This window comes from Eublepharis macularius, chromosome 2, assembly GCF_028583425.1.
Source record: "Eublepharis macularius isolate TG4126 chromosome 2, MPM_Emac_v1.0, whole genome shotgun sequence".
Classification (NCBI taxonomy): Eukaryota; Metazoa; Chordata; class Lepidosauria; order Squamata; family Eublepharidae; genus Eublepharis; species Eublepharis macularius.
In genome coordinates this window covers 206607043-206751221 of record NC_072791.1, presented here as the reverse complement: position 1 = coordinate 206751221, position 144179 = coordinate 206607043, and the positions used below count along the sequence as shown (strand labels likewise).

General features: G+C 43.6%; 2 protein-coding genes across 3 annotated transcripts; one reads left to right on the top strand and one right to left on the bottom strand.

Moving 5' to 3' along the window:
- The first annotated feature begins 30271 nt into the window (after positions 1-30271).
- Positions 30272-72554, top strand: FRZB (frizzled related protein). Of its 2 annotated transcripts, XM_054971853.1 has the most exons (6): positions 30272-31008; positions 45843-45890; positions 58628-58693; positions 61590-61794; positions 62762-62825; positions 71258-72554. In XM_054971853.1, the coding sequence occupies exons 1-6, from the start codon at positions 30555-30557 to the stop codon at positions 71366-71368; spliced, it is 948 nt and encodes a 315-aa protein (XP_054827828.1). In that variant the 5' UTR covers positions 30272-30554; the 3' UTR covers positions 71369-72554. The 2 variants fall into 2 exon arrangements, with proteins under 2 accessions (XP_054827828.1, XP_054827829.1); XM_054971854.1 differs by lacking the exon at positions 45843-45890.
- Positions 72555-94664: 22110 nt separating this feature from the next.
- Positions 94665-131296, bottom strand: DNAJC10 (DnaJ heat shock protein family (Hsp40) member C10). Its single transcript, XM_054971232.1, has 23 exons — positions 131271-131296; positions 127683-127990; positions 126358-126523; positions 124594-124644; positions 122132-122214; positions 121198-121329; positions 120377-120470; positions 120081-120158; positions 118536-118579; positions 117439-117576; positions 114339-114428; positions 113214-113327; positions 111924-112038; positions 110424-110551; positions 108168-108284; positions 107254-107355; positions 104521-104676; positions 102323-102456; positions 101287-101340; positions 100289-100436; positions 97725-97844; positions 96774-96887; positions 94665-95911 (listed from the first exon to the last, which is right to left on the bottom strand). Exons 2-23 carry the CDS (start codon positions 127893-127895, stop codon positions 95900-95902), a joined length of 2403 nt encoding a protein of 800 aa, XP_054827207.1. The 5' UTR covers positions 127896-127990; positions 131271-131296; the 3' UTR covers positions 94665-95899.
- Between the last annotated feature and the right edge of the window lie 12883 nt (positions 131297-144179).

Sequence of the window (144179 nt, the reverse complement as noted above, 5' to 3'; positions counted from 1 at the left end):
TGTGATTTGGGGTGATCCAAAGATTTTTTTGGGTTTCAGAGAGCTTATATTACCACCACTTCCTTATTCAAAGCCATGTCTAATACAGGGTGTTTGGAGGGAGGCCACATTCGAGAACTTAGGTCCAGAACCAGAGACTGGATCAGCACCAGCACATGTCCTCTTGTAGGGGACAGTCTCTGGAGTTCAGGGGTGTGTGATTTGGGGTGATCCAAAGATTGTTTTGGGTTTCAGAAGGCTTATATTTTCACCACCTCCGTATTCAAAGCCATGTCTAATACTGGGTGCTTGGAGAGAGGCCTCATTCGAGGACTTAGGTCCAGAACCAGAGACTGGATCAGCACCAGCACATGTCCTCTTGTAGGGGACAGTCTCTGCAGTTCAGGGGTGTGTGATTTGGGGTGATCCAAAGATTGTTTTGGGTTTCAGAGGGCTTATATTTTCACCACTTCCTTATTCAAAGCCATGTCTAATACAGGGTGCTTGGAGAGAGGCCACATTCATGGCCTTAGGTCCAGAACCAGAGACTGGATCAGCACCAGCACATGTCCTCTTGTAGGGGACAGTCTCTGGAATTCAGGGGTGTGTGATTTGGGGTGATCCAAAGTTTTTTTTGTGTTTCAGAGGGCTTATATTTTCACCACTTCCTTATTCAAAGCCATGTCTAATACAGGGTGTTTGGAGGGAGGCCACATTCGAGGACTTAGGTCCAGAACCAGAGACTGGATCAGCACCAGCACATGTCCTCTTGTAGGGGACATTCTCTGGAGTTCGGGAGTGTGTGATTTGGGGTGATCCAAAGATTGTTTTGGGTTTCAGAGGGCTCATATTTTCACCACTTCCTTATTCAAAGCCATGTCTAATACAGGGTGCTTGGAGGGAGGCCACATTCGAGGACTTAGGTCCAGAACCAGAGACTGGATCAGCACCAGCATATGTCCTCTTGTAGGGGACAGTCTCTGGAGTTCAGGGGTGTGTGATTTGGGGTGATCCAAAGATTGTTTTGGGTTTCAGAGGGCTTATATTTTCACCACTTCCTTATTCAAAGCCATGTCTAATACAGGGTGCTTGGAGACTTGCCACATAGTAGGACTTAGGTCCAGAACCAGAGACTGGATCAGCACCAGCACATGTCCTCTTGTAGGGGAGAGTCTCTGGAGTTCAGATCTGTGTGATTTGGGGTGATCAAAAGTTTTTTTCTGCTGCAGCTGCCACCCCTTTCTTCTTATTGAATTGTTCTGGGGACATCCTATTTTGAAGCTGTTTACTCAAGATCTGGGTTTTGTAGGACGACCCAGTATAGGTCCCCTTAGAGTGCTGAGTCTTATTAATATGGAGGTGTATAATATGTGCCCCTGCAAACTTCATTTTGGAGTTGTAGCTTTTCAGTTTCCCACAATATTTTTCTTTGGCTTTGCCGCTTTGCGAATAACGAATAAGGAATAAGGAACTGCGAATAAGGAACTGGGAACTGGGAACCAACTTCAGCTTCGTGAGGCAGAGCGACTGTTAAGATCTAGGCCATAGCGACATGCAGATTTCCAGGGTGTGAGCTTTTGAGAGTCAGAGCTCCCTTCGTCCCTGATCATGGGGAAGGGGCCTATGCATGGACACTTCCTTTGCACATAGGTGCCACTCTCATGAGCTGATGAGCACATGGAGAGGGCCAATGTGCTTGTTGTGTATTGGGCTGAGTTAGGCCAAACAAGGCCTCTACAGTAATTACTGTATTGAATGTTATGCACTGTTAGCTTCAGGTTATGTCAAAGTTCCTAATGCACTTCATTCTCATTGGTTACATTGCCTGCACTTAATCCTCATTGGATACATTCACATGCACATTCATTCGGTACTTTCTGAAGGCAGCGGCCAATTGGTCCTCTCAAATAAAGATCAATCAGTAGCCTGCCTGCACACTACATTGTATATAGTTTATGCAAATGAGGGCATTCAAAATACACATTCTTATTGGTTGCTGGCTATTATTGGGGCGGGGTTTCTGTGTATATAATGAGGGCTTCTGTTCAGTCTGTTAGTGTGTTTCTAGTGAGTAGTGTCTGCTGTTGTCTGTCTGTTCTGGCTTGCAATAAAGAGCCTTGTTTTGGCTGAGATCACTCTGGGCTGCAATCACTCTGAGCTCCAGGCTCAGTACACAATAGTGCTGCTGCCCATTCTCCCTCCCCGTGTGTTCAGTTAGTGTGTGGAGGGGTCATATGTGCAGGGCTACAGTTCACAGGTATTCTATTAGCAGAGGTGCATCATAAGAAGAATGTTCATGGGAGAAAGAAACAAACTTACACCAGAGCCTTGTTTAAGCTTTAGAAAAGAAACGAGAGTTCTTTATTGTAGGGACTACATACAAGATAGGAAGGATGATAGAGAGATCTCTATCTAGCTATCTAAGGATGCCAATGGATGGTGGGACGGGCTGTTCTGCCTCCAAGGTGTCAAGATGGAGAAGAGAATGGAGAGTGTGACAAAGAGGAAGATGAGGTGCCACGAAGAGGAAGTCCCTGAGAATAGCATTCTACACATAAAGGATAGTGCCAGGGTAGTAAAGAGTAAAGGGTAAACAGATCCCTGACTCCTCTATCTTTGGTTTGTCCCCTCTGAAACCTGAGAGCAGAACCACAAGTGACAAAAGGCACAGATTGGACACTTGTCTGCTTCCCTCAAGTTTTGATGGGAAATGTAGGCATCCTGGTCTCGCAGCTTCGCTCTCTGACTGCTGTCCAATGGACTTTTCAACTGTCACTTGTCCAACATTCCGCCAAGCTGCCTACATTTCCCATCAAAACTTGAGGGAAGTAGACAAGTGTCCAATCTGTGCCTTTTGTCACTTGTCGTTCTGCTCTGAGTGAGGGACAGCATTTAGTCTTCCTCTTCTTACACTAATTTCTCGAGTCACTCTTAGAAATATTTGTATAAAGGTGCTTATATGGAAATGTATACAGGGAACATCTATTCTGTACAATCAACCCATCTTCCATCAACACATGATGTATTGCTTCCCTAGGAGACTGGAACTGAAAAGTAAAAGCTTGTTTTGAAATATTTTGGACCACCTGTAAAGGTAGTTCTGGTTTAGCCTGTGAGCCTTCCCAGAGTGCAGATCCAACATTCATCTTGCAAAATTGTAAACTTCTGCACACACACACACCCCTGAGGGAGAAGTGTCATTTCAATATAGGAGGCATTGTTGATGTGCGTTTCTGTTGCAAAGACATTGAACCTCCGGTCTCTGAGTGCTGGCCAACTTTTTGCCAAGCCCAAAATCAAGACGTTTTCTTTACACAACTCAGATAACCTCAGAAGCCACATATCGTGTCATGAGGAGCTGGCTCTGTAGTCTCCTCCCACAAGGCCAGGACTCCTCCCACATGGCCAGTTGTTACAGGCAGTAGCAGTGCTGTGGCAGCTCCCGTGGCAACCCGAGGCAAAAGGGCCTAGAAAAGGATTCCTGTGCCATCTCCATCTTGAAACAAGCCATTGTGAACCAGGGAATAGAAACACCCAACTCCCAAAGAATGAATCATTCTGTCATTAAAGGAAAAAAAAGGCTAGCCTTGTAAGCCATATAAACATGTTAGTTTTTACTATTTATATCTTAAATATTTTGCACGGTGTGTGGGTTAGTTGTTGCTGTGCCACTTTTAATTTTGCTATGTGGCCATTTCTGATATAAGGCTGTAAAAGCCTGCTTGTGTCAGGCAGGCTTGTAAAAATAACTAATAGCAGGATTCCATCCCCCCCCCCAGCTGAGCCCTATTTACTAGAACTTTGTAAAAGGCTTCAGTTTTAAAATTTTATCCTTGTCCAATATAACCAAATTATTAATCTTCAGCAGAGATGCTTCCAGTAACTTTTTTTCTTCTTCTTTTGCCTCAGCTTCAGAGCATGGTTTTTCTCACACACAGTTGTTACTTGTTCATTGTGGGGCTCGATTCCATTAAAAAACCTATTTTATAGACCGGAAAATGGTGAACTGATATTACAAAATAGAATCCCATCATGCAGTCCACTGTGTGGAAACTTGTATCACTTTTAATTGACCCAACCACTGTATAATTTTAAGAATCTGTACCACAGTAATATATGCCCACATATTTTATTCCCCCTCATCAGATAGTATGATGTCCCCAGAGCTGCATTTACTTCCAACAAGTCCCATGTACAATAGCTGCAGCTACTCTAACATTTCATCTCAACTGGAAGATTCTCCTGTGCAAGAGAAGGACTTGTTTAAAGTTTTTTTTTAGAAAATATAATACAGAACAACCTGAAAGGAATTTACATCCTCGCCAGAACAGCTGAGGGCGATTACTAGCTAGCATGTGGTGTCTTGAAGCCTCCCTGGACATACGTTTATTTTTTTCAGAGTCCTTCTGGCTTTCTATGTGCAAATGGGTGTTTTAGGGGGTCTGTAAAGAAAAGTGGTTGTCAGGTTAATTATGCTGTGGCTAACCACTTTACTCATTAATCAACAGCACAGTTGCTAAGCAGAGTTATACCCGTCAAAGCCCACTGAAATCACTTCTGTGGGATATTCAACATGAATCTGGTGAGTACCTGTGCTCTGCACAAAGACTTGGCGTATTTCCTGTCCGATTATTAAGGGACAGCTGTCCTCTTCCTCGTCCCTTTCCTGTCCTGTTTGATGTTTTAAAGCACTCTCAAAAACTGTACATTTCTTCTGCTTTCATATTTCACATCATGTTGTGGCTACATTCAGGGAAGATAATGAAAAGATTTACAGAAAGAATCGAGATTACCCCTATTTTAAAAATGCCTTGCATTAGATGGTCGGAGCTGAACTGAATCTCCCACATCCTACACTGAAATTCGAAACCACTATACAACACTGACTTTTGTGGGAGTGGGCCGCTGTTGTTGAATAGTATCAAGCAGCCAGGCCTGGGTCAATCATGCAAGTCTTGTGGTATCAAATTGCCTGGTGGTTGCTTCTAGGCCTGGTCCCACTGAGTCCTCTCCTCCCTCAAAGGCCAAAACAGCCCTGGAAAGGGCCTCTCCCTCTGCCTTTTACTGATAGAAACCAAGCCTGGAATACTGGCTAAACTGTTATCGTTGCCTAGTAACAGCCACTGAGGACATCTGGTTAAAGCTATACATGTTCCTTTTATCATTTTGGGTTTTTTTTAATTCCCAATGTATTTTTTAAAAAAAGATTTAAAATTTTTCTGCACTCCTGGGTATTTGTTAATGTGACCTCAGTGTATGTTGAAGCATCCCCAGTTACGATATCACAGCAAATGAATTATTGAAGATTTTTTGGTTTTCGGAAGTCTTCAGCTTCCATTTGGTGCATGTGGGAGAGAAGGGAGTGCATGAGCATGAGAATAAACCAGGCTTGACTTCATTGCAAATAAATTTGTTCATGGTTCTAAATAGATCCCAGGACAGCACTCATTTGTTTATTTCATTTTTCTTCTACCATTTGCTGTCTGGGTACAGAACTTCAGTTTTTGCTAGTTCATATGTTAGTTTATTAAATTTTTAGCCCACCCTCTCCACAAGCAGGCTCAGGGCAGTTTACAACAATGATAAAGCACATAAAAAGTTATAGATATATGGTTATCTCTCCTCAAAATATAGGTCAGGTTTAGTTATTTTGAACTGAATGTATTTACTAGGGCTGTGCAAAAGGGAACAAATGAGCTGGAAATACCCCCTGAATTCACTCTTTCATTTCATTAAAATGGATTCTGGAACAGTGAACCAAATCTGGGAAACCAGAACAGCTCCATCCCACTGAAAAGTTTGTGTGTTTTGTTTTGGTTCTTTCCATATGGTGGCAGCAGCAGGCATGCAGGCACTGGGCCAGCACGGTAGCATCTTGTTTTCCTTAACAGCATTCACCAATTGGATCCCAACAGGAGAGAGCCCTTACATTATGTTATGCCATTTAATTAACTCCATTGGCAAGAACGTGAAATTTGTGCAACGTGCATGAGCGCAGTTCTTCTAGGCAATGGTATTTTCTTCCTGCCAATCAGGTCCCCAAAAGGGGAGATCTCTCCTTGCCTATCAGCTTTGGAAATGTTTAACTCTGTTGGTGGGAAGGGGGAATGCACATCTTGGGGTTTTTTGGGGCGTGTGTAGGGGGGCACACCCCAGGACCTGGTCTATTTCCCCCCACTCCCATCAGGGCACTTGGACGATTGGTTGCTGTAAGGAAAAGTGTCATGGGGCAGGATACAAGTCGTCTCTTCAATCAACCAAACTTGATAAAAGCCCTGGAAGACTTCTATCATAGGCTACAATCCTAAATACACCTCCCTGGGAGTAAGCAATATTGAATAACGTGGGACTGTTTAGGAGGGGAATCTGTATCTTGGTGCTGTTAACTGCAAAAACAGTTGTCCCAAAGAGCCTTGAAGGTTTCATTGCAAAGAAAGGGGCTGAAACTCATGATAATGGGGAAAAAAATCAAACAGATTAGATCTGAACCAGTCAGATCTGAACCAGTAACAATCAGGTTAGATCTGAACCAGTAACAATAACAGTAAACAGTTTGTTTGGAAACCCCAGATTTGAAAATGACAGAAAATTTCTCAGTGTACATCTGCTAACCCCCCACCCCTGCGGACCGAAAAGGCATGCAGTTTCACTCCTTCCCCCTTCCTCACTGCAGCCCACCAACTCAAATGACTATTACTCCTGCAGCCCTTGGGAATTCATTTTCCTTGGGACAGAAGGGACTAGTGGGTGGAGGGGGAAGCAGGGACAATTCCCAACCGCCTTCCATTGACTGATCCAACTTAGAAAGCACTTTGTGACCCTTTTCCCAGTGGGAACAGAGGTTTGGGCAGGGACACCCCCTCCCCGAGCTGCAGACTCCCCTACCCAAAACAAAGCAAATGGGAATGAGTGAGTGACAGTCATAAAGAGGGGAGATACTTAGCTTTCACAGCGAGGAGGAGGGGGTTGAAGAAACCCAGATGTCTAATAAGGAGGAAGGGATCTCTTTGGGATTGGAAGCTCTGCTGTGGACAAGATCAGAAGCTCCTAAGCACTTCATTGAGCTCCTGGGCTGCCAGCTGTCTGTTGAGCCTATAGGAGAATAAATGCATGGGTACAATGCCACAATTACTTGGCGGGGGGGGGGGACTAGTACTGGAGAAGGAGAGACTGGACCAGCGATCAGTAGAAGGCAAGTACGTGGCTTTTTCTAGAGTGATTGAGTCTGTTTCTGCGTTTGGGCGAGATACAAGCTTTTATGGGTCATAAAAATCTGCTAGGGATTGCTGAAGTGTAACAAAGACCAGCAAATCACTGCTTGCAGTGTGAGCTGGATGTCACTCACCCCCTCTCCACACGCAGTATTCATTGCCTATTGTACAAGCTCCACGTTCAAGCTACCATATTCCCTCTACTTCTAAAGCAGGCCTGTTAGGTCTTAATGGGGCTATTTGAGTAGTAAGTGGCGTGTGGAACACAGAAAGCCTTTATTATTGCACTACGAGGCTTTCTGTTTGGTGTGCAGTTAGGCCTTACCTAAGTATAACCACATAGTTCTTTGGGTCAGATAGTGGGAACATCTGGATTTCATGAGCTTCGCTTCCTGCTTGCCACACTCAAATGTTCTAAAGTGTGTACTCACATCTTTGCCTGACCCAAGCTCTTCCTTCGTTTTAGAAACTTGTGGTGGAGAACGTGGAAGTGCTAACACTAATTGGGATCAGTAGCAGCTCTCTTCAAAACGTTGTCTTGTAAGCAACCAACAACCTGCCGTTGTTTTTTTGGTTGTGTTTTTGAATGGAACTATGCAGGCAATTTAAAACACCAGCCTTTAAAACAAATTGTGTATCAGAGGACCAAATGATTTGTTATCTTTTATATTAAATTATCAGTTTATTAATATAGAACTTTTGTTTACACTGGCCCAAAGTGTATTTATTTGATTTATTTATACCCTGCCTTTCTCCCCAGTGGGTACCTAGAGAAGTTTATGTTGTTCTCGTCTCCTCCATTTTATCTTCACAATGATCATGGGCAGGGCTCATTTTGAGGGGGAACGCACAGGAACGCAGTTCCGGCAGTTCCCCAAAGAGGTCACATGTCAGGTGGCCCCGCTCACCTGTCTCTTGGCCATTTTGAGCCCATTTCAGCCTGGATTGGGGCTGAAAAGGCCCGGATCAGGCCTCTGACGGGTGGTGGATCAATCTCCCACTCAGCAGCGGCCCGATCCTGACAATTTTGGGCCCCTTTTTGGCCATTTTCAGCCCCTTTTTGCCATTTTGGGCCCAATTTCGGCCCTGAAAGGTCAGGATTGGGTCCAAAACAGCCAGGATAAGTGATGTCAGGGGGTGTGGCATATACAAATCAGTTATGCTAATGACACACTTCTGTTGATAGCAAGGGGCGTGGCATATGCTAATGAGTTCCTCACGCTATTTTTCTACTAAATGACCCCTGATCATGGGAAGTAGATTAAGCTGAGACTGTGAGTCTCTGTATATGAGACATCTTACACGAGAATGCAAGTGTAGGAAGATGCAATGTTAGCAGGGAAATGTAATTTAAAAAGACGAAACTTGCAAAGATCATTCCTCAGAGGGTTTGTTAATTTCATCTTCACCTCCTAGAAGGGGAGGTGAAATTGGAAGAATAACACACCCAGTTTTATTTTCTGAAGAAAAATTATCCAACATCCTGAAACCAATACACTGCCTGTACTAATAAAGTTTTGTTTTTTGTTTTTGTTCACCCCAGAGTTATATGGGATTTCTATATACCGAGCTCATCCTCAGAGCCACATAATCCCACAAAGGGGCCTTATCGCTTGGCTGCAATATTCAGGGGAAAATAAATTAATCAGATTGGAATTGAATTCCTGGTGGCAGTGTCACCTACTCGGAGGGGGAAATAACAAGAGAGTTTAAGGCACCAATTGTAACCCCATGGTAAACTGGGAGTCCTTACAAGCTCTGCTTTGTAAGTGTGCTTTTTGAACTAGCAGAAGAGTATTGGGCTAGAGAGGCCAGCAGAAGAGCTTCTTGTTTCAATAGATCACAGAATCACAGAGTTGGAAGGGGCCATACAGACCTTCAGGGGTCATTTCGTAGAAAAAGAGCTGGAGGAACTCATTAGCATAACTCATTAGCATAACTCATTAGCATATGCCATGCCTCCTGCCATCACCGGAAGTGTGTCATTGGTATAACTGCTTTGCATGTGCCACACCCCCTGACATCACCTATTCTGACTGTTTTGGACCCAATTCTGGCCATTCAGGTCCGAAATTGGGCTCAAAATGGCAAAAGGGGGCTGAAAATGGCTGAAAAGGGGCACAAAATGGTCAGGACTGGGTCGTTGCTGAGTGGAAGAGTGATCCACCACCCATCAGAGGCCCGATCCAGGCTGTTTCGGCCCCAATCCAGGCCAAAGTGGGCCCAAAATGGCTGAAAGTCAGGTGGGTGGGGCCACCTGACATGTGACCTCTTTGGGGAACTGCCGAAACTGCATTCCTGTGCATTCCTCCTTGAAATGAGCCCTGCAGACCTTCTAGTCCAACCCCCCGATCTGAAAAATTAATTTCCTCCATGGAAAGAAAGTGGGAAAAAACTGCCCTATGGATTTTTTGCACATTGCCAGTGACTGTGGAAGAAGCTGAAAGAAGTTTCAGCAGAACAAAAACTGCAGGTGTTCTACAATGGAGCAAGAACAGTTACGCCATTTAGCCGTCTTGTCCATTCTAAGCGTGAATTTGCAAGAGAAATTGATTTGAGGGGCTAGTTTATGATTTTGTAATGAAAAAGGCCAGAAAAATAAAGCTTTAAGTTAATTGGCCTAATCTTTGTGGCCGTGTTGGTCCATTTAGTTTTTTCTAAAAAGACATCCCTTTTTAGTGACCAAAAAGTTACAAAAAGTTATAAAATAGCAAACTCTCGATAGGGATGTTATTATTAAACAAGGTGGCAAAAGTGGGCATTTTTCAGAAATAGAAAATATTTAACAGGAATTTCATAACTAAAACAAACGTTTTTCATGGTTCATGTATGGTATGATGGTTTGTATGTGTGGGCATTTTACAAGTTTGCAATGCTCTCCCCCCCCCACCCACAAATAATGCTTGGCATTGTGTGTGCTCATAATTTGCACTTTGTTGGAGAAACACTGCTTTTTATAGGCATTTTCTAATTATATTTTTGCAGCCCTTTAGAAATGAAAGCGGTTTGGAATGGTTCGTACTAAAAGAATGTATTTTTGAAGTACACGGATCAGTTCTCATTCTCTGATGCTTTGAGTTTTTTCACCCTCCAGCCACTGACAGTGTTTTGAAGAGGATGACTATTATTTGTGTTATCTGATCTTTCCGGTCATTGGCAGAAGAAGCACATAGCACTGTACATACTGACCGATATAACAGCTTTTGCATTAAACCTTGAATACTTTTTGTTACTCTCAAAAGTTTTTTATTACTCTAAAACGAAAAATTTCAGAAGCATCCTTCTTATATCCTAAATGCTAATGCTAAGCACTGTTGATGCAAAAATAAGGATATCGAGAGACATACTGGCTGGCAGAATCAAACACACTGTGCTGTAAAAGGATGAACTTTGGAAACTTTTGTGGGGAATTATTCACAGCTGTTTGTGCCTACCACCTAGTTATGACTAGGCTGTGTTTTTCCACTCCTTTAGAATAGCTTTTATACTTCCAAGCCTTTCAAAGCGGGCGTGTGTAGACTAGAATAGATGGTTAGGCTGGAAGCAAATCCATCAAAGTAACAACGTACAAAGACCTCGGTGATAGCAAAAGTGAATTATTTTGTTGCTTGTTACTTTTGTCATAGGTCTTATCCTACCACATTCCTTCCCTTGTAAGTTTCACTGAAGACTTTAAGGATCACATTCCGAGAGAGACTGATAGGAGGTAAAAAAAATTGCTTCTCGGGGTAACTGATTAGAGTTCTGCTGATGGAACCTTTCTTTTCTAGGCTAGCTGCCATCAGGAGCTCTGCTGTTCTTGCATTTTCAGACATTCCCAGACTTTCCTGACTATAAATATTGAAAAGCTTCTCCTGTTTGTGCTCTCGTAACAAACGGCATAGAATTCTGTTGGTATTCACTTTTCAGCAACCTTATCTGATGTTCATGTTGCAATGAATGTATAAGAGCTCTCGTCAGCTACAGGATTGCCTTGTGGGATCAATCCTGCTTTGCTTGTAGGTTTTTCTTCTAAAAAAAAAATCAGGTACAATTGTGGATATTGTAGGCAGGGATGCTTCTGCATTCTGTCACTTGTCTAGGCACTTAGCTGCACTTTCTGATCTCATTTCTTTAAAGTGCACCAGACTTGTGGTTTGGGTTGTTATTTTTAAAGTGGAGAACTGTGCCATTTCTGTAACCAATTTCACATGGGCTAAAACTTATCCCAATTGATATGTATCCTCCGGGCTTTTTTCTGGGAGAAGAGGTGGTGGAACTCAGTGAGTTGCCCTCGGAGAAAATGGTCACATGGCTGGTGGCCCCGCCCCCTGATCTCCAGACAGAGGGGAGTTGAGATGGCCCTCTGTGCTCTGTCTGGGGATTAGGGGGTGGGGCCACCAGCCATGTGACCATTTTCAAGAGGTTCTGGAACTCTGTTCCACTGCATTCCAGCAGAAAAAAAGCCCTGTGTGTCCTTCCAACTTTCTATGTGTTATGAACATGAAGGAGGTTCTTCTCAGGCCTATATGCACTGCTTGTGTTCAGTAGTCCCTCTAAATACCTTGGTATATGTCTGTTTTCCTTGATACATTTCCTTTCATGGCATGGAACTTGATAGATAAGAATTTTGCTTTCTGCACCAGCAGTTTTTTTGCTCAGTATTCATGCAGTTACAAATGTTTTGCTAATGTTTCTGTTTCTTTTCAGAAAACATTAGTCCAGAGGAAGAATATAAAACTGCCTGCCTTCTAATGGTCTTCGTAGCCGTCTCCTTATCAACTCCGGTAGTAATGTGATGTCTCTGTATAGTTCTGCCATTGAAGGTAACCTTCAGACGAATAAATTTTTTGATGTGAAGATTTTTTTTTTAATCGTGTGGAGGATGCTGTTTAGTGTTGGTCTGAATATTTATTGTCTTTTACTTTGTGGTAATAATGTTTTGGTATTCTTTTGTGTTGTATAATAAGTCAGTTTTATATCTTCTAGTGTTTTCATTAAAAGGGGAGGTTAAAATCTGTCATGTCCAGTCATACTTTTGGCCTAACTGTTCTTACCGAAGAATGTATTCTGCACTTGCACATAATGGAGACAATAAACTTGACTGGAAGCACTGATAGAGGCAAATTGTGAGTATTAGCAAACACGTATCAAAAATCTTTCTAGTGGCCACTTTCATGAAAAGCAGTTGTAATTTGCCCACATTTCTGCCCTTGTTGACATATGACAATCCTGTTTCTTGAGTTTTGTGTAGCAGTGGTACATTCTTGTGCTTAGTATCAATTGAGAGCTCAAAGATGAAACTGATATATTGTGAGAAGCAGGGAAACTTGGATTTTTTTCTTTCTTTTTCTTTTTTCTTTTAAAAAAGGATTTTAAGCTAATGAAATTTTAATACTGTGTTTTACTGCATTAAAATGTTAAAGGTCGTCATCCTCTCTATGAAATTGCCATATCAAAGGTCTCATGTAATTTATCTGAAAGTTTATCCATTTCTAAATGTTACCCTGCTGTTGTTAGAAGGTATCTTTCACTCAGCCAAAATGCTCAAAGTGTAAGAGAAAGGTAAAGTAATAACACAAATGTGTTTTTGTTTAGGTCACTGCAACAATATCCATTGCTGGGCCAAAACTATCAACCAGATTGCTGCAGCTTTATTTACCATCCACAAGGGAAGCATTGAAGACCGTCTCAAAGAATTTTTGGCTGTATGTACAGTTTTGATTTTGGACCAATCTCCTCCAGAAATCGGTCTCTTGTTTCCACTAAGGCTGTCAGCTGTGCTGTGATTAACATTTTACAGTTTTGATTTTTGTCTTGAAGCCAAATGACATTATCGTGGCTTTCTTTTACGCAGTAGTGATTACAAAGCTCATTGCGAAGGATTTGACTAGCACGGCAGGTACACATCAGCATCAGTTTCTGCTTGACTCTTGTAGACTTGCAATAATATCTGTCTGTTCCAGGAACCTCTAGAACTCATCTAAAACTCTGTGCAATTATGGGCTGCCTTTTCCCTTTATTATTGCGTAGTGCTCTGCAACATCTCATAGCATTCCCAACATGAAAATGATACTTTGATGTATAAAGCTGGTACTTAATACTAGAAATTGCTCATATCACGGAATAAAAATAAGTTTTAAAAGAAGACACTTTATTTGCTTTGTGTGTGTATGTGTGTGTATATTCTAGCTGATATCCTCTAGTCTATTGAAAATGGGTCAGAGACAGAGGATCTTTTTACTTACTATATGGAACGGAGAATTTTTTTACTTCTAGACATGGTAAGTTCATGTCCAAGTTATTGTTCTTCATACGTGTCATCATAGATTACCAAGAAGGATTTGAGTGACATTATAACTGGTGTGCATCTCATCAGGTGAAGGAAATATCACTTGGCATCATGACGAAACAGCAACCTGAAACTCTTGTGAATTCTCCCACTTTTACTTCTCTTTGCCTCTATCCTAGTAGTCAGGTTTTCACCTTGATATGGCACAGAAGTGGCAGAATAGGGGTAGAGTAAGATGCATGTCAGTTTCAGTCCTGATTGCAGCTTTAATGTCTTTAAAGTTGTAATGTTGCACTAAAGAATTGCACATTGAAACTGCAAGGAGAAACAAAGAAAAAGGGACTGTCCCAATGGGTATTTTCTGTGTTTGAAGGCAGGCATATGCTGTGCAAAGGGCTGTGTTGTTTTTGGCTACTAGATTAAAAAAAATATTGCTACTATAGGGTAGTCTGGACAGTGTCATCATAAGCTGAAGTTGGTGAAGAATCCCACCAACTGGAGTAGAATTTTGTAGAGTGAGAGCAATAACTTTCTTCAGTCATTTGGCTCGGTGAAGAAAGAGTCACTTGGTTGGTAACTTTCTCCGGTCTCTCTGACACATAATGCAAAATCACGTTAGTGCAGCTGCCTAGGTCGTGCTATTTACTTCATGTATACATTAAGGGGATCTGTTTGCTCTGCAGAGAAAGAGGCTGGATTTGAGATGGCCACCTCAGAATGGGAGGAAACACATAAATAAACCATAAGCAGCAGAGGAAGATGAAGAATAGACAAAAGTACAGTTGGCAGATCAAATGGGAAATAGAGGGGAGGCAAAAGAATGTGTTCTGCACCTGGTGACCGTGTCTTCAATGTGCCCAAGGAACAAATGCTCAGATCTGACCATTGCCCGCTCTTTCTCTCCCTTATCACCAATGGCTGATGCTTTGTGACCTTTCCCCCCACTTCTGATGTGCACAGGCTTTCAGTTGCTCCAAACAGGGCACTATGATTGGAGCCTCATGTGAAATTCTTGTGCTCGAGTGTTTAAGAATAAATTGCATGTTGTTAGAAAGAATGAGATGCTTTGATTTTACTTATTTCCCCTTTTGAATTTCTCCCGCTTGGAAAACTAATGTAATGTAGTGGAACTAGTACAGGGGTGGCCAAACTGCGGCTCGGGAGTCACATGTGGCTCTTCTAGACATATTGTGCGGCTCCCAGTGGTCTCTGAGTATCGCCATGGCCATACATTTTATTTTATTTAGTTTATTTCCCTCCCTCTCTTCCCTCCTTTCTTTCCATGTCTTTCCCTCCCTCCCTTTCCTTCTTTCCTTATCTCTTCCCATGTCTTTCCCTCCCTTTTCCTTTTTTCCTTCTTTCTTTCTTTCCATGTCTTTCATATTTTCAGTAAAAATGTTAGGGTTGCCAGGTCTGACTCAGAAAATACCTGGGGACATTGGGGGTGAAGCCTAGCAAGGATGTGACATCACTTCTGTGATGTCACTTCCAAGCCAAAGGTCAGGTGATGGCTCTTCTCAAGCTCCACCCCTTCTGATGATGTCATACTGCACAAAAACTCCACCCCTTCCTGTGATGTCACTTTTAGGACACTCCCTCAAACCCACTTCTTCATCTGAAGTCACTTCAATGCATCATATCTTGCGACTCTCAAACATCTGACGTTTATTCTATGTGGCTCTTACATTAAGCAAGTTTGGCCACCCCTGAACTAGTAGATGAGTTTGATCAGCAAATGCCGAGTTATCGGCAGGCTTCTGCTTAGTTTTATCATCTACATTCCTGACCATGGGCCTTCTGGAGTCTTGCTTTCCTCATGTCTTGCTGCACAATTTGTACCATGCTGTGTACAAACAAAGTGTCACATCTTCTGCCTGAATATCTACTTAACTGGAAACAATTATGCACTCATCTGTTTTACCTGTAAGCTATGGAGCTGTTTTACTTTATGGCCTAGCAAAGAGTTTGGGGATTATAAACTTTCCCCCAGTATGGTTATATTTCTGACCCGCAGGTTTCTTAATATGATTGTAGTACATATAAGCTTGGCTGGTTTGTAGGTTGCACATTTTGCTGAAATTTATTCCTTTTTATTTCAGAATCTCAATTATATTTAAAAGAGAGAGAAACACCATTTTGACTATGGATTTTTTTCATATTTTATCATGCAGGAATTTTATTTACAATAAGAACTCTATTTAGTGATAATTTTAGTGTTCTTAGTTTTCATCTGAATGTAAATTATTTCATGTATTTACAGTCTGTATCTATTGTTCTTATGAGAAACAAAAAAATGGATGTGCATTTCTGTGAAAAACATTTTAACTTTCTTTTTGACATTCTCACTCCAGTTAATTACTCTTTATTTTTTTTATTTAATGAAATTATCCTGCCTTTCTGCTCTCACCAGAGGTTGACACACTAAAATATACATAATAAAAATTGTATTTTAAAACCATCAAACCCAACCAAAACAACAAGAGCAACACATCATTAAAACAATTAAAACCAGAGCTAAAAACATACAAAGACATTAAAAACAACAATTAAAACATCTAAAACAGTCCATATAGTGGGCAAGAAGGAGGAATCACTGAGGGATTGTCAAATGAAACAAAAAAGTCTTCATCTATTGGAGGAAGATGGAAAGAGAAGGGAACAGACGAATTTCCCTGGGAAGGGAGTTCCAGAGTTTTTGTGCCACAACTAAGAAAGCCCTCTCCTAGGTTGCCACCTGTCTAATTTTGGAAGGCAAGGGCACTTGAAGCAGGGACACCGAAGATAATTGCAGGTGTCAGGTAGGTTCATAAGGAAGTAGGTGGGTCTTTAAGCCTTCAAGTATGTTGGTTCCAAGTCATATAGGACTTTCAGTCAACACCAGCATCTTGAATTGTGCCCAGAAGCAGACGGGGAGCTACTGTAGATGGGCCAAGACCAGACTGATATGGTCCCTATGACCCACTCCACTCCAACACCCTGGCTGCAGCATTCTGCACCAATTGAAGGTTATGAAGACTTCTTCAGGGCACCCCACATACAGAGCATTGTAATCTAAAAGGAACCAGGGCATGCACCACAGTGGCCAGATCTTTTCTGTCCAGGAAAGGCTGCAGATGGCTAAGCAGTTTTAAAAGGCACTCTGGGTCACAGTGGGCCTGGGTCCAAGAGCCCCCCACCGGACTATAGACCTGTTCCTTCAAGGGGAGTTAGGGTTGCCAGGTCCCCCTACCCTCCGTGTAGGAAGTGGGAGGCCTGGCACTTACCTTCTCTTCACATCGCGCGCTCCCGGCCTGCACGATAACATAACTTCCGGGAAGCCTGATGATGTCACTTCCATTCCCGTGTCCGCAGGGGCACAAATCAGGCCGATTCTAGCTTGGTCTGGGTCAAATGGGTCCAATTCAGGCCCATTTGGCATGGATCGGGTCACTGCTGTGCTCTGCAGTGGCCCTATTTGGGTTTTATGTGGGCCGATTTGGCCTACGGGAGTGTGCTGTGCAGCCCAGGAGCACACCCCAGGAAGTGCGTCCCCCCGCTGGCCAGGTAAGTGGAGGCAGGGGGTGGAGGGTGGGAGCAGGGAATCCCTGCCCCCAGCAGGGGACTGGCAACCCTAAGGGGAGTGCAACCCCATCGAGAACTGTGACACCTTAAATCCTGGGTCAGACCTTCTGCTCAGTAGTAACATATCTGACTTGTCAGGAATAAGCGTCGGTTTATTAGCCTGCCTCCCATTCCAAATCTGACCCCCGAGCATTGGCTCATGGTTTCTACAAACTTCTTGGGATCAGTTGGAAGCAAAATATAGAGTTGAGTGTCATCCACTAACAACCCAGCTCAAATGTAGGGTTTGTGTGTATGTCGGCGGAGGGGGGGGGGAGGTAGTTGTGCATTTCCTGCAATGTGCAGGACTAGATGTCCCTGGAGGTCCCTTGCAACCTTATGATTCTATGAAATATCCACATGACCTCATCCAGCAGTGAGGACTGCTGTTATAGGACTACTTCTCCTTCAACAATAATCTTCTCCATACCATCTGAAACGGCAACCAGGGGTTTATTTGTATAAAGGCTGCATACTAGAATTTTTAAAAATTAATTTTCATAGTGCTCCATTGGCATTACATCGAACCCCGTTGTATAGTACATTCTTACGCATTTATGAACTCTTGATAAAATGTTAGCTCTTTAGCTGCTTTTTATACATTTTAAAATTTTGAAATTCAAGTGTACCTATCATTATATGCAATAAACACTATACTGTATCAGCTTCCTGTTGACTTTTATTGCTTTTCCATTTCCAATTATCTTAGCATAGAAGGTTCTAGCATCTAGAGACATGTGCGTTGGTGTGGTTTCACCGGTAGTCAGTTGTTTGATCATTCTGCATGCGGGATATTTTTAGGGTCTCTACTAACCGCAGTGGAAGATGATGTAAAAAACAGATGTTGCCTTTTTTCTCGTATCTTCTCAGAACAATTCCACACTTCCGTTGCACTTGTGCCCGTTACAATGCTCCGCTCAAAAGAGGAAGGTTGAGGAAGACATAAGAAGAAGGTTGGCATGGAAAGGGTTAGTGGGTAGATAACTACATCAGGCATTGCTGGGTGAAACCAACACAATGGGTCCATTTTTGTCCATCCTGCAGTTTCCCATGTGGGATGGGAGTTGGCTCTTTAGTCTGCAAGCTTGACCAGATGGCTTTGCTTTTTGATCAGCATTAGAGAGGCTGAAATTCTGGCCATTGTATGGAGTCCCTGTTCTCAGATCTGACTCATATACACGCCGGTAACATTTTTTGTGAGATCAAAGAACTGTTCTGTACTCGTCTGTTATAAAAGCTTCTTCTGTTCAAACTAAATAGGAACAAAATAGGAACTATTGAAGACTCTTTTCTTATGGTTCCAGTTTTCAAAATTGTTGCCATTGCAGCATAAATGTAGATCACTAGTGCGGTAATCTGAAGGTGTGGGAGAAAAGACAATTGGCCCTATTTTTAATAATCAATGACAGCTTTAACTTTTCTAAACTGCAATAGATGTGGTGGCTACAGAGGGTCCTTTTCTATTAAATGAATCTTGATAATGAAATGTATATTTTGACCAGTATTCTGTGGGACTCAGTCTTAACTCATGACTAGAGATGGGCACGAACTGAAAAAACCCCAAACCATGTAGTTCGTGGTTCGTCAAATTTGACGAACCATGAGCCACGAACTTTCACAAACCTGCCCCTGGTTCATGAACCGGTTCATTTGGTTCGTGAAAACGTCACATCCAGGTCAGAAAACCATCACTTCCGGGCCAGCAGAAGGTCACTTCCGGGCCAGCAGAAGTTCATGTCTGGGCCAGCAGAAGGTCTGCAGGAAGTCCATCCCATTGCCTAGGAAACTGATTGATTGGCATCAGGCTGTCTGCAGTGACGAACCAAAAAACGAACCAAATGAACCAGCCTAAAAGTTCGTGGTGGTTTGTCAGAAATGGGATCTGACAAACTATGGTTCGTGAACCACGAACCGGCCTGGTTCGTGCTTAATTTTGGTTCATATTTCGGTTTGTGCCCATCTCTACTCATGACGATGGTCACAGTCTCACAGAGCTCGGTGCGTGTAAGCTCATTGCTGGATTAAGGCCTATTTCTTCTTTAATATAAGGAAAGCAGCTGCTAAGTTTAATGCCAGCCAGTCTGTTTGGTTGCCCAATTCCATCTACTTTTTCTACCCTTTGGACATTGTAGCTGTGAAGGTAGGTTGGACAGTTGCTTCAAGGCCCATGACAGCACTCTAGCAGGCTAGTCATTTATCTCTTTGGAGGGTAGGCTTGCCAGCCTCCAGGTGATAGCTGGAGATCTTCTGGAATTACAACTGATCTCCAGGCAACAGAGATCAGTTCCCCTGGAGAAAATGGCTGCTTTGAATGGTGAACTCTATGGAATTATACCCCACTGAGGCCCCTCCCCTCCTCAACCCCACCCTCTTCAGGCTCTGCCCCCCCCCCCCAATCTCCAGGAATTTCCAAACCTGGACCAGGCAATCCTATTGGAGGGCCACATGTTCCAAGCATGTCTGGATACAGAACTTGGAGACCTATCTCTTCCTCTTGTGAATGTTCGATAGTTTCACCTTGTTCACATCACCCGTGATTATCTTTACCATTAGTTTGAACTCAACAGGAGAGAGAAGGGGTACTGATGATAGAGTGCAATCAGCAAAGAAATCATATTAAAAGTCAAGGCGTTTGACGATTTTTCCCAAGCGGAGACTGCAGAGACTAGGAAAGAACTGCCTAGTTTAGAAGATAACGTTTGGTGTCCAGTTAATGTTATATTGCTGCCATAACTCTGTCTGGTCAAGATGACCCATTGCACTTAATGCAGTGTCAGATGGAGATTTTTTTATAAATGGCAGTGGAGGGCGGAATGGCAGCCTACGGAAAGGAATTTGGAACTGCCTCTGAAGAACTGGCTCTGCCTACGGCAATAAATTGTGGAGCTCGCTCCCAACTGAAGCCTACCAGTGACCTTGCCTGGTGGCGCTGAGGAAGAAATATAGGCTGTTTTTCTTTTTTAGTAACCATGTGTGCTACAGAGTTTGCAGGTTACTGCTGTAGGCTTTGGCTTGTTGCAATTTGAGAAGTATTACTGCATTTGTACCTCAAAACAATTATGAAAAAAGTGTACCAATTTGTAAACTTGATTGCCTCTTTTGCGGTGGGAGTCTTGCATCATTTCATATTAAGGACAATGTAATATTTTGGTGCTTTCCCCAGGTTTCTTCCATGGTGACTAGAGAAAGTGGTGCTAATAACTAGGGTTGCCAACCTCCAGGTGGACCTAGAGACTTGTTGGAATTACAGCTGATTGCCAGGTAACGGTCCCCCTGGAGAAAATGGCTGTTTTGGAGGGTCAGCCCTGTGGCATTATAACCCTCTGGGATCCCTTCCCGTCCCAAACTGTGCCCTCTCTCCATTGCAGGGCAGAGTCCAATAAGAGTGTACAAAACATATTAACAATACAAATCCAGTCAGAAAGACCTGTGGAAACACTGCCCTGGATGGGATTTGTGTGTGTGTTTGTTTATGTGCTTTTATTGTATGCATATGTACATTTTAAATGCTATTTTCATGTTTTAATATTTGTTGTTCACTGCTGTGGGTGGAAAGGCAGCATATAAATGTTTTTTAAAATAAGCCAATAAAATAATAAAACTTCTTTGGAGGTTTTTAAGCAGAGGCTAGATGGCCATTTGATAGCAATGCTGATTCTGTGAACCTAGGCAGATCAGGAGAGGGAGGGCAGGAAGGGCTACATCAGTGCTTTCTTCTCGTGGCCCCTTCTTACACTCCCAGGGTCATGCCAATCGCCACCTTGGGGTCAGGTAGCAATTTTCCCCAGGCCAGTTTGGCTAGGGATCCTGATGGTGTTTTGCCATCTTCTGGGCATGGAGCAGGGGTCACTGGAAGGGGAGGTAGTTGTGAATTTCCTGCATTGTGCAGGGGGTTGGCCTAGATGACCCTAGAGGGAGTAGAAAAAATGAAACCTGGCCCTCAAGTCATAGTTGACTTATGGCAATCCCTGGTAGGATTTTCATGGCAGGAGACTAATAGAGGTGGTTTGCCATTTCCTGGCTCTTCAACCTTGGTCTTTGTTGGAGGTCTCCCATCCAATTACTAACCAAGGCCAACCCTGCTTAGCTTCCAAGATCTGATGAGACAGGCTCTCCTGGGCTCTCCAGGTCAGGGCATAGAAACTTTATCAATGAAATAAATATTCCCACTTGGTGGGAATGATCTAGTCTCACTTCAGGAGAACAGTCCAGAGAACAGTCAGATTCTCAGACCTTTGTATTCTTTGAACTCTCTACATTCAGAGCCCCTTATTGCCGAGTAGCCCACTCATCCCATTTAGAGAAAACCCAAAACCAAACTTTCCTTCTGGTATTCTATTTCTCTGACAGCAGCATAAACTGCAAAATGACAGATCTTTCTAGAGACCACACTTTGGATGGATGAATCAAGAACCAAATGGATGCAGAATAACACGGTATTCATGAATCTTTGGCTCACTTCTTGCATTTCTCTTAAGCCACACTGGGCTGGGCAGTACGTGCCTCTGAGACCACATGTGGTTCTCCGTAGTAGCTTTCTGTAGCCATGTAACGTTGGAAAGGATCCTGGAAGCCTTTAGACAAGCAGGGTCTAGATGTCAATGTTTGCAGGGGCAGCTTGGAAGGTTTAAGAGACGGCAGCCTGTTTTGAAACCTCAAGAGCTGCTACGTCGTTTCCAGAAAATATGTCGCCAAAGCAGAGATCTGGTAATCCTTTGGAGTCAGAAAAATGCATCTACCTGCCTAAGGGACACTTCCGGCTATCAAACCTCTCGGCTATTCTCAAGGGGGCTTCACAACTTCCGGACGATGATGTTCGGCTGAAGAAAGTCAACAGGCTTCAGTGCTGATGGACCCAATCTCCCAGCCTCAAACATTCATTCCGGTCTGGTAAATGCTGCAGCCTATTGACAGCAATAATCCAAATACCACTGGGACACAATACGCCTGCTAAAACGTTCGAACTCCCTGTGAAAACATAAGAAATGAACTCTTCCTGGACGTGGGTTCTGTACCTTTCTGTAGCTTTGGTGGCCTTTCTGTAAAATAATTTTACAAAGAAGAAAGGACGCCTTTAAAAACTTCTAGATGCACATTCAACTCATCCTCCCCTCCGAGTGTTTTTTTTAATGCTTAAGTTAATTGCAGGTTTAAATCTAAACCATTCAATGCTACAAAAAGCTACGTTTCTAAGCCAGGGTTGCTGACCCTGAAACTATATTGGGAAATTGTTTTCTCTACCATGCCATCCTCTTTCTCCCTCCTTCTTCCCCTTTTACTAGGATTGCCAACTCCAAGTTAGGAAATTCCTAGAGATCTGGGGGTGCAGCCTGAGTGAGGAGGGTGGAGTTTGGGGAGGGAAGGGGCCTTGAGTTCACTCTCAATGGTCGGAGGCCATTGAGTTCACCCTCCAAAGCAGCTATTTTCTTCAGGGGAGCTGATCCCTGAACTATGGAAATCAGCTGCAATTCAGGTGGATTCCCAGGCGCCACCCAAAAGTTGGCAAAACTACCTTTTACTCAGGAGCTGGACCTCACAGCACTCTTTCACTTGTTGTGTTGCCTTTAATAAGGACAGGAGGAAGGCTGGATGCTCGAGATCCAGGCGGCAAGGGAGGAGAGGTGGGCAGGCACTGAGAGCCAGGGGGCGGGCGAGGTGGTAATGGTGGAAAGTGACGTCAATTCACAGCTGACTTATGGCAACTCCTGCTGCAATTTTCAAGGCAAAAGACTTTTGCCATTGCCTTCCTCTGCATAGCAAATCTAGTCTTCTTTAGAGGTCTCCCATCCAATTACTAACCAAGGTTGAGCCTGCTTAGCTTCTGAGCTCTGCCGAGATTGGGTTTGCTTGAGCCATCCAGGTAGGTTTTTTTAAAATATCCCATTAAAAATGTCCAGTTGTTCTCTGTAATCACCCAGAGACATAAATAAATAATAAATAAATTCTAGTAGACTTCCAGCCAATTTGGGATAGATGGCACCCCTACTGTAAAATCACATCCCATTAAAAATCTTGAAATGAGAACTGTGATTGCATCAAGATTGAGAGAGTGCATAGTAAAATGGAAACAAGCAACTATGTTTGGTGCCATTACGTGTTCTCCATTGTGCCCCTCCTCCCCGCCACTGCTCCATTTGACCACCTTGGTGCTGAATTTGGCTCATAATTAGGGTTGCTAGGTCCAGGTTGGGAAATTCCTGGAGATTTGGGGGGTGGAGCCTGGAGAGGGCAGGGTTTGGGGAGGGGCCTCCGAGTGGTATAATGCCATAGAGTCCACCCTCCAAAGCAGCCATTTTCTCCAGGGGAACTGATCTCTGTTGCCTGGAGATCAGTTGTCATTCCGGGAGATCTCCAGCCACCACCTGGAGGCTGGCAACCCTACTCATATTCATTCCTTTTCTTTCAGCTGCCCTAATAGAGAACCCCAGAAGAACCACAGGGGCAGTGAAGGATTTTCCTTTAATTTTATCAAATGATTAATGGTTGCGCCTCCCCCCTTTGAAGGGTGTTTCAGCATATGATGTGGCAGGAAGACTGGAGCGGTGAAAAACTACAGTTCTGAGAGTGGGGGAAAATCCCTTTTTAAATTCCACTTTCCATGGGCAAGCCAAGATTAGAAGTGTGCAAAAACCACAGAAGGCAGTCAGAGAATGTCACCAGCAAAAATTCTGTGGTGTCAGGATTTATAGCTAAGCAAAAAATGTATTCTCAAGTACGTGTAACAATTCTAGTAGATTCTTCACTGACAACTTAAGTAGCTGAGACATTCTCTGGTTTGCTCTCCCATTCCTTGTATGTGGATATTAGTTACGTAAACAAGCATTTAGTAGGTGCAAATATCAAAACAGGTTCTTCTCCAGCCATTCGACTGGCAGATTTTTTTGGTTATTTTTATTTTTCAATGCTTTGCTGCTAATTTAAAAAAAAATGTTATTCCAAGGTTCAGTAGACAAGTCTATGTTTTTTTTTAAAAAAAATTGTATTCATAGTGTATTACTGCCAAGAAGATTACTGAAAAATGCTTAAGAATAAATCTAAGGGGCTTATAATAAAAACGTGCACTACGAAAATAATGCACTTACGTTAAAAATGAATGTGCTAGTTTAAAATGCCTATGCTGAACTGAAGGGCTGATGCAATCTTTTTTTCTGGATTTAAAGAATCAACTTTACTTTACTTTACTTTACTTTACATGCTTCCGTTCAAAATACAAGAAAGCAAAGCAAGAAAATACAAGAAAAAATATAACACAGTACAGTCTCAAATGAACTGGCAAAATATTAGGATGTGGATTCTAGATAAGGTAACTAATAACCCTACCCATTAACAAAATATTAAAACCAAATGTGTGTCTTTGGGGGAAATTACAGGGGAGAGAGAATGTGTTAGGACCCCCCCCCCCCCACACACACTGAACTCCACGATGAGATTATTGTGTTGCTCTCCTGACCCGACCCTTCTTCCACTTCCCAGTCCAGGATACTTGAAATCAAGGATAAGTATTAGGTAACCTCGGGCATGCATGGCACAGCAGTACACCAAATGATTTGGCTTGGCACCCTGGGCCGGATCTCTGCCCAACCAACTGAAGCCCTGGCAGCTCTGCAAAGGCCAACGATGTGAGAGAAAGCAACAAGCATGGCTTATGCCCAACGTTGTCTCCCTGACCTGCACAACCACCAACCCAAACCAAGGCAAATCCTTGAGATGCTAGCTGTGCCACTGAGTCTTGGCTTCTTCCATGCATGCATGTCTGGGCCAGGGCCGGTGCGCCCATTGAGGCAGGTCCGGCCCCCGCTTCGTGCGCTGGGGCACTGGGGGCAGGGGCACGCGCCACGGAGCTGGCATGCCTGGCCCACAGCTGCTTCAGCTTGCCAGCCCTCCCGCCCCACCACCACCAACACATGCCCTCGGTCGGGCACAGCAGCCGCGGGCCAGGCACAGCAAGCTCTGGGGCATCGTGCGGAACCTCCCCAGCCACCTGCTGCACCCGACTGGGAGCGTGGGCAGCCTCCGCGCACTGTCCCAGCCGCCCGCTGGCCAATGAGGCCGGCTTGCTGCATGATGACGTCACACGCAATGATGTCATCACGCAGTCCGGGGGGGGGTGCGCACGCGCACGTTGGGGAAGCCTCAGGTGTCAGAAACCCTGGCACTGCCCCCGGTCTGGGCACATATAAGTCTTGTGTTCCCCTCCCTAAGGCTGCCAACTCCAAGTTAGGAAATTCCTGGAGATTTGAGGGTGGATTCTGGAAAGGGTGTGGTTTGGGGATAGGAGGGACCTCAGCAGGGTGTAATGCCATACAGTTCACTCTCCAAAGAAGCCATTTCATCCAGAGGAACCGATACCTGTACTTTGGAGATCGATTCCAGGCGATCTCCAGGCCTCATCTGGAGTTTGGTAACCCCCCCCCCCCTTTGGTTTGCCACTGTATTCACATGGACATGTACTTTTTTGACACTTGGGCCCCAAAAGTTGCATGTTCCTGCTTTAAACTACTGAATGCTTTCTCCACTTTGCTGTTGAGAAATAATTAGATAAATCGGGTTCTGTACAATCCTAGCTATGTATGTGTTCAAAGAGGGCATAGCATGTATGTTACAAGTTAATAATAATAATAATAATTAAAAAGAGGGCATAGCATCCTGGACTGGACCCTGATCTCTGCCTTTCCTTAATTCTATAAAGTCTTAGCGTTCAAGCAGGCCCTCCCTCCCTCCCCTTTTCTTCCCCAACTAATAATGCTCATCTGTTCTTGGTAGTTCCCGGATCGTGACATTCAAGTCATTGAGTGGAACCAAATATTTCTTTAAAAGAGCTGCAAAAATATATTTGTATAATCTTAAAAGAGAAATAGCACCATTAACATTTTTGTCTTCCTTTGTAGTGATTTTTTTTAAAAAAAGTCAAACAAAGCATTGAAAACCCCCTGATTGTTACTCATGGTGAATGAAGTGCCAAAGAAAAGGTTTTTTAAAAAGGGTAAAGGTAGTGCCCTGTGCAAGCACTGAGTCATTACTGACCCATGGGGGGACGTTGAATCACGACGTTTTCTTGGCAGACTTTCTGTTATGGGGTGGTTTGCCATTGCCTTCCCCAGTCATCTACACTTTACCCCCAGGTAACTAGGTACTCATTTTATCGACCTCGGAAGGAGGGAAGGCTGAGTCAACCTTGAGCCGGTTATTTGAACCCGGCTTCCGCCAGGATCGAACTCAGGTCGTAAGCAGAGCTTGGGCTGCTGACCACTCTGCGCCACCTGGTGAATGAAGTGCCAAAGAAAAGCCTTCTCTAAAAATAAGAATTTAAAACAATATGTACAGTAATTCCAAAGCTAATACTGGAAGACATACAAGTCAGTCATGGGTTAGCAGCAACCAAAGGTTTGCTTGCATTTGGAGGCAGACGGGGCTGCAGATACGTGGAGCGGGGAGGCACTGCCCCCCCCCCCCAGTAACTGCCAGCTCACCTGACCTGTAGCCTGGGGTGGGGAATAATATAAGTATAGGCTTAAGGAATCTCCTAAAACCATATAGCAAGCACAGATCAACATTTATTTATTTTTGACTTTTATTCCGCCCTCCCCACATTTCCAGCAGGCCCAGGGCAGATTACAGACACATAGAGGTTAAAATATATAAAAACAATTATTATAAATTAACAATCCTAAAAGCATCCGAATTTACCCAGGTTAAAATACATATATGAACATCAACACAGCAGCACAAAGTTCCACTGACCAGGTTTAAATCATTGTCAGAGCATCTTTGCAGTAACAGATTTTTGAACGAGGGTATTGGTGGTGGAGAGGGCCCAATCCATCATCAATCATCCGGGGCGGGGCTCTGCCTAGCACCGCCCATATGCCTGGCAGAACAGTTCCGTGCAGGCCCGGCAAAAAGATGATAAATCCTGCTGGGACCTAATCTCATTAGACAGAGTGTTTCACCAGGCTGGGGCCAGGACCGAAAAGGCCCTGTCCCTGGTCGATGCCAGGTGAGCCTCCCTGGGGCCAGGGACCTTTAGCAGATGTTTCTCACTAGAACGGAGAGTCCTCTGGGATTCATATGGGGAGAAGCGGTCCTGCAGATACGCCGGTCCCAGTCTGCATATGGCTTTGCTTAGGAGATGTTTATCTATGTGGTCAGATCTTGAAAGCTAAGCCTAACCTGCGTGTTTCTGACACCAGTTCACACCAGACATTTATGCATCTTTGTTCTAAACCACTTTTTAACTGTAGGAAGGTTTTTCCATGTATGTAAAGCATGACTTGTAGGGATCCCAGATTCCCCGCTCCCACACTCCACCCCCCACTACCACTCACCTGGCCAGTGGGGTGGGGAGGAAGGTGGGGAAACAGGCCTCCCTGGCATGGTGTCGTCACTCCACCCTGGATGTGCTCTCGTGCTTCGCAGCAGGCTCAAATTGAAAGTGATGTCATCACGCACGCCTGGGCAGGCAAAGCACGCGAGGAGTGACAAAAAAGTGAGTGCTGAATCCCCCCTCCCACTGGGAGGGTAATGGGACCTGGCAACCGTAAGCATGAGGCATACTGAAATGTCTTCCAAGTCAAGCCAAGGAAGCCTTTATTGGCATATATAAAATATAAAAAATTAAATACAGAGACTCCAGACAAAATGAGATTAAAATACAGATAGAAGCAGGGCAACAGTGCAGCAAAACCAGTACAGAATATTACTTGTCAGGGGCGTATAGCCATGGCACTGTAGAGAAACTTAGCTACTATTTCAGTTATTTCCCCATCTGGGTTGTCAAGTGGGAAATGAACCTTAAAATCATCAGGAAACTCTGAAAGTTGGGCTAATATAGGATGTAGAAGATCCCGGCATGGCGCCAGATAAAAAGAGCACTGGAGAAGAACATGGGAAACAGTTTCAAGTACTGAAGTTTGTGAATAAACAATTTCAAGCTTTCTCCCTCCCCAAAAGGACTATTAGAACATCTCCAGGTTGAAAGAGGTGAGCATTTTATGTAGTGGATGGTTAGGAAACCTCACATGTAATGATCTATTCTGTACATAATTAAACAAGGGTACGATTTGGAGAACAATGAAGGTTGTGCATTTTATGCGCTGTCAAGTCTCTTGTGATTTACGGTGACCCAACAAATTTAACTACTTCCAATATGTGCTATCATTGGCTGCTCTCTCACACATTGGATAATGCACTTCCAGTGCACTTGGATGATGGAAAGTGCTGTCAAGTCATAGCTGATTTATGGCGACCCCTGTTTGGGACTTCAAGGGAAGAGACTAACAGTGAAATCCTAAGCAGAGTTACTCCAGCCTAAGCTCATTCAATGGGCCTAGACTGGAGTAACTCAGTTTAGGATTGCACTGTAACAGCCTCTCTACACAAGACGTTTTACAGGGGGATACTTTCTGTGTGGTCTTATAGTCAAGTGTACTCTGCCTCCCTAGCAGGGCACGTGCATCCACAATGGGAGAACAAGTGTAAGACCTTCCACTTGAGCATCCCCATATAAGAGGTGATTTGCCATTGCCTGCCTCTGCAACCCTGGTGGTGTTTGGAGATCGCCCATCCAATCACTAACTAAGGCCAACCCTGCTTAGCTTCCAGGATCTGATGCAATTGGGCTTGCCTGGGCTATCCAGGTCAGGGCCTGGGCCCTTCAGCGACAGGAAAATCCACTTGCAAATGATCATGAAAGCACATTGAAAGCGCATTATCCAGTATGTCTGAAAGCAGCCATGGACAGTCTTTCGGGTCTCCCTCTTTTTCTCCCGCTTCAACTTTTCCTAGCATTATTGTCTTTAAGGAGGGCTGCAATGCTCTACACATTTATCTAAGTGTTCAAGTCCCACTGCACTACTTGCTTCTGGGGGAAACGCCACAGGATCAGTGTGCAATACTGAGCATATTTACTAGAAAGTGGAAACGCCACTGCAACCAGTAGGGCTTATGAATTTGCTTCCGATTGTAAAAAAAAGACACTCCTTGAATTACCTTTCCCTTCAGTCTTGGGATAAGCTGGGATATTCTCCCCCAGCAGCGACCTACCTTTTAAGGGAAAAGCCCCCCCCCCCCCCGATTTTTGTACTTGCACTGAAAGTCAAATCAGTTGCCCCGTGGGGAGAAGGGGCAGGGGGGAGGGAGCCGGGAGCGGAGGGTATCCGTTTCTCTCTGCATGATCAGCTGAGAGAAGGAGCCGGGAGCAAACAATGGCATGTTTCAAGGGCGGAGAGCAAAGGAGATTTCCTGCCGGGCTGCCTCTGCCGGCGCTTTCTGCGGCTGCTCTCCGGGAGGATTAGTTTCAACTTCTCCGGCTCGGTGCGTCGCGATCTGCCCGGGCAACGGGGCTGATGTCTCCGCAGGTCACTTCATTTTCTGCCATGGCCCGAAAAGGAGATTAGCGGGTAGCCGAGGGGGTGGGGCGGGAGCGAGTCTGCTTTTCTGTGTCCCCCTGCAGATTAAATGCCTCTGGCTGCATGCGGAAAGAGCTTCCCCGGCGCAAATTTCCAAGAGTTCTTTCGAGCGGGGGGAAGGAGGGGGTCTCAGGACAATGCCCGCCTCTTTCTCGCAAAGGACTGCAGCCGAGCGGGGGGTGTAAGGGAGCTTATCGGCCACTTTTGTCCTCGGTCGCTGGGCGGCGGGGGAGCGCCGGGCGGGTTCTTTGAAAGCGGGAACAAGGCTGCGTTTGTGGAAGGAGCAGAGAGCGAAAAAAAGAGACAGAAAAGCCCGGGCAATCGCGCCCCTCGCTTTAGATTTCCGCGCCTGGAAGACTGCGCGTTTGTCCCGCTCGCCCGCCCCTTCGGAGTTGCAACGCGCTTTAGCAAGAGTCGAGCCGAGTTGCCCCAAGCGACCACGGTGGTGCTGGACTCGGACCTTGCCCAACACGGCCCGGCTACCCCACTGAAACCTGAGCTCAGACCCTCGAAGGCTCCTACCCTGGAGATCTAGTCGGTCTTTAAGTTGCTGCTGGACCCCGAATCGTTAGATTCGTAGCGGATCCAGCACTGCAAAGGGCTGGGGGCGGGGACCGAGCGCGTTTCCCCCCGACGGGCGAGAATGCAAACTGGCGCTCGCCTCGTTCTCCTCTCCCAGCTCCGCTTTCCTCCTTTGCAAATGAAAAGGGGGGCGGGAGCGGGGCTGCTCCTCGGGGAGGAGGGGCCGGGGCGGACTCCTCGGCCCGGAGGTGGGAAAGTGAAAAAGGAGCCGAGTTGCGGCGCACAGAACGCAAGCCGGGCTCGCCCGTCCGGCTCGCAGCGCTCCTCCGGCCGCCTGCGCCTCCTCCTCCGCCGCCGCCGCCAACTTTCTCCAAACTTCCCCAGCCGCGGGATCCTTTCTCCACGCGCGCGCCGCAGACCTCGCCTTCGCCCGATGTTGTGATCCGGCGATCGCGGGGGAAGGAGAGCGAGCCGGCGGCCCCGATCTGGCTGCGCAGTGAGCCGCTGGGCAGCCCCGAAGAGGAGCCTCCTTCCCGCGGCGCAGGCGAGGGCCTCTGCGGAGCGATGCTGCCGCCGCCCGCCTTGCTGGTGGCCCTGGCGGGGCTGCTGGCCGGCGGGGCGGCCCCGGCGCGGGGCGCGGCGTGCGAGCCGGTGCGCATCCCGCTGTGCAAGTCGCTGCCCTGGAACATGACCAAGATGCCCAACCACCTGCACCACAGCACGCAGGCCAACGCCATCCTGGCCATCGAGCAGTTCGAGGGGCTGTTGGGCGTGCAGTGCAGCGCCGACCTGCTCTTCTTCCTCTGCGCCATGTACGCGCCCATCTGCACCATCGACTTCCAGCACGAGCCCATCAAGCCCTGCAAGTCCGTCTGCCAGCGGGCCCGCGCCGGCTGCGAGCCCGTCCTCCTCAAGTACGGCCACGCCTGGCCCGAGAGTCTGGCCTGCGACGAGCTGCCCGTCTACGACCGCGGCGTCTGCATCTCCCCGGAGGCCATCGTCACCGCCGAGGGCTCGGGTGAGCGACGGCTGCTAGGCTTGCCGGCTCCGGGGAGGGGCGTTCCTGGAGCCCGGGGAGGGCGAGGGTTAGGAGGGGAAGGACCTCGGTGGGGTATCATGCCAGCCAGCCCCCCCCCCCAAGAGCAATTTTATCCTGGAAGCTGATCTCGGTGGCCTGGAGATTAGCTGGAATTCCGGGAGATCTCCAGCCGCTACCGGGGGGATGGCAACGTGTTCGAGTCCTGGTCCCGCCGCCAGGTCACCCTCCACCCCTTTCCTGATCTTGGAGCTCCTGAGATGGGCCAGCTTCTCCCAGTGGGTCTCGGCATTTGCTGAAACTGCAGCCCAAAACTTTTTGGACTGCACAGCTTATCCACTTTGCAGCATAAAAATGCAGGAATGCCAGCCACTATATCCACAGTGAACAAGTTTATGTTTCTTTTCTTTTTTAGCTTAGCACTTACAAATATGTATAGCATGACAAGTTGTGTATTTCGTGGTCATTCCCCTGGGCAACCCCAAAATTTGCCATCTGCCTTCCCGGAGTCCCCTCTGGGAGCTCACCATCTCTCTCCTCCACCTGGCTTTGTGACCACCCATGGGAGACTTTGGAGTCCCTCCCCTGCAGCTTTAGATCCCTTCTCCTGAAGGATAAAAACATAACTAGATGGGTAGATAACTGTATCTTGACCTCTCTGATCTGCGCCCCCCAGGTTCCCTGCTAAAGGTAGAACAGCAAGATTCGAGTTCGGTGGTACCTTAAAGGCCAACAGGGGTGTAAGCTTACAATGCTCAGAACTCCCTTTGTTAGATATGAGTAGGAATGGAAATTCTGGAGCCTTTATATCCCAGCCGAAAGGTGGGAGGAGTGTTGCAGGGCAGGGCTTCAGAATGCAAAGGTACAATGCCATTAACTGTATTTATTCAGTTAAAACATTTAGACCCAGCCTTCCCCATGGCGGCTCAAGGTGTTACACAAATGCCCAACCAACAGGCAGCAAATAGTTTAAAAGATGAAGCGATTGATTAAAATAAATTACAGCATTTACTTAAATGCAAGACTATGGTCCCCCGCCAAGATATTCCATAAAAAAGACAGGGATCACCTAATAGCATACAAGTTACATCCAGTAATGTTTTTGGGAGGGGTTTCATTGTTAAAGGTTCTCTTCCTTTCCAGTAAATAGCGTACCGATTTCACCCTTAGCTGCCGTTCTCTGTCAGCAGCTTATGTAAACAGGGCAGTCTTTTCTGTAAGGAGGCTAATGAAGGAGCCCTCTGCGCATGCTCTGGGAGCTCATTCCTGAAAAGAACTGGGCAGCGTGGAGGGAAGGTTCAACCTGGAGGAACCTCTGGGACACTCTGAGCTGGCTTCAAAGCTCATGCTGGAACGGGGGAGCTGGTCCATCAAGTATGCTGGCGCTCAAAAACAGAAAGGAAGACGTAAACTTCTCAGGGACCACTGAGCCACAACGATCAGGCCTTGAAAGTCAGTTCCGGTCTCTCCTCGTGCCTTCTCTCTCTGCTTAGCTGTTCCCTTAATTGGTTGGACCTGGTTCACACACCCTGAAGAATGAGGTGGCAGAATACCGAGGTTGGTGACACAGAAGGTCTCACTTTGGACTGGAGATGATGGATTTCAGTTTCGCGTGTTCCTTTGCGTAGAAAATTTGCACAGGGGGGAGAAAGCTGCTAACCCTTCTCCTTGCCTGTTGGGCTGGTTTTCTGTCTGCGACGAGTCTTTTTTAAACACAGGGCCAATGTGCAAACCACCACAATCCTCCGCCCATGGTCTGAAGCAGTACAGTCCATTCTGGCTCCTCGGCCTTCTGTCACTTTGTTCCCACCTCATTCTCCGGCCTGTGTAAGCCGCTCCCAAGCCCTCCCTCATATGAAACCGTAAACCACCCCTTTGCTCGACAGAAGCCCCAAGTCTTGGCGAGGCCTGCCAGCCTTGTCCGTTTCCAGTGATTTCCCCCTCCCTGTAATCCTCTCTGATCTTAGCAAACTCGAACCATGTGCTGCTCTGCAGCCCTGCTAGCTTCTCCCACGAGAGGGGCCTCCCTGCTTCTTCTCCCCCTCTATAAACATCCCTTTCTCTCATCTCTCAGCAAGCTGTCACTCCTTTGACATTCCTCGCTGGCTTGGCAGATGACCACGTGCCCACCTTCCTCTGAAACAGTAAGCACCGTCTTGTCTGATTTTAGCAAACCACAACCCGGTTTCTAATCCTAAACCGCAGAGAAGCTTGCCAACCTCCAGTCTCCCATTCACCTATTTTATCATCTTAAGGGTACCTGCTTTTCCCATTTAAAAAAATAAGTGACTTTCCTTAATAAGGTCTGTGCACTAGACTTCCCATTGTGTGCTTTGGAAATGTAGCCTTGTAAAAAGAAGGGGGGGGGATATCCCTTATAATACGGATTTCCATCTTTATCAGTTGTTGTAAACATGAGCTTTCCTAGAATGTTGCTAGGGCCAATATCTGTTTGCTAGTGAAGCCTCAAAACAGTTCATTTCCCACTATCTCTCTCCCAGCTTCCATTCCTTACCTAGCCTCCCCCAAGGATCCTATCAGAATCAAAGAGTAGAAATAGTCCTGGACCATTCCAGTGCAGACTGATGCAGGATGCTGTAACCAAATGCTCTTCTCATATTAGAGTTCTTCCTCTCCAACTTCATACACATGGAAAACGAATTGCTAGGGGGAAGGTTTACATGCCAACTATCTCATGTACAGAAGTTTCCCTTCCAACCATTTTCCGGAACAGCCGGTGTGGTGTATCTGGAGAGAACAGGTTCATGCTGGAGAAAACTAGGTTCTAACCCCGTTCAGCCTTGCATCAGGCACTTTCCCACCCTAATCTACCTCACAGGGTTGTGGAGAGAGATCGGAGGAGAGAACCACGTACACAGAGGAAGAGCGGGACAGGTATGATAGGTAGAATATTGCCGAAATGTTAGCTGCCTGAAGCGTTAGAATCTAGGGACCTTTTTATACCTTGTGGTCTGATGTTAGCTTAGTCCTACGTCACGACGCTTTCATACTTTATTTTCTCCTTTCCCATGCTGTGTTTTCCTTTCATTATTGCTTAATTCAGATCCTTCTGAAAACTCAACAAACTTCAGGAAGTTGTGGGTGATCTCAGCGCAAGGTCCTGCTTCCATTTAACCAGAAGAGTTTGTGTCCCGAAGCAGAAAGCACTTTGAATCCGAAGATTGACTATTAACTGAATGTTTTAAGGATCAAATTGATAAATACTCATGCATATTTCTTTCCCTGGTGCCCTTTTTTGCACCTGAAAAAAGCCGTAGTGGGGGCGGAGACAGTGGCTTGAATCCTAATAACAACAACAATAATATTCGATTTATATATCGCCCTTCAGGACAACTTAATGCCCACTCAGAGCGGTTTACAAAGTGTGTTATTATTCCCTTCATGACAATCACCCTTTGAGGTGGTGGGGCTGAGAGAGCTGTGCCTGACCCAAGGTCACCCAGCTGGCTTCAAGCGGAGGAGTGGGGAATCAAACCCGGCTCTCCAGATTAGAGTCCCGCTGCTCTTGACCACTACACCAAACTATTTCTCAGTACAATCCCCTTTCCCATCCTGGATGGGGGGTGGGTGGGCTTGTATCCTATACATTTACACAGAGGGGAATTCTTGCCAGTTCCTCCCTCCCCTGGCTGCCCAAAACATCCCCTCATGCTACTTCTGAGGGCCAGGGGACCTCCAGGAATAGCTTAGGGGCGAATTGGAGGTCTCATGGGAGGGGGGATTGGTGAAAATCTCCTTCATTTTGTGCCCATCATCGTGTGTAAGCTGGGAAAGGTTTAGTCAGCCCTCCTCATCCACCTCTTATCTCCTCGCATTGCCTCCCCTGGCTGCTTTACTAAAGTAAAAAAAGGTCGTTGGGAAGAAGTTCCACACATTTGCATGTTTATAGCTCTGGCCTAAATCTATGTGTGGCTTTTTCTTAATGCCAGCAGTCCAGTGTCCCCATCCCTTTGTAGCAGGGTTGGGCATAGCTGCAGGGGGAAAGGATTTTTTAAAAAAATCAGTGGATAAAGGAGTGTTGGAGAGCAGTGGTTTGCGAAACACAGAGAAAGAGTAAAGAGGACAAGAGTGAAGGCCATTGCTGCAGAGGATAGGTGGAAAAAACATTCTTGCATGGAAAAATAGTCCGCTTGAATTTTAAATTTTGGATCCTGGGTGTGCATGGAAGGAGCACACAGATTTGTGTTGCTTGGGCACTGCAAACAGCTCATCAGGAAACTTGTAGTTTGATCCTCAATATAGTTACACCCTTCTCAACCTGCTTATTTCAGTGGATTTAGAAGGGTGTGACTCTCTTTAGGATTTCACTGTCAAGCAATTTCTACTCTCTATATGGCGCTTGAGGTTTTGGAGGAAAAAGAATTCCTAATAATATCTCCTGGGGTGCAAAACAAACAAGCCCCCCAAATAATTTAAAGGCTGGATGGCTAGATGCGGCTGCAAAACTGAGCATCCAGTGCATAGATATTTATTAAGAAAATCATCCAGGAAGGCTTGAATAGCCCTCTCTTGTGCAATAGCTCCTAAAGCCTTTTATGCCACATTGTACTGTGTGGCTTGGGAGGAAAGAAGGAAATGCTTTATATGTGCTTGAGCAAGAACTGAGTCCAGTAGCATCTTAACCAGATTTTTCCAGGGCAAAAGCTGTCAAGAGTCGAACTCCCTTCGTCAGAGAAAACTGACTCTTAAAAGCTTATACCCTGGAGAAATCTGGTTGGTCTTTAAGGTGCTTCTGGACTCAAATCTTGCTCTTCTCCTGCAGATCAACATGGCGACTCATCTCAAACGATATGTACGCTTCTAATCCTAGTCTCAATTTGCATTAAATCTTGCTTTCAATACAAAAGAGTTGCTTAAAAGTATTCAGAGAGTAGTTCATTGTATGGGAAACATTTCACCAAACTCGGACTTGACTGATTACTATAATCAGAACAGCAATAAACTGCTTATTATTTCTGTATTTGTTCTTCATATTGATAAAAGTAGGATAACAACTTTTATTTTTTATTTATTTATTTATTTCAAATTTGTATTCCGTCTTCTCCGCAAGCGGGCTCAGGGCAGATACCAACATATTAAAATTACAATTAAAATACAATTACAAATCCATATTCATTAAAAACAACACATTTAAAACAAGATGGTGGACAGCCTTCACAGGGAGGCTTTTATACACGCCTTTTTTCCGGGCTGGCGGAGGCCCAGCCTCAGCCATATGCTTGGCGGAACAACTCTGTCTTGCAGGCCCGGCGAAAAGATAGTAAGTCCTGCCGGGCCCTGATTTCAGCAGACAGAGTGTTCCACCAGGTGGGAGCCAGGACCGAAAAGGCCCTGGCTCTAGTCGAGGCTAGGTGGGCCTCCTTGGGGCCAGGGACCAACAGCTGTTTGTCCCCGATTGGAGTGCCCTCTGGGGAATATACTTTCTAACAAGTATCTGTACTTTTGTGATATGCATGGAGAAGGTAGTGTGGCTCCATGGTAGAACATTTGCTTTACATGCAGAAGGATCTAGGTTCAGTCTCCAGATTTTCCAGTTCAAAGGATCAAGTAAAAGATGATGTGAAAGACCTCCGTGTGAGACCCTGGAGAGCTGCTGCCAGTTAGAGTATACAGTACTGACCTTCATAGATCAGTGGTCCAACTTGGTATAAGGCAACTTCGTGTATGGTTCAGACTGATGTACCAGATTGAGAGTGTGAGAAAGGGCCTATTGATATCAAATGGAGAAAGCCAGCTGTTGAGCAGCTCGGGTCCCTCTTCAGCTGTGGCTCCCCTGGAACTATAGCCCACCTTTGGCCTTTTAAAATATTCATGGAATAGCAGATACGGATGTGAAGAATAACTTCCATGCCTCTGTGCTTTGGGAATCCCGTTGGACAATTTTAGCACTAGTGAGGGTACAATAAACTATGCACATATTGAGAAATTCATCCTTCCCATATGGAGATGGAAGCTTCCAGCAACCAGGCTGTCACATAATTGTCACAGGTACCTTTGGAAGTTTGATAATTTATGCCACAACCCTCGTCCAAGGCTTTCTCTTGTTATTTTATACCACTTTACCAATAATAAGTCCCTCAGGCTGGAGAGTTTGACCTACCTCCCCACCACACCTCCCTTTTATTACTATACTTGATCCACTGTCAGTTTTAGGTGTGTGAGACACAGTGGATTTCTCTTATTTAGTGCATCTTTTATACTCACAGGATTCCTTAATCCTGTACCAGAGAATACATCAGCTACAAATCAAGATCCCTTCTGTCTGGATCCTAAGTGTGTGTAGTGGGTGATATGGGTTGAGGTCGGATAACATGGGAGACACACAAAACAAAACAAGTTTATGTAGTTGGTAAGCATGACCTGTAATGCTTTCCCACTCAAGTCTGATAGCTCACATAGTTACCAGAGCTGAGAGGTGTGTTATGCTTAATAGTTATAGAGTTTGTTCTTTTAGCATTTCAGATTTACAGACAATAACTAGACAGCAGTGTTTTTATGGGGGAATAATATACAAAATAGGTTTTCCACGCCTCCTGCTATGGAGGGTGGCCTTCCGCTAGCAAGCCCCATTGCCATTTGGCACAGCGGTGAGAGAAAATTAAAATTTAACTGTTGTCGCTGAGCCACTTCCAGATATAACTGAGAAGTGACAAAGGATAGCTCTAAGATTCACTGGAAACTCTGTAGTTTTACCATAGACATTCCGATGATTCCTAGAGCTATCCTTTGTCACTTCTGAGTTGTACCCAGAAGTGACTTTGTGACATTACTAATGTAACAAGCATGTTGCCTTGTCCCTGCCGCACCCCTTAGTCGCCAGGCTTGACTTGACAACACTTAATTCAAACCCTGCTTGTCTACAATACACTACAGTTCCTACTGGACTTCTTGCGTAGTTGGGATACCTCGTATCCCTTCTCCCTACAAACTTCATCTCCCCTGTTTGTTCAGTGGTTGTTGACTGTTAAACTCCTCCATTTTTTCTCCACCTCATTTCAGCAGTTCATTTAGATTTTCAAATCTGAGAGGGTGGAATTGTCTCCTGTCCATCGTAGTTTGTGCTCAGAGGGACTTTTCTGGGGTGCAGTTTGACAATACCCCACTAGTAAACGACAGATTTTCTCCTGTCTGGAACCCTTTCCTCATTAATTGTACGCTGAGGGATCCTACCATGAAACTTCTACATGTTACCTAAGATTCTGGGGCCATTTCTGAGAGGAACGATCTCTGTTCATAGGTTGCTAGCCAGGCCTCTTGGTCCTTGCGACCAACAGAGTGTGTACTCTCCTTTGGAGACACATTGTAATGAATATTGGTAATGACAGGCAAGTTGTTGTTACTGTTGTTACTGATCTATTCATTTAAAGAATCTTGAAAAGCTGATAAGGAATTCCAGGTTTCCCTGGAACATTCATGGGCCTTGTAAGGTCCTGTATAGCAACGGTCACAGTATGTGTGTGGAGGGGATAAAACGGAAGCATCTGTATTCCTGCCCCTACCCCCGTACAGCAGCTTCAGTGAAGGGCTTTAATTCGAGGCTTAAACACCCACCTCCCCTTTCACAATCAAAATAGCAGCCCTCTATGGCTGCTTTGGAGGGATCAATATGTGTCCCAAATCACATCTAGTAGGCCCTGAGATTTTTTAAAAGGCAGTTTGTAATTCAACAGGAGTGCAGGAACTGCTGCGCAGATACAGACCCCAAATCTCCAGGTTTGCACAAGCATTCTTCAAATTCAGGGCTGTAGATTATAGTTTGAGGCAGTGGTCATACAAAGGCATTCTGGTGTTACTGATGTGTGATGGTTTATGTGGAAGACTATCCAAAAGGGTAACACAGAATAGGTTTGAGTTCATACTCTGGAACTACTTTGCCTTTCTTTTGTGAGATCAGACCGCTGCCTTCCCTCTCAGAGTGGACATTTCACCTAGCTCCTGTAGTGTAGCATCTGCTGATACCCTGCAGCGTCATCTTTGATTCTGATCCATTTAAAATGTCCACGTCCGTCAAAAACTTTCATGGTTTCTTTGCCTTCCACCCTGTTGAATAGCCCAGTTTTCTCTACCTCCCTCAGGCTAATTCTAGCTCTCGCTTCTCCCTTGGCCTTGTATTTTGACATCTGCTCTTCAAGTTCCAGCCATTCAAAACCTCGCTCCCTGGGCTTGTCTATAGACAGACAGCAAACTGTTGTTACAGCTGTGTTGGGCTGATACCTGCTGGGAACGTTTCAGCGCAAGTGGTTTCGAGTGCCCAAATTAGGAGCCGAGTTTGTGAATGTCTCATATTGAAGCGTTTGCAAACTCCGTCCTCGGGCAGCGCGGAGATGCTTTCCAAAGTGCCTTAAAGAACAGATCTGCACTGAGCGAGGTTTGGCAGCATGTGCAGCCATTTAAAAGCAGTCGCATTGACAAACTGAAGAGAAGTCGTTCCTGTCAAATTGCCCCAAAGTTACCTATTACTGAGGACCACAAGTCACACAATAGCTTCTTTGAACGATTCCAGCCTGAAATCCATGAACGCTTTCTTTCACCGAATGGGAACATGATGACATTCTAAATTCTGAGGTAAAAAAAAATTAAACAAACATTCCAGTCACTGTGTAGAAGGCATCTCTCTCCCTCTCCCTCTCCCCCTCCAAGGAATAAAAATTCACCTTCTAAAAGTAGAACAAAACATTTCTATTCTAGTTATTAGCTAATTTGAAAACTGGTATAGCCCCAAGGGCTGAGAATTTGTCTCCATGCCAAGCACCAGTTAGTTTGATTTACTTTACTTACTAAGCACCAGTTAGTTGCAGGGGGAGCTAACCTCGGATCTTCGTTGCAGGCATTGTAGTGTGTTGGTGTTTTGGGCTACAGCTCGTGCCCAACATGATAGGTATAAGGATGTGTCATGTATATGGGGAGGCAGTGAGGGGTGGTGTGGGCTGTGATCCCCGTGGCTCATCACATGGTTTGTGCATGTCCCGCGCACAGGGATTTGCACTGGAATGGAGAAAATCCATCCTCCCTGCGTCATGCACACAGCTTGTCTTGTGATAACAGCCACCCAATGGAATTAGTTCAGGAGGCTTCTGTGTAGCGACCAGAGAGAGACCTCCACGGGTCCAGTCATATGCTTCTCTCATTTGACCATAAGGAAGCCTCAAATAAGGCCAAATAATCTGCCTTGGGACCTGCTTTGGCAGACCAGTATTCCTATAGCCTCCTAGGCCCATGACCCTGGGGATTGAGGGTTAAGGACAGCAGAGGGAACCAAGATGTATGAGCAAGGCTTTTTTGGGGGGGAAAGAGGTGGTGGAACTCAATGCATTGCCCTCGGAGAAAATGGTTGCATGGCTGGTGGCCCTGCCCCCTGATCTCCAGACAGAGGGGAATTTAGATTGCTGTCCGCGGAGGGCAATCTAAACTCCCCTCTGCCTGGAGATCACGGGATGGGGCTGCCAGCCATGTGACCATTTTCAAGAGGTTCTGGAACTCCGTTCCACCGCGTTCCAGCTGAAAAAAAGCCCGGTGTATGAGCATATCTTCTCTGCTGCCGCTCATATATCTTGGCAACAGTGCAGAAAATAGGATTGAAGTTGCTGAGCTAGCTAGTGTCTGAGGTGAGAGCTGTACAGCCCTTTCACTGGAGAACCACCAGGCTACGTTTTCTCACTCAAGAGCCACTAAAATGTAGAAAGTTCCCCTGGTGAAAATGGGTTTTTTTTTTAGTTAACAGGATTTCAGTGCAAACAAATGGTCAGATGCTGGAGGTTAAACATTTTTACAGTGATTGTTGGTTAGGGTTGTGTGTGGGAAGACCAGGTTCTGAATTTCCATTCTAGACCCTTCGTTTCAGCTGATCTGCCAGAGATGGTGGCATAACTTCCCTGCTGTGATGGTAAGGTTTGTGCTGTTTTTGGGGGGTAGATGACTCTTCTACACAAGGACAGTCACTTTATGCCTTGGCACACCTGAGGATTGGGCCTTAAGACTGAAAAGGGAAGTTACAAAAAGCCACAGAACAGCTTTTGACTATAGTGGGGTAGCACTCCCACTTCTTATGCAGCCCAAGTATGATAATGTATCAAGCTAGTTTCATCTAACTGAGAGGACTGTAGCTCCAAGTAAACGTTCTTGGAATTCGGTTCTTAAACACTCAGCGATACAGTTGTATGCATTATCTCAGCAATCTCTTCCCAGAGGCTCACGGTTTGGGAGTGCTGCTGGATGCTCAGGTGTTAGCACTTTAAAAAACAAACAAACCATGCCCTTTCCTTGGCGAGAGGGATTTGGCCACAGATACTCACACCCAAGTAATGTACGGATTGAACTTCTGCAATGTGTTTTAAGGGGAGGGGTCTGCCTCTGAAAAGTATCTGGAAATGACAGCGGATGCAGAAATGTAGCTACCAGGTTTGTAGTGGGAGAGTGATTAAAGTATCCCATCCCAGATATGAAACATCTGGATTGTCTCCCAGTTTTCTGGAGGGCCCAATTCAAAGTGCTGGCATTGACTTTAAATCCTCTTAAAGACAATCTCCTCCCCTTATTTTTAGGCCACCTGCTGAGGTTTCACTCTATGTGCCCCCCCCCACTAGAAATGCAGTGGTGTGACAACACATGAAAGAACCTTTTCAGTGGTGGTTACAAAGTTACACAACAGCCTTCCAAGGAAGGCTTGAGCGGTTCCTTCTTTGTTCAGCAAACAAATTAAGATTTTCTTGGTTTGTTAATGTATTGTTTTTGGCTAAATGGGCCAATAGAGAAGACTAGTGGATGTTTTGGCAGGTTTGGCTTTTAAAATTTGTTTGTAATCGAACTTTTAACATTGGGTTGCATTGCAGTTTCCTCTTGTTAGCCAACCTGAGGGTTTTAGTGGCTAATGAGACTGAATATAAATATTTTAATTAATACACTATTGTGGTGTACTGGTTAGAGTGTCAGACTAAGAACTGGGAAACCCGAGTTCAAATCCCCGCTCTGCCATAGAAGCTTACTGAGTGATGTAGGGCCAGTCATGCCCTGTCAGCCTAATCTACCTCACAGGGTTGTTGTGAGGATAAAACGGAGGAGAGGAGAATGATGTAAGCTCCTTTGGGTCCCCATTGAAGAGAAAAAGTGGGGTGTAAATAAAGTAAATAAAATAAACCATTCTTGCAACAACCCGTAAACCACAGCAATGTCATAATCGCTTTGTTAAACTATAAATTTTATTCACCAGAATAAGTTACTTTCTTTTAAAATTATAATATTTATAATGTCACTTGCCCGGCCGACCCGGGTAGCTTAAGGAAGCTTGGAGAAAACCAGAGCCATAGGCAACAAACAATCTCTGAAGAAATTTTGACTCAGTTGATCATTTAGTGGTGTCAGACATTTTTCATTTTGCCTACACAAGTTTCATACAGATCTAAAAGGGTCTTCTTGCCAGTTCACCGTAGATGATTAGTTTTCATCTGCTGTGTTATGATCCAGAGCTAAACCACTCACAGCCTGTAGCTTGTACTCGGGGCGCCCCATCAATTTTCTTTATTCTTTTTAGTAGACAGGAGGTAAAGGAGATAAAAAGACAGCAGCAGGGAGAAATGGAACATAAATGTTAAAGGCAGATATTAAAAAGAGGTAGGGTTAGTCTTCCTTTTGAAAGACCAGGGGTCTCCTTTAGTCAGTCTGATGTAATGGCTAAAGTGCAGAACTGAGGCAATCTGGGTTTAATTTTCACTGTGGGCTACACATGAGGCTGGATTTCAGTAACAGGAACGTCCAGCGTGTGTTGGTGTGAAAGGAGTTGGGGCACGGTAATAGGGAAGGGAACAGTAGAGTGCCTAAGTAGAGTATAATTGTGTGTAGGACTGCACTCTTCCCCACCTCTGTGCTGATGAAAAATGACCTCCTGGTGCTGTTTTAAGCACCTGTAAGAAATCCAGTCTTTTGTCTCTGCTGTGGTTTAAGCTTTCTAGAGAGGAGTGGTTTTCATGTGGGGAGTTTATTTTATTCCCTTATTTCCAGAGGGGAAGGGGGCCCAAAACAATGTACAACTTTTTTCTCCTCTACTCCATTATCTTGGCACTAGGGAAGAGTAATCCCTCCATCATCACCATGACCCCAGTCCCCCCCCCCCCAACTGCTGTTTTTTGAGCCAGATAATAAATCCAGAGCTCTAGTCATCGAGCTTCAGAATCATAAGCAGTTTGGCCCTTAGGCCTTGTGAGGATAAAATGGGAGCATGTTAGGGTAACCATGTGATAAATAACCCTGTATGCAGTCCTTTAAAGAATGTCCTACGTGGCCTTTGAATTCCATTGGTGGACAGAATATGCATACATATTGATTGTTCGTTGGTTCAGTTCAGATGCAAAAAACATAAGGTTGGATCCTGAGGAGGACTTCTGAGGATGAAAATGGGGGCAATTTTCACTGATTATTTCCTCTGACTGCTGCCCATTGACCTCCCCCCAATGCTGTTCCTGTGGGGGTCCTTTCCCTCAGGAGCAGCATTAGGGGTGGTCATTTGTGACTACAGCAGTAGGGGGAAGGCGAAGAAAATCGGCTTTGCTGACAGACATTTCTTCCAGCTCTGTGAGATCCAAGCCAGGCTTTAAATAAACGACAGTTAGTGTTACCGTCTCAATATGGGCTGCTCCACTAACTATTGTTATTAAGGGTACATCAAATCAGGATCTGAAACCATGGTTTAAAGTTGGTTTATTAATCACAGTTAGTCTTAACAATGTTTTCATGTAATGAATAGGAGCAGCAGGGCTTGTTCCCTGGTAATAGCCTTGCTGGAGCGTAGGCTGGTAAGACGGAGGAAAGGGCAAAGGCAATGAAGCCAGTATTTGTCAAGGAAAACCAGGATTTGATTGATCACCCGTGAACTAAATCCTGGTTTCCAAAACTAACTGTAGTTACAACAAACTGTGATTTTTCCTGTGATGTTTGAACGGAGCCATTTGTTGCAACTTCAGCTGAAGATTTGCTCACGTGAACGATTACAGATCAGTCACCATATATATTTATTATTTATTTTTATCATATTTGTATTCCGCCCTCCCCGCGAGCAGGCTCAGTGGAGGTGGGCAGCTTTTGCAGTCTATAGTGGAATACCATTCACCTATTCGGAGGAGGACAATCTAGAATTCAGATGAGAAACCAATTTAGGTACATGACCTCAGTAAAACTTTTGGGAAGTATATAATGTTTTAATATGTGGTTATATAGGCTGCTCCTTGTTTATATAGTGAGTGTTACTCAGGATAGGTTGGCTTAATCAGCAAACACTCGGAGGCATCACGGTGTGTGTGGGGGGGTTATGTCTGGACCCAGGCCATCACATGCCATGCGGCTGGGTGGCGCTGTGAAGGAGTGCCCTGGGTGCTGAGTGGCATCTATCAAACCTGGTAGGTACTTTGTGGCCCATCAAGGGAGGTGGATGAGGCTGGACACTTCTTGGCACGGAACGGCTGTGCAGGCTGGGATAAACGAGGCTGGCAAAACAGCTGGTTGAATTGGGAGCCAGGGTGGACCTGCTTGGTAGGTGCCTCAGGTGGTTGTCTAGTGCAGCCAGCCCTCAAAATAGTGAACCTAGTTAAATAAACATTGGTGTAAATTAGCCCTTTAAATAAATAAAACTAGTTGAAGCCATGCACAGTTGTTCCATGTCTGTATTCTCGTGTCATATTTGGGGGTGCCGGGGCAACCAAATATGGCTCTTTAAAAAGAAAAAAGATCTTTTAAGTTAAGGTATGTTGGAGGGGTAGGTGGGAGACCAGAATGTCCAGGATGTGAAGGGAATGGCAAGCAAAGATTTTTCTGGGTCTGCAGAGCTTCTTAGAGATACTTCACAGAAAGAGAAATCCTATGTGTGAACCATGGACAGATTTATGCCAGTTTACTAAATTGCTCAGGGATGTATTACTTAGCATGAGATTTCATGTGTGCTGTTTCCTGTGAAGGACTTGCAATTAGCCAATGTTTGGGGCTCCAGAGACTTTATTGATTATCAATCAACTTGTCAGTTTCCAGTAACTTGCATATTTTCAGTTAGACAAATACTTTCTTATACTGTTCTTTGTGGATATCTTGCTCTGATTTCTGATATAATTTGGTCCTTTAAATTATAAAACATTGCTGATCTCTGTTATAGGTTAAACCTGAGTTTTACTGGATTAACATACATGCATGAGAACCATGCGTATAGCTGGCGCTTCTCCTGTTTTTATTGTAGCAATTCCCACTACTGAAAAGGCACAGCTCACCTGCCTTTTTGGCAGTGGAGACGAATAAATTAAGAAGCCTCTACTCCAGTGACATACACATTTCTCTTGTGCACACATATTTGGCTCTTCTTTGGATCTAATCCTTGGTCATGAAACTGTGCCTCTTCTTACTTCCTTCTGGCTGGTCTGTGAGTGTTTTTAAACTTCATTGCAATTCTAAGAAGTCTCTGTTGCGATAGCAGGACAAGTAAATATGAAAAATAGCCCCAAGCACATAGCACATGTCAAAATGCCATGGTTAATTGTAGAATATATTAAGAGGCTACTGTTCCAAAATAGAATACTTCCAGAAATACTTTGAAAGACATTTGGAATTTGACATAATTCATTCTTTCTAATCAGTCCATGCTTATTTGTTAGAGTGCTGATTTGTAGATGTCTGCTACAACATCTCCCCCCCCACCACCCATATAGTCTTAATCTCTTTAATATTTAGTGTATTAAAACTGAAGCATTTTAATGTGGCTGTGTTGACACAATCCAATATTAAAAATACTAACACTTCTTTACATATTTAACAATTCATGCCAGATTTCCCTATGGATTCTAATAATGGCAACTGTAGAGGCACCAGCATGGGTGAGTACATTTTTAAAAATCTAATCTTACCTTATATAACTTTTAAAAAAGCTTTTCAGTTCTATTGAGACTACATATAAACAATACAGATGTGACTGGATGGTGGTACAATGATTGCTTTGTCCAGAGAGAGATTCCCAAGCAATTTAAGAAAACCGCTGAAGTTTAGGTTTGTTGTATGGAATTTCATTTTACTCACTGGCTTGGTGCAGACATAATGCAGAACCAAGTTTTGCTTTAACTGTGCCTAGTGAAATGCAGACAGTCACGTAATCCCTTGTTTATCTGCAAAAACTGGTTTCATCACCGCTGTTTCCCTCGCTTCCCTGACAGAGACTCGGTTGGTATCTAGCTTGTATGTCATGTGAATCCAATCCGTAAGGCTGTTTTTGTACATCCTTAAAGGAACGGCCCACTCACTGAATGTGGGCAGCTTTTCCACTTCACTCCAGACGTCTACGTTTTCGTTTTCAAAACGGTTTCCAGTTGTTTGGCTTCCGTTTTATCAGCGTCTTTTCTGGCACCATGGGAAATTTCCGTTCCAGAAAAGGCGCTGAGAAAATGGAAGCCAAATAGCCAGCAACTGTTTTGAAAACGTAGCTGTCTGGAGTGAAGTCGAAAAGCCACTCAAGTTCGGTGAGTGGGCTGTCCCTTTAAAGACGCGCGGAAACGGCCTAACTGTAGTTAATAAATCCAGGCGGTGGTATCAGTTTGAAGTACCCTAACTAAGCATAGTGGCATTGCTCACTTTCAGACAATTGTCTGAACCATAATTAAATTAATTAAATCATGGTTTCCCATGACATTTGATTGGATTATTCTGCATATATTTAAACAATAACTTGTTCAATAGGTAACAGGTGCCAGAGTGCCATGTGAGTATGAAACTAGGTGATAGATCCAGAGGAGTTAGCTGTGTTAGTCTGTAGTAGCAAAACAGAAAAGAGTCCAGTAGCACCTTTAAGACTAACCAACTTTACTGTAGCGTCTGAAACTAGATGAATAACCTCGGCAGAATGCAATGTCTCTAGTATTAGGACATCCTGCATTGATAAGTCCTAAGAACAGTATCATAAATGATATCTACATTCCTTCCATTTACCCAATTTCTTCATTAGCTTTCACTTTGCAGTTGTGTCACCATAAGATTAGGCTCGTTCCTGCAGCCATACCACAGAAGTGGGGGAAGGCAGAAGAGTTGGTAATGAATCCAGACATTCAGAATCCTGAGAATCTCAGCTTTCTTAATTTTTTAAATGTATGTTTCTAGTTCCTGTTGTTGCACCTTGAAAATCTAGAGGCAATGAGTTGGATCCTGACTAAATTGACAGTTTCTACTGATTCCTCCTTTCCACTGCAAAGTCCCCTGTCCTCCAAGAGTACCATTTTACGGTAAGGGAAGGCTGTGATGCGGGGAGGAAGGAAAGTTCTTTTTACTACAGGAAAATTTAGCCTGGATCCAAACCAATGCCTGGTGCAATCTTAGAAACTGGATTTAGAGAGTCCAGGGGATGGGAATTCAGTGTTCATAGCTCATTTTCCCTCCCTATAGCTAATAGGACCAAATTTGCCTAATTTTTATAATTTATTCAGGTGGCAGAATTCAGCTCTTCTTGGCCCAAAATGTTAGCAGAGATTTTTTAAAAAGACCAGCCCATAGCCATCGGATTCGGAGGGCACCTTTCTTTAAATCCAAAACAAGAACATCTTGTTTTAGAATAAAAAGTGAAATTATTCTCAAATGGATGTTAAGTCCATTACTGCTGACCTGCATGAGAACTTTTCAACCATAGCACTCACCCCCAAAGTGCAATAACTGTTGCTGTTTTAAACGAAGATTAAAATGTTTGGAGATCCAGTTAATGGTCTCACACAGTTTGTGAGGTCTTCACCTGCAGTATCTTATATACTAGCAGCCAAGTGCCCCCCGCAGATATTTAAATCCATGGATTGGGGCTAATAGGGTATATAATCCAGACGATTCTGCAACCTTAGGGAACCCGCCAGCATTGCAGAAAAACAAACAGCAACAAAACCTAATTTTGTGTGTGTGTGTGTGTGTGTGTGTGTGTGAGTGTGTGAGTGAGTGAGTGAGTGAGTGTGTGAGTGAGTGTGTGAGAGAGAGAGAGAGAGAGAAATCGTCCCAAACCACTTATCTGACTGCTGTGCATGCATACTTCTCCAACACGGCTGGATCAAAGTGATGCACCACCATCAGAGAAGCGGGGTCCATCCCCCCCCCCCACTGGCGCTTGCCTTTTCTTGTCCCAGGCAAGGAGGCAGTCAGTCACCCAAATGCTACCTGGGAGCCACAAGGTAGGGGTGGGAAGAAAACGGGGAAGTGTGGTGGGGGGAGACAAAACTGGGAAGAGTCTTTGGAAAGGAGGGGATGAAGAAAGTGGGAAAATTCTTTGGAATGGTTTGAAAGAACAAGCAAGAATCTTTGGGAAGGAGGGCAGAACAGGCAGGGATCTTCGGCATGGGATAAGGGTGTCTGATAGGGAGGGGGCAAAAGGTAAAGGGTGTCTGCAAACTGTAGACAGTTGTCTCCACCACAATCCACTACATTTTGTTGTGGGCCTTGCTTGTGGGGCTACTAATGCCAATCTACCTTACAACGATCGTAAGTATTACAAGAGGATCATGTATGAAAATACTCTAAAAAGTGCTATATAAATTCTACGTTTTGCCATCTTACAATAAGAACTATGGGATATAGTTGGGGGAAAAAAGTCTTGACTTGATTTATTTTTAAAGAATATTGCAAATCGCCCCCGGCATGTTATTGCTGGTGAGTACTGTCTGTGTGCTGAGTGGACTCAAAGCAGCTCTTATCCCTGGCAGAGTCATCTTTGGCAAAATCTTATGTGTAAATAGCTCCTCCTGTTTGGCTAGAAATGACTTTTTTCTTGGTTTCATAAGAGGTTTCTAAAAAGGGGCTTGGAAGATGATCCCGCTATCTAGGTTAAACATTAATAATTTTTCTCAAACACATTTTTTGCCAGGCATAAATATTTGTGTTTCACACGAGTTTTATGGCAACCAAACATTCCACATAGTTTTTAGGTTTGCTGTATGTTTATAATGATGTCCAAGTCTACCACCTTCAGCAACCTGAAGATCTGTTCACTTCAGTGACTTCTGTTCTGCCCCCATACTTGTAACTCCCTCCCTGAATACCTTCATAAACAGTTGCTCCCCCCCCCCCCAGCGATTTTGCCATCATGGAATCGAGTCAGCTTGCATAGGAGTCCGAAGAGGTCTACCATCCAGGTACTGACCAGACTTAGAGTTATACAGCTTTGGCAAGATAGTTACATCATAGTTATTCCATCATTTATTTATTACTTTATTTATACACAGTTTTTCTTCTTAGTGGGAATCCGAAGCAGGTTTCCCTAGGACCACCCTTTTCTATTCCTTTAACACCCAGCTCAAAAACCTGCCTTTTCTGTTGAAGATCTTCAGTCTTGTCCCTAAATAAAATGAAGCCGAAATAACTATCTTTGATCACGTTCTGCGTTGTTACCCCACCTCTTTCCCCTTTCCTCTGTTTCTCTGGTGCCTGCCTCTTTGTTTAAATGGAGAACAGAGGAGTTCTACTGCTTCAGTTATTCTGTGAAGAACAATGTATATTTAAGATAAAAAGTACTCCTGTGACTAAATTTTAAAAGTTATTCCTTTCTTTACTGGAGTAGTGAAACCTTTTATGACTTACCTACAGCCTGAACTAATAGTCACCAATATGGTGACAGTGAGTGCCATAGCATCCATTGGTATGCCCAGGGCTTTTTTTCTGGGAAAAGAGGTGGTGGAACTCAATGGGGTGCCCTCGGAGAAAATGGTCACATGGCTGGTGGCCCCGCCCCCTGATCTCCAGACAGAGGGGAGTTTAGATTGCCCTCCATGCCACTCAGTGGCAGGGAAGACAATCTAAACTCGCCTCTGTCTGGAGATCAGGGGGCGGGGCCACCAGCCATGTGACCATTTTCAAGAGGTTCCGGAACTCCGTTCCCCTGCGTTCCCCCTGAAAAAAAGCACTGAGTACCCCTCTTCCTTCTTCCTGGAAGCATCTTATCTCTACCTCAGTAGATCAGAAGGTGCTTCAGAAGGGCCAAGGAGGCATCACCGTTGCGTCTGCAGGGAGCACTGATTCAGAAACAACTGCCTGCATTGTAGGATGATGCTTGACTGGGAACCTTTTTAACGTTTTGAGGAACCTCCCAACATTTTGTGATTGTCCCCGGCTGTCTATGACAGCAGTTTTGTTGTGACGCCCCTAATCGTTCTTACAATTGTAGAAGTGGCTCTAGGCGTAACAAGATGGGGACCCATGACTCATTTTTGCTTGGAGGACTTCCAAGGTGCTCAGTAGAGCCCCATTTTTGTCCCATGCAATGAACTCAAATGACCATGAAGGAGACTAGGAAACCTTTACATGTCACCATCCATAACGTACTGAGATGAGAAGTTGGATGGGTGTTGTTCATGGATCTCCAATTCCAGTCAGTGGCCAGTTGCATTGCTTGTGAGAATCCCCATGCAAGCACAGGGGTGAGAAGTGGAGTGAAAATGGGGCTTAATTGTGCCACAGAGAAATGCTATACACAGAACTGTTGTGCCCTCACTGCAAGTGGGTTAAGCCCATAGTGTAGAATTAGAAACTCAGCAGCTAGTTTTCTTGATTTTTCTATAGTCATAACTCCCCTCGTACTTTAGGTAAAGGTAAAGGTAGTCCCCTGTGCAAGCACCGAGTCATTACTGACCCATGGGGGGATGTCGCATCACGACGTTTTCTTGGCAGACTTTTTATGGGGTGGTTTGCCATTGCCTTCCCCAGTCATGTACACTTTACCCCCAGAAAACTGGGTACTCGTTTTACCGACCGCGGAAGGAGGGAAGGCTGAGTCAGCCTTGAGCCGGCTACCTGAACCCAGCTTCCGCTGGGATCAAACTCAGGTCGTGAACAGAGCTCGGACTGCAGTACTGCAGCTTACCACTCTGCACCACAGGGCCTTGTACTTTGGCAGTGTTAATTTTTCACTCTGAAAACATCGTTAAATATAGACCATGCCCTCCATGTCCTTTATACTATTAAGAATAAAGAGAAGGGCCAACGAGAGAATCAATTGTACAGTCTTGCTTTCCTTTGCTGCTTGGCACTTAACGTTTTGCTTTGCTTATACTACAGCTCTGTGCCCCGTTCCCTGAAGCTGTAGAAACCGTTGTCTGCTGGGGAAAGGGATTTTGCCAAAGTATACATGAGTTCCCAGAAGCAAGTTGTATGCTGAACCCACTTTATTTTTATTGTCCTTATGTGGTATAGGAAAGCCTGAGAGTGCAGACATTCACAGACCTTATGGGATGAACTGGCTGACCTTGGCCTCGGCCGTTGATAAACAGCTGTGGAGTCTTGAGATGAAACTGGGGTAACCATAATATGAACTATCCTTATACAGAAGTGATGCCTGGATCCAAACCAGTGGGTGCTGTGGTTCTGCTTGGGGGTTCTTAAAGCTCCTCTTGGCAGCCCCCGTTCCTCTGAAAACCATTCCCCAGGGAGAAGAGGGAACTGTCCTCGGTTGTACATCATGAAGTGTGAGTGAAGAACGTTTGCTCCTTCACCCACGTGATCATCTGACCCATTGCATGCTCCAGGGGCTCTTGGACTGAAGGTGTTCTTGTGGCAACCAGTGGTCCAAAACAACCAGAACAGTAATGCTCCTGACTCACAAAAGCATCACTCAAAAGGCAGGGCACACACAACGAGCCTGTGTTGGCTCGTGAATGATAAACACTTTCGTTTTTCTAGCAATGATGATACTTTGTGTGAGTGGGAAAACTTGATCTATATTGTCGGTTTGTTTTATGGGGTGTTTTGGGGGGAATTCAAACAGAAGTGTGCAAATGATGTCTGGCCATGCGATTCCCATCATTTTGAAAGAAAACCAGAACACATGGAGTAAAGGTTCAAAAACAGCTAACGTTATAAATTAATTAAAAATATTTACAATGCAAGAGTGGGAGGAGGAGTTTGAATCCACCCCTATGGCTTGCTGTTCACATTCAGTTGATATTCTTTTGCATATTGCACTGGCTGTACTGCAAGCCTCTCCATTCTGGGCTGCTCACTTTTATTCACTTTTTCACCTTCTTGTGGCACATCACCTTCTTGTGGCACAGTCTCCTAAGCATGGATGTCAATTCATTTCCTTTATGCTTTCTGTGTGTATGTACCCCTCCAACTGTTATTGGACAGGTGGTTCCTTGATGGTGTCAACTAATGTTAGGCTAAGGCAGACGGTGTCAACTAATGTTAGGCTAAGGCAGAAATTAGAAGCTTTGATGAAGATCTGGACTGGTCTGTTGCTAGGAAATCTTTGGAATAAGAAGCAAATGGGTATGGGAAGAAAGCAGAGTTTCATTTACCACTAAAGCAAGAAGCGCTGAAAGTTGCATAATCAGATCTTTTTAAATAATAACTGTCACAGCAGGCAGGGGACCAGGGAAGCTCTTTGTAGGCTGCCACCAGTCTGGTCAGGTTTCCTCAAAAGGGCCTAGAGTACCCAACCAACTCCTTTTGTCCACTCTTCCCCATAGGTTTTACTTTATGTGTGACCGAATGAGGCGTGAAGACTCAGGCAGAATAATAAACAACTTTATTTAAAAGGTTTAGTAATTATTGGTGTTCAAAACTTTGTAGACTAAAGAGAATAGTAAAGGTAGGTGAACGACAAAATAAAACACCCTAACGTGTCTGTCTAACTAGACTGTTCCCTTCTGGATGAGGGATTCCTCTATCTCTAGCAGCCTCTCCTCAGCTCTGCTCCCTAGGAGTGAACACCTTCCCCCTGTGGGTGAGGCCTTTTATCCCTCTTCTTAGGCTTCATCCCACTACTTCTCTATTAGTGCAATTTCCCCCTCTAAATCTGTTAACTAATCACAGGGTCCAAAGGGGACCAGGGAAATGTAGGCCCTGTAGTCAATCTAGGTTTCCTCGGCGCCACTAGGCCTCACTACGTAGGCCCAGGCTCATAACAATAACAACAGCATTCAATTTACACAGTGCTTTTTTTCTAAAAAGTTTAGGGGCACTCTCAGTTTGACTCAAGAAAATCACCATTTTATAGTTCAAATCGGGAAAAATAAATGCAGTCAATGGACAAAATTACCAAGAATATGCATTACCTCATATTACACAGCTCACAATAACTTCCAGATTGGCATGAGGTTGTGTTCACTAACATCTTCCCAATTCCTCTGCTTGCTTTTGATGTCCGTCGCCAAATGTCGTCCTTTCAAAAACCATGAATTTACATACGTTGAAGGCCCCTCTATAGTGACACGTGCACACAACAACCAAAGAGTTTCGGTATAGACAAACTCTTTGTGCAAAACGTACACAAATACACAAATTGGTCGCTGCCATCAGGGGTAGCAACAAGACTGACCAATCACTGTGCTAGATTCCAACTACCAGAGCTCCAAGTGGCTTAGAGAAGACTTGTTTGTATTTGTCTGCACCCTAACGATCACCGATTATGCCAGCGATCTCGGTGGCGTGTTCGATGCTCAAAGATGTTCCATTTTTTGTAAGACAAACTGCTCCTGGTGAGTTTAAATATAACTCAACATCTTTGTTGCCAACATGCGCTGCATAAAACTTAACAAATCACATAAATATCCATAATAATACGTTTGGAGTTGGTTTAGCAGGAATTCCAACATTTTAAAATTTTTACTTTCTCCCGTTAGAGTCACAAAATGTTTAGGGGTACGCGTACCCCTGCATCCCCCCCAGAAAAAAAGCACTGAATTTATATACCACCCTTCAGAACAACTTAATGCTACACTCAGAGTGGTTTGCAAAGTGTGTTGTTATTATTCCTACAACAATCACCCTGTGAGGTGGGTGGGGCTGCGAGAGCTTGACCCAAGGTTACCCAGCCAGCTTCAAGCGGAGGAGTGGGGAATCAAACCTGGTTCTCCAGATTAGAGTTCTGCTGCTCTTAACCACTACATCAGACTAGCTCTTGTGTGGCAGATCTCAAAGGAAGGGACATGGGGAAATGCTTTCTTCCAGGTAAAAAGTAACAGTCCCCAAACTAAAGTCCCCATAACCTTTCAGTTGCTCCAGCTTCTCAGTGGCACATTTCTTGACCTGGTTGGCAAAGTGGCTCATGAAGGGTAAGATGTGGGCATGCAGGTGTAGAACATAGTTCTCTTTAGTTTTGTGTGTTTTCTGTGCTTCAGAGTAAACCCATAATCCCATGGGACCTATGATAATATGTTATTTTTCCAAATGAAAAAAAAGTTGTTGAAAAAAGCTTACATGGAAAAGAGTTTCTAATTAAGATAATGCTAAAACGATTTCCACCAAATGATCAGAATGTGGGGCACCTTTGTGATAAATATAGGTTGTATCTGAGTTGGTTGAAGAGGGCCTGGTTAACTTTTCTTTCAGTTTTCAAGTGAGTTTGCTCCAGTTGCTTCTTCCTTGATCTCTACTTTCTCCAGCCCCCTTGGCTTAGTCATGGTTCACATGTACACTACAATGAAGTTTCAGTAAAATGTCCAAGACTCGAGTTGGTAGAATAGACTGAACCACTTTTGACTGCACATGTAGAATCATGGATGGTCTCATTCTGGAGTGCTTCCCTATGTTAAAAACTCCCCGCAAATGGAAAACCAGCAAAGAGAGGAAGTTGAATCTTTCTGCCTGCTTTCTATATGCATGGGTGTTTTTTTTTCAATGAAGGCACTTTCACACCTAAGATACACCACCTGATGTGTAAAGTAGCACAGGGGTTTGTTCCCAAATTTAGATGTGAACTGGAAACCGGAGTTTGTTTCAGACTTGGAATCTTTAATCATACTCTCCATTAGCGGGGGAAGAAGGGGGTATAGAAGCACACACAAAGAAGTACAGAAACAGAAATTTGTGCACAAATTTAAGGTTGTTGTGACATCTGAATACAGCCATAGAGAGACAATCAGTGATAAACAGGAACGGTGGTTTCAGATAAATTTCTTTCTGGGTTTTGCTCACATGTGTATGCGTACCTTTATAAATAATTTGCTTCAAGTAATAATGTACTTAACATCTTTTGCTTTTGAAGAACGACTTTGGATGCTTCAGTCACACATATATGTCTTTTTTGAAAAAGAAACACTAGCTGAGTGTAACAGTGCAAATACTCAGCCATACTTCACAGTCCCGTGTTTTTTTTTAGTGTTTGTTTTCTGTATGAAAGTAAATATATTTCATGCAGACATCTTGATGTCAGCTCAGCTTGAGCTTTGGGGCATGGTCCCTGCTTTTTCTTTTTTTAAAAAATCATATGCTTTCTGGGTATAAACGTTATATACCTCAGCTACCCTCAAGCATCTGGAAATTTTGTATAATGGACTATCTTCCTTTACTGTCTTCAGGATAACACATTTTTGCCTTCAGTCTATTTTTTAAAAAGTTCCCTCCTCCCCATCAGTTGTTCTGTGTAGTTTTATCTCACTTTACTTTGAAAACTTGTATCTTAACTTGAAGTGAACTGGTGCATGCCATGACAGCGATTGTTCTCTCTTCCCTCCTTTTTTAATGCATCGCTTAAATGGTTCTTCCAAGTACTTTGGAAACATTCGGGAGGTTTCCCCCCCCTCCAATTTATTTTCATTTATTGAAATGAACTAAATGAACGGAGACGTTAATGCTGAGCTTTGAGCCTCTGTCTCTTTAAGTGGACTTGCTCTGTATGCTACTGCTTTTAGGAGCAGTATGTGACTATTCCTTTTTTAAAAGGTCTATTTTATCCCTTCCACTGAATTTTTCCTATACATTTTCTAAATGGCTAATTGTACATTTTAATTCAACACAGGCGTGGCTGTCAACATTTATTTCCCTCACAGAACTGACACACATACGTCTTCCCTCCTCTGTTTTATTCTCATTAACCGCCTAGTCTTGCCACCTGTTGTTTATTTCAAGATTATTTTGTTCCTTCAGACTTATTCGTGAAAGCATACGCTTTAACTGTGAAAAAACAGCAGTCCATTACAAGACTGGTATATCCTTACACTGGACTGGAAATTTCCTGGCACACATAACTCATCATTTTCTCAAGTCCCTGCAGTTTATTTTCTACTTTTAAACAGTTGCTTTTCTCCAGAGTTTCCAGCTGCCACTGTCTTGGACAAGGATTGCAGAATTTTCCCTGCTTTCTCCTCCCAGCCAGCAGTCTTGGGAGCCAACAGTTTGGGGATCCGAAGGGACTTCTGGGGGAAGGAGAAAGCGGGTAGATGACTTTTCCACTAGCAGATCACTGGATCCACCCCCAGCCTTATCTTCTTCCTTAGCCGCTTTCCCTCAGTATACAGTATTTTCATCCTCAGTTCTTTTTACAGTTTTGTTCTCTCTTGTTAACATGATTTTCATTCTTCCCTATAGATTACTGTGGCCTGTTTTATATCACTTTGGCCTGTGGTTTCTCTCACAAAGCGTCAAACATTTCTGAGCTTTTTTGAACCAACTATCTCTAAATTGCTATTTCTGTCCCCCCTACTTTTCCTGCTGTCAAGGTTGTGATATCTTTTTTTTCCTTTGCTTTTTTTGTTTTATAAGGCATTTTTTCCTGCATGCCCAGGGAGCCCCTACTTTGGAGTAGTGGTTACAGTGCCATACTAGGATCTGGGACACCCTCTGTGCCATAAAGGTAGCTGGTTGACCATGGGCCAGTCAATCTCTCAGCCTAACCTATCTTGTAGGGTTGTTGTAAGGGATAAATGGAGGAGGGGGAGACCAAGGTATGCCATTTTGAGCTCCATGGAGGAAGTGTGGTATGAACATTTACTGAATAAATACAGATCAACCCCTGCCTCTGTGGACAATCATGTTTTTCTGCTTTAATAGTAGGCACAGTTGTCAAGTTTGCTATTAGAGGAAACTGTCTGGGAGCTCATGAAGAATTGTGTATGCTAAAAAGGGACAACTTGGACATTTCTTTGCCCGCAAAAATTCCACCTCTGTAATTCTATAAGCTCTCAAGGGTTTTGAGTAAGTTATTTTCCCTTCTCCATCTTTAACTCAACTGTGACTGCACTCAACATTCCATGCCTTCTCATTATGCCAGACGTCCCTTCATCATGCCACTCACCCTTTCCTGCTTTTGGTCAATTTACAATGTTGTTTTTTCTGCATATCTAGGGGGTCCTCTTGCTACTTTTGAGGAGATGTTGCCAGACACATGTCTGGAACTCCCAGGAGACTTTTGGGGGCAGGGCATGGCGGAAAATGTTGTGCAATATGCAGTGTCACTTCTGGGTGAAAACCATAGAGATTGGTGGGCTTTCTGGCGTGTCGCTAAACATAGTGATGTCACTTCCAAGTTTTCATCTGATGTTGAGCAACATCTCTGTCCCAATCCCTCTCCCTTGCTGTCTTTTGAGAGTTGGAGGGGAATAGAATAAGGAAAAGATGCTGCATGTTATAAACAGACATCTGGCAAGCCTAACTGGGGGTAAGAGGGCGGGTAGCCAGGTTACTCTTAGATATGGTGATGGTCAGGGCTTTTTTTCTGGGAAAAGAGGTGGTGGAACTCAGGACCACACAATGACATCACTTTGGGTCAGCTGGAACAAGGGGGGATTTTTTTAACCTTTAAATCGGCCTTGGTGAAAATGGTCACATGGCCGGTGGCCCTGCCCCCTGATCTCCAGACAGAGGGGAGTTTAGATTGCCCTCCGCACGTGACCATTTTCAAGAGGTGCTGGAACTCCATTCCACCGCGTTCCCACTGAAAAAAAAGCCCTGGTGATGGTAATAATAAACTTTTATATCCATGTTTAGCATAATTTCACTTCTTCGCCAATGGTGTATTGTTCTAACCATGACAGTTCTGAAGTAACCACTTTGTATATGAAATAAAGTTTGGAATTTTCATTTTGGGGTAAGCTTGTGAGTTTTGCCTTTGAAGGTTTAAGACATTGCGTCCATGTTCCTAAAGAGATTTCCTTATGACTGGTTCAGATTTTAAAATTAGTATCAGCCCATGATGGGGTTGTATGAATGGAGCGAATACTGCCTGACATGGAAGAAAACAGAGTTGGTGGAGTGGTCAGATGGGAAGAATAGAGGCTGTAAACCTTTAATAGTTCAACAGAGAAGGGACTTTTGATAGGTGTAGTTCTTAAAGGCCGTTTCCACACACATTGAATAATGCACTTTCAATGCACTTTAGTTATCCTTTAGAAGTGGATTTTTTGTTCCACACGTGGCTGCTTCCACACGCGTTGGATAATCCACTTTCAATACTCTTTAGTGAACATTTGAAACTGATTTTCCATCTGTGGAACAAAAAATCCACTTCTAAAGGATTACGAAAGTGCATTGAAAGTGCATTACTCAACGTGTGTGGAAATGGCCATGGAAAATCAGTTACAAATGTGCACTAAAGCGTATTGAAAGTGGATTATTTAACGTGTGTGGAAACGGCCAAAGAGAGGTAAAATAACTCACCTAAAATCCATTCTTTTTTATAACTGTTAAAGGTACCTGAACACATTTGCTTTGCTTTGTGTTGTGGTGACTTTTATGTGCGCATTGGAGCCCTGTATCGACAGCAGAGCTTTAGGCTTCCAGGGCAAATTCTGTATTTTTAAAAAGGAAATTTGGACAAATCAGAGCATGCGCTTGACGCTTTCTCATTTGTTTCTTTATTCTAATGCCAAGAGTTTCTGTTTTCCAGAGCGCTGCAAATGCAAACCTATAAAAGCTACTCAGAAAACTTATCTTCGGAATAATTACAACTACGGTAAGCATAGCTTTGTGGAAGAACAATAAAAAAAACTTTAAATTAGTGATGAAGAGGTCAGCAAAGATTTAAGTGAAATAGGTTATCTGGCCCTAGTCTGCCCAATGCACATTTTTTCCTGTAACATACCAGAAAAGTTATTGACTGAGGGCCAAGCTACAAGTGACGAATGACACAGGTTGGACACTTGTCAGCTTCCCTCAAGTTTTGATGGGAAATGTAGGCAGCTTGGCGGAATGTTAGACAAGCGACAGTTGAAAAGTCCATTGGACAGCAGTTGGAGAGCCAAGCTGCGAGACCAGGATGCCTACATTTCCCATCCAAACTTGAGGGAAGCTGACAAGTGTCCAACCTGTCATTCGTCACTTGTAGCTTGGCTCTACAAGTGACTCTAACTTGATCAGTTGTCAGTTGAATTCTTTCCCCCTTCTCCATGCATAGACAGAGAGAGAAAAAGAAAGTCAAGATGAGGCTGTCATTTTAGTAGTGATACTCCCAACTCTTGCAAAGGTGTTTGAAAATAGCAATGTCCGTTTTCTGTCAAGGACCCCACATGTATTGTTGACTTGTCTGCCGTTTACACAAGAAGTACTTTGAGCACATTTATTCATATGCAGTTCACCATTCACACATGCAGTTGCTGCTGTTCAGAATGCTCCAGATTTACTGGATTGGGTGATGGAATTTACAGAACTGAGTGTGCTAAACTGAAGGGAGCGCAGATTTTGCCAATACCATCTTTTGTTTTTTGCCCTTAAGATGGCAGTTTAGGATGCTTTGAAGCTGCAGTGCCAGCCAAGTGAACTAGTGCAGAATCACAAAAAAGATTCCCTACAGTGAAAACTGTGAAGTGGAGGAGCAGTGTTGTGGAGAAAGGCTGGTCTGGCTGACATATTGGGTGGCTGTTATTTGAAAGTGGTTGCCTATGTTAAATTCGGTGCTTTCTTTATTCCCTGAACCTTCCCTTATAAATTAGAAGCAAGGGAACAGAGGAACAAGCAGCTATTTTATGGGGTTGGGCTACATTGGAAAGAAGCTCTGGGTAGACATGAGTGAGGTGAGAGAAAAAATGGGAGGGGGGGGACAAATAGGCATAAATGAATCTCAAGGGAATTTAGATCTCTGGCTTTCAAGGGAAGAGTCCTAACCAGGTCTCTTCAGAATCCCCCTCAGCTTTATTCAGTGGGGTTTACTCCCAGGAAAGATTTCTTCAGACTCTTCTGTTAATTAACTGATTTGTTCAGAGAATTTATACTCTTCCTTCCATACTATATTAGATCCCCAGGGCGGATAACAGTAAAGTTAATTAAATATAGTGATAATGTGAAAAATGACCGCGAGACACAGGATGGCACCCAGTTTTCTCACAGATTAAAAAACCCACAACAATCATCACCAATGAAAATGTCATAAGAAACCAGCATATCATTAATTCCATAATGTAACGCCCATTAAGAAGAAAAGACCCGTTAAAGAAGATTTATTTTCAACACCGTGTGGAACATTAGGAATGGAAATTGGAGAGACATTCTTTGGATGAGCATATCGGGTTTGACAGGGTCTGAGTGGGGGAAATAAATGGATGTTTGGGGTTCAGAGTCTATCTTTTGTCTTTTTATGGCCATTACAGACCCTCAGGTAGTTCAGCAGTTTCCCGCCCCCCTAAAACTGGCTGTTAGTTTGGGTTGGGATTGGTAGCACCTTAACTTTTTTGAGAAAGCAGCTTTCCTTTCTGTAATAGCAGCTACTGGAACTTACTTTGCCAGACACTGCACGGTTTGATTCAGGTCAAGACTATGGCCCCTGTGACAGATCAGCCTTTGTCTCTCTGCTCCTCGCACCATTTTCCTGAGCTGAAATGGCCCCAGGGAGTTGTTACTTACCCTATTGGTGAGCCACATGTGCACTGAACTACTGAACTAAACTGACTTGTTCAAAAACATCGTGTCGCTTGGCTCATGTAATCATAAATGTGTAAAAATTATAGAAGTTTTTTATAGTGAGAGAAACAAATACATGTCCCAGTAATAGAGATACGAGTTGGCTTGACAATTCCAAAGTTAATCATGATCCATTCCGTTTTCTTGGAGGCAGCAGGTGATCCATCCAGAAGTATAGAAGAAGTATAAATAAGACAATTTTCTTTTCACAAAGGAAATAATAGCTGCAAGTGGCATGGTAAAACTTGATAATACTAACCCTCTGTGCTGCTAAGCTGTTATAGAACCAAATACAAAATCAATTAAATTCTAAGGGAGTTTCTTTTTAAAAGTACCAATACTGCGTAGGTGTCAAACCATATGTTTGATATTAACAAACATCCCTTACACTGGTATCTCTCACAAACATTCAGAAGAACAAGGAAGATGGCTGAGAACAAAGCCCACCACCTATATACTGTTAAGTAAAATGGAAAGCCTGTTGCAACATAGAAAAATAGAATTCCAGGATGGACATCATTCTGAATCTTCTGACAAAATCAGTAGCTATAAACTGGAAAAAACCCAGAAACTGGCAGTGCCAGGACACTCATTGTGTGATTCCCAGAAAAACAGATTTATGTAAGTATGACTGTTTCTGTAGTCCACTAGTATCTTGGAGACCAACAAATACCTGAAGAAGGGAGCATTGACCCTCGAAAGCTCATACCCTGAAAATATTGTTGGTCTCTAAGGTGCTACTGGACTTGAATCTTACAGATACGATGTTTACAAATACATCCTTTCTTTACGAAGGGCTTATTGATGATAGCAGTTATATAGTAAAAACAAACCCTTTCTTTTCTAAAAGCCCTTCTCAGTCTAGAAAAAGGGAAGTAGGTTTCAGAGGAACAAAACATTCAGAATGATGTGTGTCTGGGTTGCATACTTTTAAATAAACTCTTTTCTCCCTTTAGTTATTCGGGCTAAAGTAAAAGAGGTGAAGACCAAATGTCATGATGTCACTGCAGTCGTGGAAGTAAAGGAGATTTTAAAATCTTCCTTGGTTAACATTCCTAGAGACACTGTTAATCTGTACACTAATTCTGGTTGCCTGTGCCCGCCTCTTAATGCTAATGAAGAGTACATCATTATGGGTTATGAAGATGAAGAACGCTCCAGGTACCTCCCTCCCTCCCTCCCTCCCTCCCTCCCTCCCTCCCTCTTTCTTTCTTTCTTTCTTTCTTTCTTTCTTTCTTTCTTTCTTTCTTTCTTTCTTTCTTTCTTTCTTTCTTTCTTTCTTTCTTTCTTTCTTTCTTTCTTTCTTTCTTTCTTTCTTTCTTGCAATGATTGTCAGAAACATAGAAGCCTATCAGCTCAGTCCTTTTTAGCGGCAAGCTCAATCTCTTCTGCTGGCTGAACAACATACTTGTTCTTTGAATTATCTGCTGATTTCCCTTTCTCTCTCTCCAGCTCCCTCTGATCATGTCAGACTGTGAAACACCAGTTGCGAGGTTTAACCTTTTCCACTTTTTCAGAATGTCATTTTTTTTAAAAAAAGGGTTATTTCTTTACTTCATGTAATGCGTACACTTCATTTCTCCTCGGTGAAGACCCATAACGGCTTACAATGCTCTCATCTTTTCCATTTTATCTTCACAACGACCAAACGAGCCAGTTTGGTGTAGTGGTTAAGAGCGCGGGACTCTAATCTGGGGAGCCAGGTTTGATTCCCCACTCCTCCACTTGAAGCCTGCTGGGTGACCTTGGGCTAGTCCCAGCTCTCTGGAGCTCTCTCAGCCCCACCCACCTCACAGGGTGTTTGTTGTGGGGATAACAGTAACATACTTTGTAAACAGCTCTGAGTGGGCATTAAGTTGTCCTGAAGGGTGGTATATAAATCAAATGTTGTTATTATTATTAGGTTAGGCTGAGACTGTGTGAATGTCCCAAGGTCACCCCGCGAGCTTCCATGGCAGAGTGGGGTTTGAACCTGGATCTCCCAAATCATAGTCCAACACTCCAGCTGTTACAGTGGAGTAATTAATGTCGGGGTGTAATCCCTGTTTTCACAGGATTGTTTTCAGTGAATCTATTTTGCACGCCTCACCTATATAAAACAATTATTTTTTTTCTCTGTGATACATAGGTTACTCTTGGTAGAAGGATCCATAGCTGAGAAATGGAAGGATCGTCTTGGTAAAAAAGTAAAGGTAATACTAATTGTTTAAGTATATTTGACGTTGGTTATGGGGGGGGGGGCGGTTTGTCCCATAATCAGCCACAGAACTTTGACTCCACCTAATACAGCAGGAATAATTTTCTTATAAAATGTGGTTCTTTTCCCCATCATGTCCAATATATCTCATATCAAAATAAGCCTTTGTCTGCAACAGTTCTAAAATGTGAATGAATATCTTAAACCCTAAATGATTATTCAAAACAAAGTTCAACCTATTAATTCCCAAATCACAATGCAAACATATCAGGAAAATACTAAGAGCAGCATCTTAACAGTGCAGTTATGTAAGCCCCATTCAGTAGGCCTCTATAGGATTCTGAGTAGATCTGCTTAGGATTTGCTTAACCAAAAGCAGTACATATAAATGAAAACCGTAGCTGACACACAATAATTCATAACAAGACACTTTATTAAAAACAAGGGTTGGGCCCCAAACCACCATTTTCTATCATTCAAGAACGTTTCCGTTTATAAACTGGCAGTTGCTGAAATCTTAACTAAACGTGCTAGTAGCAGATAACTATATGAGCAATGACTGTTTGGAAGGGCCAGGCTCTAATGTACAGAATTTGCTGGATCACTGACCAAAGGCGATGGCCGCTGTATGTAGAATCTCCGTAATGCAAGGAAGTGCTGCTGTGCTGGATCTTCTCATTAGAGGAAGAGTCTTGGCCATAATTTGATCCTCTCTACTTTCCTGCCTGCATTTCTACACTGCGATCACTCTCCTGGGGTAGAAGAGGAACAGGTTTGGGACTGATATGCTGTGGCCACTGGGTCCTGGCATTGCAATAGCCAAGATGTCTGACCACGCTGATCTAGTCAACACAATTCTCCCAGACCTCCAATTCTGGACAAATAATGACGGAGGACCCACTTGGGGTTTTGTAGATCAATCAGTTGGCTCCAACTTCCCTGTCGGTGTTTCATTTACTTGCATGGAGACCTCTGTTCTTATATTCTCTATATACCCCAAGTAGTAAGGAAAGATGGTTTAGTCTATTAATAACGTCTCGGTTCCCTTAGGAAATAGTCCTTTATCTCCTTACTTAGCCAATCTCCCCGATTTCCATTGGTGCTAAATATATTGCCACTTTGACCAGATGGAGTTATAACCACCATCACCACCCCAATTAACTCCCTTGAAAGTGGGGACACAGCCTGTGAAGAAATAACCACCAGTGCTGGGAATATTGGATCCCGTATGTGAGGCCATTGAGGTATTTTCAGTGCTGCTGTTCAAGCCGACCTTTCCCTTGGAATGCCGCACTGATTTGCTTCAGTTGCATTTGTTCTGTTGCTTTTCCTGCTGCCAGAGGAAGAAACAATCGTTCCCTCAGTTCATCCCTACAGGGGTTTGGAGAGCATTAAGTCAGGCACTTTAAATACCTGTCTTTTGGGATTCCAGAGGGGAAGATGCTGGTCTTTGAAGATCTTTCCGTTATTTCTGTATCCATGGAAGGGTCACTTTGAATCAAATGAAATCCTTTTGAGTCACTTGGCGATGTGAATAGAATTATGATGTGAACTCTTAGTTACAGGCTTTAGCTGTTAAAACTCATCCCAGGAAAGCTCATGGTTCACTCATTTTTAGCAGAATTGATCCTTAATAACTAAGGTTTAGTTTAGAAATAGAGTATTTCTTGCTCTTGTGGCTGGAAATGAAATGAAATGAAATTGCAGCATTGCTATACCCTTCTCCATGGAGATGCTAACTAATCTAGACTGGAACCCCTAAGCCAGTCTCAATGTGCCAACCAGGTACAATCAGAGGACACTCCGATCAGGGGACAAACAGCTGTTGGTGGTCCCCAGCCCCAAGGAGGCCCGCCTAGCCTTGACTAGAGCCAGGGCCTTTTCAGTCCTGGCTCCCACCTGGCAGAATGCTCTGTCTGCTGAAACCGGGGCCCAGCAGGACCTACTATCCTTCTGCCGGGCCTGCACAACAGAGTTGTTCCGTCAGCCATATGGCTGAGGCTGGGCCTCTGCTGGCCTGAAAAAAAGGGGGTGTATAAATTCTTAACGCTCCCTGTGAAGGCTGTCCACCATCCTGTTTTAAATGTGTATGGATTTTTATTGTATTTTAATACGTCGTTTTTATTATATTGTGTATTTTAATACGTTGTTATCCGCCCTGAGCCCACTCGCAGGGAGGGCAGAATAGAAATTTGAAATGAATGAATGAATGAATGAATGAATGAATGAATGAATGGCCTAGCAAGAAACATAATAAATATTCTATTATGATGCATACACTAGACTAACCCGAGTGCAATTCTAAAATGAGTTATGCTCTTCTAAACCCATTGACTTCAATGGTTTTTGAAGGGTGTAATTTCAAACCGCCTTAGTTGGAAGAGAGGCCGGATAGAAACATTATAAATAAACAAATACATGGAAACAGTGATTGATTCTTAAATCCGTTATTTATTTAAAGATAGGCAGAGGTCCATCCTGTGTTTTTTCATCATAGCTGCTCCACTGATTATCAAGCGCTGACACTTTCCAGATGTTCTTTTCGTTTTGTACGTCGCATTCATCCCAACCCAGGACCGAGAGTGCAACATTCCATATGGTGGTTTACATCTCTTTAAAGCACGGCCTGGGTTAGTGACCTAGCGTTGGAATTGAATAAAAGGAGAAGATACACCGGGCACATAAATAATGTAGAAGAAAAAGTTCAAACCAAGACCGGAGTGGGAGATTGGCAGCACTTTTCAGCCTGATACAGCGGGCAATTACTCCTGGGCATTTGCGGAGGAGGAGGAGGAGCCACAGGAAGTTGCCCACATGCACCAACAGAATTAAATTTTTAAACAATTAGTAAATAGGCACAGGCATGGGATGAAGAGACTTATGGCAGCATCACTGCCGACATAGCGTAGCCTGGGGTCCCCAACTATTTGAGCCTGTGGGAATTTTGAGGATGGGAGTGGGCAAAACGGCTGCCATAGGAAGTGGCTGCAAAATGGCCACCAAGGAGTTTTTAAAGTCAGTCACAGAATGTTGGGAGATTGCAGGCCAAGCATTCCCCATTGATGGAGGCAGCTATTTCTAAATGGGTGTTTCCTGAAGTCCCAAAAGCCATGCTTGCTGTAGAGCAGCGGTTAAGTGGTTGGGCTGCAACTCATCACTCTACTGGTTCGAATCCCTCTGCTGCCCTGAGCTCAGTAGGTGGCCTTGGATAAGCCTCTCCTCTCAGCCCCAGCATTGTGGGGATAATAATAACACTTGTCCACCACTCTGAGTGAGGCACTGAACTGTCTAGAAGAGCTCTATATAAGCGCACTTATTATTTTTATCGGTGCAAGCACCAAGTCATTACCGACCTATGGGGTGGACGTCGCATCACGATGTTTTCTTGGCAGACTTTTGTTATGGGGTGGTTTGCCATTGCCTTCCCCAGTCATCCACACTTTACCCCCAGGAAACTGGGTACTCATTTTACCGACCTCGGAAGGGTGGAAGGCTGAGTCAGCCTTGAGCTGGCTACTTGAACCCGGCTTCCGCCAGGATCTAACTCAGGTCATGAGCAGAGCTTGGGCTGCAGTACTGCAGCTTACCACTCTGCGCCACGGGGCTTGGTTATTATTATTATTGTTGTTATTATTCCAGAGTACATACTACTCCAATTAGGCGGAAGAAAGTCAGGGCTGGCTCTTTGTTTGGGGGAAAAGATCGTTTTTCGAAGAAGTGAATGCGCTCCAGAAAATCCATTGGCAGATGCTATGGCACCCAAGGGGGCCACATTGGGGATCAGGCTAGGAGCCAAATAGGGCCCAAGACTTGTGCATCTGCACATTCCATGGCTGTAATAGCAGAGAATGTGCTAGCAAGAAGAAGAGCTGAATTTATTTAATATAATTTATTTATTTAAGGCTGGGAAAAACACAACACCCTTATAACAGAAATACACCCTAGAGGGAAAACATCTGCATTGTCTGTAATAAATGGACAGCACCTGCCTGTTTATTGCACTGAACCCCAACTGTCTAGAAAAGCCTTCAGTGTGTGATTGTGTTGTGTTTTGTCCTAGAATACATAGCGGGACGTTCGCGGCCGGTTCTAATGCACTGTGCCTAGTAGAAAGTGATTGCTGCAGCAGTCTGCTCAACATTTGATGCTTCTCAGCAAAACTGGCCTGGAGTCTTGACATAATACTAACTTTTTACTGGCTTCCGGCATAATTTTTTTTAAGACTGCATTTTATATTTAATTCCACATTCCCCCAAATCTCAAGCCTTGTGTAACTGGCCCCTTCCATGCATTCACTCAATGCAGGCAGAGGGGGAGTGGGTATAAACATGCTGGCCCTGCTCCCCTTGCCTCCACATGACATAATCCTCATCTTGGGAACATGCATCTGTGCATGGAGGAAGTCTTTGGGCATAGGGGTTTTCCCCCTTTTTATTGGGAACGTTTGAAAAGCAGCATTCCCAATCACGGGGAAAGATGCCTGTGTGCCTATGCTTGCTCCATGTTATCTAGATGCATTGCCTGCAGTCTTATAGAGGCAGGGAGTGGGCAGAAAGCTCTTGGACATCCTCCCCTTCTATGATGCCTTGACTGAATACACAGTCAGAATGAACGTACGGGACTTTGGTCATGAACCACAGCATTCCATTCCCAACATAAGAAACAGGCATACAGCTAGACAGGGGTTTTTGGGGCAGGGGGGGGAGAGGTGGTGGAACTCAGTGGGTTGCCCTCGGAGAAACTGGTCACATGGCTGGTGGCCCCGCCCCCTGATCTCCAGACAGAGGGGAGTTTAGATTGCCCTCCGTGAGCGGAGGGCAATCTAAACTCCCCTCTGCCTGGAGATCAGGGGGCGGGGCCGCCAGCCATGTGACCATTTTCAAGAGGTTCCGGAACCCCGTTCCACCGCGTTCCCGCTGAAAAAAAGCCCTGCAGCTAGACATTAGTGTTTTCTTTTAAAAAGAAACGGATCTGGAAAAGTGAGCCAGACTTTGGCATCTGCTGAAGAGGAGGGGGAAAAAAAATCAAACAAAGGTTCATGAGAGGGGGGTGAGGTGAGACTAGCCATGCATGCAAAACCAGTCTTGTGGTACTTGGATTCAAATCCCTACATTGCCATGATTGTCCTTAGGCCAATAAAACTCTCTCAGCTTTAGGTATCCATAGGGTTCTGAGGATAAAACGAGGCACCCTTCCTAAGCTTTTTGGAGGGTGGGCGCTACAAGTTTAGTTTTAGTTTATTCAACTTTTAGCCCTCCCCCCCCCTATGAGCAGGCTCAAGGCAGGGTACAACAATAATCAAATGCAAACTACAGGATAATCAATAGCATATAACAAAACAATACAAATAGACAATGGCACAATCTAAAATACCTAATTAAGCAGTAATAGCCACTTGAATGGCAGCCGTTAAAGACATCCAGACAGAAGCAGCTATAGGTGACAAGAAAGATAAGGAACTGCCGCATAAATCCACCAAAAATCAGGGTGAGGAAAGCAAGCAGATGTGGTATATTAGATGGCTTACATTCAAGACATAAAAATCTGGTATATAGATAGTATGCATTAAACATTAGCAAACTGGCATAGGTTTATGTGAGACAAAGCCTAATTGATCATCACCCCAATGGGGGGGGCGGTATATTGCCCTGAGCACAGAGGGAAGAAGCACCATTATTTTCTTGCAAAGTGAGGGTCAGTCAAACGATAACAATCCAATCTGCATGTGAACTACGCCAGATTAGCACCCGCTGATAATGAGCACCCAAGATCAAAAGTGTAAACAAATACCCAAGGAAGGGCAATTACTTTCCGCAATGGAAACTCCAGGATTTACTGAAACCAAATTTTAATGAGGTGATCAAATTTAATTCCAAAATTAATTCTAGTTTAATGTTACTCTGTACTTACTTGGTTTTTTAAAAAAAAGACTGTCCCTTTCTCCAAGGAGATCAGGAAGTTGTGCTAATATATGATCCTGCAATATAATGCTGTTTACGTGGAGGTCAGCCACATTGAGTAAACGAATGCCAAGAGATTTGCTTCTGAGTAAAACATGCATGGGATTGGACTATGCATTTATTGCTGAGGGTAATGCAGCTGTGCACATCCAGTATTATGTGGGGTAAGGGGGGTGTTTAAAATTGGAAGCCTTTAATTCCAGGAAAAAACAGCACATACGCAGAAACACATGGCAGAAATGAACCTGAACAAAGCAGTTCTGTTCAGAAATCCAGCCAGTCCAGGTAGAGGAACACTCTATAATGAAGGGGTGAAAGAGGAGGTAAAGACTGTCGGTTTGACCACGGCCCTAGGAGTGTAAAGTCTTTCCAACATTGGTTGACATGCAATTCTTCTGCCTAGCAGTTGCAGTCAAATCACTTGGCTGGGTCTCCCCCCCCCCCCCGCCCCTCTGCGTGCAATCTGTTTTCTCAAATGGGCCTACAGGTGGCTTCACTTAGACTTTATTTAAAAATAAATAAAGCTTAAATGCAAGGCACTTTGCTGCTTGAATCATCACGTGTCATGTTGGCCAGCTCATTCACACTGTTAATATGATCTCTAGGGTGGCCGGGGATTGCTTGATTAAAGGCACTCTGAAAGGAGAAAAGGCCGTGTTTAGAAACCAAGTACCAAAAAAGCCATTACCGGTGTTGTAATAACACCTTCGGGGCTAATCTTGCAGAATGTTTCATACACATTTTATTTGCTCAAATTATTCACTGGCTTTAGCAGGGCAGGAACTAATGTTTTAATAAGATTCTGCATATAAGTAAAAATTACATCTCTTCCCCCCCCCCCAATCCTGCATTATTTGGACTTGAACATAGTACTTAAAACCTGTCTTATTATAATGACACACCCTTGCCTACAAAACAAAGAAACAATATTGAAACATTCCATAGGAAATAATGCTGTCTCTTGGGGGAATGTAAACTTGTCTTATTTTATTTACAAACATTTATATCCTGCCTTATACGATGTTCCAAGTTGATGAACAGCAATGACAAAAACACAGTAAAAAAGACTAATAAAAATTAGAAAAATGGCAAAGAGTCCAGTAACACCTTTAAGACTAAGCAACTTTACTGTAGCATAAGCTTTCGAGAACCACAGTTCTCTTTGTCAGATGCATCCTTTTCTGCTTGCTACTGTGTGGAGAACCAGAGGAAAAAGGGACCAAGAAATATGTATTGTCAGGGCTTTTTTTCAGTGGGAACGCGGTGGAATGGAGTTCCGGCACCTCTTAAAAATGGTCACATGGCCCCGCCCCCGCCCCCTGATCTCCAGACAGAGGGGAGTTTAGATTGCCCTCTGTCTGGAGATCGGGGTGGGGCCACCGGCCATGTGACCATTTTCGCCAAGGGCAATTTAAACTTTAAAAAACTCCCCCCTTGTTCCAGCTGATCCAAAGCGAGGTCATTGTGCGGTCCTGAGTTCCACCACCTCTTTTCCCAGAAAAAAAGCCCTGTGTATTGTAAAGGATAAATGGAACAATTTGCAATAAATATTACATACAAAGAATATGAAAACATTACAAGACTCCAGATAACTTCCTCGTTCATGCTCATATATGCATAATAGACCATTTGCCCTTGTTTATATATTTTCCTTTACTTTTCTCTTTGGTTTTGTACTAGTGTGCTGAGAACGTTCTCCATGGCTGCTTCCACACATGTTGGATAATCCACTTTCAATACACTTTAGTGAACATTTGAAACTGATTTTCCATGTGTGGAACAAAAAAATCCACTTCAAAAGGATTGTGAAAGTGCATTGAAAGTGCATTATTCAACGTGTGTGGAAATGGCCCATGTCTGTCCAACTGGGGCTGCGGCTCAGTGGCGGAACCTGTGCTTGGCATGCAGAAGGTCACAGGTTCCATCTCTGGCATCTCCAGCTAAAAGGATCCGATAGTGGGTGATGTGAAAGACAGATCTTGGAGATCCACTGCCCATCTTAGACAATACTGACTTTGATAGATCACTGGCCTTATCTGGTATAACGCAGTGTTCATGTGACTTCTGTAGCAAAGCCCAGAGTGGGGAAGGGTTCATGCTCAGTGGTAGAACATTGGACATGCAGACGGTCTCAGGTTCAATTCCCAGGTCGGGCAATAGACCTCTACCTGAGAACCCGGAAAGCCTCTGCCGACGTGAGTAATCATTACTGATCTTGATGGACCAAAGGTCTGATTCCATATAAGGCACATTGCTGAGGTCACTTGTAGATCGAGTAAAAACTATTTACTTCATAGTCATACTGACCTGCAGTTAGAGATGAAGAAAGCAGAAATGTTTTTGAAACTTTCAACACAGCCCTCTCGACTACTTTTATTTTAAAAAACAGAAGAGAGATAAGAAACAGCATGGTTTTTGGAAGAACACGCCATTGTTAAACTGACTCTTCTCTTTTGAAATCATGCAGCGTTGGGATCAGAAACTCCGTCATCCTGGAAAAGGCAGAACTGAACCTGGGCAAAGTGATTCTGTTCAGAAATCCAGCCGGACCAGCAATCCACGGCAAAGACGCAACTAGAAGTTGAAATGTCAAACTTTTTTTGGGGGGGGGGTGTGTGTGTGGAAATCCATGGACTTGCATAAATTAAAGACTTGTCTTGTTGGAGCTGCAAAGGAGAAATTGCACTATTGCACGTTATATTCTTTTGTTTACTATGAAATCATGTTGTAGCCTATATTAGTGTTTATCTTCCCTCTTGTTTTTTCTGGCATTTGTAGGTGTATAAGCACACAGAAAAATTGTATATTTTACTCACAAATATCTGTGGATCCCCCTTATATGAGTTTTTTTTAAAAAATTGGCAAGTGTGATGAAGTTAGCAGATATCATGGTTATTGTTTGTACGCAATTAATGGAGTCCAGTGGCCTGGGCATCTTATGGCGCATGTATGAATTTCTATGCCTAAGCAATCTCGGGATTGAGGATGCAGATCTCTGCAGGTAAAGATTTCTGAAACTCAGTTTAGATGATCATAACTTGGAGTAGAGATGGTGTCCAATGGGGGTGGATGATGTTTCTTCTTGTGTCTCATGCCCAAAGCACTGAATGGTCACACTTGGGTACAGGGGTCGTTTCGTAGAAAAAGAGCAGGAGGAACTCATTAGCATAACTGATTTGCATGTGCCACACCCCCTGACATCACCTATCCTGGCTGTTTTGGATCCAATCCTGGCCATTCAGGGCCGAAATTGGGCCCAAGATGGCAAAAATGGGCTGAAAATGGCCGAAAAGGAGCCCAAAATGGTCAGGATCAGGCCACTAAAGAGCGGGAGAGTGATCCATCACCCGTCAGAGGCCCGATCTGGGCCGTTTCGGCCTCAATCCAGGGTGAAACGGGCCCAAAATGACCGAGAGGTGGGTGGGGCCACCTGACATGTGACCTCTTTGGGGAACTGCTGGAACTGCATTCCTGCGCATTCCTCCTCAAAATGAGCCCTGCTTGGCTATAATGCTGCAATAGGAACTCACATATTAGCATCTGGCATGTGTGGGCCCTAATCGCATAGTTAGTAGCCAATCTACAGTCTAAGAATTAACTGAGTTGTTTGGGCCTGTACATGAGGATGCAAGGTGTAATTTGTCTCCTGTGCTATGCATCCCCCTCTTTTGGGGGGGGGGGCTGTCGCCTGAACTAGGCTGTAATTGTGTACAAGAATGGGATTAGGTATAAACTCAGAATCTGCATGTGTGTGTGTGTGTGTGTGTGTGTGTGTGTGTGTGTGTGTGAAAAACACGAGCCTAACGTACAAATGAATGAAGAGGAGTCGAGCTTTACAAAGCTGTGGGGGGAAAACCCACACAAACGAGTTTTGCAGATCGGCAAAAGAAAATGAAATTGGGCGTTGCGTATTTAGTATATGGAAATTAACCTATGGCGGAAGGAAGGAGGTTTTGTTGCCCTTAGAATTCTTTCCCCCTTCTTAAAATTCTTGTCGTCACAATGGAAAAAAGATTATGCAAAGAGATTATACAAAGAGCTTGATTCCTATCAGTGCAGATCTGTAAAATGTTGATTCCTCTTCAACAAACCACTTGTATTAAGTCTAGCTTTAAAAACATTAACCATGACAAATACCACACGGTGGACATGTTTTTGAATGTCTTAATCCTTGTGGGAAAAAAGTTGTACAGAGTTGTTTAAGTCTTGCCAGAAGTTATGTTATACTCACTCTCTGATAGCATTCATCCCCTTCCCCCTTTTTTTCCTTTGAGTGTGAAGTCATAAGAGTAGACATTCTTTACCAGGCCTGCTGCTTCTTGGCACAGGCCTGTACTTTATCATTTCAGTTTTGTCACATTGACTGTGTTTCAGTGCCTATGTTAAACAGCAACTCCTCTGCACAGCACTAGAGATACATCACGAAAGAATTGCAGCTACTGAAAAGGTTATAGCTGTACTCCGGATAGTATGGCTCATCTCCCCCTCCCTAAACTCTTGTAGTAAGGGACAGAGACTTATCCTGCAATTTTATTTTTGCCAAAAAAAGTACAATTTTAGTAGCCTGTGATATATTTCTGTTGAACACATGCCAGCCGGTCATCCCGATGATCTCTTCATTTATGCCTTCCGAGCCAGTGCCAATAGATTGAAATTGCAGTTCTGCCTCTCTTTTTAAAGTACAGATACCAGTAGAATACTGAACTGAAGTAAAACAGACAAATATTTTAGCAGAAAATAAAACGTTAACAAACAGCATAAGCATTTTCACTAGTGGTTATGGTGCGTCCCCCTCTGAAATGGATACGGTTCAAGCAATGAATGCACATGGGAAGAATCCAAATAGTCATAGTATTTATACCTTAAAAAAAGCCCGTTCTGGGCATTCCCTATAAGAAGCTGGGATCCCACAGAGATTTGTGTGTGTGTGTGTGTGTGTCTCATTTTCCCCTTTCCTATTTACTCTTTCCCTTCCCTTTTTCTTTCCCTCCCACTGGCCAAACTATCTGCGCTCATCTTCCGCTTTCCCACCTCCCCACTGGCAGCCTCTACCCAGGAAAACTATGGTTTGGTTGTATAATGATGGCTGCTGGGCCTTGCCCAGTTATGTGATGCCAGCTGCTGGGCCAGTTGTATGTTAGGAACCTGCAAGGACTTACGGGTGGGCACATCACTTTCCCTTCTGCCCCCCCCCCAGCGTATTTCCGCTTTCCCTCCTGGTAACTACCATATCTTCACCTTTCTCTTGGCCTCTTCACCTGCCAACTAACTTTTTATCTTCTCTCCCCCATCTTCAGCTATAGTTACTCATTTACTTAATTTAGACCCTGTTTTTCTCACCCTTGTGGACCAAAGGCCTCCTCTCCATTTTATACAACAGCCCTGTGAGGTAAGTCTGGCTCTGAGTGTATAGTTGGCCCAAGGTCACCCAGTGAGCTTCCACAGCAGAGCGGGGATTCAAACCTGTGTGTCCCAAATCCTTGTCTGAAACTAACCACAACACAACACTGGGCTTTTGTGGGGCGGCTGCTGTTGAACAGTAGCAAGCAGCCGGGACTGGGTGAGTCATGCTAGTTGCATGGTAGCAAGTAATCTGGTGGGTCTAACCTCAGTGAATCCTCCCTCAAAGGCCAAAACGATGCTGGAAAGGGCCCTGCTCCTCCCCCTGCCTTTTACCAACAAATCACATCTTGAAGGTGTTCAATCATACTGTGGCTATCTAGCCATGACTACTAAAGGCACCTGTTTCTTAAAACTACAGGTTCTCCTTTTATCATTTTTAAAAGTCTTAGATTTTTCTGCAAACCCTTTTCAGGTTTGTGTAAGATCTGCCTTGTCTGTTCATGGCTCCAGCCTCTGGATTTAAGTATCCGCAGATGGAACGTTGAGAATGAGATATATTGATGATATAATAACATGCTATAATTTACCAGTATATGCCCATCACAAAATGAATGGAGGAAATTCACTGTGCCACAGTTAGGGTTAGGTTAGGGGATCATCTGAGGATAGGGTTGCCAGACGGTTCCATCAAAAATACTGGACACATTTCTCCTCATGCCCCCTACTCACCTGAGGAAGGATTTTCACGTGTGCTGGCTCTGGCACAACGACGTCACTTTGGAAGCAATACCATCATGCTGTCTGGGAGTGGTCTTGCGCTATGCACGGAGATGGGAGGGGAGGCAGAGTGCGAGCCCCCACTCTCCTTGAGGGTACATGCAGCTGTGCTTGCTTTCTCTAGCAGCAGCTGCCGTGAAGGCTGGCTGCTAGCAGCACAGGACGGGGCAGGGAGGTGGAGCATGTCCGGTATTTTCATTCCATTTCCCCCAGACAGTCCCAAGAAAATACCAGATTGAGTGAAAATCGGACACCTGGCAACCTTATCTGGGGTAGGAGGACGACTTTAGGGCTGCCATCTCTTTCCTGACCAGCGGAACATTGCCTTCAAGCTGATAAAAAGGCGGCTGTGCTCTTGTCTGTTCCTTCCACAGCTTGTCAGAGTATCAGACCTGGGAATGTGAGACCAGGGTTCTAACCCTCACTCTTCCATGAAGTCTGCTGGGAGACTCTGAGGCACTTACTGCCTCTCAGGGCCAAGTCACAAGTGACATCTGAGACAGATTGGACACTTGTCAGCTTCCCTCAAGTTTTGATGGGAAATGTAGGCATCCTGGTCTTGCAGCTTGGCTCTCCGACTGCTGTCCAATGAACTTTTCAACTGTCACTTGTCCAACATTCCGCCAAGCTGGCTACATTTCCCATCAAAACTTGAGGGAAGCTGACAAGTGTCCAACCTGTATCGTTCGTAAATTGTAGTTTGGCCCTCAGCCTAACCCGACATCACAGTTTTGCTGTGAGAATAAAGCCAAAGTGAAAGAGAGGGAGGGATAAAAATGTACTAGAGAGGTAGACCAGCACAGCAAATGCCGAGGGAAATTTAAAGGTCCATCTCTCTGGATATAGAAGTGGCAACCCCAAATGCAGTTTTAAGTGAGCAGCCATGTTGGTTTGCATTAGAACAGCAAGATTCGAGTCCAGTAGCACCATAAAGACCAACAAGGTTTCCAGGATACAAGCTTTTGAGAGGTAAAGCTCTCAAAGGTTTATCTGATGATTGTTTCTGACAAAGGGAGCTTTGCCTCTCAAAAACTTACGCCCTGAAAATCTCGTTGGTCTTTAAATTACGACTGGACTTGAATGTTGCTGCAACTCTTAATTGCAGGAGCATACTTTGGGATGTAAACGAGGCTGATCGTAGGCATCTGGTGCAAAAGGTGTATAATCCTTCCATATTGTCTCTTCCCTGCTTTGGCTGGAGCAGAGGCTATTTTAAAAAAATTACCTACTTCATTTATAACGGAGACTCATGGCTTACAGCATTTCCCCCTTCTTCACTCAGTCCTCATCACAACCCTCTGAGGTAGGTTAGGCTGAGAGTGTGACTGGAGGAAGAAGGCTTTGAGTGCCGTAGGACCCGTTGTCATCCTCTGGCTACACTGACAAGATTTGAGCAGCTCTCGAATTTTAGAAGATTCACAGAGAATTTTCATAACCTGATTGTCCTTGTTGCTATTTTTCAGTTTAGCGTTTCTTCCAGACATGGATTTCCCCCTGTTCCCCATAGATATAAGTAATATGTTCCTCATAAAGACTCCCTCCCACTGATAACATTTTAAACTATTTGAACAATAAAAACATTAGATCATGTTACTCAGTCACAAACAAAGACAGATGGCCTGAATAAGCCGACAAAAATGCATGTGACGGCCAACTTGGACCGTAACGTTAATGATGAAAATGGCGATATTTTGTCATGCAGCAAATGCAAGGAGATATGTGCGCAATTGGGGGAAACGGGATGTATAGGATGGCTGATTAAAACCATACCACACCTGCTTATTATTATTTCAGGAAGCGAAAATGTAACTACGGTCTTGGCGGATAATGAGCAGGATGCTGCTTTAGCATAAAGGAGAATTTTCAGTGACTGTGTATCCCTGTGGATAAAACAGCAAAGAGTTTTCATGCAGAAGAATGCCATTATTATTAAAGGTTGCCAGATCCCGGTCCAGAGAGACCACAGCAACCTTTCAGACTACGAAAGCATTATTTGCCTCCGGTGGAATTATGCGTGTCTGTATTGCAGCTGCAAAAGTGTATTCCTCCTCAGATTTCAGTGGGTTTGGACTAGAGTCACTCTGCATAATAGGACCGTGTTGTAAATCAATCAGTTAAACTTCATTCTGTCATTTTAGGTCCTGATAGAAACAGAGCTGGAAGATGACTCAAAAGGTCATCTAGACTCCTGCTCTATTCCTCCGGTATGGAGGAAAATTCCTTTCTGACTCCAAAGTAGCAATCGGCATTATCCTGGGCATATAAGAAAAGGCCACGAGAGCCTAGCGCTGGCTCATCTCTTCCAGTCCTCCCTCTCATGATCTGCCCAAATCCATATTAAGTCATAGAATTGTCATTGCTGTCAGGTGGCCATCTAGCTTCTTCTTAAAAACCTCCAGGGAAGGAGAGCCCACCACCTCCTGAGGAAGCCTGTTCCACTGAGAAACTGCTCTTACTGTCAAGAACTTCCTAACGTTTAGCTGAAAATTCTTTTGCTTTAATTTTAACCTATTCTCTCTGGTCTGGCTCTCTGAGGGAACAGAAAACAACTCTGCTCCATCCTCTATGTGACAGCCTTCAAATACTTGAAGAGGGCTGTCATATCACCTGTTAGCTGCCTCCACTCCGGGCTAAACATACCCAGCTCTTTCGACTTTTCCTCTCCGGACTTCGTCTCCAGACCCCTCACCATCCTTTTTGCCCTGATATTCTACACATTGTAAAATCTGAGGAATTTTGAGAGATTGGTCTGAAATCTGTCAAGTGGCCAATGCATCTCACACATTCTTCCAGCACAGAATCACCTTACCATGAGAAAACCAATTTTTCTCAGTATGTTTGTGGTTGGATGAGGGGTGGTGGTAGGGTTATGAGCACGGCCACTACAGACGGCAGGAAAAATTGAAAGCAGTGTCTGTAGAAGGTGGGGCTTGGGGTGGACATAACATCTTTTCCTGGTGTTGGAGTGCCACCACGAAAGGCATTTTCTGGCCATTTTCCCCCCTCAGTTTTTCGATGGTGGGGCAGTGGGGATGAGGCAGGGGTTTTCCTGCCACAGGAGGGCAAATGGCAAATCTAGCGGGGCGTTGGAAACACGAATGTAGGCAAGGAGCATTGGACTGGCAGAGGTGGGAGATGGACAAGGCAGGTTCTGTGGAATAAGGGGGAGAAGCAAAGAGCACTTTTGCAGGTCTCGACTACACTGTATGCCCCACTCGGCTTTTTTTCAGCTGGAATGCGACGGAACAGAGTTCCGGCACCTCTTGAAAATAGTCATATGGCTGGTGGCGCCGCCCCCTGATCTCCCGACAGAGGGGAGTTTAGATTGCCCTCCACACCGCAACCTAAACTCCCCTCTGTCTGAAGATCAGGGGGCGGGGCCACCAGCCATGTGACCTTTTTCACTGAGGGCAATTTAAACTTTAAAAACTTCCCCCTTGTTCCAGCTGACCCAAAATGACATCATTGTGCAGTCCTGGGAGCGTGCATGCACTTTGCGCACGTGCATGTGGTACCAGGGGCACCACCTCCTGCCAAGAGTTGCCCCCTGTGCTGGCAACCCACTGAGTTCCACCACCTCTTTTCCCAGAAAAGAAGCCCTGGCCACACTACAAGTTCAAGGTGGCATACATGGCTCTCCATTTAATCTCAGGACATCCGTGTGAAATGAGCTAGGCTGAGATAGAACATCTGGCCTAAGTGAATTTCCTTCCAAAAGGGGATCCTGTACTCTAATTACTACAGCTATGCTGTCTGATGCTGACTCTGGAAGAACTGCTTGTTTTCTAGCCTGTAGCATCGAAAAATCTTTTAACGGAGCTGAAACACAAAAACCAATTTCAGAAAAAATTGCCAAACACATTCTGAGTCCCGCAAGACTCTTGGTTTTATAAGGTCTAACAAAATTTGCCAACTTATTACTGTGCTCTGTGCTGAGATTTATAACACCTTTTGCAGTTAGGTACAAAACTCACTTTATAGAGTTAGTTATAAATAAATCTCCAAGTGTGGGACTTAGTACTTCATTGTAGACAGGAGCGTTCTTTGTTCTACCAAAAACACCCCCTCACAACCCTATAACAAGACGACATTTTCCTGCAGCTTCCTGGTTCTCTTAATTCAGGGATCCATGCTAGGAAATGCCTGGTACAGTCAGTTTCTGTCCATCTTAGTAGCCAATTAGTCCCAAATGCTTTCAGTGTTTTTTTTAAGAACCACATGATTAAGAAGGGAAAATGAATTCTAATGAGGATTACTCCCAGCTTCGAAGTTGTTGTACATACCACTCTCCTAAAGCTACTGCATCTAGAATTCAAATATGTTTGGAGGATATCTAAAGAGGAGCACTGTCTTTACCCAAAAAACCCGAAACAAGAGTTTCTATTGTTGGTTTGAGCAGGAATAAATTAGATCGTTCTTTCCATAGGTCTATCAAAAGGACAATGGGGATAAATACTTTGAACTGGCTGAAATTAATTCTATGTATCTAATTACCTTTGTGTGGGTGTCCTCCTAGGCGTTGTAAGAAGATTGATCGGGCCCTAAAGAACGTCATTTCCCTGCATGTTTGCTGTTACAGAATGCAAATGGCACCCTGGTTTGCCATAAGAGCTCCTTTAAACATCATAAAGAGGCACCGTATTTGCGCTAGAGTTTCCTGTGTGCTCAGAGAACATCTTTATGGTGCTTGCTTGGGAATTAGACACACAGCACATATGCTCCACCACGTTGCTGCTAATTTAGATAGGGTCAGTTTCGATAGAGCCAGCAGTGCAGTTAGAAAATGTTAAGCTCTGGGACTTAATGGTCTTCTCTCCTTACTCACTCTAATGTATACGGCAAATGTGAAACTATAGATTGATTTTGTCCCCCTGCTGAGCCCATCATCTCAGGACCAGTCTAATCCAGTTCAAAGTCCAACTCTAACGGCACTACAAGATAAAACACTGGGATGGGGGTGTATAGCTCAGCATGAAAGCATTTATTTTGCGCTCAAAAGTTCTCAAGTTCTATCCTCACCATTTCCACAACATTATTTTTTAAAACTTTATTTATACTCCACTTTTCTCCCCAATGGGAACTCAAAACGGCTTACATCCAGCGGGCTTCCACGGCAGAGCAGGGAACTGAAACTTGGCCACCCAGATCGTAATCCATCACTGTAGCCGCCACACTGGATCAGAAAGAGAGCGATAAGAAAAGCATCATCCTGGAGTGCCACCGCTAGTCAGAACAGACAGTACTCGATGATAGATCGGTGTTCTGCCGCAGTATAAGCAGATTCATTTGACGCATTTGAGTGTCGGTACGGGAAGTATCTTTTTAGATGTTTAGCAGGGCAATCTGAAGCATGACTTTGAAGAGTGTAACTGCTTCAGGTCACACTGTACTACAAATTTTTTCCTACCCTTCCTCCAATTACCTCAGGAAGAGGTTCGTGGTTCTTGCCTTCGGTATTGCATCTTCACAACGACTCTGTGAGATAGGTGAAGCTGAGAAAGGGGGACTAGCCCAAGGCCACTTCATGAACTTTCATGATAGTGTGGGATACATGAAGACATGGTTTATACAGAAGGACAGCATTCTCTAGTCGAATCAGCAGCAATTCTCTTGGGTCTTCGGTAGAGGAATTATATATTCACCTACTTCCTGGTCCAATCTGGAGGTGCCAGGGACTGAACCTGGAACCTTCTGCATGAAAAACGTATGCTCTTTCCCTGAACTACCGCCACAGCTCCACAGCTTCATGATATAAGTTTTCTACAAGGAAGATTTCTATAACCAGGGCTTTTTTTCAGCTGGAACGCTGTGGAACGGAGTTCCAGAACCTCTTGAAAATGGTCACATGGCTGGTGGCCCCGCCCCCTGATCTCCAGACAAAGGGGAGTTGAGATTGCCGTCCGTGCTGCTTGGCAACGTGGAGGGCAATCTGAACTCCCCTCTGTCTGGAGATCAGGGAGTGGGGCCACCAGCCATGTGACCATTTTCTCTGAGGGCAACCCACTGAGTTCCACCACCTCTTTTCCCAGAAAAAAGCCCTGTCTATAACCAATATGCTGGATACCATTCATGATGTGAAAAAAACTTCTCCTGGTGCATTGGCTCAGTGGTCCCTTTCCCCCCCACTCACTGATCAGGAGCCAAAGTAAGCTTGCCAATCCCCAGGTGAGGCCTGGAAATCTCCCTCCTGGAATTACAACCAATCTCCAGACGACAGAAATAGTCCCTCTGGAGAAAATGGCTGCTTTGGAGGGTAGATTCTATGGCATTATACCCTGCTGAGGTGCCTCCCCTCCCCAAAACCTCCCCTCCCCCCTCCAATTCTCCAGGAATTTCCCAACCTGGAGTTGACATCCCTAACCCACAGTGACTGCAGTGCCCCCTAGGATTTCATATAAGACTACAACAATGTGGATGGACATAAAACAAGAGTGGGTGAGAAGTAGTGGGAGGGAAGGCGGCATGGGTTCTCGTCAGATCTCGGAAACTAAACAAGGCCAGGACTTGGATGAGAGACCACCAAAGAACACTCTGCAGAGGAAGGCACTGGCAAAACCCCTCTGTTTCTCACTTGCCTTGAAAGCCGCTTGCTGGCGTTGCCATAAGTCAGTTGCAACTTGATGGGACATACCCATGCAATCGTGAAGTATTGGCTGAGTGTGAGCCTAGAAATCCAGGCAGCCAGTTTGGTGTAGTGGTTAAGAGCAGTGGGACTCTGATCTGGAGAACCAGGTTTGATTCCCCACTCCTCTGCTTGAAGCCAGCTGGGTGACCTTGGATCAGTCACAGCTCTTCCAGAGCTTTCTCAGCCCCACCCACCTCACAGGGTGATTGTCATGAGGACAATAATAACATGTTTTGTAAACCACCCTGGGTGGGCATTAAGTTGTCCTGAAGGGCGGTATATAAATTGAATCTTAAAAAATAAATAGATCATCAGTTCAAATCTCAGCTCATCTATACATTTTTAACTTGATGGCAGTAGAACTTGAAGCTGACCTCTTTTAGTTTTCATCTTCCAGCTCCAAAACAGGAATCGTGGTCGCTGGCTGAGCCCACCTCTGGGGAGGGCGGGGTATAAATCGAATAAAATAAATAAATAATAAATAAATAAATAAGGATTGGCATACAAGAAGTAATCTGGACATTCAGATTAGCGCACTGCATAAATGTCAAAACAGCCCTTACCCCTAGTCTCTCCAAGTCCTATTGCTCCAAATTGTAACTCAAGCCATCTTGACCTTGGGGAGACTGTGAAAATACGTTTCCTTTCGCATCCAACTTCCTTCCTCTTTCCCATAGGTCATGATTGTAATTGTGGGGGTCTCTCATTCAAAAACCATTCAAGCAGAAATGCAGGCTAGAGGAAAAAGAATGGTTCGTAAGCAGAAACGACATTTCAGAATGGGACTGTCCCTCAAATCCTCTAAATAAATAAATTTAGTCTTGCTGGTAATGAGGGTCTTGTCGAGCCGGCAAAGCAGCTCTTGGTTTCAGGGTAGCTTTAAATGCTACCAGCTGAGACCAATTAGAAGGCCTCCCAAAGGTAACTTAAAAACACAGAGGAATCATGCTAACTTTGGTGAAATGTATCTGACATGAACATGAGCGGGATTTATTGACTGCGACAGCATTTAAGGTTTACGTTTTACCGGCACATCCTGATTAGGGTCAGCGTATTTGGTGTGTGTTGTGATGTTCGGAAGACATCTTCAGAGTTTTAATCTCAGCTCAAAGTCTCGAAAAAAATAAGCGTATGTTTAAATTGGTAATATTTCCTCTGTGTTGTGTCACAGTAAACATCTTGCCTTGTATTTTAATAGGAAAGCTTACATAATCTCTTGAGTCCACATCTTTCTCCTCTGCTTCTGCTCTGAAGTCTATTTTATGAGCAGGGGACCCAAAAGGATTCATTACGGTGTTACTGTACAGCTTGGTAGGAAAAATGATAGTGAGGGGAAAGAGAGGGGGGCGGGGTTCAACCTGTGGATAGTCCCAATAGGGTTGCCAGGTCCGTTTAATTTAATTTAATTTATTCAATTTATACTCCGCCCTCCCCATACCAGCGGGCTCAGGGCAGATCACAACAAGGCTTAAAACACATTGCACAATTCAACCATTAGTACCATTAAAAACATAAAATACTACATACCACTATTTAAAATACTACATCTATATAAATATAAAAACAAGAAGCATAGCAGCACATAATTTAGACGATCACCTTTTCAGTGTCTCTAAAGCGTTTTTACCAGAAAAATATGTGGGAGATGGAAGGTGACATTGGACGGGAGGACATATAGTTTATTCCTCCCTGACTTTAGCCTCCTGGCAGGAGGGGGGTACCCAGAACTTATCTTCCTGGGGCTGTTGGGATGGTCCTTGCATGCATGTGAAGTGTGCATGCCCCCCTGCACTGGAGCGATGACATCACTTCCAGGAAGTGACATCATTGTACAAGACTAGGGAGCACATACTCATTTCACAGCAGGCCAATTTTATGGGCCCGATTCGGCCTGTTTGGGGCCCAAATCAGCCTGCTGCAAAGCGTGGGAGCGCTCATGGGGTGGTTTGATGAAGTCAATGACATTGCACCGATCTCAGAAATTTACCCTGGAGGCCCATTTCCCACCTTTACCCCCAACAGCCAAGTAAGTGGTGGCAGGGGGTGAAAAGTGGGAGCGGTAGGGTTGCCAGCCTCCAGGTAGTGGCTGGAGATCTCCTGGAATTACAACTGGTCTCCAGGCCACAGAGATAAGTTCACCTGGAGAAAATGGCTAGTTTGGGGGGTGGACTCTATGGAATTATGCCATGCCAAGGTCCTTTTCCTCCACAAACCCCACTTTCTCCAGGTTTCTCCAGGTTTCTCCAGGTTCCACCCCCCAGATCTCCAGGAATGTCCCAACTTGGAGCTGGCAAACCTAGGAAGCAGGCATGTATTGCGTATCTTCCTGGAATATGGAATGGGTACCACTAAGAGGAGGCATGTCACAAGATATAGCAGGAGACCTCCTGGCCTGGGTCCCGCACTCACTGCTCCCACTTGACAGGCCAGTGGTGAAGGGAAGGAGGCTGTTTGGTATCACGCCAATGCATGATGTCACTTCCTACACAAAACCAGAACTGATATCATGGTGTCGGGGTGACACTCTACAATTCATCCAAAATTCAATGATTAGAGTTTTAGACACTGAATAAATTGTTCCTGCCCTCCACAAGCTCCCACCGAGTTGCCAGCCATAGCCATAGCTAGGAACCCCATTGAGAAACAACACTCAGAAGAGCCACAGATGGCTCCTGTGCTCTAAAAGTTCAAAATCCACATAGGCCTGTTCTATGCCATTTTGTTCCATAGTGAACGCAGTTATTTCTCTGGCCACGTTATACATGCGTTGGGACTTTCCGTCTGGGAGCAAACAGGACTCCAGTAGCAGCTCATTTTATAATAAAATGTATTTTAGTGTCAGCTTTCATAAGTTAGAGCTCACTTCCTATATGCATAGAATTGTACCTCTATTCCATTAGACCTGCTTAAATGCCCAGCAGAAATAGATGGAGCAGAATATCTGATCTAATACAGGATGAAAGGAGATAGTGGAACAAATTAACATCTGTGAGAGGTGGGATATGTATCACTTCTAAAACAGCTGCTCAGTGGAGGGGTGTTTTTCCATCGCAAAGACACCTGTGACAGGCACAGAGTTGCAAAGTCTGGGGAAAAACCTTAACCCTTTAAAAGAGGATTAATGGGATGTTAGTTACCAAGTGATGTTATTTACTGCCAAGCCACAGAAAGTATCACCTGCCATTTCTCCATATATAGCCTCTATTCAAGAGACAGGGCATTTTTTGCTCCAGGTTGTTGGCAACTCTAGTGAGGACCAAATAACTACATAAATTACTGAAGCACGTCATCATAACAACACCAGGAACAAAATATCTTTAAAAACGGCTGATTTCCCCCTCAACTTTTCTCCACAAAGCTTCAACATAAACTCGAATGAGATGTCTTTGCTGTTTGGCTACTTCTTTTTTTCCCAGTCTCCTCAGACTGGGTATGAGTCCAGTTTAAAGGGGAATTGTAAATCTGGCAGTTGTAACTGACAATTCATGGCAGGGGATCTGCTGGTTTGGCATTACTGGCAATGGTTTAGGATGCTTCACATAACTGGGATGCTAGACATTTAATGAAGAAATTCATTCCAGTAGTGAACTGGACCTCAAGAGAAGTCAACTTACTTAACTGTAACGTTTCAAGCTGGTCTTCCGGCCCTTAGTATCTTCAGAATCCCTTTGCACCCCTTTGACTGAACAGGGCATATTGGAAGGCAAAATAAGTCAAGTTTAGGCATAACGTTCGAAGCCCCTCTGTGCTTTAGATATACGCCAAAGCACAAGCCATAAAGTAACAACAGGAACTTATGATTTCTTTTTGCTGGAACAAGAATGCAAATAGACTGCTGTTCAACAAATTACTGGGATCACATCAAGGAGCTTTTCTCAGCTGTGACTATAATTTCTTTAAAAGACAAACAAGCCCCCTCCCCAACAAAAGACATTCCACATCTGATCAAAACAACAGATGTGGAGATAATTTTGCAGTCTGCACTGGTTGCTGAAACCGGCTTGGCAGTGCTTGTATCAGTTGTCAGTTCAGAGCCTGGGCTGTTGACCATATTGTTGAAGAATACTGCAGGGTCTCTGGAGTAGTAAGGCTGCCCAGCTATCTTGGCAAATGAGGTAACTGCTTGGGCAAACTCCCTGGGCCTATTACGAACTTGCAATATGGTCCTTCCATCCTACAATCTTGTTCCATAATGCAATCTCATGAGTCACGAAAGAAAAATGCCTGTTTTATCTCTGAAATGACATAATTAAACCATCTGGGTGTAGTGGGCTTGCAGCCTGCCTTCTCAGACAACTGGGCCCTGCTATGGTGTGCTCATTTCCTCCCTTTGCCTGAGCCCTGGATGCCAAAAGACAGCATCTGCTTCAGCTGTGTAAATACCTGGGGACCAGTGGCTGCTGTTTTGGATAATGGACGCAAAGGCAGCTCCGCCTCTCATTGGTTGAGCTCTTTTCTCTTCATTCCATCTTGTTGAACCTAGCAACACTTTGGGAATTTTGCAAACATGGAGTGGGTACCACCACAAAATGGCTGCCAGAAAGTACTGGTGCCAATCACAAAAGGTTGGGAATAGACATGAGCACGAACCGAAAAAAAAATGAACCACGTGATTCGTGGTTCATTGCATTTCCATGAACCAGGAACCACGGACTTCCACAACCTTTTCCCAGTTCACGAATCGGTTCGTGGTTCGTGGAATTTCAAACACCAGGGATCAGCTGCTGAAGCTGGTGCGGGGCATTTGAAACAGACAGCCCCATTCTCCTGCTGCTCATGGAGGCAGAACAATAGGGGCTGTCACTATCAAACACCCCAAGCAGGCTTCAGCCCATCGGCTGAAGCCAGTGCAGTGTGTGTGAAGCTGACATTCCCGTCGGCAGGAAAACGGGGCTGTCAGCTTCACGCGCCCCACATGGGCTTCAGCCCATCAGCTGAACACAGCGTGGGGGTCTGTGAAACTGCCAGCCCAGTTCTCCTGCTGCCCGGGCAATGGGAGAAGGGGCCTGTCAGCTTCACTCGCCCTGCATGGGCTTCAGCCCATGGGCTGAACCCGGCGTGGGGTCTGTGAAACTGACAGCCTCCATTCTCCTGCCACCCGGGGTCTCTCTACCTCTCTACCTCACTCTCTCTACCTCACTCTACACCCTCCCCAGTGAGGTAGAGAGAAGACACAGCTGGATATCTGACATCTGACGGATATTTGGATTCATTGATGTTAGTGAAAAGTGTATGTGTGTGGAATCATGTTCAGATTTGGGAGGTAAGTGGTTTCAATGGTGCAATATCTACCAGTGAACGGATTCTCGGTAATAACTTAATGTGTGGAAAAGGGGTGACTGCACTGTGCAAAAAGGATGCAGTGGGGAACCAATTCAAATTGTTTAGTGAGAAACTAGAATAAAACGTTGTCAGAAACTTTTAATTTGAGGAATATGTTAAGGAAAGTTACCCCTCCCTGCTTTGCTATCCTAAGTGAAGTCAAGTCTACCATCACCCTGTTTTCTTATATTATGTTGTGGCATAATAAATGATAAAGCATTGACCAGGATACTATTTTCTCATTTACATTTTAAATATTTGTCAGTTCTTTAATTCCTGGCTTTACAACTGGTGTTTGTGCCCTTCTCATTCACAGTGGTGAAATGACTAGGTGTCTGCTATTTACACAGCTTTGCTGTAGCATCCTCCAAAATCACACTCTGCACAGAGTTGGGGTTTTTTTTGAGACAAACCTGTCAAGCAAGTGTAATAAAAATCATTTCTTCATATCTGTTTTTCCTCTATAGCAGCGTGCTGGAAGTCCCCACATCTACCTGCTGTAACCACATGGTTTAATAAAATATGGGAACACATGGCCATGGGAAAAATCACTGATAGGCTACAACACAATACCCCAAACCACCAAATTTTGTGGAAAAATGGTATCCATTTATGGACTATCTTACTGTCACTGGCTCACAATCAGACACATCAATCCACCACAAGTTCTTAAATTTGGAACCTTGACCTTGGGATTTGAAGGGTTTGCAATGCATTAGGACAAGCAGCAATTTCAAGGACTAGTATGCTTTAAACGCAAGACAGTAAATAATCATAAAGGTTGATAATGAACATCATTTAGCAAATTTTGGTATTTTGTCTTGGAATTAATAACTACCGTACTACATTTATGTGCATAAGTATTTACCTCTCTTTTGTATAGGGTTGAATTTTTAATAAAAGTTTGTTTGGAAAAAAAATGTTTTTCCTGGCAGCGTTATCAGATGGCTGTCTTCAGCAATGCATTTGCCTCAGGAGTTTGGTTTTCGAGAGAATTTTGTTCTCACACAGAAGGCAAACCTTGTGTTCTTTTTGGCTGGAATATCTCTTGCAGACAGGATCATATTCATTCCTGCTGCAGATGAGCTTTGCCTTGAAAAATACTTTTTATGACAAGTGCAGAGTTATTGAGCAAAAGGCTCAAACTTGCCTTGCTTCATTCAAAGATATACCTTAAAATATTCTTCCTTCTCCATTCCAGAATATTTCTGACAAGACATGTGATTGCGGAGAGCCAGTTTGGTGTAGTGGTTAAGAGCATGGGACTCTAATCTGGAGAGCCGGGTTTGATTCCTCACTCCTCCACTTGAAGCCAGCTGGGTGACCTTGGGTCGGTCACAGCTCTCTCAGAGCTCTCTCAGCCCCACCCACCTCACAGGGTGTTTTGTTGTGAGGATAACAACAACATACTTTGTAAACCGCTCTGAGTGGGTGTTAAGTCATCCTGAAGGGCGGTATATAAATCAAATGTTGTAATATAAATCAAATGTTATTTTGTGCCTCCAGTGGAAAAAAATGGAAATCTATTCCTGGTGTGCATACTTTGTGGTTATTAAGCTGGAATCAGTTCTGTTATCATTGTGAGTGTGCATGACAATCCTAGTTTTGAAGTCTAATTGGTCTTCAAAACGTGTGTGTGCATGCGTGTTATATACTGTGAAGTCACTTCTGACTTGTGGCGACCCTATGAACGAACAACTTTCAAAATGTCCAATCATTAACAGCCTTGCTCAGATCTTGCAAACAGGAGTACGTGGCCTCCTTTACTGAGTCAAGCCATCTCATGTTGGATCTTCCTCTTTTCCTATTACCTTCCACTTCTCTTAGCGTAGAGTCTGGTCTTCTCATGACATGACCAAAGTGTGATAGCATCAGTCTTGTCATTTTAGCTTCTTGGGAGAATTCAGGCTTGATTTGATCTAGAATCCACTTATTTGTCTTTTTGGCTCTCCTCCAGCACCATATTTCAAATGAATCAACTTTCTTCCAGTTAGCTTTCTTCGCTGTCCAACTCTCACAACCATAAATAGTGACAGGGAATACCATAGTGTGGATTTTCTTGGTCTCAGACCCCAGCAACACATCCTTATCCTTAAAGATCCTTTTTAGATCCTTCATGGTTGCCTTTACAAGCGTAATCTTATTCTGATTTCTTGGGTGCAGTCTCCTTTTTGGTTGATGATACAGCTTATTGTTCCCTAACTGTATGTATATATATTTTATATATAACTTGAATGCATCAGTTCACACTTTGCATCTGAACTGGCTTTCAGTCTTCTAGCTCCCAGATAAAATGCAAAGACTGGAACTGGTTTGTAGATGTTTTATACCCCACTTTTCTCCCCTCTTTCTCTGTGTATGTGTGTGTGGAAATCAGCTTACAACATAGGTCTTCCCTCCTCAACCCTGCGATAGGCAGTGTTGCCAACTTTGGCTTGGAAAATTGCTGGAAACTTTGGGCAGGGCCTGTGGAGGGTGTAGTTTGCAAAGGGGAGGGAGTTCAGAACCTTGAAATACTAAAAAACTATTATAAGGCTTAGCTCAACTCAGACCTGAACTATACATTATGAGAAGATGCATTATGCCTCTCCAAATGCATTACATGTGCTATTTCCATACCTTCTGTAAGTGTCACAAAATTGTGGAAGAGGCGAAGAAACACCAGTACAGCCGCATGTTACGCAATAGCTAGGAGAATGTGGGTTAGTGGTACTCATACCATGTAATTTGCATCAGTCTATTGCATCATGAACAGATGTTTCAAGGGCTTATTTTAGCCGTTTCATGTATTATAGCAAAAATGCTAAATTTTAAGTTTGCAGGTTACAGAAAATAAGCATGGCTGGCTGGTTGTATATGGTTGACAATACATTTTATGGTTTTTTGCAGAAGGAATTATACAGGTTATTCTTGGGTATGGTGCATAAGGTAAAATTCTATGATTGTATTTTTTTAAAAAAAGGCTTGAGCAGGCCAATTCCATGATCTACTCACAACTAGAGATGGGCATGAACCAAAATACAAACCAATGTTTGTGACAAACCGGGCTGGTTTGTGGTTCGCAAACCAGTGGTTCGTCAGAGCCCTTTTCTGACAAACTGCCACGAACTTTAGGCTGGTTCGTTTGCTTCATTTTTTGGTTCATCACTGCAGACAGCCTGGCGCTGACCAATCAGTTTCCTAGGCAACAGGGGATGGATTTCCTGCAGACCTTCTGATGACCCAGAAGTGACAATTTGCTGACCTGGATGTGACGTTTTCACAAACCAAACAGGGGCAGGTTTGTGAAAGTTTGTGGTTCGTGAAATGTGACGAACCACGAACTGCATGGTTTTTTTCCCAGTTCATGTCCATCTCTACCCACAACAGGCCCCATTGATGTAACCATTCTGTAGCAATACCAACTTAATTACAAGCGCCACCGTGACATCCATTGTTTTGATCCCAATCAGCATAACTTGGAGAGTTGGGCAAACTAATGTCTTCATTAGCAGTTGGTATAGATTAAAACACCCCAGTTGTAGTTATAAGCTGTCCCTTATCCCTTGCCAAATATGGGGAAACACGTGTTCAGTTTAGAAGTGGCCCGTCTTTTGAGCTGTGGTTGCTTGTAAATAAATGGAAAGAAATGCTTCTGCTGCAAGCTTTATTTTTTTCCTCCTCACTTGTTCCCTCTTTGGATCCTAGCCGTAAGTTCTGCTGGTAAGCTTTTACCATTACTAAATCAGTAGAAACTGCAACTTTAGTACTAAAAACCTCTAATTAGAAATATTCAGTTTTTCAAGTGCTGATTTAATAACAGTTGTAAGGGAGGAAAACTGTGAACTTACCCAACCGTTATGGTCATCTTCAGAGGCTCTGTTTCAGGTGTCCCATGCTTCTGAGATTAGGCAGGTAGTAACCCAGCAGAGGGCCTTCTCAGTCCTCGCACCAGAACTTTGGAACAACCTTCTCATAGAATCATCTGTTACCTTCTGTTGCCATCTTCTGTGAGCAGGTAAATACTTTGTTTGGTTTGCTGTTTCCTCAGTGATCCTGTCCGATGTTTTGTTGTTTGATTTTTTAAGTGTATTTTAGTTCTGATTTTAATAACATTTGATTTATATACTGCCCTTCAGGAGAACTTAACACCAACTCAGACCAGTTTACAAAGTGTGTTATTATCCCCACAACAATCACCCTGTGAGGTGGGTGGGGCTGAGAGAGCCGTGACTGACCCAAGGTCACCCAGCTGGCTTCAAGTGGAGGAGTGGGGAATCAAACATGGTTCTCTAAGAGTCCTGCAGCTCTTAACCACTACACCAAACTGGCTCTTGTTAATTGTTTTAATTGTATGCTTTTTGTTTTACTGGTATGCTTGACGATTTAATGGTTTTTAAGATGTGATTATGTTATGTATGTTTTAATTGGTTAGCTACCTTGGTGGGCCTTATAAGGGCAGAAAGGGGGGTATCAATTGTGTAAAATAAAATTTTAAAAAATTAGGCCGGATTCCATGGGGTCACAATCCACCATTACGTACTCTACCACCCCATAAATGTAATAGCCTTAAGGAATCATTAACTATATTCAATTGAGCACTATGACGTAATCTGTGGCATTTCATATTTGGCAAACGAGCCACTCTCAACCAGCATCTTACAGGAATGAGATGAGTCAGTTTTCTGAGAAGGCATGAAATTATTCCATCAAATACCAAACTTCTCTCTGTGAGCCAAACTACAAGTGACTAATGACACAGGTTGGATTCATCAGCTTTTCTCAAGTTTTGATGGGAAATGTAGGCAGCTTGGTGGAATGTTGGACAAGTGACAGTTGAAAAGTCCATTGGACAGCAGTCGGAGAGCCAAGCTGCAAGACCAGGATGCCTACATTTCCCATCAAAACTTGAGGGAAGCTGACAAGTGTCCAACCTGTGTTAGGCATCACTTGTAGATTGGCTCTGTGACTCTTTTCTTCAACAGTTTACGCAATGGGGGATTTCAAAGCCAAAGCACCATTCTCCTCCCTGGCTCCCAAGGTACAGCACACATGACCAGTGATTTCAGACTTAGCCTCTTAACTATGTCCTTGTAAAAAATTAGATGCCGTCCAACACATTTTCTTTTTGCTGCCTGTTGTTCCTTTTCTAGAAAGGAAGAACTAAAATGTCAAGGTCTTGAACACAGCAACATGGGAGTCAAAAGGTTATTAACTGGAGAGAAACATTTATTACCGTACTGTAAAAGTATGAAGTGCACTGCCCTAAGACGTAACGTACACATTGGTCACTCCTACACAATACCCCCTCAAAAAGTACGACAGCCTAATCGTGTTTGTCAAGCGTTTCTGTTATCTGCTAATGAGGAAAGCCAGAAGAGAGTCCAACTCCTAGAATTCCACTCAGACAGTGGAGAATGTGATGTAAACGAATGCATGTATGCTCTCCTCTTTGGAGAGAAAATGGCTAGTGATGTTCACAGCTAAATTCTGCATGCTGCTTGTCAAAATAATCTATGTCCCATATGAACAGAGGCTCGGACTCAGCAATGCTCAAAGAGAAACCTAAACAGATTTAACACAGTTCCATTTGTACGAGGTTGTGTGCAACACCTACTGCTTGTAATGTCCCCCCTTTGTTGTAGGTTCCCTGGCTAAGTACTCAAATGCCCAGAAATTAGTTGAACAATATTTTTCACAAGCAGTGTTGACTTGGTGTTAGCTGCTATCATGGTATTTTTCTTAAATTTCCACTTGCACAAGAGCTCTAGCATAAGCAGAAATGTGCAGTATCCAGCCCAGTGAATGAGAAAGTTTCTGTCCTTAAAAAAAAAAACCCTGATTAACTGTCCACTGTAAATAGCCTGCAAGAATATGTTAAAACTTGGGCAAACGTTGCTTTCATATAGGAAAAAAAATGGATTTCAACCTACCAAGGACATTGCTTATGAGAGTGGAAGAGATTTACATCAAGAATTTCTCAAGTGGTTACAAACTCTTTCAAAAATGATCACTACTGCTGTTTAGAAATTCAGAAGGCACTTGAAATTCTGCAATAGCCCGATCTACACATTACAATGCTATTTTAAAAATGTGGGAAACTTAGAGATGGAACACGAGCTTCAAACAAATGTCTTGCATCACCCACCACTGAAGCAGAAGTGGTTTACTGCGACACACACTGACCATTCTGTACATTTATGCCAACACAGGGCTTTTTTTCTGGGAAAAGAGGTGATAGAACTCAGTGGTGGAACTGAGGACTGCACAATGACATCACTTTGGGTCAACTGGAACAAGGGGGAAGTTTTTTTAAAGTTTAAATCACTCTAGGCAAAAATGGTCACATGGCCGGTGGCCCCACCCCTTAATCTCCAGACAGAGGGGAGTTTAGATTGCCCTCCGTGCCACTTGGTGTGGAGGGCAATCTAAACTCCCCTCTGTCTGGAGATCAGGGGGCGGGGCCACCGGCCATGTGACCATTTTCAAGAGGTGCTGGAACTCCGTTCCTTGGCGTTGCATCTGAAAAAAAGCCCTGAGCCAACAGATAACTATGACGTTGCAACTCAGAGGGATGCGAATGTGTGATATGTACATCACTTGCGCATTTCTGCCTTGGCAAAAGAAAAAAAGCCAGCCATGGTAGCCAGATCCGAACAAAAACAAGAATCCCCCGTAGCGACACAACCATCCACAGTGTGATCACAATACACATACCACTTGTGATTCAAAAACACTCTTGATACAAATAGATAATTCAATCCAACCCACAGCTTCTGAAAGTAAAGGGTATTTATATCATCATTCTCATGACATGTGAAACACATTATTCTGGTTTGTTGCACATGTCACTTTATAGCACATCATGAGAATGGTGATATAAATACCTTTATCTTTACTTTTGGAAGCTGTGGGTTGGATTCAATTATCCATTTGTGTGTTTTTGAATCACAACTGGCATGTGTATTGTGGTCACACTGTGGATGACTGTGTTGCTGCGGGGGGATTCTTGTTTTTATTTCTGCCTTGGGACAAAATATCGGCTGCTTACTTCAACTGGAGGAGTTAACTGTGTTAGTTAGCAGTTGCAAAATAGTAAAAAGTCCAGTAGCACCTTTAAGACTAACCAACTATACTGAGGCATAAGCTTTCGAGAACTACAGCTCTCTTCGTCAGCATCTGACGAAGAGAGCTGTGGTTCTTGAAAGCTTATGCCTCAATAAAGTTGGTTAGTCTTAAAGGTGCTACTGGACTTTTTACTATTTTACTTCAACTAGGTGCATTGAGAATAGGTGTGTTTGGCTTATTCTTATAGCCATTTTGGAGTCCTAAGGATTCCTTACCCTTAAAAAAAAAATAAAGAAATCTTATAAATCCCTCCACTCCATAGTTTTGAAAATACAATGCAGTTTAAACACAGGCCTTTGGAACAGTAAAATAAAAGTAACTTCCTATGTAGTTTCAAGCATATTGCCTCTTGTTCCTTCTGCAACAAGCTAGCCTTATGCTGCCACCTGCTGGCTTTGCATATAATTGCAAATTTGGGGTTCATTTTTAAAATACGTTTGCAGCAATGTGCCAGAAACACCATGAGCTCAGAGCCAACACAGGCAAGGCTTTTCCTTTAGCCACTGCGCACTGAACACATCAGGTACACAGACCCTTCGAAATGGCAGAAGCAGCTTTCCAGAGGACAGGTGTGTCAATGGTTAAGGCATGTTTTACCCAGTGAGTCTCGCACAAAGAGAACAATTATTCACAAACTACAATATTGAGGTAAAAAATGTTGATCAGATCATTCTCCCTCCCACCCCCCATCCCAGTTTTTTTAAAAAATGCAGCTTTGTTTTTCTAAATTGCTACATAGTCCATCCACCGGCCTTTTCATAGGTGGAAACAGTATTCCTTCGTAGCGCAGAAAAGACAGTTTTGCAGAGAAACGTTTAGAAGGCCGAAGTCCTACAGTATTCTTGCAACAGACCAAGTCTTCGAACAAAAGCCTCCAGGGTAGTGCAGACAGCATATAGTCACAGCGGCTGCCAAAGTCTTGTGGACAGATCCAAGTTTTGCACTACCGAAGGATTCTTTTTCTGCATTGAGCTGCAAGCAGAATTGAAACGGGGACTCCACCTGCCACTTATTAGTGTTATATTTCCCCCTTAAAAATCTGGCAGTGCCCACCCCCAAGGGCAATATCCTAATATTACGCTGACTCCATAGACAGCTCCATGCAGCTAATTGTGTGCTTCTCCCACAACTGTCTTCCCTGCCGGTTCTGCTGCTCAGAAATAAGTGCCCAAGCATTAACGAATGGATGACTGATCAGGGCAGGGCGGGTTTCTTTTATGACTCCTTCCATCCTTCGCTGAAGTTGTGATTGTTCATTCATTTTTTAATGACCATAACGGAGCAATTATGATAACAACTGTAGTGGAAAAAAAAATTAAGCCCGTTCCATCAGCCCAGAAAATTAATAGTCTTATTTTTCACGACAGCAACATCCTATTTGTATAATTATGAGCATCATTTATGTTTGAATTGTATCTGATGATTTGATGTAAGGAGATAAAAGGAGTAATTAAGGCCACCTGTTCTCCCCTGCTCAGGCACAGAATCCATTTAGAAACACTGGGGCACCCAAAGGGAAACTAGGAAGCGTCTCTCTCTCTCTCTCTCTCAAAAGAGAACTTAAAGGGACAGTAGATCTGGGATCAATCGACTACTGTGGCAACTGAAAACAGTCCCCGATAACGTTTGAAAAAAAGATGGAAAAACAATGCAAAAAACGGTGGAGTGCAAGGGGGTGCCTAGATCCTCCGTATGAGCAGCACGAAGTCGTTGCAGTCATTCCAGATGAAACGCTTGTTATGGAGCCAACTTATCCTTCCGTAAGGAACGGACACTTTGGATGTTTGAGAACAAAAGTCTGACAGCATTTGCTGAGAGAAACTAAGCATCCAGGAATGAATCCCTGTGGGGTGGATCTCTCTTCCTCTGCCAGGAACATGAACTAATAGAATCTTGTAGCCACAGCTCTGGTAGGCTTGGAATTTACTCCGTCATTCAGAGTTCATCCTGGTTGTTGGAGAGATGGGGGTGGGGAGGAGAGATTACAGAAAAGAATTAGTGACCGATGTAGGAAATAGCAGGAAACAGCATTTGAAATAAGATCTTGCTAGAAAAATATTGACACATATTCATGTTCTAACCGTGTGTGCGGGCGGAACAGTAAATGCGTTTCCCCCAAAAGACGTTGCCCGTTATGCTAGACCGACAGTAGAGAAATCTGTATTGTCTCAAAGGTTCTTTACACTTTGGGGGGAAAGATGGTAAAAAAACCAAACCCTCAAAAACAACTTTTCCCTACTATGATAATACCAAGATGGTGGGACTTGCTTGCAGTATTACCATATCCTTCGTAATATGAAGTCAGAATTGGGATTTTTTGCTGAACTGCTATGCAATAGTTCAGTGGTTCCATTTAAAACTCTCCCTCATCATTACACCAGGTGTTTAAGTTATCTCAAATAATCAAGTGTCAAGGGATTCAAACATAAAAGGAAGGCTACCAAAGCAAATTTGCTGTTTTGTACATTGATATACACAGGGCTTTTTTTCTGGGAAAAGAGGTGATGGAACTCAGTGGGTTGCCCTTGGAGAAAATGGTCACATGGCTGGTGGCCCCGCCCCCTGGTCTCCAGACAGAGGGGAGTTTAGATTGCCCTCCGCGCCGCTCCAGCGGCACGGAGGGCAATCTAAACTCCCCTCTGTCTGGAGATCAGGGGGCAGGGCCACCGGCCATGTGACCATTTTCAAGAGGTTCCGGAACTCCATTCCACCACGTTCCAGCTGAAAAAAGCCCTGGATATACACATCCAGCACAGGACAAAAATGTCAGGAGTATTCAAGTTAATAGCTGACACACCACATTGCCTACCTTGCTTCTGGAGGCCTTTTTCCTCTTATTTTTAATATCTTCAATTTTGTCCAGCAGTAGATCAGCTATGACTTTCACATCTTGGCTGTCTATGTGTTCTCCAAAAGCATTTTTCTTTAAAAAAAATACACATGCAGGGACACACACATCAGGGAAAGTTGATCCATTTTTGGCTTAAATGCACCCTTATACGGCAAAACGTTGCTATTCAGATACGCACTTACAAAGTCTCATACTTGTCATGTACCTAAAAACTCTCTCTCAATGAAGTCTACTTCAAGTTAACTCTATTCATGTGCTTTGGGTTAAAATTATATGCAGGTACTTGGTACTGTAAAGCACAGACACGATCATCAGCCCAGGCTGTCCTACACTGATCAAAGCCTTATCAGAGTCAATATTGTCTACTGTGATTGTAGCAGCTCTCAGTACACGTCTTTCACATCACCTGCTACTTCAGCATTTCAACAACTAGAGATGCTGGAGACGGAATCTGAGATTTCCTGCATGTCAAACAGATGTTCTACCGCAGACCCATACCCCATGTGCTCAAGAGCCTTCTTGGCTCCAACAGACAAGCTGTTCCCATGCAAATAAGGTGAATTAAACTGATGGTGGTTATCTATTGCTTCCCTTTGGAGGGAGAAAGAGAAATGCCCAAATAAGGAAATCTCTTGACACAGTCTTGAATTGTGTCATGGCAGTAGGGGGAGAAGCTTATTCGAGTATCTGATCCACAATGCAAAAACAAGGAGGTTTTGCACGGCAGAAATGTCACATATCAGCAATGTCTTTTGCTTTTAAAGTTAGAACTCTGTCTTGGAGTCCTGTGCAGTGGCACAAGGTTGCCTATCAGTATTTATGGAAGGAAACTAGAGAAAACAGCAAACAAAGAGCTCTGGTGGTACTGCCTGCCAACTGGTTGACAATATGCTTTCTCCACCTCCTTACCTTTGTTCCTTGATAAGGATAAAACTTAACCGTTGGATAAGCTTGGATGCCAGCAGATTGACAAGTCTGACCATACGCTTGGCAGTCCACTTTTCCAGCTTTCACCTTTCCTTTGACGGTCTTAAAGAAAGAAAGAGAGGCAGACAGGCATTAAGGTCGGCTGCTCAAAAAAAGAGTTGGCATCAATTTGCCAGTAAACTGCTTGTGCTTGGAACAAAGCAAGAAACAGAGGAAAAAGTAGCGTGCACAAAGAGGTCCATCTTAGGGGTGTGCGCTTCCGGTGTCCAATTCGGGTAAAATACCCGAATCGGACCGTATTTGTAAAAATTTGGGATTCCCGAATCGGGGCCAGCGTGGTGGCCCCGATTCGGGAATCCTGAATCAAAGCTTCCACGAAGCATTTGGGTTGCTTCGGGAAGCTTCGGGGCAACTTTAAAGGGACCCTTTCCTGCCACTCGCAAGCGGCAGGTCCCTTTAAAGTATCAGCTGGCAGGCGGCTTGCCACTTCGGGTTTTGGGTGTTTCCAAATGTTTTTCCTTGACTATTTTCAGGCTGCACACCCCTCCATCTCCCGTCTCAGTTCCTCTTAATTTCCCAAGCCGTTTCAAAACTGAGAAATGAGAAGGAAAAAGCATCCTTCTTTTCCCACCCTGAAACAAACAAAACAAAATAGTTCTGGCATGAAGGCCTCCACAGGATCCGGTTCCTCTAGCCAAGTGCCTTCTGGGTGAAACCTTCAAAATTTTCAAGGGATCTTTGTTATTGCAAGGAATCCTGCAAGGGATCTTTGCTACTGTACAACTTCTGCTGGGGATCACTGCTTCCTGGAAAAACTCACTGATTAACAAGCTTGTAATCTGTTCTTCCCAGCTATTCCGGAATGCATGCAGCCCCCTCAGTCTGGAGAACTGATGGTGTCCAATTAGAACAACGCTCCAAATTCCCATACCTGGGGGTGGTCTTTGGCTCCCACCTTAACTGGCAATCTCATTTTAAATTTGTCACAAAGAAAATTAAACTTTTGGTATCAGTGACCGACCGCTTCTTTTTTCCCAAGGGAGGCAAATACATCCTAGGAGGTTTCCATGTATTTAATACGAAAGTCATTCCACAACTCCTTTATGGTGTTTCAGTATGGATTTGTCAAGTCAACGAGAATTTAGATTATCCACTTTGCCGTTTTCTGTGACACATCACAGGAACACCACAATGTATAGCTGTGATAGATTTAAGATTAGAACTGGGTCAGGGCTCTATTGAAGCCAAAGCATGGTTGCATGCTTTCAAACACAGGTTAAACGTCTTTTTACGAGCTAAATCAAGACCAATACAACTCCCGTTGGATGCAAAAAATAGATAAGAAACTATTTAGCCTCGGGTTAGTAAAGGATGATATACTGAGCCTTGGGAAGAGTGAATCATTATCAACCAATAAGAAACGAATAAAAGATCTAGATTACTCTAGCTCAGTTATGCGTGCTCGGAATGTGCTCAACCCAGTTCTTTGGCATTCTTCCATCTCCAACAATCCCAGCCTCCATTAAACTCTTTTAACAGCTATTGCAGAGCATTTATGTTCGCACGTCTGAATGCTGCTCCTTCTGCAGTTTTACATGGGAGATACCATAATATACCCTATTTGGACAGACTTTGGAAATGTGACATGGAAAAAGTCGATTCTTTGCCCCCCATAATTCTGGAATGCTCTCGTTACAATTCTTATCGTGAACTGTGGATTACTCCTATCTTAAATAAATTACCCCCTATCGTACCAAAAGACAATATAGTCCCTTATTTGCTGGTGGATAGAGACCCAAGGATCACGCTGGCTTTGGCCAAGTATTTCTCCTCCATATTTTCCTTAAAGAAATAAAGATTCCGTATCCACTGCTCAAGATCATTGGATCAAAGGAGCTTGAAAGGAAAGAATGCACGCTCTCTTTATGTGTGTCGGCAGAGCCATGGCTCCTTATGGTTGCTGATAGAAACCTGCTGTCCCACAGGAACCCACGTTCCTTCTTCTGTCCTTTTTAGGAAAAGCCAAGGGAATGCATCCCGGACTACCATACAACAGTTTGGTTCCTTTAAAGCAGTATTCTTTAACCCACGGGTTGCCAAACCCCACCCGCTGGTCATGGGTCCCTATAGAGCCACCATTTTTGCCCTTTAGAAGGACTGTATGTGCAGAGGGCAAGGGTACTATTCTTCATGCCTCTTTGCACAAATGATGAAAGAACAATTTTAATGTAAATGTAATTTTTGATGTTATCTGCTCTGAGCCTGTTCGTGGGGAGTGCAGGCTACAAATGTAATCAATCGATCAATCAGAAGCTGCAGGATGGTGAGGCAAGGTCCGGAGTCAGGAAAAGTTGAAGGTTTTAAAGAATCCTGTAGCTTCACTGCAACTTGGCAACTGATCGGGCTTTGGAAGCGTGAACGTGATGGAGAATGGGTAGACAAGCTTATTTATTTTACTGTGGGATCAGGTTTTGGATCTGGTTCCAAGGCTGATGTTTGTCACATGCACTAAACAATTTGCTCTTGCCGGATGATTATATACTCACCCTAGCTAAGATCTCGAATTCCAGAGCAAAGTTTTGGCAAGGGCCACACCAAGGAGCATAAAAGTCAACGACCCAGTGATCTTTTCCATTCAGGACTTTGTCCGTGAAACTCTGAGGTGTCAGATCCAGAGATGCTCGAGGCAAATATCTAAAGAGAAAACAAAGACCGTAAGAATTCAGCTGAGTACCTCTCCCCCGCCAGTGATTCATAAATAACAATTACTAATTTCAGCTACCCAAGGTCAAATGCAAGCTGTTCTCATTCTCTTGAAGCAACTCAAAAATACTTCCAGAATTATATTAGTCTTGAGTTTATAATAATTTAGACTGTCAGCTTTGAAATTTACTCCCCTAACCAAGGATTAAGAGATAATATGCAGCCAACAATTCAACAATGTCACATTTCTGCCTGGACTTCAAAACTTCAACCTTTAAAAAATTAATCAGGAGTGGAAAGCAATTTTTCTAAGCCCCTGTCCAAAAAAGTTCAAATACAATTGAGACTATTTAAGTAAGGGGGAGTATCTCTGTAGTAGAAAGTGTGATGTGAAATGTATGTATGACACCAAATAAAACTATGATTGCTCAGACTTTCTGCTATATGTAGTTTTTTTACCACCGTTTTTTGACTTGTCCTAAGCAAGTTGCTGTCACAAAAATACAAAAAGTGGGTTTGCTCCAACTTTCTGCTAAGTCTTTCTTCAGAGGAGTCACTGGATTCAAACTAGTAACTTATTCGAAGAGGATAGTTTCAGATAGGTAGCCGTGCTAGTCTGTAGTAGAAGAGCAGGATTCGGGTCCAGTAGCATCTTAGAGACCAACTAGATTTCCAGGATGTGAGCTTTTGAGAGTCAAAGCTATGTCTGACAAAGCGAGCTTTGACTCTCCAAAGCTCACACCCTGGAAATCTAGTTGGTCTCTAAGGTGTTACTGGACCTGAATCTTGCTCTTGTTCGAAGAGAACTTCTTGTCAATAAAACCTTGATATTGTAACTCACCCCAGTGCCCATCTTTTCAAAGAATAAGCATCTCTGTGCCAGCCATTGTAGCTGCTGTAAGAAAAGCATAAAAATCAAAGCTTAACATAGAGCGAATGCAAGTTTCAGTTACACATACAAAACACTAGATCAGCACTGCTCTGGATTTTGTTCAGGAAAGATGAGCTGGATACTGGATTCCTACTTGTTCATTCAGGAAGATCTTTCTTGAAGAAGCAGAAAATCACCTGGATTTTCAGTTCTAGTGGGAGATTTTCAACAGAGAGCCAGTTTGGTGTTGTGGTTAAGAGCGGCAGGACTCTAATCTGGAGAACTGGGTTTGATTCCCCACTCCTCTGCTTGAAGCCAGCTGGGTGGCCTTGGGTCAGGCACAGCTCTCTCAGCCCCACCCACCTCACAGGGTGATTGCCGTGAGGATAATAATAACACACTTTGTAAATTGTCCTGAGTGTGGCATTAAGTTGTCTTGAAGGGCAGTATATAAATAAAATATTATTATTATTATATTAAATTTCTCTATAGGAATAATGCTGTGAAAAAGAATAATACACTGCGGCGACCAACTAATTACACTTTTCTTTTTAAAGGATGTTGGGTAAATTAGGAACGCGGTTCCTGGAACGACAATGGACAGCCTTTATTTTTTCCCTCCGAGATGAAAATAGTCATTAGCTGCCATTCAATTACCCCTGCGAAGCAGCGTATAGAATATGCAAGGGCCTCAAAAGTATCCCGGTACAACTACAAAATACAAATATATCACAAGGTTTTCTATAAGTTGCTACTGGGCTCGAATTTTTTCCTACAAACACCTCTATCCACCTGAGTGCAAACAGAAGCGGAGTGATACCCTTCCAAATCCACCGGTCAAGAGGCTTAAAAGGACGAAGTTTTGTTTACGACTGCAATTTAAATGACCATGTCCAACCTATATCTTCTCTGAGTGAACTGTTTTAGCTTGCTGACCACACCTCTGATAGCTTTCACCAAATATATTTTCAAGCCAAGAATACAAACCCCGTGTTGCATTACTCACTAGTGCTGTTGAGAGGAAACTGATTTTTGGGGGAAGAGTTTTATTTCAGGATAGCCTTGAACGTTTTCTTGTTGGCAGAGAAAGAAGTATTTTTGACAGTCCACGCTGCCCACTGAGATGATGCCATTCAGCAACTGAAAAGAGACGAACAACCACGCAGCTTGAGTTGTAAAAATGACTGCAAAAAAATTCCCGCCATCTTAACGCCGATAGCAATGAGTTGGATCCAGCGGTCTGTGATCTTTCCCAGATGTCCTTGCTGACCCCAGGAAATGTGATTCCTAGGGTCACAGGATCGGCTGGTTGTGGAACTGCTAGCGGGTGGCAAGGAGATCTGTACCTCTCGCTGCCTTCTGTTGAGAGATTACTGGATTCAACCTAGTGCTTCTTTAAATGAACATATGCAGGGCTTTTTTTCAGCTGGAACACGGTGGAATGGAGTTCCGGCATCTCTTGAAAATGGTCACATGGCCGGTGGCCCCGCCCCCTGATCTCCAGCCATGCTGTGGAGTGCAATCTAAACTTCCCTCTGTCTGGAGATGGTCACTGGCCATGTGACCATTTTAGCTGAGGGCGATTTAAACTTTAACCCCCCCCCCTTGTTCCAGCTAACCCAAAGTGACATCATTGTGCGGTCCTGATTTCCACCACTGAGTCCCACCACATCTTTTCCCAGAAAAAAAGCCCTGATGAATCTCTCAAAGAGGTGCACTTTTCATTCCAATGAAAGGAATGGATCTATATGCATGAGGGAAACACGTATGTGTTCAAGCAATCTGAGCTTCATGAATACATATGAGCTCTAACATCCCATTCAGAAAAATGGCTTGAGGTGTGCGTGGATAAATCAAGGTCTTGAATAAAGAGCTACACAGTCAGTAATGAGATAAGACAGCACACAGGATTTGCCTCTCTCTGGGTCACACATGCTTTAAGCAGTTCTTTTACCAGCTTTCCTTCATCAAACTGCTATTTAAACTTGAGAGAAATTTAGAAAGCTATCTCAAAACTTGTGGGGCGAGGTTTCCTCAAAGCTTCTCCCTCTACTCTAATTTGGGTGCATAGACGGTTCACGTACCAGAGGACTGCATGCCATGATACCCCAAATGGTGGATCTGTCTATTTTAAAATGCATGTGGCAATATGCCCCCTGCCCCCAATTATTCCCCCCAGTACATCTTACACAAAGTATCATTTAGAGATGGGAATTTAAACGGAGCACAGCACAACTGAAAAAAGAAACGAAGTGATTCTTACATTTTAGAATAAACTCAGAAGAGTAAGATTGCCACGGTCCATTTCTGTACAATTTTAAAATAGATAACAGTAACTACTCCAGGTCAGTTAAAGATGCTGCGACAAGCTGCCAAGTCCAATTTACGACACGGCGCAATTCCTCTGATATAGGCTAGTATCACAGACGCTCCTAATATAGGAGTGTCTGTGAAGCTAGCCTATATCAGGATCAGAGACACTGATATAATTAAATCCTAGCTGATTTAATTGTATCGGTTTTAAAAGAAAATGGGTGCATGCTGCTCAGGGGAGAAAAAAGTGATGCGGCTAGATGCACAGCAACAATGTACACAAAAGCGGCAAGGCTGAAACAGGGACTCCCCCGCCTCCCACCCCATACAAAGCCTGAGAAGTCTCTTCGCCGTAGGCATGATATTCACAAGGAATTTTAAACCTTTGTACTAAAGGAATTTTGAGAGATAGAATGCTTCTCTGTTTCAGTGCTGCTCTTTGAAGCTTTTGCAAGTGGACAATAGCAATTTGTGTAGAACTTTCCCGAACAACTGTTCTAAATAAATGCACAAATGGGGAAGAGAAACTCATACACAGCCAAAGCTTTTTGGAGGCGGGAGAGCAAAAAAAGCACACGTGTCTGGAAACTCTTTGTGTACCCCCGTGGGGTGTTTCTGTGGGTATGTGACACTGGCTGATTCCGCACACGTTGGATAATGCACTTTCAATGCACTTTATCAATGGTTTGAGGTGGATTTTTTGTTCCGCACACAAAAAAATCCGTTCCAAATGATCTATAAAGAGGATTGGAAGTGCATTATCCAACGTGTGCGGAATCAGCCACTATGAGATGAAAGAGTAGAAATCTCCATAGAAAGGAGAAAAGTCCCCAAGTTCTTCATCTTATATTTAAACTGAGGAACGAAAAGAGGTTTGTGACTGTTTTTTACCCTGGCCATCCTCTTCCATTCCGGCATTAAAGCTTGGCAGGGACCACACCACGGAGCATAGAAATCAACCATCCAGATATCGCTGTTCTTCCTCTTCTTCACGAGCTCACTGAAGGTCTCCGGTGTTAGAGAAACTACTGATGGGTTCATGAGATCCTGAGAACGGAGAAGGTTAGATGAAATCTCCATTCAAGTGTACAAGCTTGCTCAATGGTACAGTTTGAGAGCCAGTTTGGTGTAGTGGTTAAGAGTGCGGGACTCTAATCTGGAGAGCCGGGTTTGATTCCCCACTCCTCCGCTTGAAGCCAGCTGGGTGACCTTGGGCTAGTCACAGGTCTCTCAGCTGCACCCACCTCACAGGGTGTTTGTTGTGAGGATAAAAATAACATATCTTGTAAACCGCTCTGAGTGGGTGTTAAGTTGTCCTGAAGCGCAGTATATAAATAGAATGTTGTTTTTTGTTGTTGTTGTTATTAGGCAAAACTGAACACCCCCCACCCAGTAAGTGAAATATTTATGGTGCTTAATAAGAATGAGAAGGAAAGCTAACAACATACCAAATCTTAAAACACACTGCATCCATTTGATAAGCACAGCCTAAGGCACTGTTTTCCCATGAAGGAACCCCTAAATTAATTTTTCAAATCCCTAGGATCCGCACCTATGAAAATGTATACAGGCCAGAAAACATTCGTGGCGGAGGGGTGCAATTCAATTACTGCTAATTTTTGTCAAGAAAATGTATTTATAAAGAACTGCTGTATGTGTTTGTGTGTGTCAGCCTATATCATAAGGAAAAATATGAAGTGTTTTTCCTGACTTTTTTGTATAATCTATTTTTTTCAAGTATCAAATCAAAATAAAGTTCACATACAAGGTCGATATTTCGACTTGTTTATTTTTGCACAAATGCTGACTTCTTGACTGACTTCTTGCAGAATCCTTGGCAATGTCCCATGAAACTCCAGGGTTTCCATGGAACCCTGGCTGGGAAACACTTTAAGGTCACATCATCTTAACAACAACAACATTTGATTTATATACCGCCTTTCAGGATGACTTAACACCCACTCAGAGCGGTTTACAAAGTATGTTATTATTATCCCCACAACAACAAACACCCTTCTGTCAGGAGGGTGGGCCTGAGAGAGCTCTGAGAGACCCAAGGTCACCCAGCTGGCTTCAATCAAACCCGGCTCTCCAGATTAGAATCCCATGCTCTTAACCACTACACCAAACTTAACCCCTACACCAAACTTTCTTATTTAAGGAAATCAGGTTACAGTATTATTTAACTTAATTTGGAACCAACTCCTGTATAATGTCGGCGAACTCACAAAACTGTACTTGAAAACAACCCAGAAACTGCAGCTGGTTCAGAATACTGCGCCGAGTTTACTGTTGGGGGTAGGCAAGAGGAATATATCTTACCTATTTTAAAACAGCTACAATGGCTGCCAGTTTGTTTCAGAGGGCTGGTTATGATATTTAAAGCATTTCAGGCCCAGAAACGATCATCAGATAAACAGCTATTGGTGGTCCCTGGCCCCAGGAAGGCCCACCTGGCCTTGACCAGAGCCAGGGCCTTTTCGGTCCTGGCTCCAGCCTGGTGGAACTCTGTCTCTTGAAACCAGAGCCCGGCGGAACCTGTTGTCCCTTCGCTGGGCCTGTAAGACAGAGATATTCCACCAGGTGTATGGATGAGGCCGAGTCTAGCCTCCGCTGGCCACATGGGGCGGGGGGGGGGGGAAGGAGTCGATGAATGCTTAAATCCACCCCCCCCCCCAAGATGTGTTACCACCATTCTGTTTTAGACTTCTGTTTTAGTGAGCGAAGATAAGTTAGACTGTGGTTGCCGCCCTCTTGATATCTTTTAATTATTTATATGTAAATAGTGATTTTAATATGCTTTTATGATTTGTAAATCTTTTGTTATATTGTGATTATGTTTTAACGGATGTAGTCAGCCCCGAGTCCTTTCGCGGGGACTAGAAATGTAATGAAATAAAAGAAACAAACATATCTGAAGGACCGTTGCACATACCTGAAGGACTGCCGGCTGTGATCCCCAGGCTGCTACCTGCTAGCTGTTCTCCCGCCTAGGGTAGTCAGCCTAGCATCAGCCAAAGCCCGTGCCTTTTCCATCACAGCTACTACTCTGTGGAGATGCAGGTGTGTGTGCGTGTGTGTGCGCGCGCGCGCGCGTGTGTATACACTGTCTCTTGAGGTGTTTAGGAGGCAACGCAAGGCTGTTTTATTTGTCAAGGGGATGTAATAACAACAACAACAACAACAACAACAACATTCGATTTATATACCACCCTTCAGGACAACTTAATGCCCACTCAGAGCGGATTACAAAGTATGCTATTATTATCCCCACAACAAAACACCGTGAGGTGGGTGGGGCTGAGAGAGCTCCAGAGAGCCCTGACTAGCCCAAGGTCACCTATAGTATTGTGGAATTTTCCTTCCCCGATGGTCTTTTGACCACCTTTATTTAGTCAAGGTCACCCAGCTGGCTTCAAGTGGAGGAGTGGGGAATCAATCCCGGCTCTCCAGATTAGAGTCCCGCGCTCTTAACCACTACACCAATGTGGGCTGAAGGCATTTTGTGAACGGGAGGCAAGTTACCTGGAGTTTTGTTTTACTTTTTATCTTTTAAAGTTTGGAAGGGTAAACCTGCTGGAGCCACAAAGAAAGGCAGGACTTTTGACTATCTGGTACAGTTACCTCAATAAACTCCAAAATCTGTTCAGCAGAATGGTGTCCTTCGTATTCATGAGTGTCTGACTGGTTGAACACCACCGTTGTTGGGTACGCTCTAATGTTGTGCTATGAAATCACAAAGGAGGAAGAAGACGATGATGAGGAAGATGAACCTTTACAAAAAACTAGCAATGATTTCACTTGAGTTTCAATCGTTTTCTGACACATCATCAAGTACTTTGAAATTGCAGTTCTCTGTTTTGGATACTTGTGTGTGCCGCAAGTCAAATAAAAGATATTTTATTCTAAATAACTAGGGGGGAAAACCCTGACATGTTAGAAACTAATTACTGAAAAGTGTCTTAAGCTTTTGGGACAGGCAGCTGGACAAAAACGGACTGTTAAAAAAGGGTATACTTAAAGTTTACTAGGTTTCAAATTCTGGGTTCTTAACAAAAACTAGAGAGACAGACAGTGTTGTTAATAGAGGGCTAGATCCAGCTTTTTCTCTTTATCTTGCTTAATGTCCTTTCTTACTACAGCTTCTTATCCTACCAATGTTCATTCAGCTCCCATGATCTCCAGCATACCCTTTGTGGTGGTCAAAAAGAATGATCTCCCTCCTCCCCTTCTTGCCTATGAAGAAGATAATTGGATCTAACCCAGGATCTGAAAATCGAGCATTCAGAAAAAGCCGTATTTATCTTTCTATACATGACCGCTATACTCCTCCTCCAACCACTTCAATTCTGTGCCCACTTCTTAATTACAAACTAAGCAGTTTGTAATGCACAGAATCTCCAAGTTTGCAGAATCTACAAACAGCGGTTTGTACAGGTTTAACGTCATCATTCTGACTGCACCATCATTGTGCAAGACCGTGTTTTGGTGGGACAAAGATCTAGGACTGAAGAAAACAAATCCTACTTGAAGTTTACCATGTTGCAAATCCCTTCGTGAACTGTGCAGTCCAATGTCCCAAATTTCAGCTGACCGTACAGTTGCTTTGATGCTTTTCTTAGTTCAGGCAGTAAAGCTCGACAGGGAGGGCACCACTAAATGAACAAACAATAAAATATCTGGTTAATTAAAACAAACCACACCCTGAAATCACTTTATTATAGAAAAAATAAATGACAAGATACACCAAGCTGAACATTATCCTAACAACTGTCATGTTTGATTGTACCCATTCATCCATGCCAATGTTAGTTCTGATGCTTAAATGCCAGTTATAATTCAATTAGGTTCTACTGCCAGTTATTGTAATCATAATCCTGGTGTAACCCAATTTCCTGTTCCTGTTGTAGGGTTTCCTGTTATTAGGATTCTAATGGATTCTCAGACTGTTTATGGAGTTAACTCAGTATTGTCAGTACTGGTCTAATGTGGTAACTGATACGTATGTTTCGGGTTGGGTCCATAGCTTTGGGAATCACTTTCGTTTTCTCCCTCTCACGGCATAACCCTGCAGATGGCAGGGCTGTGGACAATCTCTCCTGTTGATGTTCTCTGAACTGACCTTGGGTGTCTGAAATGTTGCAGTTCTCAGTACCTTGCCTGCCTAGTGTATGAACTCTGAAGATGTTTCCCAGGCTGCTTCTGGGCTTGTGGTTTAGGAGGGAGGGGGTTGTGTGAGTATATAGTTCAGTAACTGCTTTGAAACTTATTCCTTTCAATGGGAAGTCGTCATGCTCATATGCATTTTACTTCCATGTACTCCTATGGACCTGTGTATATGGGAAAAGGCTGATTTTCTGAATAAAAGTCATTCAACCAAGGACCTGTGTCTTGCTGAAATGATACAGGAGTCTACCTGCCATATCCTGTCATCCACAGTCTGACAACACCACAGATTTTTTTGGAAAAGTGGTATCCTTTTTTTTGAATACATAGAAAATAATCTTCAATCTACGCCTACCACCCTTTACTCATTAACAACTTTGAGTGAAATATTTAACATTATATATTGTAATGTTCTATATATTAAGAAAATTTGTTATATAATAGAATATTTTGTAAATATGTTTATGGAAAAATATTTGTAAATCTAACAGTTGTATTTGGCAAAATCTCAATAAAAATTATGAAAGTAAAAAAAACACACACCACACCCTTTAAAAATTAACAGCTGCCACACAGAACCATCGTTTCTTTTTGTGAGACTGAAATTTAGCTCACAGGTTTGAGTCCACCCTCTGGAGAAAAGCAAGATATAAATGTCACAAAACTGAAGATGATCGTTCAAATTCTGGTTTACCTCAACAAACTTTGGTTTCATTGGGGAAGGTGATGCTGTGGAACAACCTATGATTAAGCCAGATTGTCTGTGTACATGTGTCACACAAAGCCATACTTCAGTCTGTGTTAAGAAACCAACTTCAGATCCTGGCTTGATGGATGGAGCAGAGTGGCCTGCATTCAGACAATCACATCAACCACATGCGTGTAACGTGCCATCCAATTGCAGCAGACTTATGTCAACCCCATAGGATTTTCAAGGCAAGAGACAAACGGCGGTAGTTAACCATTGCCTGCCTCTGCAATGTGATCCTGGACTTCCTTGGTGGTCTTTCATCCAAGTACTAACCTGTTTAATTTCTGAGATCTGACAAGACTGGGCTCATCTGGGCCATCCAAGTCAGGGTTGGTGCAAAAGCATGGTTTAATATTAGACTACAACTGAACCAAGCTATTTAGAGGGCTACAAGTCATTTTCGGTCTGAAATGGATATAAATATGGCTATAAAGATGCTTACACATTCTATTATAGTCCAAGCAGCCATTGTGATGACTGCTGGGGAAACAAATGTCAGGATTTATTATTTATTGATTTGATTTGACTTATATCCCGCCCTCCCCACAAATGGGCTCAGGATGACTTTCTCAACCCTTTGAGCTGTTCAGCAATGCCTTAAGGAGAGACTGCAGCCTCCTCCTTGGGAGTGTTTCAAGGAACGGAACAGATGTCTGTCAGGAATCATGGGAACAGCTGGTTTTGGGGCAAGGCATTCAAAGCACAACTGGCTTAATGGGTAACTCTTCTAAAACAGTGCAGTGTAGAATGCACCATAACTACAGTCCGATATATTACTGTGTGGCCTACTACAATTGACTTGAGAGTACCTCAATAAAATATGTAGCAATGCATTTAAACAATATTAAAAAAATGGAAATAGCTGTGCAATAGTTACAGGTGCGAAGAAGTCCACAAGCCAAGGCTCCTTCTCTTTGCCGGGAAAATTCTGAGGCCCAAGAGTGATGACATGGGAGTTCACACTCTCCTTGGCAAAAGCCAAAATATCATACAGAATCTTCTTCCCTACAAAGGAAAAAAAAATAATTTCATTGATGTTTGGCGTGGCAGTGCTATTGTTTTCTCATTCAGAACTTACACTTTTATTTATTTGGATATTTATATCCTGCTTTTCTCCCCAAAGCAGCTTACAGCCCTCCATTTCATTTGCACAACAACCCTGTGAGCAGGCCCCGGTGCCAGGTTTTCTGGTGCCTGAGGCTGGGGGCAGCTTCAGCACTGTTGCTGTCCCTGCGCACACACGCACATGTGCCTGGACTGCATGATGATGTCACATGGCAGGCAGCTGGGACGGCATGCATGCATCCTCCCAGCCATTCCGTTCGGTTGGTCCGCGTGCCGCCCCAGCCGCCTGCTGCTCCTGGCTTGAAGCTGCTGTGCCTGGCCAGGAGCGTGTGCTGGCGGCGGTAGCACGGGGCAGCTGAACGGGAGGGCAGGGTGGCTGCAGCAGCTGCGGGCCAGGCACGGCAGACAGCTGGGGTGGCGTGTGGGTTGCTTTCCAGCCCTCCCAATGCTGCTGCCGCCAGCTCTGTGGCATGTGCCCCCAGCCCCCCCTCCAGTGTCTCAGTGCTCAAGGTGGCTGATGGACCTGCCTCTATGGATACGCCGGCCCTGCCTGTGAGGCAGGTTAAGTGGAGAGACAATGATGGCAGGACTCTAATCTGGAGAGCCGGATTTGATTCCCCACTCCTCCACTTTAAGCCAGCTGGGTAATCTTGGGTCAGTCACAGCTCTCTCAGAGCTCTCTCAACCCCACCCACCTCACAGGGTGATTGTTGTGAAGATAATAATACACTTTGTAAACCACTCTGATGGATGTTAAGTTGTCCTGAAAGGCGGTATATATATCGAATGTTGTTATTTTTATTATTATAATAGAATGAACATCAGTACAGAAGCAAGCAACTCATATTTCCTCATTTGCAAAGGTTTCTTATAGTAACCTTTGAACAGGTGCTCGAACGTGGATTGTCGCAATATCTGGGGTTCCACTTCATAATCACTGACAGATATGACCTTACTGGCTATTTTCCCAACTCAAAATCCACCCCCGCGATTCCAGCCTCCCCCACATTGTGACAAAAGGATAGAGATGAGAGCATTTTATGCCTAGAGGGGGTTAGAAAGATGTTTGCATTTGTGTGGTTTTTAAGTGGGAAAAAGTTTGCAGGGCAAAAGATTATAGCAAATTAAACATTCCTCCCTTCCCTACGCCCTTCTCAAAAGCACAACTACTGAAGCTGTTTTCCTTCAAAAGAAAAAAAATATGGAAGCCTTGTTACAAGCATCTTTCCATGTATCCTGTAATCTGCCCCGGCAAGAAAGAACACGCGGCAAGCCCCGCAAAGATCTGAAAAGATGCAAAAGTTTATCTTACCATGATGAATTTCGTAGTCATCCAGTCCCCTTCCTTTAAAGACCACTGCACACGGCTGATAAACGTACAGGTCGTTACAGACGTTGGGTGCTGTCAGGCAGTCAAACCTACCCACCTATGAAAGAAACGTCTATTAATTTCATACAATCCCAGTAGAACTAGCTGTAAACTTGCCATGAATAGAAGCAAACTGCAGCACAATCCTAAACTTAAATCTCTGTTTAGGACTGGACTGGTAGTCAGATGAAACCCTACACTTGTTGTGCCACCCCATTGACCACAGACTGAAGGTTTCTTCTGGGGATATGCCACGAGTTGGACGAAGAGTCATTGGAGGATCCACCCCAATATACTCACAGTAATCATAATCATACTATCCAAGTTTTTCTAATTTCATTTCAGAAAACAAGTCGAATATGCCGCTGGCCTAGAAATGAGGACTCAAGTACAAGGACTTTTAAAAAACGTTGTTGTTGTTTTTGTCTGCCTTTTTCACTGATTTAAATACAATATAATCAACAGCCAGGAAATTCACTGAGCAAAAATACAACATGATCGACAGTTAGGACATTCAAGGAAAGCAGATACAACAGGGTACGGTAGCTGGAAATTTGAAAACCAGCAGAAAGCCGAACACGTACATGGAACCTTCCTGAATTAAAGCGCAAGTAATTAACATGCCATCTTTAGGAATGCTGAACTACCCAGATGGAGCGTGTCTACATAAGCCGACAGATTTTATGCAGCTTTGTAGGAAGGAAACTATAATATCTGTACAATGATGGAGGAGAAAGCACAGGCTCTGATGTAGCTATGACATTTCAAGAGGAAGTCCAGGAGAAGCAATTAGTAAATTCCCCCGGATGCATCCCCAGGTGGAAAATGGAAGGTGGTCGCCCTCCTGCTGTTGCCGACGACAGCTCCGTGCATACACACCTACGCATCCTGCACCCCACACCTCCCAACTGGAAGGTTAAACAATTGCAGGGAAGCAACATGGGAGAAGATGGCCAAAGCAAGGCTTACTCCTGCCTCACTGTCCTCCCGTTCAAAGCACGTTCCAGACAGCAATGACTGCAGAATCGCAGCCAGAAGCGAAAGCGTACACAAGTAGGAAGAAAGTAACAATCGCGTTAGAAAAAACGTCTTCAAAACTTCCGGGGTCTTTGTTGATGTTGTTCCCCCTCCAAATCAGAGCGGCTTTTAATAATGCCTTCTCAAGGTAGATTAAAAAACAACAACAACAAATAGCCCTGAAGCCTCAATTTTTCTACTTTCTCTCATTCTTACCTGAATGTGTTCAGCTTTAAGTAGAGAACTTAGCTTCTTGAAGTCATGGTCATTCGACTTGCCACTCTCACCGAACAGGAAGAATATCAGCCATCGATGATGGGCCACGTGGTCCTTCCAAAAGGAAAGTATTAACAAGTTGTCAAAAATCTAGGATTTTATTCACATCCGTGAGAAAAACAACAACACTGTGTTTCATGGCTCAGGGTTCTGATACAACTATCTTCTACCCAGAAATCAAATAAGAAGCTAGACAAATCCAAAAAGAAGAAACTGAATGTAAAATTCTCAGTGCACTTCAAAAATCTCCTGGACTGTGAATATATTGTTATCTACAACTTTTCCTTCTGATGAACTTTCCTCCTTTCTTTGGGTAGAAAAATCCGAAGAACCTTTTCCTTGTTCAAATCCCAATAATTGAACCTCATCTTAATTGGCCTTGTAGAAAAAGTTGGTATATTTTGCCAAGGAATCCATATTCCCATGTTTTGAGTGAGAAGACCTTTAGAGAAAATTTGTGACGATATCCACCCAATGGATACACATACCCACATATCTCAGGAGGCATACAACTCCATGACTAGGTAAAAATCCTGTTCAACAAAAATTCTCAATCCTGCAGTACTCCTATACACATATTTAGTACTGGATTACAAAATACACATCTAAAAAGCATAATCACAAAGCCAAAAATAAACCCTCTTTTGTAATCCATAAAACGGCATAAAATTAGCACATTACATATTGCCACCACTCCATCAGTTTTGTAGGCTAAAATGGGCTTGCCATTTTCTGGACGATTCCAAGTAACTGGGCTAGGCAGGCCTCATATGGGAGAGAGTTCCAAGAATTTGGTACACCGTATGCATTGAGAGCCAGTGTGCTGGATCAATTAAACTGCTAACCGGGATTGGCAAGACCTGGGTTCAAGACCTCACATTTCTATACATAACAATGACTGCGAAATTTCAATCAAATCCGTGACTCTAATGCAACTCACATTTGCTGATCAATAGAGGAAAAAAAAAAACCAAACTATGCCGTGACCTGCAAGTATTCCAGCGGAATGTGTCACGCTTCAGAATCAAGATGAGAATTCTCATTTAAACATTTTCCCGTCTTTACCTTTAAAGTGGCTGCAGGGATCATTTCAAAGTCTGGAAGGTGCTGCATGACTTCCAGATATATCTCTCGCGCGTCCAAAGAATTCAGGAACTGGGGGGGTGGGTGGGAATATACAGTTTTGAGTTTTATGCAGTTACACGGTACATTCATTTATTTATACTCGCTTTTGAAAGCCACTAAAGCGATTCAGGACATAGCCACCGCACTACCAGGAGTGGCTCAGGAAGGTGAAAGAGAACAATGCGCGAGCCAGAACAGCAGGGGTTCTGTTCCCCTTGTGTGCTGCTCATTCATCCTGACACTTGCCTATTCTTCAAAGCAGCGCAGGCGCTGCCTGGAAGGAGACCGGGTGAGAGGGGGGGGTGCTAACGGGAGGCATTCTAGCATATGTACGTTCCACTTTCTTGCCATCGGTTTTCTCGAAAGGTTCCACGCACCATACACAAGATCGTCATGAAAACCCATAGGAGGTTTCATAAGGTGTTTGTCACAAATAAACCCTTAAAGTAGCATTTGCTTTTGTTAGTCAGAAGTCCACCCCCAGCACTGTCCTTCACTGTAATACATCCCATGCCTCTTTAAAGTTTTTTTAAAAGAAGAGTGAGAAGCTATGTATCTGAAGCAAATTGCTTTCTATCTTTTAAGACCACAGAACGCTTTTCCTTAAGAGACATTGGTGCATAGGGATGCCAGCTCCAGGTTGGGAAATTCCTGGAGATTTGGGGGGTGGAGCCTGAAGAAGGCGGGGTTTGATGTGGGAAGGGACCTCAGTAGGGTACAATGCCATAGATTCCACCCTTTAGCCCTTCTGTTGTGGCATACTGTTATCTGTTGGTGCAGATGCTGGAATGTTATGGCCTATGGTAACAACAATAACTTACATAGATTCCACCCTCCTAAGCAGTGATTTTCTCCAGGGGAACGATACTCTATGGTCTGGACAGCAGTTGTAATTCCAGGTCATCTCCAGCCACCACCTGGAGGCTGGCAACCCGATCGGCACACTATCCTACCTCTGTTTCTTACAACAGATGGGCACTTCCATCTTAGGGGAGGGACAGCATCCCACCAATTCTCCCCTCCCAATGCAGATTCACCGCTTGTCCTCTGGGCTGTCCCCAATGGGCTACAGTGGGAGGGGAGAAGCAGGAAAGTCCCGCTCTACAAGAACTGTTTCCAGATCTTGTACGATGCAAGCCATGGATACAGATCCACTTCATCAAAGTGGAGAGGTGGGATGGTAAATTACCCCCTGCCTAACACAGGCCACTCTCGAGTGCCCAGTCACTCTCCAAGCAATTAGAAGGAGCTTTCTGCCTCTCCTCCTGTGCTGCTCTAATAACTTGCTTATTCTTCCCTTTGAGGCCACCACAGAAGGCTCTCCCCTCTTTCTTTTTAGGGCAAAGGAGAAGGTGGGGCTCCAAATGGGAAAACAGCAGCACCAGCAACTTTCCCCATCTCTCTACATGCACACCTTTGTTGTGGATGGGAAAGGAGGAAGCTGTTGACTTACTCTTTCCCCTGCATAAACTCACAGAGGTAACTGTATATTCTTCTGTTAGAGGGCAATTTACAGTTTGGGGTGATGGTTTTCCCCACCGAAGCACTGCAGATCTGCTCCAAACACTGTAATTTTTATACAAGTCACCATTTTATACAGCATCCAGGGAGCTGCTGTAGCACAGCGGTTAAGTGGTATGGTTGCAAATCAGCGCTCTACTGGTTCAAATCCCACTACTGCCACTACTCCCATGAGCTCAGTAGTTGGCCTTGGGTAAGCCACTGACTTTCATGCAATGTTAAAATATTTGTTAGTCTTTTGTGAAATACCTTTCCTATAACTTGTGGGGTGCTTTAAAGTTAAGTAATAGAACTGTTAGTATTATTTTAAGGTTTTTTTTCTTTTTAATTTTCATTTTATTGAATATGAACCAGTTATTTTAAGTTTTGATTGGTAAGATTTATAATTCTAAGTGGGTATGTATGTATATTGGCTAACACTGAATTTCTTTCTGAACAGCTTGTTGAGAAATGTTTAAAATTTTGCACCTTGTAGGATTTACACATTTTTAAAATTTAACTCTTTTAAAATGCTTGCTATTTTAGACATAAAATGATTACCTAATAAATTATTATTTAAAAAATATCACTGCTGCCATGAACTCAGTAGGTGACCTTGGGTAAACCACTCCTCTCAGCCCAGCTCCCCAGCTGCATTGTGGGGATAATAATAACACTAACTTGTTCTCTGCTCTGGTTGGGGCACTAATCTGTCTAGAAGAGCAGTATATAAATGCAGGCGTTGTTGTTGTTATATGGATAGCTCTTCCCACTGAGATGACAGTGTGTCTGGTAGCCAAGGCTCTTTTTAAAAAAGCAAATAGCTCCCAGAAGCACAGTCTACCCTCTCCCAGTCTATAGTAAGTATGTACAATTAAGAGGAATCCTCAAGGGCTGCTAAACACCTGCGTTTTAGTTAGGGGTCATTTCGTAGAAAACAAGCTGGAGGAACTCATTAGCATAACTCATTAGCATATGCCACGCCTCTTGCCATCACCAGAAGTGTGTCATCATTATAACTGATTTGCATATGCCACACCCCCTGACATCACCTATTCTGGCTGTTTTGGACCCAATCCTGGCCATTCAGGGCCAAAATTAGGCCCAAAATGGCAAAAAGGGACTGAAAATGGCTGAAAAGGGGCCCCAAATGGTCAAGATCAGGCCGCTGATGAACAGGAGAGTGATCTACCACCCATCAGAGGCCCGATCCGGGCCATTTTGGCCCCAATCCAGGCTGAAACAGGCCCAAAATGGCCGAGAGGTGGGTGGGGCCACCTGACATGTGACCTCTTTGGGTAACTGCTGGAACTGCGTTCTTGTGCGTTCCCCCTCAAAATGAGCCCTGGTTTTAGTTGATATGATAATACAGGGGAAAAAATACATGCAGTACATTCACTCCCTACATATAAGGAATTACGATGAAAAGGAGCAATGGCAAAATCTATTAGGAAAGAAGAAACATTTATAGTCCACATCTTCCTACACCATCACCCCATCAGTGCACATGTACGCAAACCAATTGTAAAACAACTCATACCAAAACACCTCCTCTCTCTTTATGAGTTAAGGTGGCTCCAGGTGGATAGTATGCTGTCGTGCTAGATGAGATATCCAAATTATCACAAAGCTCACCCTGGGTGGCACAATCCATCCAGCCTACATTGACAAGGCCTTCCTGTAGCAAGACAACAACAACAAAAGAAGTAAAAACACGGAAAGCCAAACGGAGGCAGGACCAGGGCTTTTTTTCTGGGGAAAGAGGTGGTGGAACTCAGTGGGGTGCCCTCAGAGAAAATGGTCACATGGCTGGTGGCCCCGCCGTTCCACCTGGTTCCAGCTGAAAAAAAGCCCCGGGCAGGACACTTTTTACTAAGTGACATCTCATGCACATCCTGGTGGCTAGAGGGTATCAACAAATCACAGAACAGTTCTATCTTTTCCTGCAAGGTCATCTTTTCCTCAGAAAGATTTCAAAGCGATATGTCTCCTCTAACCAAAGTTAAAGCCCTTTCAAGTTCTACTGAAGTCTGTCATAATTATTTTAATTCTCCCTCTAATTGGGTTCCCAACAGTCTGGAGGAAAAGTGTCCTGCCCCTTTAACAGAGGATGTTATATTGGATGTTCTATACAAGAAGTGATATTTACCTTCATGCCATGAAAAGTTTACCTGCCCATTTCCATACAATAATCCTCTATTAAAAGTTGTTGGGGAAGGAGGGCAGCATCGTAAATCCCAACCTCATAAGGTCTAGAAAGCTAAGCAGGGTTGGTACTTGGATGGGGGAGCACCAAGGAAGACTCTGCAGAGGAAGGCAATGGCTAACCACCTCAGCTTCTCACTTGCCTCAAAAGCCCCTTGTTGGGGTTGCCGTAAGTCAGTTGCAACTTAAGGGCACAGAGGTACGCAAAGGTTATTGGTAACCCTATTCTTTATGTATAACAACGAGGGAAAGTGGTCCCCAATACACACTAAACAAAGGAGGAAATTCCTAAGAGACCACTAATACAATAATGAAGATTGTCTCAGTATAAACCCTATTCTTTACCCTTGAATTCAATTGGACTCAGATGGGCTTTGCTATGGCAGAACGGTGCCCCCAGTTTGAGAAATCATTAAATAAAATGCTTCTTACCAACATGCCAGCCAATTTAAGGCGTGTCCAAGAAGTTAAACAATCTAGAGAAAGACAGGAATAAATTACTGAGAAACACTGCTCTGTGTGTGTGTGTGTGTCTGTGCATGAATGCATGCAGGGGTGAACATTTTCATTCTATCAATATAAACGGTCAATCAATCATTTGGAGTATTTCCACAACATAAAAGATGATGCATCTGACGAAGAGAGCTGTGGCTCTCGAAAGCTAATGCTGCAATAAAGTTGGTTAGTTTTAAAGGCACTACTGGACTCTGCTATACAAGATTATGACAATTGGGTTTATGTATTCTCAACTGGTCTCAAGGTGGATTACAAATAAGATGATTCCGCACACGTTGGATAATGCACTTTCAATGCACTTTATCAATCGTTTGAGGTGGATTTTTTGTTCCGCCCACAAAAAAATCTGTTCCCAAAGATCTATAAAGGGGATTGGAAGTGCATTATCCAACGTGTGCGGAATCACTCTAGATTCAGTTTGGCACAAATGTAATTGAAGGCAAGTGGGTTTAAAAATGTAAACTTCCTGGGGTGGGGAATTCAAATTATACACAGCACTTCACTGTCAAACCTGCTTTAACAACAGGAAGTGCCTAATTTATGACTTTGTTAACATATAGACTTGCATTGACGGGCAAACTTACAGAATCTAAGTTCCTTAGTCTGTGCAAGCACAAATGGTCCCCATGCTATCTTGGCACAAAATAACTCATCCCGTAAGAAAAAAATTCGCATTGCGCAGGAATTTGTGAGTGCTCCCCCCAAAAGTCCTAGGCTTGCACCACTGGCAGCAGCCAAGATTGTACACCTGAAAATCCCACAGATGGGGAGACTTCTCCTTTCACCACTTCTCCAGATCAGCAAGGGAATTTTCAGTGGCATCCAGGAAAGAATCCACCCTTGCCGAATAAAAAACCGAATTAACTAACCCAGGGAACAGTATCAGAGCATCTTGCATCTGACGAAGGGAGCTGTGATTCTCGAAAGCTTATGCTACAGTAAAGTTGGTTAGTCTTAAAGGTGTTACTGCACTCTTTTCTATTTAGGGAATAGTATGTGTGTGTTTCTATCCCAATATGAAGCAAGTGAGAGATGTAAAAGTCCTAGAAATTTTGAAGACAAGTGGAAAAAACTGTCCTCAGTAAAAAACAACAACCCGAAAAGGTTTTTTGGGGGGGTCAAATAGACACCAAACTGATTTTCTTATCAAACGTAAAACTTACTGCTTTAACACCATTTTCGAAAAGCAAACAAACACCCTATGAGAAGATATGTTTGTGTAAAGTGGCACGCTGCTCCTGTTCTGGCCTCAGTTCATTTTATAGCTTTAAATGTATTAACAGGAAAAAATCATGTCAGCTCTTGTCTTTATGCCATTCCTAACAACAACAACAACAAATCAATATTCTCCTGTCTTATCTTCCATTGTCAACGCCTTGGAGGTTTGACACTTGGATGTCAGAGTAACTAAATTCTCTCTGTAATGTTAACTGATTAGAAGGTATAAAAGCATGCATTTACCTCCACCGTCACTGCAAAAGGTGATTAACCAGCCAACACCAGAAGCAAATGCAGTTTCTACAGTGTTGACAAAATTCCCTAGAAACAAACAAACACAGAAACCTATTTGTTACGATCTTCAGTCGGTAAGAAACTTGGCTTTGAATAAACTGCTTCTTAGACTGCTTTGACATCACAATTCTGGAATTTTATCTTCATTTTGATGAAGATTAGACCAGAACAGATGGGGCTTGTTTATACTTTTCCTAGTATTCGATCCAATGAACGATAACTTGACATTAATTGACAGCGATTACCTGCCCATAGCTCTGTCACTGTGCTCGTAACAAACTGCATGGCAAAACTCATTAAACTCTCCTTTGACCGGTCCCCATAGTATTTTGCTGGATTCTAGAAGGGGAGAAAATATATTATTTTAAAACAAAGTACCAGTCAATTCTTAACAGATTTATTTTATCCAGGTACAAACCTGTCTGCTCAGATGATACAAAATGTTAGTCTGAACTAAAAACAGCTTTCATATTAAACCTCAAGAAATTCTGGAATCTATCCCTAAGCGGCTAAAATCTTAACCATGTAGCATTGTTATCCAGCAGAAAATTAGGGATTGTAGACTTTACTAATGAACTGGCTGTTGCTGTAATTATGATCCTACTGGGTAGTTTCTATATTCAGTCTTAGAATTGCTTATGCCGTTTTGACATTTCTTCAACTCTGTATTGGATTTCTGCTGGTTTTAAACCTTTCAAATTTGCATTCATGGGCCCTATAACATTGTTTATGGAACTGCCTTTGAAACTGACTGTACTGACTTCCACTATGTAATTCGCCTTCAGTCTCGGTGAGAAAGGCGGACTACAAATAACACACAATTTTTAAAAATGAGGCATTAAAAAGAAATATAAAATTAAAAAACTACAGTTTGTAAAACCGTTTCTGCTTAAGAGTGTCCTTATTAATGTTCTATACAAAACAGCAGCCCTAAGGATGTGCCGTCTCCTGTATAAGTATACCGTCTCCTGGTCCCTGAATGCATAATAATGAGTAAGGATGCTGTTTGCACTAGATTCCCTGTACCAAAGGGATGTTAGATTCGGACTACTATTTGCATACTCACCATTCCAGTTTTAAAAACATACAGGCTCGGGTAGCTATTAATTCCTTTGAGGCGGCAAAGCATTCTGTTATCGCCACAGTTTACAGCTCCGATGCGTATTAATCCATCCATTTCTTTAGCAAATTCTCTCCACTTAAAAAAAAAAAAAGACTCGGAAGGGGTTTTTGGTATGAACACTTGCTTATTTCTTAGAACACATTGAACAGGACTATACAATTCTCTTTCACTTCAGCATGAAAATTAGGTAGAGTTTTAGTACCAATATCTACGAGCAGTTTTACAACTTTTAAAAAAAGTCTCAAACAGTTGGATCCCACACAACATTTCTGCTAACGGAACCGATTTCTGTAAACAGAGTGGGACTTCCCTGCTTCCCCCTCCCCCCAGAGCCCCAAATGCCTCCCTCAAAATGCTATTGTTGGGGACAGGGGACCCCCAGGAACACCATGGGTGGAGTTAGTGGTCTGTTGCAGGAGTTGGCAATCGGTGACAACTCCCATCAGTGGAAACTTCCACTGGATCCAATCCAAAGTGTCTTACAAAAAAATAAAAGGAGAAAAAAGCTTGTTAACATTCTTACTCTTTGGTGGCTCAAGAAGAATGGCTGGCGGTTAAAAATCCCATGTTGTATTTGTGAAATGATATTGTCCCTCACCCTAATTTGTCTTTGCCTTGGAGAGGCAACATTATCGGCCCTAAGAGATTATCGGTGGATCTCTGTTTCGGCTTCTTGTAGCTTTCATAGGAGAAGGCAAGATGGCAAATTTCCTAAAGCAATTAGTTGGGCCTTTGTACAGAATGAGAGGAGGCTGGTAAGAGCTCTTTCATACCCAGAAGTCCCTTAAGGGCCTTTCCATGCAAAAAAAAAAAAGCATCTGACAGGACTCTTTGGAGGAAGCTATCACATATTCCAAGGGCACTGATTCATACTTACCGTTGGTGCTAAGTCGTGGCAATGCGAACATCTGGGGGAATAGAAATTTATAAACCACAGTTCTCCAGAATTAACAGCAGCATCTATTGAAAAGGAAGGCTCAAAGTTATGCTATGGAGGCAGGATAGGATAAAAGAGACAGGTTTTGTTTGGTATTTTTTAAAAAAGCCGTTTAAGTTATTATTTATTTATTTTTATTGTATTTGATTTTTAGTCTGCCCTCCCCGCCAGGCGGGCTCAGGGAGGAGCACAACATTTCAATTTACATAAATACAGTATACAAATAACATTAAAACAACTTTATACAGTACAGCTACTCTTCAGATGGCGATGATAAAATACTGCTTTAAAGCCCTGGCTCATTATGTGGTGTGGTGGACAGATCTTTAGTTTGGCCAGTGGGGGCCCAACCTAGCCTCCACCTAGCCTGGCAGAACATCTCTAACTTACAGGCCCAGCGGAAAGATAATAAATCCTGCTGGGCCCTGGTTTCCTCAGACAGAGTTCTACCAGGTCGGTGCCAGGACCGAAAAGGCCCTGGCTCTGGTCGAGGCCAGGCAGGCCTCCCTTGGGCCAGGGACCACCAATAGTTGTTTATTTGTTGAACGAAGCATCCTCTGGGGAGAGGCGGTCCTGCAGATATGCTGGGCCCAGGCCGCATAGGGCTTTATAGGTCAACACCAAAACCTTGAACTGGACCCGGTACTCAACTGGTAACCAGTGCAGCTGGCGTAGCATAGGTGTTATTTGACCATCTTGTGGTGAATTCCATAAAAAAATGGCAGCACAAAGATGTTCTTGACTCCAGTATTCTGAGAGATACAGGGCCTGCTCTTTGTGCCTCCAGTGCGGCTTCACTCTTTCAGGGGCTTACTGTCCTTGCTGCTGGCTCACTTCTGCTCCTCTGTGTCTCCCCTTGTGTTTCAAATGCTGCCCCCCATAGCTTCACTCTTCTAGTCACAGCAGCTTACTATCTCTTCTCCCCAGTCTACCAAGCCTGCAAGCCAACCTGGTTGACCCAAATGCCACTTTACTGACTTTCCTGGTGATGGATAAAAAAAACCTTGTGCTCTGCTATTTTAACAGCACTAGCTAAGCACCGTTGGGGAAGTCAGCTTCTCAAACACGGCCACAGCGTCCAATATTTCAAAGAAAAAACAGTCATAAAAGAGATTCCCAGTTCATTTGATAAACAGACTACTGAGGCTGGTTTTGCAGGGAATGGAAAGGAATTGGAGAGCACAGGGTACCCTGGGCTGTACAGCTATAATTTCATAGATCCAGATACCACCTTAAAGAGCATACAGGGAAAGAAACTGCCTTCTCGGTTTCTTGTTGCCCGGCAACAGAGACCAGTTCTGCATCCAAACTCCCACATATTTTCATACCTTTTTGCTCACGTCTTTTGAACGCATATCTTAAAGAAGCGATTTTAGATCATACTTGAAATAAGAGGAGGGAGGGAGGGGAAGGAGACAGACCATGATTCTGCTAGTTTGACTTGTGCATTTAGCAGCATGGTAGAGTGGAACAGAGACTGGAATGGATGAAGACCTGGCTTCAAACTCCGGCTCACAGGTAAAAGATCAAACAAGTAGCAAATAAATGAAAAAATCATCCTCAAATGCTTCAACACTGAAGCATTACAGGAGCTATTCTGTGGCTATTTTTCTTTGCTACAGTTTGACTATTATTATTTTTGCAAGATTGGATGTTGCATAGGGTGGACATAAAACGGCATAATGATAAAAAAAAGCATATAGCCTTACACGCCAGCAATGGGTGGCGTTTTACTGTTTGCACAAGCGTGCAGTTATCTTACTAAGTACACACATTAAAGGTTGCAAATCCCCTGGTCAAATATGAAAGGGAATGGGCAAACACAGTATCAGCACTTAGTATCTGCAAGTTGCTTCCCTAGGAACAAAACTAACAGAGCAATAATAAGCAGGTCTATTCAGAATGGTACTCAGGCCTATTCAATGGGGGTTACTCCCGGGAAAAGGGTTCCTAGGATTGCACTGTAAGAAGCCTGAGTTTTAGAGAGAATCAAAAGACCATTCAGGTCACATACCAGCAAACATTTTCGCCAACCAGGAAAAAAACCCCTTTAACTGTACCATAATAACCGTTCTTTGACTGAAGAACAAATCCTTCTAATAGGGGATAATTTTTGTGATCAGGCTAAGATACAATCTGCAGGATTCAGAGAACTAGAAGGCAAGTAACTCTTTCCTTCCTGGTGGTGTGGCTACTTTTCTGTTCAGGTTGAAAAGATCACTTTGCTCTACAAATTTTTATGGTTAATGTTACCTCTAAACACCTGATATGCACTTGGCTCTGGCTGACAGTTTGCAATCTCTGGCATGTCTACTTCCACATAAAGATTACAAAGCGCAAGACTCTACTTGGAAAACACTGAAGTCGAAGTTTCAATCAGACATACAACTGCAACCACTCACCAAATTCTCCTCTGTCCAGTGTTATGATTTCAGGATCGTCATCATAAATCCCTAGCAAAAGAAAACCACCAAGATCAGCTTTTTAAAAAATCTTCAGGTAATATTTGTATCAAAGAATCAATTACTACTTCATGGCACATGTATAAGATGAAATGTATTGTTACAGAGAAGGAGTGTGGTGTAGTGGTTAGAGTGCTGGGCTATGACCTGGGAGATTCAGGTTCAAATCTTTTTTCTGCCGTGGAAGTTTGCTGGGTGACTTTGGACCAGTCCACCTAAGCTACCTCACACTGGTTGTGAGGAAAAAATAGAGCGGAGGAGAGCAATGTACGCTGCTTCACATCCCCAATGCGGAGAAAGGCAGAATATAAACAAAGTAAGTATGTATTTATCCCCAATGACTTTTGGTAATATGTAGAGTGGAGAAATGCCCTCTACCCTAGAATTCAGCACAGTAATCTAATCAATGGGTTACACTGTCTGTATGTCACAGCAGCCCCCTCTGCAAATCTCTACCTGGCAGCAAGGACAAGTACCAAGAATGATGCACCCATCCCCCAAGCACTGAGCGCTCAAACTCTTAATTACGCAAATGGAAGACGTGGGGAAGACAAATGGTTTTGCCAACTCATACCTTGCTAGAATGTCACATCTCAGAGGACAGAGTTGTACGCAGCCAGATGGGCTAAATAGTTTTCTATTTAGGGACTCCACTGTGTAATCCGCCTTGAGTCTCAGAGCCAAACTACAAGTGATGCCTGACACTAGTTGGACACTTGTCAGCTTCCCTCAAGTTTTGATGGGAAATGTAGGCAGCTTGGCGGAATGTTGGACAAGTGACAGTTGAAAAGTCCATTGGACAGCAGTTGGGAGAGCCAAGCTGCAAGACCAGGACATCTACATTTCCCATCAAAACTTGAGGGAAGCTGACAAGTGTTCAACTAGTGTCAGGCATCACTTGTAGTTTGGCACTTAGGGTCGCACTACAAGTGACGAATGACACTTGCCTGGCAAGTGAATAAACTCACGTGTATTCCTCCCAGTTCACTTGCCATTCACTTGCTCTCCACTTGATCAAATTGAGCACAAGTGAATGGCAAGTGAACAGGGAGGAATACACGTGAGTCTGTTCACTTGCCAGGCAAGTGTCCTTTGTCACTTGTAGTGCGACCCTGAGACTCAAGGCAGATTATATACACAGTGCGGGTCAGTAGAAGGGTTAGGTGTGAATCCTGTCATAAATTTACAAAATTAGCAGTGACACATAATAGATGATGAGGGAGGTAAGAAGTTAGAACAGATAAGTGAAGTGATGAATGGGAAGTATTTTCACTGGCCAGACAAAACAGCCTCACGGATCAGGTACTTCCACATGTTGCCAGCAAAGCTTAATTAAAAAAAAAACCAGTTTCCGAAGTTGATAAAAGAAATGACTATTAAAAAGCTACTTGAAGCAAGTCACCGAAGTGCAATGCTGACAGCAACCAGAAAGTCACTTAACATACTGAAGCAAAGAATGTCCTGTTCTCAAGATCAAAACTAATTAAGAAAGCCAAGTGCATGCTGAGTACATGTGCTGATCTCTGGTCACAATCCAACACAATGTTAAGAGCACCAAAGCTTACGGAAACCAGAGAGATCAAGCCACGTTAAATCTGTGAATTGCGGCTACCACATTTCCTCAAAAGCTGCATTAGTCCTCTACAAGGAAAACAGGACACCATTAACTCTACTTCACTTACAAGTTACAAGCACTCCTCTTACCAAAATCGTAGCGATAATAGTGCCAGCTTTCATATCGACCTCCTTGCTGGTGATCTTCTAGACCTTTCTCGCCATACTTGTCGTACTTCTTCCGCAGATCTTCATCTTTTAATACTTCATATGCGCGGTTTATTTTCAAGAAGTTTTCATGTGCCTCTGGGTCATTCTAGAAAAGAGTAAGTCTTCCTTGATATATAAAAAACATTATAACCTAACGTTTTAAGAGGCTCTAAGGCTTAGAGACTATCATTCTATTAAGATCTCTTTAATAATCTGCATAATTTGGTTCTTCAGCACCGGATCCATTTTAAAAGGACCCATCAGACTTACCTGTACCACCTCACTGGCTTGATAACTATGAAGGATGTAGATCCAGAGGAGTTCGCCGTGTTAGACTGCAGTAGCAAAATAGCAGAGTCCAGCAGCACCTTTAAGACTAACCAACTTTATTGTAGCATAAGCTTTCGAGAGCCACAGCTCTCTTCATCAGATGCATAGGGTAAATTAAGAGTACTGTGGAACAGAGAACGTGCAAATTGTGATGCACCAAGCCGAATGCGGGCAATCTGCCATTCTGAGTGTCCCATCACGCTGCCAGTAAATCACTCATTTCTTCTGCCTGCCTGAGGCTCTCAAACACCTGGCAAGCTACAATACAAAACTGGCAAGATGCACTGTGCATCCCAAATTATATACTCTAAAGATACTGATTATCTCAATGCTTTCTCGTAAGAAAAGGAATGATTACAAAAGGAGACAGAAGACACAGAAATGATGCATATGAAATGAAGTAAGTAATCGGAAAACTTTTTAAAGTGGGACCTATTCTAAACCAGGTTTTGACAAATTTTATTTTGCTTTACGAGCCATCCCCAAAATTTAGCAGCCAGACTTATTTTTCAGGCTGCAGGTTTTTATACTTTAATCACCATATTTTCTAACGATTGCTGCCAGAAAACCTAATCCTGTTCTCGTCGTAATTTCTTGTGATTTTTTAAAAAGTTAAAACAAAAGTGTTGTAGCATGGAAATAAATGACAATCCTAGCTGTCATCACAACCAAAAGCTTATGCCTCACCCAAATAAGCTTTGTAATTATTTTGATCCGGAATACCCGGATTTTACCGAATCAGCTACATTTTGCTCAATACCAAACCAAACTGCACATTCCTACAAAAAGCACACCTTCCTCCATTTTTCACCAGTGGAAAAGCTGGTTGGATCCCAACCCATGTTATCACTATATTCTGATACACCGTCTGTTTCATCTGCAGCATCTACAGTATCTCAGCCACACGGAACCATTTTCTCAGCAAGGGAACCTACCTGATTTTTATCAGGATGCAACTTTAATGCCAACTTCTTGAAAGCCTGTCTTATTTCTCTACTTGTTGCTTCTCTAGATATTCCAAGTAAACTATAGTAGTCTTGATCAGGACAAATAAAGGAAATCACACACAGTAAAAGTAAAAAAAAGAAGATTCTTTTGAAGTCTTTGATGCATTTTCCTTTGGTGAAGAAATGCTCCATTATAAGCATCTAAGGAAAGCAAATCTGTAGCTGAACAGTCTCTCTACAGGATTTTTCACTGGCATAATCCACTGATGTTCATCTATTTCTCACAGAAACACCACCTGCAAAATAAAAAATAATAATTTTCGGGTTGTTTATATGTAAAACAGTAAATGTGTCCTCAAAGACAAACATCAGCTGTCATGAAGAAGGCAATAAAAATCAGAATTCATTAAGCTTTCATTTCCCTGCATGAGTTTATTTTAGTTTAATGATTCCTTCCCTCTGCAAATGGGTTTTTCCTTTCTGCCTATAGTGCATCACCTGCCTTACATTCTTATGTATTCGGATTCCTCCAGTGAAATTTCACCTACTAGACAAGAAACAGCCTCTCCGTTCTTGGATTATCAGACGAAGAATTCTGTACTGAGATTTAGCTGTGAATAGCGCACCTTTTAATTCAAAATCTCTTGGGGTAAAAAACAACAACGCAGGTGTAAGATGCTGACTGGAAAGGAAGGCAGCACGATATAGCCCAATGCAGTTAGATCATGGAAGGTAAGCTAGGTCACCACTTGGATGGAGAACCATCAAGGAAGATGCTACAGAGGAAGGCAATGGCAAACCACCTCTGCTGCTCAATTGCCTTGGAAGCCTCTTGCTAGGGTTGACGTAAGTCAGTTGTGACTTGACGGTACACAAATACAGCACATACATACGTAAGATGCTAATTAAATCCATGAAGACAGTTTCAGGTAGGTAACCATGTTGGTCTGTAGTAGAAGAGCAAGATTCGGGGCCCAAATCTTGCTCTTCTAATTAAATCCAATTACTGTGCCAGCAAATAACTTTAGAATATGGTTGCCAACCAGACATCCCGTCAGTTGACATGATGCAGGTACTACACTGCAGATCCAGGAACACAATGTCCTGTGTGTATTTAGGCAAAAAGAAATGCTGTTCTTATAAACAGATCCAGAGGAGTAAGCCATGTTAGTCTGTAGTTGCAAAATAGTAAAGAGTCTAGTAGCACCTTTAAGACTAGCCAACTTTATTGTAGCATAAGCTTTCGAGAACCACAGTTCTCTTCGTCAATAAACTTTATGCATGCAATAAAGTTGGCTAGTCTTAAAGGTGTTACTGGACTCTTTACTATCCCTATACACATTTTCTTAGAAACAACTCTCAATGAGAATTATTTCCAAATAAACACATTCACAAACACAGTAAACACAATAAATACAATAAACACGGACAGAGTCTGTCTTAAGTAGGTCTGCCTTTTTTAAAAATTCCCCTTTCAAATGCTGATCTCAATCAGATACTTTCATATTGTTGGTTGTTTATAGGCCGCAGCAAAGTATCTAGATTTTGTGTTGACACGCCAGGTTCACTACGTCAAGAAAAAGAATGGTAAGATTGTAAGCATTGGCAGAAGAGTTAAAAATTAACACAGTAATGCCGATGTGTATATGGTTCTTATGATACTTTAACACAGGTGTAAGGATGCAGCAATGAGAATCTTAGAAAATGGGGGAAAGAGACGTGGAACAGGTCAAACCAGGGAGGGGAAAGCTTGCTGATAACTGGGTTAAGAAATAATAGCGAGAGAATAAGGTAGCTAACCGTTAACAGGCACATTACTACTTTCTTACTTGTGTATCAGTTGCAAAACTTGTCTGTGCTTAAACCCAGAAGATATCTGCCTGCATCAGTGTGGCTAACAGAATAGTTGCTTGTTCTTTTGTTACACAGAGAAGTGGCTCTCAAACATTTTTCTTTTAGGACAGTGTTTCCTACACATTAATAATCAGTGCCCTCAAAGTATAGCTACTTACCAATGTGCAGCACTCTTTTCTGCGCACAGAACAAAACAACCACTTCTTTTTACCTTTTGTCACTGAGTTTCCAGAAGTTATAAAAAGACGTACGTCTTTTTATAAAAAGCGGTAAGGCAACAAGAGTTGGGTGAAAAGGAGTTGCAGGAAGAACCTGTTTAGGATTGGGGGGAAGAAAAATTAAACAATTGAGGGAAAAGAAGCTGGAGAATGAGGGGAAGGCCAAGCACCTCAACTGAAAACTGAAGTAAGAAGAAATATTCAGAGATGGAAGAGCAGGATTCAAGCACGCTTGCACCTTATAGACTAACTAGATTCCCAGGCTTTGAGTCCTCAAGAGTCAAAGCTCCCTTCAATATCTGTATCATACCCTGGAAATCTAGTTGGTCTCTAAGGCACAACTGGATTCGAATCTTGCTCTTCTACTGTAGACTGGCATGGCTACCCACCTATTTACATAACGCACATAGTACAGACCTGCAGCATTGCCAGCTCCAGGTTGGGAAATTCCTGGAGACGAGGGCAGCAAGATCTGGGTCCAGCAGCACCTTTATTTATTGAATTATATTTATAGTCCGCTCTCCCCACAAACAGGCTCAGAGCGGATCACATCAGTAAATACAATATAAAAGGTAAAAAGACAATAAAACCTACAGCAGTGCAATTCAACTAGACTTCCAGGGTGCTACCGGATCTGAATCTTGCTCTTCTACTACAGACCAACACGGCTACTCACCTGAAACTATCTTCGTGGAGATTTGGGGGAAGAATGAGGTTTGGGGAGGGACCTCTGCAGGGTATAATGCCTTGGAGTCCACCCTCCAAAGCAGCCATTTGTTCTGATCCCATTATCAGAAGCCACTGATTGCATCTACTCCCCCCCTGCCCTCACCACCTATATATCTAACCAGTTTCTTCTTACCCTCCATGCATCTGATGAAGAGACCTGTGATTCTCGAAAGCTTATGCTACAGTAAAGTTGGTTAGTCTTAAAGGTGCTGCTGGTGCTCTTTTCTATTTTGCTTCTACAGACTAACACGGTTAACTCCTCTGGATCTATTTGCTCCAAGGGAACTGCTCTCTGTGGCCTGGAGATCAGCTGTAGTTCCGGGAGATCTCCAGCCACCACCTGGAGGCTGGTAACCCCAGGAAGAGGATGGAGACACCCACAGAATCAGGTCAAAACCTTAAGAATGATAAAGCGTTTTAGATGCGGAACCCCCCTTTCAAAAGAACCGAAATTCAGCCAGGGTCTTCCCAGTGAGAGATTGCAGACGTTCAGGTCGGCAGAGAGAGAAAACGACGAGCCAAGAGGCGCCGCGAGAGGGTCCCTTTCTTTGAACACAAAGGGGGCCAGAGATTGCCAGGGAGGCGGCCGCTGGGCGGGCCAGGCTGGGCTGGGAAGGCAGAGGATGGCGACAGAGAAGGCGAAGCAGCCCCTGAAGTTGCGAGGCGCACGGAAGGGCAGGGCAGAGGAGCGCGGCGCGCCTGCCCGGCCAGCCCGCCCTCTCCTCCGCAGGCCGCTCGGCGTGGGCCGGCGAGGGAGCAGCCGGCGGCCTCTTACCCGGTGGCGGCGCGCGTGGCTCCCTCCCGCTGGCGCCCGGAGCCGGCTTGGCTGGAGGAGGAGGAGAAGACGCCGGCGCGCGGGGCAAGCTGGGGTGGCGGCGAGGGGAAGAGGCGCGCCGCGGATCCGGCTCTGAACCGGAGGCGGCGGGCGGGGCCGCGGGAAGGGGCCAAGGCTGACGTGGCCGCCGTCCCTGCCGCCCAGTCGCTGGGGTGCGCTCCGGCAGGCGGCCCGGGGCGGAGGCGCTTTCGGCCGCTGGCTGAGCTCATTCCGCTCGGCCTGGCCAAAGCGCCCTTCCCAGGCGCAGGGGCGCAGCGCGCCGGTCGGCTTGGCGTTGCCGCCCGGCCCTGAGAGGCAGGCCTGGCCCCGCGGCTGAGGAGTGAATGTTGTGGAGGGCATTGCGGGGCCCTAAAAGAACAAGATTTTCAGGCGGGAAGCTTCCCAGAGCCAGAGCGCCGTTCTTCAGACATGGAGCAGAGTAGCTGAAGAAGGGGGCTGTGACTCTCCAAAGCTCATACCATGAAAATCTTGTTGGTCTCTAGGGTGCCACTTAGGGTAGCCAACCTGACTGGTCTCCAGGCCGCAGAGATCAGTTCACCTGGAGAAAATGGCTACTTCAGGGGGTGGACTCTGTGGAGTTATGCCATGCCACTGTCCTTCCCCCCCCCCCAAAACCCACTTTCTCCAGGTTTCACCCCCCCCCCCCAAATCTCCAGGAATTTCCCAACTTGGAGCTGGCAACCCTAGTGCCACTGGACTCAAACCTTGCTTTTCTACTGCAGAGGAACATGGCTACCCACCTAAAACTATAGTTGTGGAGGGAATATTTATTGTTTCCTTCCCTCTGCTGTTAAATGTGGCAAGGGAGAACGCTGAAAGGAATGGTTGTGAAGGAATTGGGTTTCTTGGCTTCTCAGACACAGGATCATTTTGCAGCCTGTCTCATTTGTAAGCTGCTTTTGCCTTAGTGCTTTCTGCTTGGAAAAACGGGGCTGTTCTTGTATGGGGAACCACAGCAATATTTGACTTCAGTGGCACCTTAGAGACCAGCTGCATTTCCAGAGTATGAGCTTTGGAGAGTCAAAGCTCCCTTGGTCAGATACTGGACTAAACTCTTGTGCTGCTACTGCTGGCTAACGTGGCTTCCCACCTGAAAGTATCTCATTGAGAAGGAACCAGTGTAGTCCAGTTGTCAGTTAAGAGCCAGTTTGGTGTAGAGGTTAAGTGTGCGGGACTCTAATCTGGAGAACCGGGTTAGATTCCCCACTCCTCTGCTTGAAGCCAGCTGGATTACCTTGGGCTAGTCACAGCTCTCTCAGCCCCACCCACCTCACAGGGTGTTTTGTTGTGGGGATAATAATAACATACTTTGTAAACCGCTCTGAGTGGGCATTAAGTTGTCTGGAAGGGCGGTATGTAAATCGAATGCTGTTATTGTTATTATTATGGCCATTACTTTTCCACCTTCCTCTCTGAAGTCTGCATATTTGTTTTTAGGAGAGCATCTCTGTATCTCACCATCACACACATGGAGTAGCCATGATTTACTAGCTAAAATCTGTCAAGTTTGATGTGTGTGGGAGAGATGGAGGAGGGCAGTCCTTTTGTTAGCTTCACTTGCTTCTATCCCACAGTCCTCCTCATCACATCCGCACCCTTCCCCCCCAAAGCGAAGCTGGCAGAGTTGCCAGATTTTCGGTCAGAAGTCCTCTCAAAGCTAGGGGTGGCTTTGTTGATGTCTAGAATTTGTAGGAGGAATTTGATATGAAGAGTAGCTTCTGTTTGAGGTGAGATAGGGTAATTTTTCAGGATTTGATCCCCAGAGTTTTGGCAGTTTGGCTTTCAAAGGAGATTAGACAGATGGAGGAGAAGTTCCTCAGTGGCTTAGCCATGGTGCCTAAAAAGAACCTTTAAATACCAGAGCTAGGAGGCAGCATTGGCAGAAGGCCTTGAGCTCTATGCCCTGTTTGGCCATCCGGGGCCAACTGGTAGACCACTGTGTGAAATAGGATACTGGATTAGGTGGACCATAAATCTGATCCAGCAAGGCTTTTCTGTTTCTTTGACACTGCTGGAGGAGGGGGGCGGGGCGGGCAAGACAGGAATTTCATCTTCCAGCATAGTCTTTCTCAAGCAACATTTTAAGGCCCTCTGCCTCAGAAAAATGCCTGGGAGCAGCCGCCATGTTCTTCTGTGGTTTTCCCATCTTGCTTTGGGCAGAAGCTGTTCCTAACCAAGTTCAAAGCAGCTGAAGTGGCATTCTGTGTCAAGAAGGTGGGCTTCCACAAATGACATGAGGCTGTTGCTGTCTAGCCACCGCAAACAAGAAATATGTGCAGCGTTTTTAATGTTTCTAAAATAAAAATTTATTTTCTAAAGATTTCCATTGTTTTCTGTTAGCTTAACACAAGTAAAAGTTTAAATTCTGAGAATCTTGCACAAGACACCAAGATAATTATAACTAGGTAGGCTAGGTCTACCCTTCAAATGAAACTTGCTAGGCTGGGTCTGCCCTGAATTACACCCCTGACCTAAACAAAGAAGGAAAGAACACACACAACCCACACCAGATTGCTGATACTTGGGTAGGGTTCATGGCTGGAATTCAGCACTGCAGAGGAAAATTCTCCTGGTTGAGCAAAGTACTAATACAGAGGAAACCCATCTTTTCTTCAACTATACAGTACACTTTCTCTCTTAGGCTGTGGCTTGAAACTGGGATAGGGGAATAAGTAGGAACAGCTGCTGTACTGGCCAGCCTATGCTTTAATATATTTTCTTTCAAAAGTGCAAAAATGTACTGAGGCTCGCAGATGTGCGTATGTGTATGCGAACCCTTGCAAGTCTGGTAATCTTGCATGGGTGGACAAAGGAGCAATGCTAGGCTTGGTTCTCCAATTCTGCCCTTCCCTTAGGAACCACAAGTCTGTACAGCCTAGGGAAGAGGCAGCCATCACCAAGTTCCGAAATATACTGCTGTGCTTTACCCCAAAGAATAAATGGTAGCCTTTTGCTAGAGATACCAGTGGAGCCTGGTCTAAACCAGCCCCAAGTGAGGCTGGCCACTAATAATTCAGTCTTTCTTCTTTAGAGACAAATTTTGGGTTCAGGTTTTGGTCATGCTAGAGGGTGCTGAATTGTTGGGATAGTAGATTAGGGCTGCAGTCTTAAGGGTACTGAGGTGGGTGTAAGCCCCATTGAGTAACATGAAGCCTTTTTCTGAGTAAACGTGTCCATGATAACTCCCTAACAGTGCAATCCTAAAATGAGTAACTCCTGTCTAAGCCCATTGATTTCATTACAGTGCCAAAGTATGAATCAGATCCAAAGGAGTTAGCCATGTTAGTCTGTAGTCGCAAAATAGTAAAGAATCCAGTAGCACCTTTAAGACTAACCAACTTTATTGTAGCATAAGCTTTCGAGAACCACAGTTCATCAGTATGAATTATGTTTTCTGTTTAATACTGTACCTACATGATTGTTACCAATGTTTTTAATTGTTCTTAATTGTTTTTATGTATTTATAATGCAAATCTGCTCTGAGCCCACTTGTGGAAGAGTGGACTATAAATTAAATTAATAAATAAATTAAATAAATTAAATTAGGCACTGAGTTTCTAGAGTTTAACATTTGAACCTTTACATAGAATTCCTAAAACATGCCAACTATGGATTTCCTTTAACTCATTGGAGTTTGTTTTCAAGTGAATATGTCTAAGTGTGCACTGCAATAGATGTTCTATACACAATACAGAATAAGGTGGTCAAATACTGGACAGCACCCCTTAAGATGGTGTGTGTGTGTGTGTGTGTAAGGGGATATATCTTTGAAAACTGCCACCCCATATATAAAGCTGCCCGTGTAATAGGCCAGCACAGAAGGGTATAGTGCTAAGTATTTTTACCTCTAATTTGTTAATTAATATGCATGCAGAATTTCTATCTGTGGGACCAACAAAATAAAAGTTTTATAGTCCAGCGTTCTATTCCTCCTGTAGCAATTGATGGTGGTTCATAACAGTGATACAAACCTTATTCCATTTTTGCTATCCTTGAAGTGGTTGCCAAGGTAATATACAGGTAAGGGATGTTGGGCTTTCAGAAATCTGACTATGCCTGCAGTGAATAGTGATGTATTTTTTTCCCAGATGTTTAGCGATTTCTGCTATCCATAATACTGGCTTGCCTTTCCTCCCCCTGTCCATAAAATGTTTGCTTCTCTGAGAATAGAAAGGACAGATCGTTCCAGGTGTACAGTCTGAACTTGGACCAATTTCCACTTACCCATGAGAGAAGCATGAGCTCATAATACATCATTTTCCTTTCTGATATGAGATGTTGTCTATGAGAAGGAGAGAAAGACATACCAAGCTTGGGGACCTATTTGTGTATTTAGTGTGCTTTTCTCTCCAAAGGGGACCTGAAGTGTCTTACAACATAGTTCTACTGTCCTCCGTTTTATCCTCACTACAACCTTGTGAGGTGGGTTAGGCTGTGCTAGAGTGGCTGACCCAAGATCACCCAGTGAGCTTCCATGGCAGAGTGGAGATTCAAACCTGGGTCTCCCAGATCCTAGTCCTATGTTCTAACCACTTTACTACTTTGGCTCATATAAAGCCCACCATTGTGTTTTCTACGCCTATGCTGAAAAAGAGATTGTTCTAATCTAGAAAGGTATTATTCTAATCTAATTGTTCTTATCTAGACCCACAGCAATTTCTGCTTATTGCCAAGAGTAATACGGGCATGTGAGACAAAGTTTTCTTCCATGTGTAGGATGAAATTATATATATATATGGGGTAAGAGAGATGAGAAACACAACGATCATATTATGCTCTTTCTTGCTCTGAGAGTCAAGTAGTACTCTAGGAATGGGATAATGGACTTGGAGCAATTTCTGCTTACCTGTAAGCGTGAAACAATCGCGTTATCCATCATAGTCTTTTCCGTGATGTGAACAACAGATACTGAACAAAACGAAAAACACTGAAAAGCATCCATTTCTGGAAATTCCTCTCTGTCAAATAGACTTTGAGCGGGACCACAAGTGACAAAAGGCACAGATTGGACACTTGTCAGCTTCCCTCAAGTTTTGATGGGAAATGTAGGCAGCTTGGCGGAATGTTGGACAAGTGACAGTTGAAAAGTCCATTGGACAGCAGTCAGAGAGCGAAGCTGCGAGACCAGGATGCCTACGTTTCCCACCAAAACTTGAGGGAAGCTGACAAGTGTCCAACCTGTGCCTTTTGTCACTTGTAGTTCCGCTCTTTGTTTACTAGAGAAAATGGAAGTTCAGGTAACAGCAATTTTGGACAGCCATCTTTCTGAACAACCTAGCACTCCAGATTTCATTTCATTTCTTAGACTTATATCCTACCCTCCCCACAAGCAGGATCAGGGTGGATCACAACAATACTAAAAATACAAGTATAATTTATATTGTTTAGTTTTTGCTGGATCTCAGGCCAGTGAAGTGATTTCCATGAATCAGTTGGCTTTGGGGTACCTTAGAAGAAAAACTGTTGTTTGGCTTTCGACCTATTCTGTATAATGAGGTGAATGGGTCTTTAGCATCAGGGTCTTGGGGGTTAAACAGAGCTGACTTGTGGGGAAATAAATATTTCTGATTTCCCCTCCCCCATTTTCTCTACTTTAGTTTTGCTAAAGCTGTATTTGGGTTTGCCACACACGCGATGTATATTCCGAGATTCTGTCCCCTGTGCTAACATCTTGTCAGACTTTTCCCCAACAGGGTCAGAGTCTGGGGCTGTGGTTAAGAGCAGCAGGACTCTAATATGGAGAATCGGGTTTGATTCCCCACTCCTCTGCTTGAAGCTAGCTGGGTGGCCTTGGGTCAGTCACAGCTCTCGCAGAACTCTCTCAGCTTCACCTCCCTCACAGGGTGTCTGTTGTGGGGATAATAATGACTTGTTAATCACTCTGAGTGTGGCACTAATCTATCTTGAAGAGCAGTATATAGAGCAGTATATAAGCACAAGGTTATTAAATATGCATATGTTTATGTCCGTGTAGCCACTGCCGGCGCCAGGGTTTCTGGCGCCCCTGGCCACCCCCATGTGTGTGCACATGCAGTGCATGTGTGCATCCCTGGACTGCATGATGATGTCACCACGTGATGACATTATCACACAGCAAAGCTGGGCCCATTGGCTGGCGGGTGGCTGGGGCAGTGCACAGAGGCTGCCCGTGCTCTGCATGCCGCCCCGGCCACCTGCTGTGCCTGGCCGGGGGTGTGTGGCGGGGCTGGGTGGCTGCAGAAGCTGCAGGCCAGGCACGCCAGCTCTGTGGCATGCGCCTCCACCCCTGGCACCCCCTCCGGCATCCCCTCCAGCACCCCAGCACCTGCGGCGCCCACCTCACCACCTCAATGGTGGCGCCGACCCTGCATGTAACTATGGATGGTGTATTGCTCTTGCAAAACAGAAAGCGCAGTTTCTTGGTCTTTGCTACTGTGTTGTTCAGAAATACTTCATATCTCCCATGTCTTAGAAATGTGAAAGTTGCCTCCTAGATGGGATCCAGTGTTTGTGCGAAAAGAAACAGGACTCCACATAAATAAGTTTTCCTGGGCTAGTGCCCTCCTCAGATGCAATGAATGGCTCCTTACTTTGCAGTTATTTGATGTAAGGGTATAAAGAAAAATAGTTGGGTCAATGGGTTATACATGCAGGGCAACCGGGGTGAAATGGAATTACATAAATTCAAATCAAGAAAAAAAAAGAGACTGCTTCTTTGAGGATTTGAGGAAGCATTTAGATGATCTTTCATATGACCAGATAATTCTTGCTGGAGACTTCAATGGAGTGACAGACTTGGAACTGGATAAAAAGACTACAATGGCACAAAAGAAAAGAGGACTATTACCAAAGCTCTTTTTTGAGTTGATTCAACAAGAGACTCTTGAAGATGTATGGAGGAGAGAATATCCTAAAAGTAGGCAGTTTACTTTTTATTCTGCAAGGCACTCCACATTATCAAGAATTGACATGATCTGGGCCTCAAAAGATTTGGCGTTATGGACTAAAGATGTAGAAATAATGCCGATGGTAGGCTCAGATCACAACCCAATTATGTGGAAGCTGGGGAAAAGGAGGAAAAGGAAAGCATGGAGAATAAATGAGGATTTGTTACAGGAAAAAGAGAATATGGAAATATTGAGAAGAGAGACAAAGTTTTTCATACAATACAACGTGAATAAAGAAGTACCAACTGATAAAGTTTGGGATGCTTATAAGGCGGTTATAAGGGGCATACTAATGGACTTAAATGGTAGAGCAAGAAAGAAGAAAGAGGAGAAGAGACAAGAGATTGAGGAGAAAATAAAAACTAAGGAAATACAGTTAAAAAAGAGACCAGGGAAAAAGAAATTATACCAGGAAATTAAAATACTGCAAGAACAGCTAACAGCAATGAGTAATAAAGAATTGGAGTGGAATCTCAAAAGGCTGAATCAGAAAGTGTTTGAGGGTGCAAATAAACCTGGGAAGTACCTGGCATGGCAACTGAAGAAGAGAAGGGAAAAGAAAACAATAAATAAAATTTGTGAAGATGACAAAACGTATTTGGAACAGAATACCATTAGTAGAGCCTTTTATAAATTCTACGCTAAACTGTATAATAAGAAAGAAGTAAATAAAGATTCAATAGCGTCATATTTGGAGAAAATGACACTTCCAGAAATCTCGGACGCTTGGAGAAATAAACTGAACAGTGAAGTAACGGATGAGGAAATAAGTAAGGCAATACAATCTGCAAATCTAGGAAAGGCGCCAGGGCCAGACGGACTTACAGCTAAATTTTATAAGACTATGGCCAATGAGCTGGCACCATTCCTAAAGGAGGTGATCAATGGAGTTTTAAGGGATCAAAGGATTCCAGACACTTGGTCTGAAGCGAACATATCATTGATCCCAAAAGAGGGCCAAGACTTGACTAGTGTGAAAAATTACAGACCTATATCGTTACTCAACAATGACTATAAAATCTTTGCGAAGATACTGGCGGAGAGACTGAAGGGGTGGCTTTCGGAAGTTATAGAGGAGGAGCAAGCAGGCTTTCTGCCAGACAGACAAATAAGAGACAATTTAAGGACAGTGATGGATGCTATTGAATATTATGATAAGCGTTGTGATAAAGAGGTTGGTTTCTTCTTTGTTGACGCTGAAAAGGCATTTGACAACTTAAACTGGGACTTTATGTTTGCCACTATGGAAAAGCTACAATTAGGAGAAAGATTCATCAGAGCAATTAAGGAAATTTACAGAGACCAGACTGCAGCAATTGTGGTGAATGATGAATTGACCAAGAAATTGACTATAAGCAAAGGAACAAGACAAGGTTGCCCGTTGTCTCCACTGTTGTTCATTTTAGTATTGGAGATTCTGATGATACAAATACGACAAGACGAGGAAATTCAAGGAATAAAAATAAAGGACTATTCATACAAGGTCAGAGCATTTGCGGATGACATAATGTTAATTGTAGAGGACCCACTGGAGAACATGCCAAAAGTGATAGATAAGATCAAGGAGTTTGGAGACTTGGCAGGTTTCTTCATTAACAAAAAGAAGTCAAAGATACTATGCAAAAACATGACTAAGCAGAAACAACAATTGTTAATGGAAACAACGGATTGTGAAGTAACAAGTAAGGTGAAATATTTGGGAATTGAACTGACTGCAAAGAATATAGATTTGTTCAAGAATAATTATGAAAAATTGTGGATTCAGATTGAGAGAGACTTGATTAAATGGAATAGGCTCAATCTGTCATGGTTGGGTAGGATTGCAGCGGTTAAAATGAATGTGTTACCAAGAGTGATGTTTTTGCTACAGACAATACCAATCATCAGAGACTCTAAACAATTTGAAAAATGGCAGAGGAAAATATCAGATTTTGTATGGGCAGGCAAGAAGCCTCGAGTGAAAATGAAAGTTTTACAAGATGCAAAGGAAAGAGGCGGAATGCAACTGCCCAACCTGAGACTTTACCACGATGCAATCTGCCTAGTTTGGTTGAAAGAGTGGATGACATTAAAGAACAAGAAACTATTAGCCCTAGAGGGATATAAAAAAATATTTGGATGGCATGCATACCTATGGCATGACAAAGTAAAGGTCAACTCGATGTTCCTGCACCATTTTGTACGGAGAAGTTTATACACAATCTGGAAGAAGTACAGAATTTACCTACAAGAAGGAACTCCTTGGTGGGTGGTTCCATATGAGGTGATAGACCCGAGAGCTGTTGATAACGAAAGACAATGTTTGACTTATAAAGAAATAACTAAAATAGAAGCATCTAAACTTAGAATAAAGACGCAAGAGGAACTATCACCGAACTACGATTGGTTCCAGTATAGACAGATCAGAGATTTGTATAACTCGGACTCTGTAAAGGGAGGTATACGAATAGAGAATTCGGAACTAGAGCAGACCCTTCTTAAGGAGGACAAGAAAAGAATATCCAAGGTATACCAAGTACTGTTGAAATGGTATACTGAGGATGAGACAGTTAAAACACAAATGGTGAAATGGGCTATAAATTTTAACAAAGAGATAACAATGGAGGCATGGGAATACTTGTGGAAGACTACAATGAAGACAACGACATGTACAAATATTAAAGAGAATATCTACAAAATGATCTATCGTTGGTACATGACACCAAAGAAGATTGCGCTAGGGAATTTGAACACTTCTAATAAATGCTGGAAATGTAGGAAGCATGAGGGCTCCCTCTATCATATGTGGTGGTCGTGTGAGGTAGCTAGGCAGTACTGGGGGGAAATAATAAGAGAAATGAGTGAAATTTTACAATTTCAAATAAATAAGAACCCAGAACTCCTGCTACTAAACTTGGGAATGGAGGGAATTCCAGCCCATCATAGGACGTTGATATTTTATATGACAGCAGCAGCTAGACTTTTGTATGCGCAAAAATGGAAAGTACAAGAAGTGCCAACTATTGAAGATTGGACCTACAAATTGCTGTACATGGCAGAAATGGACAAGATGACAAGAAAACTGAGAAATCTGGACTCAGGGCAGTTTAACACAGATTGGGAGAAGCTGAAACAATATCTGGAGAAGAAATGGGAGGTGGGAGGAAAACTGTGGCAGTTTGAGAACTACTGAAGTATAATAAAATGTAGAGGGGGGTGACTTTACCGGGGGGGGAAGAGATAAATGTGAATTTATAAGCAGTTAGATTAACAGATTGATATATATATAGATATATATTGGTTAATAAATAGAATATTGATAGAAAATAATTAAGGATAAGGATTAAATATACGGATTGAGTAACCAACAATATTTTCTTTCTTTGATAAGATTTGTATAATGCACCAAACTGAATGTATAGACGAGTCAAATTGATTGACTATGTGACGAGAGTTATATAGAATTACCATAAAAAGATAGAATGAGTAATACATAGAGAATAAGTCAAATTGTTTGATTTAAATGTGTAAGATTTTTATGGTTTATGATATATAGGTTTATGATATAGAAATATAGAAATATTTAAAATTGGAAAAAGGGATAAATTGTTTATCTAAGATGGAAACAAAGACTTACAGTTTGGGTATATAATAAGAAAAGTAGTTAAGGATGTACTGCTTAGTATAATGGAGAATATGTATTTGTTTTAGATAGAGAAATTTAATAGAAGTAAGGGAAAAGGGACAAAGGGTTGGAAAACTGTTGGAAGTCAACAAAAGGGGGGGAAAGGGAGGGGGTTAGAAATGAAAAATTTGGGGAAAATTGAATGTAAATGTAAAAATAACGGATTCTAACCCAATAAAAAAATTTTCAAAAAAAAAAAAGAAAAAAGAAAAAAAAAGAGACTGGTCACTAGTTAGGCTAAGCTAGTTGACACCTGTATAGGATGGGGGTCTCCAGGTTATGCTAAGTTAGTTAACAGCTGCAGTAAATGATACATCACCATGGAACATGCCAAGCCACCCTGTGTCTATAAAAATAGGGAGTGAACCAGCCTTAAGATATGCCTGCTCGGGAAAATGACAAGCGTTGCTTTCTGTATGACAAGATATTGGTGGTGAGACACAAGAGGGAGCTCTATCCATGCATTTTCCAACAAAGAATGAAACCTATTTTCAAGAAGCAGCGCTGGAAGCATCTGAGGTGTAGAAGAATTGGATATTTGTTTATAAGTGGGTCTTGTTCCCCCCTATTTGTAATAAGGTAGCATCAGCCATCTTAGTGTGTGTATATTAAAAGGCAATTAACTGAGCAATCTTAAACAGAGTTCTGCCTTTTCAAGTCTGTTGATGTTGGTAGATTTAAAAGACTAACTGTTCATAGGATTATACTGTAAGGGAGCAAGCCTAAGCAGGTCTACTTGGAAGTAAATCCCATTGAGTTTGTTAGGCCTTACTCTGAAGTAATCAGGCATAGGATTGCTGCCTGGTTCCATTATTGTCATGAAGTAATCAAAGGAGCAAGATTCAAAATGCTGCAGTTTTGGTGTTGCAAGTTCAGTTCTTGTCAGTTTTCAGACGTGTAGAACCCAATTCAGATTGGGATGATGGTGTGCAGGGAGAATGTGCTCAGGCCTTCTCCCCACATTGGAGTTTTCTGACCCCAAACTCCAGGGAGCTTCTATGTGCCCTGATGGGGCAGCAATATGTGCTGATGGCTGGATTTGTACTGAGGAGAAGTTGCCCCAACAGAGCAAATAGCAGCTGCTGTATAGGGCTATTTCTGGTTGGGAAAATGGTGCAGGGCTTAAGCCCCTTCCAAATGAGGTTTCTCCCACATCTAGGAACTAAGGTGTGAACTCCTCACAATGTATCTTTGAGTCTCTCTACACAAGACATCCTACACGGGGATGCTCAAGTAACTCACTTTCTGTGTGGTCTTATATTGAAGTGTACTCTGTCTCCCTAGCAGTGCATGTGTATCCACAATGGGAGAACAAGTGTACGATCTTTCACTTGAGCAAACCCAGTGTAAGATGTCTTGTGTAGAGAGACTCTTTGATTGTCAGGGTTTGAGGCTGACCTGGGCAGCACATACGGAAAGTCTGATGCGTAGCGAGGCCCTCAGTTATGAACCTCACCTCAGGCCAGTCCTAGTCTAACCTACTTCACAAGGATGTGGCGTAAAATGGGGGCAAATCTGTGTGTAAGACCCTGACCTCTGTGGAGTGAAGATGTGATCAGATGTGATTCATTCGTAAAAGTCTGTCATAAATAGAGCCTGCAGTCTACAATGCCGCCTTTCTGACCAATATTGAACTGGTTTGCTGCAAGCGAGGAGCCAGATGGCTGAACTGTGATAATTCCTTGGTCAAGTGTTGCATTATAGAAAGTGCTGGATCAAAGGGGGAGGGAATGCTTTTGGCGAATGTTTTTAGTGGTCTTAAAAAGTGAAATTTTGGTAGTTGTCTCAAATCTAGTCGAAGCACCTATTCAGGAAGAACAGAGCTGTTTTCCTTCCACTATGTAAACAATCCTTCATCAGGGAAGAATTCTTTCTTTTGGGCTCCTTAGCCGAAGCAAACCATTGGATCTATCCCACTACCCCCACCTGCTTGCTTATATTTGCCCTCAGTGTCATGCAGTGATGTAGTGTCATGCAGTGTCATGCAGTGATCCTAGTCTGTAGGGTGTCAGACTAGGATCTGGGAGACCCAGGTTCGAATCCCCACTCTGCCATGGAAACTCACTGGGTGACCTTGGGCCAGTCGCACACTCTCAGCCTAACTTACCTCACAGGGTTGTTGTGAGAATAAAATGTAAGAAAGGAGAATGATGTAAGCCGCTTTGTGCCCCCATTGGGGAGAAATGTGTGGTGTATAAATAAAGTAAACCAATAAAATCGGCACATAGCTGTAATTAGTTACACAGCATTGTGACATCA

What these genes read in the sequence shown, in the direction of transcription:
- FRZB (XM_054971853.1), top strand. Translation starts at nt 30,555, where the DNA reads ATGCTGCCGCCGCCCGCCTTGCTGGTGGCCCTGGCGGGGCTGCTGGCC. An exon ending in CGTCACCGCCGAGGGCTCGG is followed by an intron (nt 31,009 to 45,842) that starts GTGAGCGACGGC and finishes AATTCATGCCAG; the next exon opens with ATTTCCCTATGGATTCTAAT. An exon ending in GAAGATGAAGAACGCTCCAG is followed by an intron (nt 61,795 to 62,761) that starts GTACCTCCCTCC and finishes TGTGATACATAG; the next exon opens with GTTACTCTTGGTAGAAGGAT.
- DNAJC10 (XM_054971232.1), bottom strand. Translation starts at nt 127,895, where the DNA reads ATGCTTATAATGGAGCATTTCTTCACCAAAGGAAAATGCATCAAAGAC. An exon ending in AGTGACAGAGCTATGGGCAG is followed by an intron (nt 120,159 to 120,376) that starts GTAATCGCTGTC and finishes GTTTGTTTCTAG; the next exon opens with GGAATTTTGTCAACACTGTA. An exon ending in GTTTCCTCTCAACAGCACTA is followed by an intron (nt 101,341 to 102,322) that starts GTGAGTAATGCA and finishes CTTTTCTTACAG; the next exon opens with CAGCTACAATGGCTGGCACA.